The sequence below is a fragment of the Sprattus sprattus genome (assembly GCF_963457725.1).
Source record: "Sprattus sprattus genome assembly, chromosome: 15".
NCBI classification, from domain to species: domain Eukaryota; kingdom Metazoa; phylum Chordata; class Actinopteri; order Clupeiformes; family Clupeidae; genus Sprattus; species Sprattus sprattus.
Window position 1 is genome coordinate 23,766,219 of NC_137913.1, and position 144,179 is coordinate 23,910,397.

At 43.3% G+C, this 144,179-nt stretch overlaps 4 protein-coding genes across 4 annotated transcripts; 3 read left to right on the forward strand and 1 right to left on the reverse strand.

The window, feature by feature from the left end:
* Positions 1 to 22,136: 22,136 nt before the first annotated feature.
* tmem8b (transmembrane protein 8B) lies at positions 22,137 to 82,182 on the forward strand (the record flags this gene model as incomplete). The annotated part of the gene is made up of 10 exons (XM_080853139.1): positions 22,137 to 22,171; positions 28,093 to 28,361; positions 56,239 to 56,639; positions 65,438 to 65,534; positions 66,597 to 66,720; positions 70,588 to 70,730; positions 72,165 to 72,343; positions 72,700 to 72,846; positions 73,692 to 73,808; positions 81,844 to 82,182. The coding sequence occupies 10 exons, from the start codon at positions 22,137 to 22,139 to the stop codon at positions 82,180 to 82,182; spliced, it is 1,851 nt and encodes a 616-aa protein (XP_080709265.1).
* A 4,208-nt stretch (positions 82,183 to 86,390) lies between these two features.
* On the reverse strand, positions 86,391 to 90,790 carry ggt6 (gamma-glutamyltransferase 6; the record flags this gene model as incomplete). The annotated part of the gene is made up of 4 exons (XM_080852151.1): positions 86,391 to 87,688; positions 88,409 to 88,522; positions 88,655 to 88,995; positions 90,678 to 90,790. The coding sequence occupies 4 exons, from the start codon at positions 90,788 to 90,790 to the stop codon at positions 86,391 to 86,393; spliced, it is 1,866 nt and encodes a 621-aa protein (XP_080708277.1).
* A 4,429-nt stretch (positions 90,791 to 95,219) lies between these two features.
* Positions 95,220 to 96,248, forward strand: LOC308376563 (beta-1,3-galactosyltransferase 5-like; the record flags this gene model as incomplete). The annotated part of the gene is made up of 1 exon (XM_080852940.1): positions 95,220 to 96,248. One exon carries the CDS (start codon positions 95,220 to 95,222, stop codon positions 96,246 to 96,248), a length of 1,029 nt encoding a protein of 342 aa, XP_080709066.1.
* Positions 96,249 to 119,346: 23,098 nt separating this feature from the next.
* tars1 (threonyl-tRNA synthetase 1) lies at positions 119,347 to 129,563 on the forward strand. The gene is made up of 19 exons (XM_080852237.1): positions 119,347 to 119,494; positions 120,061 to 120,147; positions 120,536 to 120,726; positions 121,244 to 121,367; positions 122,199 to 122,320; positions 123,080 to 123,197; positions 123,382 to 123,446; positions 123,572 to 123,650; positions 123,878 to 124,024; positions 124,908 to 125,006; positions 125,175 to 125,341; positions 125,629 to 125,791; positions 126,362 to 126,499; positions 126,880 to 126,957; positions 127,075 to 127,175; positions 127,641 to 127,745; positions 127,984 to 128,056; positions 128,257 to 128,371; positions 128,869 to 129,563. The coding sequence occupies exons 1-19, from the start codon at positions 119,435 to 119,437 to the stop codon at positions 129,015 to 129,017; spliced, it is 2,181 nt and encodes a 726-aa protein (XP_080708363.1). The 5' UTR covers positions 119,347 to 119,434; the 3' UTR covers positions 129,018 to 129,563.
* The last annotated feature ends 14,616 nt before the right edge of the window (positions 129,564 to 144,179 follow it).

Below are 144,179 nucleotides of genomic sequence, written 5' to 3' on the forward strand. Positions count from 1 at the left end.
ACGCCAGATAAATACATTTAGACATTTAAGACCTGTGTTCATTGAGCACTTGAATACACACACTACACACACTGGCAGAGACAGCAATACTTGAAAACCACCAGGTGTGAAAGTATCAATGGTCATCCTCTCTGGATGCAAATAGGGTTGATGGAGGCTGTGTGGAAGTGCTTCGTTTATTGTCCAATCATCTCAAGAGTGCTTGTGCTGCCCACTGGTCCCTTGTGTACTACACCCATGAATTAGTAACTTCCTCTCTCTCCTTCACTACCATCACTCTCTCACTTTCTCTCTGTTTCTTTCTTTTTTTCTCAAACTCACTGCCCTTTTCTCAGTCTTGTTTTCTCTACCCCTCTTACCTACAGCTTTCCCCCTCTCTCCCTCTTCCGCCTCCTCTTTCTTTCTATCTCTCTCTGTATCTTCTCTCACGTTAAGTTGGTGCTGTTGCTAAAAGCGAAACACGCAGGACCGTGAGTGGGGTGGATCACCTTTCCCCCGGGGAAGTGATCCAATGGTAATTCTGTAATGCACACGTCACAAACCATCTTGTCATCCTTGTGCAGCCTCCCCTCTCTCTCTATGGGCGAGACTGGCTGAGCCATTTCCATCTGGACACCGTGGGTGGGGGTGGCGGGTACGATAAGGGGGAAAGGAGAACAAACACAAACTATAGAACATGGCTCAGGGCAAGGCAAACAAAGCTAGTGTATTAGCTTTGCTTTTTGTCTCTCCCACTGGTTAATACCCTGAGCTCATATTTAGGAAGGATTTATGGTGCTTAGTTTTCAATGGACATCGGAGACCTCTGCCTGGGTATTTTACATTGCTGTGTGTTTTTGTGTTTGTTTGTGGGGTGTGTATGTGTATATGTGTGTGTGCTCTTGTATGAATTTGTCAACTCCGACTTCTATTGTTCATAGGTGTTCTTTATCAATCACTGTGTCTTCAGGTCTACAAGGATTCTGAATGGGGCTGCCTTTTAATGGAAATCTGTGATGCGTTTCAGCTTACTCCTACTCTTCTATGCTCTTTATTTCTCTCCCTCTCTCTGTCTCTCTCTGATTTGTGCTCTCTTTTTCTCTCTCTCTCTCTCTCTTCCTCTTTTGGATAGATTCCCAGCACAGTGTCGCAGGCTGCAGTTTTGAGGATTTCGCTTGCTTTTCCAGGCAGCACTCCAAACCCCATAGAAAGCCTCCCGCAAAAAATATTGTAGCGCTGCCTCACCTTCCATTGTCCCGATGAAGTAATCCCTGCTAATGCTCGGGTATTACCCCGAGAACTTTACGAATTGTTAGAAAGCAGTGACGACTTGAAACATCTGTTTTATTCGTCACACGCAGGCATACAATAAAAACAACAACAACAAAACGAGGAAAATGTTAATGCCTAGCTTGGAGGACTTAAATAAGATTACACAAAAGCAGAGATAGAGAGAGAAAGTAGCAATGGATGCATAAATCAGACCGAGCTCCAAAAAATGTTTTTCAATCAGGCTGACAGAGCCAGCAGGCTGGCGGAGTTAGAAAGCCACCCACAGTCCATTTGACTGAGTGGGTTGGTGAGCACCCAGCACCAGTACCCCTTCACCTCCACAACACACACACACAAACACACACACACACACACACACACACACACACACACACATACACACACAGGGAGAGAGAGAGCATGAGGGACTCTCATATATACATACACACACACACACACACATAGAGGGATAGAGAGAGGAAAAGGGACTCTCATATATACAAACACACGCACACACACACACACATAGAGGGAGAGAGAGAGCAAGAGGGACTCTCATATATACATACACACACACACACACATAGAGGGATAGAGAGAGGAAGAGGGACTCTCATACATACATACACACACACACACACACACACACACACACACACACACTCACACACTCACACACACTCCACTGTGATGGCTGATGGAAGAAAAGGCAAAAGATTGCGACCTGTATGTCAAACGTCACCGCGATGAAAAAGCAGTCAAAAGCAGAAGGCCTGCTCCTGCCTCATGAAAGAAAGAGTAGAGAGAAAGAAGAAGATGACATGCCATCAATTATTGATTCACCATCAATTTAGGGAGCAGACACGTGACTCCCGGTAGAATGAGAGACGAAAAAAATAGCGCTATACATTTTTTTTACGCCCTTTCAATTTAAAGCTCCAGATTCAGAGAGGACAAAATAAAGTGTGTGTGTGTGTGTGTGGGAAAAAAAGCTCTAGTATTGAGCTGCAGTCAACTTTGTTGTGTGCAAGATATTGACATGAAATGTAATAAAAAGCTGGTGATTTATTGCTCCTGCGGTCCATTGAGAGAAGGCTGTGGCAGAGATAAAACTGAAGGCAGACAGGGGCGAATAGAGATGTGACTAGCCTCGCCTCTGTGGAAGGGGACGGAGCAGACGGAGGAGGGAAGGTTGTGGGGGTGGGGGGTGGATGAAGGACAGACTCGTCTGTCTTTTCTCTCTGGATTAATAAATACTGCTCCTCCTCCCGTCTAATTTAAGCAGTTTTCCCCACAGATACAGAAAAGCTCATTAAACTATTAGGTTGCTGGTAAATCTTAGCCACTTGGTCCAGTTAGGCCACGCGATATGTAAAAGAGACAAAAGTGGTGTGTGGCTCATGTTATGGTCGCACAGCTCTGCTTGCTTTTCAGTGTTACTGCAAAATTGTTTTTTATTGCGCATCATTTCTATTGAATAGTACAGTATGAGACTATGAGTGTATATGAAGTGGTGGTCCTGCGTTGTGTGGTACAATACTGGCAGAAGGACATGTTAGCCAATGCCAATGGTGAGGGGAAGCTTATAGGAAGTTATCTGCTAAACCGATATTTCTGATTACTGTGTCCTCGGGCACTGTCTTCTGATGCATTGAAAAGATTTAGTCTGAACTACCTCTGAAGAGTACTTTAGCCACAGCAGGGAATCGAATCTTTACTCAAGATTAAGCGAAGCACTGTCTCCACCTACCTGTTCGACATGCATGCAACACGAGCAATGCTCTGTTTAGACAGGAGTGTGTGAAGGTCACCTCCATAGATAACATAATTGAACTGATGAGAAGAGACAGAAATGTATTACTGACATGGGATGAATAAGTGATGCCGCTTGCATGATGCAAACAGCCCAGAGTCCTTGAAGTGGGGGACTGTGGAGTGTGAGGTCCTCTCAATCGAACTGACACAGTTGTGTTGTTGTACATTCACTCATAGGAGACAGACAGCACTCCACGTACTGTGTCCCTGACTGACAGGTGAATTGACTCCCTGCCAGTTTGACATAAGTAGCGTACCTTTAAACACCCTGTAACATGTTCATAAGCCAATGACAGTTGAATGTTGAATGATGTTTTATTTTAGCATGATACGTGTATTCCATAATGTATAATTCCTTTGATGCATCAGCAAACGCAATGCACCAGTTACAGTGTATGCGGATAGGTCTGAAAGCAGTTGCCTTGCACATGGCCAATGTTATTAATCTCACTTGTGGAATAGAGCCACATCTTTCAAACTCACACGAGACACGTCACTAATTCCAGGGCTTTGGGCTTTGATCACATATTGCAGGAAGTCCTTGTGAGAGACAGCGAGGGAGGGAGAGAGAGAGAGAGAGAGAGAGAAAGAGAGAGAGAGAGAGAGGCGTTGGTGCGGTGTGATGAGCTGTGCCTGTCATGCGCTAACAGATGACGAACCTGCCGGCTTCATACCTCAGAGAGTCCATCAGCTTAATAAAAGTGTCAGCCTCTCTGATTTGTTATGTCTGTAAATAAAGCAGCAGAGAGGAGCAGAGGGGGAGCTGTGTGTGGTGTGTGTGAGTGGAAGGGCCTTGCCACGTGCTTTGCTGAGTTGATGATGCTGTGACCGCCTGTCCACAGTTATTTGTTTGCCCCCTACGCCTCCAGTTTTCTCTCTACTGACGTCTCTACCAAAAATCTTCCACCTGTGTCCCCCCCCCCCCTTTTTAAGTGGCCAGCAACTCACGCCTCACAATGCTGGTGGATGTCGGTCACAAACCAGGGTTACCAGAAGCTTGTCGGCTCCTTGGGCCCTGATGGGTTGGCCGGAGCGTATTCATCTCATCCTCTGCTCCTTACTTGAGTGCCTCCATGTGACTACTGCATAAGCCAGAGGGGAGAAGAGTGTGTTGATGGTGTGAAAGTGGCGGGGGAAGAAAGGAAAGAGAAAAAAAAGAAGGAAAAAAAACAGTGTTGGATGGGGCAAAATTGGGGTGCGGCAGCTGGCACTTGTCCAGAAGCCTTTTGGCCAGAGCTCTTAGCCATCTTAGCCTGGCCCAACAGCCCCCCTGAGGAAAGCTGGGCTGGATAAATGCAGTTCTGAACATTTAAACTGTCTCCTGATCTTGGCCACTGCCCGTGCTTTAGGGTGTGTCTCCGACGAGATGGTTCAAACCCTGGGGCGATCGCAAAAATGGAGGGTTCTCTAATTTTTTTCCCTTCCCTTTTCTTTTAAAAAAGCGAAGCAGGAATGAAAGAATCTCCCCTTTTTTCTGAGAGATACAGAGAAGAAGGCATGGTTTAATAAGACAGAACAGATAAAAATAGACAACCATACGGCGGATCACAGCAGGGCATATATTTACACACTTACTCCTGCATCCTCTGTAGAGCTGTTGAAATGAAGAAAGACACTTGGATGATGCACTAAGGCAAAAAGGAGAGAAAGTGATACAGAGAGAAATTGACTAAAGATGGAAGAAAGACAAAAAAGAGACAGGAGAGGGAGAGGGGAGGATAAAGATGAAGAGGCTCTTTCTCTGCCATTTCAGAATTGAGGCTCTCAAGCACTATCTGGCTGACTGAGGTGCCTCTTGGACCCCTGGTGAAAAGACCTCTCATTAGTAATGGTCGCCTATTGCCCTTGGGAGGCAAATTGCAAGCGATTGCACCTGCGTGTCGCGGTACATGGAAGGGAACCCATGAATATCATAAAAGCATCTGGGCGGGAGAGCATAAATGTTCCCCCCCTCACAAATCATGCAGAGATTGCAAGCTATTAGGCACGCTGACGATCGGGACATAGGAAGCCACGGCTCATTACGGCAGATTGCAAATGTCATTTTTTGCGTCTCTTCCCCGGGACCGTAGTAAAGTATGGCGGGGAAATTAATTCTGGATAGAGCCTAGATTTGAGTGGAAGCCAAGCAAGCCTGACCTAGATCATCTGTGATTAAATCATTGGTAAAGGTCATGGGTAGAAGGTCACTCAAACTGCATTAAGACCGATTCCTGCAGCCTACCCATCCCTCCTCCCTCCTTCCCTCATTCCTTGACGACACTCCTCCCCTGACCCACCCCTTTTTTCCTCCTTCCATCGAAGGAAAAAAAAAAGTAATCCTTCATCGCACTAATTTTCTCCTTGTTCCTTTCTGCAGATTGCCTCTTCGTGACTGATTATTTCACCAGGACACCTCGCAAGCTGAACGCCTTCCGCTCCTTCGCCAGCGTGGAGCTGTTCCACTTCAACGTGCCTGAGGACACAGTGGTGGCCGTCTGGAACCTCATTACCTTCAAGGAGCAAGGGGGCACTTTCGGCGACAGCTGTCCCGACCGGAATGTGACAGTGTAAGCACCAGCACCCAGAGACAATACAGAGGAGAGGGTGGGGGGTAAAATAATTCAGTGTTTGTTTGTGGCGTTATTTTTTGTATCTATCTATTTTCTATTAATAGGACAGTGGAGAGTAGACAGGGAGTGGGAGAGAGATGAGGAGTGGGCTCTGGAAATTACCTCAGGTTGGACTCAAACCTGGCACCCCCATGGACACTAGACCCATTTATGGCGTGGGACGTGAGATGGTTGTTTTGTTGATGCTGTTTTTTTTTTTTCAAACAATAGAGCGAGAGCCGTTAGCTTGGCTGCAGTTTTAGCAAAGTCTCTTGTTATCAAAGACTCTCCAGATGCTGTGTGTCCATGTAGTGTTGACTCTGCACTCATGGCTAATAAGCATCATGGCATTCCAGACAGGCAAGAGGTTCCCAGCTGAGAAGTGGACAGCCGCTCTCAGAGGCTATGCCATGGAAGACCAGTAACCCTGTTAAAATGCCTTCACCATGAACAGGGCATAGGAACTTCTTTTTTTCAAAGCACAAACACGGTCACAACTTCATGTTGTCTTAGTGGCATCATCTATAGTACAATCCTCTCATCAAGGCAGTGCTATTGGGTGCTTGAAATCAATGGTTTTGGTGTGGATAGAATTTATCGTACACTCTTCCCAGCTATCAGTCCCAACTTTAAACAATCCTTTGAATGTTTGCCTATGTATGTGTTAGCTGTGGACCCCCCCCCCCCCTTGGGGTAATAAAAATGCATCAAAGCTTTAGCGAGGAGCCAGATCACGGTAGTCCCTGCATACTCATTGCTGCCATTAAATTTCCATCCGACAGGCAACCTTGTGCACACACCTTCCTTCTGATGCAGTGGCATCGAGCTGGAGGGAAATAATGTGCATCCGTCTCCTGTGTGTGTGGGTACGCACTGTATGCGGCTGTGTCCTTGAGGGAGTAGGCAGTGGTTGAGGGAAATCTGTGATTTGTGGGGTGCCCGTGTTATGTGAATTGATGACATCAGAGGCACTGCTCCCGTCTGTCCACAGTTATTTGTGTGTACCAGTGCCTCAGATGACCTTAAAATGGAGGCATCATTAGTTTGACGCCACAGCTGCTTTACATAAGACAACAAAGAGTACTGCCCACCATTGCAGACTTGCTTTCCAGTGAAGTACCACTACTGTGGTATGCAGGTATCTGCATCGGAAGCTGGAATGTTTTATTACCATGTTGTCAGGAGGGGAAAACAAAAGGAACAAACAGCACATCTTCTGCCCCAGGGACAAATATATTTGGAAGTGGTATATAACTATTCAAGATTATCAGGAGGTAACTTTTGCCCGAAGTGTCAAGCGAAAAAAAACTCAGGGGAAATATGTGAGCCGTGATAATTACAGCTTGTACTCACATGTCAGAGCTGCCTGAAGAGTAATGAAAAAATGCGTCTCCAGTGTTTAGACCGAGGAAAACAAATGACCTGCCTACAGTTGGAATATTGCAAAGCACTCAAGCTCACCTCCCTAAGGCAGACTGGGGCACTGCTATTGGTTTTCGCATCAGGCTGGAATTGACACAGACTCAGCTTTTGTAGATCGCATATCATATCTCATACCAAAATGCCCTCAATAAGAATTAATGTTGTAGTGTCTCCTTTGTATAGAGAGATTAGGATTGGGATTGGGAAATGGCCGCGAGCCTCACTCGAACTCAGGTACCTGTGGGCACTCAGACGCGAGGGCTTAGAAACACGGTGATTAGAACTTGGAATGTCACGGTGGGGGTTTGGGGTGGTAGGTAAGTCAGCTATAGATTCTGCAGAGGGAACAAAACTGGATATTTCCTTGACTTCACAGAGAACAGCGGTGGAACGGAGCGGAACGCTAAGCCGCTAATTAAAGGGGGCTCAGAATGGGGTCCCTGGCAGATCACCCTCCTCTCTAAAACCCTCCTCCCCTGCCCCAACCACCACCACAACAGTGTCCCCCTCCTCCCCTGCCTCCATTCTCTGGGGTAATAAGAGGACGCATTAAAACACAGAGGACGTAGGGAGCAGAGGGGATGTGGAATTGGGGAGGTGCGGTTGGCAAAGGGGGCAGGAATTAATGTTGATCCCGCTGTGAGATAATAGGCAGGGGGCACCACAGCAAGAGCATGATTATGAAAGTGACCATGCATGCTGAAGAGAGAGATAGCACAGGGACACTCTGGGGGTGGGTTTGGGTTGTGTGACAGCCAAGGGCCGTGAGGGGCCAACGGATAACAGTCATGCACCGCTGCGTCCCGGATCAATAGCTCGCCACTGGGCCTGCCATGACGATGCTCATTAGAGGCAATACAAGCTAGGAAGCCAAACAGTTTTATCACTCCCAAGGTCTTAGCGAGAGACTCGCTTGAGTCAACAAGGGTCTGGGAGGGGAAACGGGGAGAGAGACAGAGAGGAGGTGGAGGATTGGATTAAACATACACTTTTAGGCATACAAACAGACACCCATACACACATACACTTGTGGGCACACACACACACACACACACACAATTTCGGCATACCACTTGGGGCAATGTCATTGTGAAGATTTAATCTATGACAAAAGAACAAGATTAGCCATTGTCTAACTTTTTAAAAATAAATACGAGGTAACTTCACAATAACAGAGTGTATAGAGGACAAATCAGGCAAAGTGAAAACTGAATATTTCACATACACCATTTTCCCACACCATGTCCACAAGGAGGCTGGTTACAGGTATACTGTGCAGAAGCCAAGATTCCCAATTAAAGCACAAAGTCAGTCAACCAGAATAAGCTTTGCTGCTCTGTTTGTTTGTGGGGGAGAACAGCTTGTTGTCTAAAAGCATTCAATTCTTTCATCTGTGTAATTATGGATCTCAGGAAAATAAACACATCAAGCACCATTATGATGTTACAGAACTTAAGCAGTGGAAGTTTAAAATAAAAGAATATGATTGGATGAAAATATTTCTGATGAATTTAGCTTACCACTGAGAGACGGACCACCATTAGAGTCAGTCAGTTCAACTGCAACACAGGGACAGCGTTGGCTCCTGCCATATGCACTGAGTCTTAAATTGTTTTCCATGATCAATGTTGCCACCTGTGCTTTGCAAAAGAGTCAGCATGTGGTAGGTGGAAAATGTCATCCGCATTTCCCATGGTGCTGTCCATGGTACTGAAATGGAGAAGAGTAGAGCACTCTGCTGTTCAGACAGCAGTCTGTGCATATGGGAGCTCTTACAGGACACAAAATGCTTGATGGAATTAATTAGGCGACACTCCAGCCTCATTCATTAACAGCCTCTTCCTGCCACCGCAGCATTGAAGGAAAGGGAAATATGCGGCCAATCTCAAACACTCTCACATTGTTGGGGCTCAGGGTTTCGGAAATCTGACTCAGGGAGAGTTAATGACTGGGTTCTATTTATATGCCTCTCAACCCCCACCCCCACTGCCTCTTCACAGAGTCCAAAAGCTTAATGGGGTTTGACCTTTCTTGCTGTGGGCAGTGTGGCGATCTCATGGTGTGCTGATTTGATTATGGCCATCTCCTCTCACATGGGCCAGTTGAGAAAAAAAAACAGCCCTTGTGGAATGATAACGGCGTCTGTGTCGCCTCAGTCAGACGGACCTAAAGCTAATGCACTGTAACGTATACGGACAGGGCGCTAATTGGGTCATAACAGGCCAATGCCTTCTATGCCAAGGACGATGAAGCGTGAGGTCCTTGTTTTAGGAGCACACTCACTAGGCCTGTCGTGCCCCCTGGGTGCTGGAGAGGCTGCTCCGCCGGCCCAGGATATGCATGAGGCTGGGTGGGGTGGGGTGGGGCAGGAGGGCATTAAGCTCCTCGGGAGACATGAAGGCTTAGCATTATGCAGACAGTAATGCCTTTTTACACTTGTTGAGTGGCCCTGGCCTGACATGCATGAAATATATGCTGATCCCCTCCTCAACATCATCCCATCAGCGACTGTCTGTGTGTACCACCCACACCCCAGCCCCATCCGCACACATCTCTCCCCAGAGTAAAAATCTCAAATTAAAAAGAGCCTCAGCGTTCTCCTTCAGTAAAGTCCCTGGTCAGTCCACTGGGCTAAATTGGGAGCAAACCTGTGTGTATTTAGCATAATATATCCTGCCTCCTTCTCCCAGCCTTGTGGCTGAAGGTTTACTCTGGAGTGCCAGGGCGAGAGACCAAGACTAAAACCCGCTCCAGCAGGAGACAGGGCGAATGGGTGGACAGCAGAGCAGGGGGGCTACCGGCATGGATCCCAGCCTCCTAATCAGGGCCGTTGTGAACAGCTGGTGCCAGCGACCCACTGGGACCTACAGGGCCCCTGATTCAGTGCTTGGTGCAGGCAGCCAGCTTTTTAAGAGAGCAGTTCACACAAACTAATGCCTCTCATTTGTCTGGGCCTCTTTTGCAACTGATGTAGATATGAGGCATAGAGAGTTGGTGAGTGACTGCCATACCCTTTTTAGAGATGCACTTTTCCACATAAGGATTTTGGAGGGTTTCCCCCTCCATTTTGAATTCTGAGTGCCCATAATGTGAACTTCTTCAGCCTGCCTCTCAGAGTTGGTAGGGTAGTGATGGGGGAGAGAGAGGAGTAGAGGAGCTCTCTTTCTGGCTCTGGTCTTATCAGTGGAGAGTGCGGCTCTTTGACCGGAGTGTGTCGACTCCCAAGCTCCCAACCTTCACAAGAAGGAGAACCAGAGACGAATCCATGCTGGGATGAAAGGCCTCATCCAAGTGACATCCCGGAGATACCCGCCTGGGCTGGGTGGAGGGTTGGGGTGGGGGAGTGGGTGGAAGACTTGGAACATGCACAGAGGGCAGAATGACTTTTCCACCCCAACCAATAACAGCCGGGCCGCGTTGCGCTGCACAGCCGCTTGAGTTTGAGTTATTACCTGTCAAAGCATCTGGGCCCTCAGGTTACTGTGGTCCTCCCTTGGGATTGCTTGTCTCTCGTTTCTTTTACCTCCCTAAAAGAAAAGAGGAAAGAGAGAGAGAGAAAAAAAAAACCCTATACAAGGTTCCTCGGGCATATCAGTACAGGAGGGTACCCTGAAAGATGGCTAGAAACCCAATACAGAAGCATCTGCTGAAACACCCTGGCTGATGGATTGACCAGTAGATGTGAGGGTAATGGAATGTGAATTAAAGTTCTTTCCTGTCCGTCTCTCTCCCACCACCCTTCCATTTACTGTGCATTTCAGGAACACTCTGGTCAGCAGAACTTCAGTTTTCTTTAAACATCAATGCGCCCTTGCCCAGGATGCATCGCACCTCTGTTTCCTTGTATGCACCTGATAACACCAATGGTTATTACCATTCCCCATGGAACATTAAGTACTGCATAGTGTTAGGAAGTGAATAAGCTGAGTTTGTTTAATATCTTCACACTGAGGGGGATTCATTGAAAGCTCACCTTGCAGAAAAGATGACCTGATATGGTCATAGAGCAGAAATTATTGGCTCTAGGCGAAGCTCCATTGAAAGATTTTGAAGACACAGGATGTGTGGAAGTCTTAAAAACCATCTGTCTACAGTTGAATGGCAAACTGAATGCCAAGGATATGAGAGAGAGAGAGAAGGAAACTATACTTTATCAGGGTTGAGTTTGAGTTGACTATATTTATATAATGAATATCAATAGGGTCTATGTGATAACAATGGCTTTCCATTTAACAGCTATGATTACAGATTACAACAACTAAAACACGGAGGGAAATGTACTTCAAATCAGCGATTCTCGACATCAACTACTGGTTTAGCACCACAGCATTTGTTTTAAATCGTCTGATGAATAATTTAGTGTTAGCCACAATACACAATTTCCATTTCCCCTCTGCAAAGGAAAGGAAAGGAGAAGCAGAAGCAGAACATCTTCAGAATCCTAATTGACAGGAGGGGCCCTCCTGTAAGCCTCTCTCTCATACATGAAATTAATTGTTCAGTGTTTTGTCGCCAGTTTGATTTATAGCCTCCAAAATGAGAAAAGCAAAGTCATGATTTCAGAGCACTCAAGCTGAAATGATACTACACCGTGATGACCCATGGCTAATTTTTCCTCGTCCCTTTTCCAAAAGACAATCCATCATCCCAGTTAACTTTACAAAGTTTGAGGTATGTCAACTTCAACTTTTTTATTGGTGTGTGCTTCCGTTCCGTTTTGGCAGTTACTTCAGATCTGGGGCGCCACCGGTGATCAACCCACTGCAGACGACATTCCCGCGGGACACCGTCGTGCCCACCTCCTTTGCAGTCACCCTGACGTGGACACTGCCGAACCGCACCACAGGGGTCTTCAATGTGACCAGCCCTCTGCCCGGTGACTGGTTCTTGGCCGCCCATTTGCCGAAGGATGAAGGAAAGATCTCCGTCAAGGTAAGGATACCTTTGTCTTGCTTAGTCAGTCTTTGGAACAAAGCCTTGTGCAATTTGCATGTGGAGAAGTGAGAATTTGCTTACAGTGCAGAGTGGAGGCCTTTACACTTCCTTTGTGATTCACATTTTAAATGGCCGCTCTCAAAGTACAATTGGTAATTCACATCTCCATCTTTCAAAAAACTATTTTAACGAAAACACATGTGATTACATTTGGAAATCTGAATATGATATAACACAACCGTGGAGAAGCAGCACAGGTCTGTATTTTGCTCTGTTACCTAAAAGAGAAGGACGCAATGTGTAAACTGTAACCAGTAAAGCCATTGGCACATAACAGCTGCAACGGTTGTGTTATGCACAGTACAGTACCCCCAATAATCGTCTCCTTTCACAGTTCAAAAGGAACAAGTTCATTGTGCCGATACCGTTAAAATGACCAGTAATGAAACGCTGAACGGGAAGTGATGTGTGATCGCCTCACATCAGTACTGAACCGGCAGCGAGAGGAGAGATACTGTATCCTGGAGCTTGTGCTACGCAGAAGACTGGAGGAAGATCGAAAAGGTCACTCTAAACTTTTCATGCCCACCCACCGAAGATCCTGAGACCTTCACACGTGCGAGACTTCATTTGAATTTGTTAAGAACGCAGAGTTGCAGACGATTTCTCTGGGGTAAACCGTGACGTGAAAGTTTCGCTCTTGAAAGAATGCAATTACTCAACTTATTGCAGGGTCCCTCACGCAAGGTGGGGTGGGTTTGAATGAAAATGAGACAGCAAGTGAAAGTTAAGCCTCTGTAAATGGGTTCATGGGAGTCCAGAATTGGACAAATACTGTGATACTTTCATAATTTCCTACACAAAAAAAACATGGCAGTGGAGAGCATAGAGGACCGATGAAATGTTTATGGCAACAGAAGTCCTCGGATCCCTTTTAGGATACTTCTCCCCCCAGTATAATCACATGCAAATTGGCAGATAATGTCCCCATTTTGCCTTTGCAACCAGTAGTTTTGTACCATGTCCCACAGCACCATGAAATCGGCACACAATCATTTTGTTCGCGTTATCACCTTTGCACAGAACGAGAAATATCACATTATTTCTGTAATACAAACTCTGAGTTCATCGTCATTGTCTCCCCACACAGTGAGTGTTTGTACCATGCGGCACAGCTCTGATAGTTTTGTGGCTGACCAGCAGTGCGACAAATAGAATCAAGCGTTGTGACAATCTCTGTCACACATTCGTGTCTTGGCAAGCAGTTCTGCGCCTTCTGTCTTCTAACGCTCTCTATTTCTTTCTTGCGCTCTCCCTCTCTCTCCCTACGACTGTCTCTCTCTTTCTCTGAGATTGGAATCTTCTAGTGAGCGCCAGGCAGCCTGATTAGACCCACATCAAACTGCGTTGTCCCATGTTGGTTCGGATATTCTTCCCATCTCTAACTTCCTCCAGTCCACCCTTGCAGGCATGCTCAACAGACCAAACAGTTAATTACAACAAAACAAAAATACACTGAATTGTATAACCAAACCATCCAACAATCCACAACATGCAAACCAGCTAAAAGCAAGAACAAGAAAGTGTTTGTGAGCTGCAGCTATGCCTCCAATCCCATAACCAATTAGATGTAGATGAGACTGTGGGGGTTGGCCTCGACCTTTCCTGAATTCAAGGAAGTGACAGCACCTGTGGATCACAGTGGCACATGGCAAGACTCTCCAAGTGGAAATAATTGGTGTGGGTTTGAACACCAAAACACCCCTATCAACTTCCAGTCGAAGAAGAAATCACTTTATTCACCAATGTCTATTGCCGTGGCCGACATGAACTACAGAATCTGCAGAATGTTAGGGAGGGAGACTTCAGCTAGAGAGCAGGTCATGACAATATTGCCCTCCCCCTCCTTGTCACAACTGAAGGGGACCTTGTACCCTACAAACCTGTATAGCTTTGAAAGGGCCAAAACCCTCCTCGAAAAATAATGTTTGTGCTGAAAATGAAGTAATGCCACCATTTAAAGCCGCCACAACCTTTTCAAATCCAGCCGGCCTGAATTCCTCTACCTGTCAGGCTGTCACTGTGACTTGATCCCCTCTCTCTCGTGCGCATTTATGGCATCGGAAATGTGGGGCGGTCTGAGTCACGGTCCGTGGCAGACTGTCGGCTCCCTCTCGCAGTTGCTGATGAACGCCTTGTGTATGTCTCACTGCGACTAATCAGGGGGGTACTAGACCCAACACTGCAGGCGCCCTGTCCACGCAGTCTCCCAAGCAGATGGCTAGGCCAGAGAGAAGAGAGGGAATGCATGAGAGAGGAAGAGAGAGAGAGAGAGAAACACACATAGAGAGGGGTGGTGTGTTTGTGTGTGAGAGATACAGATAGATTGTGAGATTGCGAGGGACAAAGACAGACTGACAGGGGAGGAAAAGCAGGCAATTGCTGGGACAGCTGATTACGTTCACAGTAACAGCAATTCCATAAGACCCCCTTCATATAGGAGACAATCATGACATGTCCAGATACCACTACGAGGTTCCCTAACCATTAGCTTGGAAGTAACTAATTATGCTACATCATGGCAACACTGGCAAGTACCTGTCTTACAACTCAACAAACGGTGCAGGCGACAGGAGGGGGAGAAGAAGAACGAAACCGTGGTTAGTGTGCATCTGTTCCATTGACTGAAATAGGCAACGGTTTGGCAAACAGCTAGCTAGCCAGTCAATTTAATAATAAATGTACGCTATTTTGGACTTTTGCTAGGTGTTTTCTTTGTAAGGATTTGTTTTTAATCTGTAAATGGCAGATATCAGGTGATATTCACTTTGTATGAAAAGATGGTAAGATCTGAAAGTATATAAAGCTTTAGCATCTTCTAAGATGTAATAAATTGGCCTATGCCTATTGGTGGATGTGAACTGTGCTGGCATTGTTCTCTCCAAGCCAATAGAAACAAAATCAGAACAAATACTCTTTTCTGAAGGAGATTTGCTTAACTTTCTTAAGGAATCCCAATAAGTAACCCTAAATGTCTCCAGAGATAGGCCTACTAAAGAAGGTAGGATCAGTTTATCCGAATATGAAGATGACAGTGACTTGCCTCCCAGAATGTCTTTTTACATATTTTATCTTTATCTTATTCTGTATAAGGTGTCTGCATTTTTAATTATCACAATGAATATATAATTATTCATTTCTAGCATTTCCTTCACTTTCCACCTCTTGCTCTGCTCATTATGTATACATGCACAAGTATGTTGTGCACTTTATTCTGTACTTCTAAAAATAAAACATTTGTTTGAATGGATACCATTTGTAGATGTTTAGATGATGAGGGTCAGGGGGTAGGGTTAGAGGTCCCATGCTCAGCCTTATGCCCGGGGCCTACAGACTCCCTAGAAACATCCCTGCAGATAGTGTAACAGATAGTGTGTGTGCGTGTGTGTGGGTGTTAGAGACAGACAGACAGAAAGAAAGAAAGGAATAGATAGACCGAGAGGGAGTAAGACAGAAAAGAAGCATGTACCCTGCATGGCTCATCCCGTCATCTCTGCTGGTTGGAGATGTTATCCTAGATCACCCACAACCAGAAGCATGGCTCCTTGACAGTTTGCTCTGTGCAACCCAAACTCTTGGAGTGAATCAGCAGGCTAATTAGGGGCTGTCAAAACTCTCTGGTATGGTTTAGCCGGGTTGAGCCAACTATGCTTCTTTTTTTTTTGGTAGAGTTTCACTGGGACGAAAGCTGTCAGTTTATGACTGTCAGTTTACCGTTTGCCTCCTTTTATTGAATTTTTAATTAGCAGCTGTCAGCAGCCTAACTCATTCCTGACAGCTGCTCCCAGCCTGGCTGCATTATTGAGGAACGTCAGGAGTCTGCCGACACCAATAGAGAGTTGTGGGGTATGGAGAGAAAACGGTTCCCTTAAAGCCATCTTTCCCCCGGGGGGCACTGGCTGCTTGAGAGGACACAGTAATGGCCACGGAGAGGAAGGGCAAAAATGGAGGGGGGGGGGGGGGTTGTCAAGGGCCCTATTACACTCCCTCCTAGTAGCTCAACTATAAACTTTAATAGGATGGCGCTATGGCTAATGCGTGAGACATCCCAAACCAGGGCAAAAGCTTATCAGGCGTAGAGAGAAACGCTGTTTCGCAGGCTTAATTTTTGTTTTGTGTCTGTCCTCGGGTCAGCAGAGACTCATAGCGGGGAGACATGTTTTAGTCGCGGTAGATACATGAGGCTACACGGGCTGCTGAGGCCATCGGTCATGTCACTAACGGAGGTGACATGAGCCTGATGTAAACAGTAGTGGTAATGTAGATGTGGCATCGAGGAGGACGGGAGCAGGAGGAGGAGGAGGAGAAGGAGGAGGAGGAGGAGGGGGGGGCTGGTGGTGGGGGTTGGATGGTGAGTCCTGTAGGAGCGAGCAGATTGCAGAGCAGAGGTGTAGTTTGGACATTAATGGTGCCACCGATACCTGTGGGGGTCTGGCCTGCACGGGTGATGAATGTGTTGTCTTGTTGGCCCGGGCTGTCGAGCGTGGCTGTAAAGCACTGCAGAGGCTCCGCTGCAATCCCAATATCTGCAGCTGCAAAACAACACAAAACACACAAACAAGCCATGACTCTGCTGCTGCACGTCAAGCCGAAACACATGCAGAGTTCATATCCTCTAAACCCTCAAAACCCACTAATGTATCGGAACCATTTGAGATAAAGCAGGTCTGTGTGAATGGGCCCCACTCTCAATTTCTTCCTCTACTTTAGTCTGTGTGAAAAGACATGCTTTTGTGGCCATTTGTTTTGTGAATAGAAAGACAAAAATAAAAGACCGACGATATAACGTTCCACATACGCAGCCGCACTCACCCTTCAATAATGGCGCAGCAGAAGGCGTTATCGCACCCACAGCTGGGGGGCTGGTTTAACATGCAGATGGAGGGTGGTGGTAGCTACAATATCAATCGCCTCACTATTTAGGAGGAAGCACAAACTTGTGCTGAGTGCAGTAATTACCCCACTCGCTCTCACAAAGTTGGCTAAATTGGGCACCAGCGTGGGGCGGCATTCCGGTGTTTGCTTCGTACCCAAACCGGCTCCCTGCGCCCTCCCCCATCCCCCACGGTGCCACCTCCATCCGCTTCATGCCCACAGTTGACATGTGAGTCACAGGCATCCTCCTCAATCAAATCAGCCCAAATGAGGAGCCTGCGGGCTGTCGCTGCTTGTCGAGCTGACAAATATCAAGTCGTAGATACTGTGTGAGGAGTGAGCTGGGGTTGAGGAGGGAAAGTGGTGTATGTGTGTGTGTGTGGGGGGGGGTTTGCAGAGAGAAAGGCGAGGCTGTGTGCCTGTCTCTTCTAACACCAGCTGTGCCTGTGCTTTCTGTATGCAGTCATGCACAAACAACAGATGGGGCTCCTTCTCCGATTTGTTATTTAATGGTGGCAAGAGTTCTACTTCCCTTTCACTCCCCATTATGTGGTCCTGCTTGACGCGAGCACGTCTACGCCGCTGCTGCAGTAGTGAAAAAAACTAAAAAAGATGTCGTCCTGTTTTCCGGCACGGATTGCAATATCAGCAATCTATCACCTTTCATTCAAACAGCCCCATAACCGTGGTGATTTACACAGAGCAGTTTACAAAGCCTGCACTACTTCCAGTGTTTCACAGCAGGCACATACAAATGTCTAATATCATCACGGCTCTGTATAATTTATAATCATAATGAGGTCATTACAAGTCCCTGAAAACTGTCGTACTGTTCCACAGAGAATAGGAAAGTTGCAAAGGCCACAAGTCCACGGTTTTTCTGGTGGTATGTGCCGCCGGTGTTGACTAGGACTATTTTTGTGGGAGCATTGAGGGATAAGTGATTGCTAGATGACTGGTGCTGAGCAGGCCGAGGTAGCTAATCAAGCCAAAGGAGAATCTGGCCAATATAATTCACTGGAGGTAATGAGTGACGCATGACTCCGCAATGGTCTGAGCAATGATATACCTGACCAGTGGAGCGTGTCAGCGAAATAGATGGTTGATGGAGCCATGAAAAAAATCACCGCCATGCCTAATGTCCAAATGCCATGCCTAATGTCCTAATGCTGAAATGGATAAGCGTGCATATATACAGTGGTGGCCAAAATTATTAGAACACCTGACAGATCTGAGAATAATGACCTTTTTTTGCCTCCAAAACATGATTTAAATTCATAATGTTCATGAAACATGCAGATGGTTGTTCTGAGCACAACATATATCAGATGAAGTGAGTCCTACTGTTTTTATCCACTTTTAACTTTAATATGTTGTACGTCCACCTTTTGCAGCAATTACAGCAGCACATCTCTCTGGCATAGAGTCAATGTATTTCTTGAGAACTTCAACAGTTATGTTATCCCATGCCTTCTGCAGGTCAAGCCAAAGGCTTTCCTTGGAATGTACAATAGATCTGTCAAGTTTATTTTCCAACTTGCCCCGAATTTGCTTGATGGGTTTGAAGACGGGACTTTGAGAGGGCCGGTCCATCATTTTCAATGTTTTAGCAGATTCCTTGTGGCCGGTAGTTTCGGCAATAGTTAAAATAATGTTTAGGGTCATTGTCCTCTTGGAAAATAAATCCAGGCCCAATAAGACGTCTCCAAGAAGGAACTTTGTGCCTCACCAGAATGTTGTGGTATACTTTTGTATCCATGATGCCGTCAATTTAGCCAAAGTCACCTGTTCCTGAGGCTTAAATTGCACCCCACACTATAATATTACCCCCTCCTTGTTTAACTGTTGGCAAGAGACACACATTTTTATATCTCTCCCCCTCACTTCGTGGAACATACACGCTTTGCTTGTTGCCAAACTGTTCAAACCTGGATTCATCAGTACACAACACTTAAACCAATATTTCTTTGTCCATTTCTTGTGTTCTTTTGCAAATTTCAGGCCTTACACTCAATTGTTCTCTTTCAGTAATGTTTCTTTGCTGCTATTCTGCCAAAAAAAGTCCTTCTTCTCCCAGTTTCCGACAAACAGTTCTTGAAGACACTGTTGCACCATTAGTCATTGTGATGTTGATCTCGTCACACAGTTCTTGTAACTCTTTCTTCGGTCCTGAAGACTGAGAATTTTGAAATGCTTCACTTGTGTGTCTGAGAGATGAAAAAAGAAACCTCTCCCCTTTCGGTTCTGGTGCCATGGCGGTCTAAAGTGTACTTTACAGTGCTGGGACTGCATCTCAAGTCCTTGGCTATGCGGCAGTAACTCCAGCAAGCATCAAAAAAACCTTTATTCGAACCCGTTGCTCACTCGTTAGCTCCTTCTTCACCTTAGCCATGTTCAAAGAGCAACATGTGCTTCGAGACTGCTTCTAGAGGCTTTGAATCTATAGCATTTGGTGGTGTGGCCTCAGTGACAAAACCCTGATGTTACCAATCACTTAATGAGCAGTTTAGGCCTTGTACATTCAAAAATATCACCGAGCTGTGTCCTAAGACTCTTGCATCACCATCAATTTAACCACAAAAACACCTGACAATGATGACACAAGTCATTTGGCTTCTTCTGTGCAGGAACATGATTGTGTGACATTGACAGTGAAATAGGCCTAGCTTGTTTTTGTACGGAAAATGACCTAAATCTCATTATGATGGCTCTATTCTATTGTTTATAGAACATAATGATGACTTTGTAGATATTTCATTAGTTTTTAGGGTATTTGAATGGCCAATTCAATGAAAACAACTGAAAACATAAACATAAATATGTCTAGTGTTCTAATAATTTTGGCCACCACTGTATATGCAAGTGTATTTTTATGAAACTAAAATATGGAAAGTGCTTATTGGAAATCACCAGCATGTTGCCTGTGATGACATGATTACAGTGAATCAGGTACCTAGTGACAAATGCTCTTAACCTGTAACATCCCTTTTCACAACAAAAGTACATTTTTATACTCTCTTGTTTAGCACAATCTTATTTGTTGATTTCCGCATTTCCTTGTGAACTGTTCGCCTCCATTGTTCTAATAAAGTAATCAAGATCTAATTACAAGATAACCATTCAAGCAGTGAAAGGAATTTTATAATTAACAGCGCACTCCTAAGAAGCTAATTAGATATTCAGTTTTTCCTGTTCTCGCCACCCTTCCCTCAGACAAACACTTACTCAATTTTTTGTTGTTTTTGTTTCGAGTATTTGGGGTGTCGTATGCTAAAGCCGGTCATTTCTGCCGGTGACACCACAACTCCCATGGTTATTGTTTCACGGTGCGAACCCGGCTGGGGGACTGATAAATCAAGCTCTCGCTCAGCGCTTCCGTGTTGCCTGGGTGATTTGCGAGAGCCGTGTCATGGGTACTGCAGAAAGAAAAGGAAGGATAAGTAGATTGACAACCAGGTGGACAACCAGTGTGGTGCTATAAATTAATTTCGTCACGGATCATAATATTCTCATGGATCGCGTGGCCTTTATGATTACAATTTCCTGCATGTACGAACTCTTCAGTTCTCAACCTGTCATCTCTCGTGTGTGTACTTGACTTGTTCATCTTCAGAGGACCACAGACCCCATGCTTTATGTCTGACATGTGTGGGCGTTCCAACACACTGGGGGGGGGGGCGCGGCAGGTAGGTAGGCAGCTCCAGAGGGAGGGGCTTGCATGCTAAGATTTGACAGTGATGAATGTGTTTGAGGGCTGGGGCACCTGCGAGAGAGAGGGCAGGGGAGGTGAGTGATGAAATGCTGCATTGTAATTTGGCAGTCTCCACTGTGATAAATAACAAGAGCTCTGGAGCATGCAACCCACTCCTCTACCTCTCACTCGCCACCTTTTTCTCCAAGGTACTTCAGAACCATGCAATCACCCCCCACACCACCTCCCCTGAAAAATGTGTCCTTGCAAATCTTTACAATTCCCCTAGTCTTTAATTGGAGCATGTGTGCACCCAGCCTCCTGGCAAAGCGCATGTGTTTTTTTTTTTACTGGCGATAAACCCAATATAGATATTGCAGCCTCGGTGTTCTCACGCCAACAGGTTTACCCAACAAGCATTCAAAGTGTAGAAGGTGAAAAAGAGGCTCTATTTTGGAACCTCGGCAGGAGAAGAGAGATTTTCATCTTTCTTTTTTTGGCAGTGATTCTTTTTTCATGCTCACTACATGAAAGGTTGCAGCTTCTTTAATTTGAAGAATCCTAGAATATCTCACTTTGTACTGCAATTTTTTTTTCCATCATTCCTTCATCTTGTTTTCCTCTGTGTTTCTGTTCTTTTCTTTGACTATTCTATTGTGTCTTCACTACCTCCGAGCTGTCATCAAACACTTGCTGAAATTAAATTAGCAATTAGGGAGGCTCCGCGAAATGGATGACTCTCGATAACACAGAGGGAGAAAATAACTGTCTGTAGAAGCACAATTTTTCGTTTTTTGTCTCTCCACCTTTATGTAAGTGCCTGCATATCATCTAACCCCAAGAAATACGTGCGTTTGATCAAATCTGGTTTGTGGGGGCTCAGACTCACACCCAAATGTCTCTCTGATGTTTTGGAGTGAGGTTTGACATGCCGGTGTGTGAGCGTGTGTGACACAAGACAATCATCAAAGGCTATGGTCTCCAAGGGGCCTCGGCAACCAAACCAAAAGCCATTTATTTAGACTGGATAATTACCGTTGTGTCTTCAGACATTCTGCCTTACGGAGTCACCCCACGTTCTCATCCCACGTGTTTTTTTTGTTTTCAGTTTTTCTTTGTTTTTTTTCTCCTAAGGCAGTCTGCTGACAGTGTGATGACACAATGCAGCTCCTTTGTTTTGACAGATGTAGGGGGAGACCTGGGTCTTGTAGTCTGCTGGCATGCAGAGACCCGGCACGTTGACAGGTGGTGATGGTAGCTTCTTTTTGACATGCTCCCACTGATCTGTCCATTCCCTCCTATCTCTCTCTCTCTTTGTCTCTCCCCCTCTATCCTTCCCTCTCCCTCACTCTCCCTGCCTCTCTCTCTTTCCCTCCCATCTACCTCTCTCTCCTCAGGGTCTGCACGAGGAGTGCCAGTACCTCTTCCAGCCACAGCTCATTGTCCAGAGGCTTATCGGCATCTCAGTTCTGTACCCCGGGTACTTCATCGACCAGATGATCCCTGTTCACAACAGATCGGTCCTCTACAAGTGAGTCACCTCTTCCCCTTTGTTTGATTGCAACAGCAACATGCAATGGTTCCCCTGCCCCCTCTTCCTTCTCGCTCGCTCTCTCTCTCTTTCTCTCTCTCTCTCTCTCTCTCCCCTCACTCTCACTCCCACTAAGTGCACATGCGCACATACTCCTGCAAACCCATTAAAAGCTCTGTAGAGCTCAACTGTCTATACTGATTCATTTATTGGTGCCCCAGTCCATTTGGTAATAGAGCGGCATTCCTCTTTGCAGGCAGATTTAGCACGTACACCCTCATGATGTCTATTTTAAGGGGCTTGTTTCAAGTGAGGAGAGCTGATTAAGATGCGGATGCCATTTGCAGTAAAGCTCCGTATGCTAACGGCAGCCTGTCTCTAGCTGCCTTTTACCTCTCTGTCAAGCTGCTGCGCAGACACGCATTCAAGTCTGTGTGTGTGTGTGTGTGTGTGTGTGTGTGTGTGTGTGTGTGCTAGGGTGCACATATGCACACATCAGCCACACACACACACACACACACACACACGCACATACAAACACTTTCTCATATACTTTCTATCTCTCAGACATGCACATTCTCTATATCACCATCTTCCACACCTACTCACCACACTGTCTCACGCAGCCTCTCTGTCTCATTCTCACTCACACACACACACACACTCTCTCTTGCTCTCTCACTCTCCCCCACTCTCCTCTTCCCCTCATTGTCATTCATCATTCCAGGCACATCCTCTCTCCTCTCCATCCTCTACAGAGTAGGTTTCCACTCTCATTAATTTCACATATTAATGGGCCCCTCTCTCAATTAACAACCCAAGGAAGAGAAAAAGAGAGAGAAAAGAAACTCGTAAGTGCTTACAAGCATGAACAACAACAACAACAGCAGCAGGCGTGAGGAATGAGACGTGTCTGTGGGCTAAAAAGGTTGAGTAAAAGGTGCTCCATGTGGACTGTCTTCTGCCTGTATTGTGTGCTTCAATACCAGGTTAGAACAGACAGACGTTGCAGAGAATGATGGCAGCTTTCATTCCTCCATTGATGGCAGCTCTTTTTTTTTGTCTGTTGTCAATCTCTGGACACGGCCTCTTCACAAAATGGTTCTGGTCTTTGCGGTTTTTTCGAGCCCTTCATTAGTGAGGCGGTACTAAGAGTGTACAGGCCCTAATTTGAAAAGGTGTCGGACTGTGTGTTACGTGTGTGACATAATTAAAGTCCGCAAATGGTGCAACATCGAAGGGAGGAGACGAGAAAAATTGATATTTGCATGTTTGCACTCAGGACGCTAGTGTAATGAAAAGGCTTTATGGGACCTATGAAACGGCATATTAATTTGTGGGTGTGCCGTTAAATTAGTGTCTTTTGAGCCAATCATGTCAACAGGAATTATGACATATGCTGTGATGACAGGCCACTTATCATTAGTTTGTTTGAAGTCCATCAGACATCGATGCGTGTTTTGAAAATAGTTAACTTGTTAAATTGTCATTGTGAATTGTGTTGAATTGATAAAAGCCCAACACAATTGTGTGTAATCATTTACGCGGTAAAATGGGCCAAATTAATACGCTTGAAAGCAAGCTTCAAACTAATAATAGTGAAATTGAAATTGAAAAATACCAACATACTCACAGTTAAATGGTAAAAGCAATCTTTGTTAAACTCCAACAAAAGAACAAGAGACAAGTATTTATCTCGAAACGACATTTTTTAAAATCAGGAAACAGCAAATGTAATAAAACACAGATAATGCTCAATATCCAGAGCAAAGCAAATAATCCCAAATGGCCAATACACATTGATTAATTCCCTTTTTCTTCCAAATTCAGCGCAAACCAAATAACCTGCTAGCCATAGAAGAGCATAGAAAGGAGATGTGTGGCGATGGAAAGTGAATTTAATCGTCTACCTTGGCTAATTTTTCTGTAATAATTGCATTGTAAATTACAAAGAACATATAGCCTAAAAAGATAGAAAATGTATACTGAACATCTGACAAGGCTTTCTGGCCAGAGAGCCGCTGAAAATATGTTTAATGGTAAGGGAAAACCGAACAAATATTCCCACATTATTCCATTTGTAGACATAGAAATTGTGCTCCTTCTCACTTTAGGCCTATCTTTACTGCCCCTATAAAAGGAGACGTTAGGCTTTTATAAAACAGTAAATATGAGAATGATGTGTTGATCAGTGGTCTAAATGAAGTCAGTACTATGCTGTAAAAAAAAAAGAATTTGTTTGTTTTGTTGTTGTGCATTAAGGCCCTGATGAATGTCAGCATAAAGTGTAGTTGCATATCTTACGTAGCCATTGGGTAAAACAATGTGTTGAGTTAATTACCAAATGAATGTGCCCTAGTAATTAAAATAGCTTTACGCCATGCCCTTCTTTGTTCTGCATAAGAACCCACGGTGTGCACCAATTAAATTAGGGCCCATTGTGTACATTGGGAACCCAACTAGATTGATTCTGTATGGAGATGTTGATATCCATTTTGGAAATGTCACTTCTTGATATTTTAAGGTTGTCATGAGTTACACAAGAATATCAGACCTCACTTAGATGTTGCTCACATAACTATGGTTCATTATATAATACGCAGGTTTATTTCTTCAGGTAATTCCTCACTCTATTTGAGTACAGTATTCCTATAGAGTCTGTCAACTATTAAGTTATCTGCAGCAAAGTGGCCTTGTGAATGGCCTGTGAAAAATATAAGCCTAATTAAAAAAGTGTAGAATTTGCAAACAAAAGCACAGGTAGAACATACTACCTGTCTATGCATTAGGAGATATTGTAGAAAAATATTGGGTTCAAATATCGGTACGGTACATCAAAATGTCCATTAGAGCAGTATGAAGCAGTGTTTGATTATGAGCTCATGAAAAATTGACCCGTATTTTGTGAATGTGTTAATAACTTGTGAGATGAAACATAATGGAGAACAAAATTTGGGGTAAATCACGTTTTAGTTTATTCTAAAGACAGATTAGAAGAATGAAATAAGCCAAGTAAACACACCCTGTTGCCTTTGATTGGATATTTGATGTTTTGTTCACCATGAAAAAATGTAGAACCATAAAAGAGGAAAGCACATTAATTAGCTGGTGGTTTGAAAACGGCGATATAAACACAATTAGCCCTGGTTACGCCAGCAACATCTGGCCTCAACTAAAAACAAGTTTGAGGGGAAACTAAATCTTTTCTATTTTGCTTGCATTGTGAAAATAATTAGTCCAAATCAAGACAATTGTATTATGCATGCATGTTTCTCCATAGGAGGTTGAAAGGCTGCTTAGTGCTGAGTTCAGTATCTCCCCAGAGCCCTGATGCAAATCTGATTTAGCAACTCGTAAAAAAAAACACTTTCTTTCCAGATTGTAGTCCTCAGAGTGTGAGGTTGTTGTCTTGAGCCTGGAAGCTGTTGATTGAGACATTTGTTTTGGAAGTTTTAGTTGAGCCTCTGCATATGTGGTCTTTAGTAGGATGTTACTGTGCAGGTTTTGCATAGCCTTCTCATCAATATGTTTACATGTGAAAAGACAGCCTCTGGGAAATTTCCCGGTACATTTTTTTTTTTCTCAGCCGTCACTGACTTTCCTGTATTAACACATCTACACAAACTTAGTCATTTCTCGCCGTCCATTGATGGCAATGCAGCCAATCAGTCTTTAGATATGAGGAAATCTCTGTCGAAACAAGCATGATTTATTTGATTTCTGAACTGCCGTGCTTTTAATAAAGGCTAAATTACTTTTCTCTTCAAGATTCTTTGCAACGAACGCACAGTGAAGAACATTTGTGACTGATGGTCTGTTATGTACAAATAGAATCCCACCTGTCATTCACGATGTGCATGTTTAATAGGCACCATTTGCAAGGAATTTCAATCTGTATCTTTTAGTCATATGGGCTTTTATGAAACAACACAGAAGATGGAAACTCATCCAGTTTCTTTTCTGCTATCTTATGAAACTGGGGAATTGAGTGGTAGTGCAAAGTCTTACATTTTGTCAGTTAAAAGCAAAGGTGCTGTATAAGAGAATTATGATTTTATTTTGTTAAAATGGTTATCTCTGATGGAGAGGTTTTTTATGTGTAATTTGGGCTCAGGCATCTTTGCTGCCTTGGACTTTTGCAAAACTCAAGTGGTATTAGGGTGTAATCATCAATTTACTTTTGTATTTGGATTCTGGACTGCAAAACCACTCTGAATCCTTTGGGAAATTTACTGAGGGTTCATTTCACACACACACACACACACACACACACACACACACACACCACACACCACACACCACACACACACACACACACACACACACACACACACACACACACACACACACACACACACACACACACACACACACACACACACACACGCAGAGCCTTCCCATATTGCAAACTCCCGACCGAAGCCGCATCTTATCATCCTTTAAAGCTAACACAGCCAGCCAGTGACTATGAGGACATTTCCTGCGAGATAAACATGATTTATTTGACTGCTGACAAACTGCCATTCCTTTAATAATAGTAAAATTGGTCTTTTTTGCTTCAGTTTAGATGTGGCCCAGTGAAGCTGGTTTCCCATTTAGCAGCCATATGTGTAAATAGAATCCCATCTTTCATTTGACGTGATCATATGTCTATTTAATAGACATGGTTTGCAAGGGAATATCAGACGCTAGTGTCTAGTCATTTGGGCTTTTATGATGCAACAAAAGAGATTGATTTGAGCCCAGCCAATCCAATTGTTCTGCCATCTGATGAAATGTTACTGAGGATGTCTAGCCTGAAATGGGTTTCAGTTAAATACAGAGAACGTATGCAAAGACAGTCTTATATATCTCTTGTCGCTGTGCTTTGTGGGTTTGGTGTAGCTGTGGACTTCATTGTGTTAGTTTTAGACAGAGATAACCGGTAAGCTCAACCTAACTGCGCTCTAATCACAGTGATAACAATTATTCACCAACATTTTCAGAGAATAACTTTCAGAATATTCAGATTTTGTAAGTAAGAACTTGTGATACTCTCTTATGATGACTCATTTAGTGTCAAAGTGCCATTTGTTCTGCTGCTGGATTCAACACAATACAGTTATCCCCCCATTGAAGTCTGTACAACATCACAAAAAAAACATCCAAGATAACAGTAGAACAGAAGGAGAAAAAAAGAGACCTCACAAAAGAATACATTTAAAATGAAGTCAATAATACATGAAGAGGCTATTATACAAGACTGCAAGAACACATGTACACACACAGGTGACAGTTGTATTGAGTGCAGTCTGAACTGATACAATGATTTGCTGTCTATAAGGACATAACTAGGTCAGGTAAAACCAGGATGATTGTTTAGGTGTTGTGATGCAGATGGGTTATCGGCTTGAGCGTCTACTCTTTGTGGGGGCGTAGTGAATTGGAGGAGTACGACTACCTCCAGGATAACTCGAGTAACTTTAGTACAACTGGCATTCAAAACAGTGATATGGACACCAAACATCTCAACCAACCCAGTCAGTAATGCTGTTTTTAAGGCATCAGCTAAATAGAAGCAGAAGTGCACAGTTGGAGTCTCAGTTGGGCACCATTGGATCACCAACCTGTGCTGAAGTCTGCTCTTGGTGCAGTTCATGCTTCTCAATTCTTAAGGACTTGACTAACACTTTATACCACAGTGAATTACAGTGATTAGAATAATGAGTATACATCACAATATTGTCACTGTACTGTCACTGCACCCAACTACAAAGTATACATTTGAAGTTGCTTATTACTCAACGTGTTACTCCACTATGATATAATAAATAGTGTAATTACACTGTAATAAAGGCATCCTGAACTAAAGCATGACCTGAGTATATAAGTGATTAATGTTTTCATGTCTTTCCTTGTCTTTTCTTCTATGCGTTTTGTAGAGTGTTCATACCCAACTATATATCCAGGGTGAAGGTGCAGTTGTTGGACTGTAACACCCGCAATCGGAGTGCTGAGAGTTGCCCAGTGGTCCTGAAGATCCGATCAAGGGCCCCTCCGGTGCACAACTCCAGTGCCCTGGACTGCCGTGAGTGGAGCCCCTGTGAGCTGGAGACAACGGTGCCCTCCTGGGAGCATTGGTACTACATCCTGGTGGAGCGATACCTGAGCACTGCAGATGTGTACTTCCGCATCGGCGTACAGGTGACAGGTAAGAGGCCGTCCCTATGAGACTGTACTCTTTGATGATGATGATATTTTATTTTCAGACAAGTCTGGAATCTTCCTGCGTCACAGCATTTGCAGCAATACAAATCTTAACAAGAAACAAAGATACATATATTTACCTTAACATTTACAATTAACTAAAGACCTATTCAAGTCCCAACATACATTTGATCTGGGCTTAAATGCCATATTTAATTCTATGATTGACTGCTGCACAAAAAAGAGCGCTAGTGAGACCTTATTAAATCATGATACCCTGTATCTCCAGTGTCATGGTAACACTATTCACTGTTCGGGACTGAACATCTAATTCAAAGAATTTTTCAAGGGATTGGCCTGCAATATTTGAAAAGATTTTTTTTTGCTGGGACAGTTTTGAAGAAGAATTTGTCTACTCACCTCCAATAGACCTAAAGCGGCAGAGAAAATCAATTGCTTGATTTTTTCAGAGTGGATATCAGTTGGAACTTTACTAGAGTCAGATAGTAAACCAAATGCAATCTCCTCTGTTTTCTTGTTAATAATCATTCAGCGTTATAATCACTCCACTCAACCACTTCACGCCATGTTAGTGCGCCATGTTAGTGCAGCTCGGGGTCGCCTGAGTTACTTAACAGAGATATTGTATCATCATAATACTTCATAATGTATTGATTTAGTGAATGAATGAAAAACATTAGTATAGGAAGTAAAACACTGAACTCTCGCAGCTCTCGGGTGCCCCGACATTGGTTGGGATGGCAGAATAAAGGATTTTGTTCACCTTTACAATTTGGACTGTGTGATAAGGTGCATTCCCCCCTTCTCACTGTGACTCACTGGATTGGAGTTACGGGACTTATGTGGGTTAGACTCCCCCACCTCAATGGTTGGGTCCGGGCTCCCCACGACAGTGGTTGGGTACAAGTGGACCTAAATGGACCAATTTAGCCTAGTGAGAGACCCATTTAAGAGGTGCATCATTCTATGAAGAGTATGGGAAAAGAGAAAGCTTGAGAGGCAAAAGAAAGAGAAGGAGCTGGAGCACTTTCCTGATGCGAGGATAAGTGAACCCTGTGTTTAGATGCGTGAACACTGTTGGCCTAGTTTTGTGCCGAGTTTTGTGCCTAGTGAAATGTGCCTAGATTGTGCCTAGATTGCCTAGCTCTTGTAAGTACTGTTTGTGTTTTTAATTTATGTTTGTTGATTTTGTATACATGTTTGGGGTCAATAGAAAAGAATCCCCAAGTAAAATAAATAAGAATATATTTTTTTATAAGAAGACACCATTTCCTGCAGCGTTCTTCCTGACTTCTCCACTAACTCCAGTCGACACATCCCAAAATGTGGGGTAACCGCCTAGGTCCATTTCACAGACTGTAAGTGAAAAAAGGAGGCATGGCAATGGATCAAAGAGGCATTCAGTTCCCACTGCACCATTTTAAGACCCCAAAATGTCAGCTTGTAGTGTGTTGATAGCTGACAAAAAGTCTAAAAAGACAGCTCTTGGACAGGTTTGTCTAAATGTTTACAAATGAAAGTAACCAGAGTCTTCTGTAGCACAACCCTACCAAAATTGGTATGTATTGAGTTTGTCCTTTGTTGTACTAACAAGATATTGGAGCAAAAATCTTTCTAGAGATTTCCTGCTCAATCCTACTAAAATCCTTATGTTCTTTTGGACATTTTTAGGTTATGTTTTCCTGACCTCTTCGGCAGTGATGACATTTCTGTCTGAACTAGGTTTAATAGTTTTTTTTGAAGTTCCGCTGTTGTTGTCTAATTGTAGAGACTTCAGTGAATGTCTTTGCTATTTCTTTTTAGCACATAAAAGTGTTCCCCAGCTTCTTGAGTTTTTTTTTTCATTGTTTTTTCACTCTGAGAAGTTTGAAGAGCTGCAGCTTTGTCCCCGGGAGCAGCTGTGCTGTTGACTTGTTTGCCTATTAGCACAAATCAGGAGCATCTGTTTATGCACACTAACACAAAATCCCCTTAAGTGGCCTTGTAATTCGCATTTGAAATTCTGCAGTGTAATGTCGGGTTCAGTGTGTTGCACTTTGATGTAGGTTTGCTGACTCTTCGGGGGGTGTCGGGTTTGGGGGGGGGGGGTCTGGCTTAATACAGTGGGAAATCCTTGAGATGGTGGGTGTTGTTAACAGCGCGGCATGAAATTTCTCTCTTTCTGCGAATTTGCCCGTCCAGTGCCATTTTCCGCAAGGACTGCCAGAGGGGTGAGGGGACATGGAATGGCATGCCAGTGCCCTCTCTCTAATACATCAGCCATGGCGCTTGCCAGTAGCGCTTTTGGATATAGCGACATGCTGGCATGTACGGAAATATTTTAAGCTTGGCACTATTAAGATTAAAAGGGAACAGCTTGATGACTTGATCTGTGATCCATTCATTCTTTATTGGGATTTATCCCAGCAAATGTTGCGGGCATATGGCTCCCACTTGTCGTAAGGGCATGGGTGCCCGGTCGCACTACGATAAAAGAAATTGGATATATTAGGGGCATTTAAATGCAAGGCGCCTCATTGGCAACCTGGTTCTCCAGGCCATTGGATCAAAGCAAATAGACACAAGGAGGAAACCAAACAGGGTTTTGATAGAGAAGCTCAAAGACGAATCTCACTGACAAATTGCCTCAACGACTAAAGCAGATGAGACCTCCTCAACGTGGAATGATGTCGTGTCCATCACCCACTACCCCCTTTGATACAATAGGGTGTTGATAATGAGATTTTTGCTACGGTGTTTCTGTAAGGATTGTCAGAAATACGGCAATCAGGCAGAGTGAAAGGTGTGAAATTGACAGGCAATCTAGTTCCATAACCAACGACCCTTGTTATCACAGAGAAGCAGAAAGCAGGACGCCCACTGCTTCCTCTGGCAAACTCTCCCCTCAAAGAGATGAGAGTAGGGCAGCTGTGTTTCAACCCTATAGTTATTACATTTCAAATGTATTTGATACATTTCAAAGAAGTATGCACCTAGGCAAAACCAATGCAAAAGGAGCTCGCACCTTTGGAGTTTAATCCTTTGAGCAGGAGGCTATGGGGGGTTAGGTGTGGTTTGGTATTGATTGCTTTCCTTCAAACGTGTAGGAAAGATAAATCATGGTGCAAAAAATGGAACCTGGGTTTGGATTAAAGTGTCTCAATGCACAAACAAACAGTTCCTTTTGAAACAGTGACAGTTTTAAGGGTGGTGGGGATGGGCTGCTGCTGCTGCTGCATTGGTTCCCTTACTGTTACAGGAGGGGACAGGGACGTGTCAGAAAGGGCTTTGCCAGGCAAATAGCGAGACTGATCTCCACCACGCAAGCAGGCGCCGTCAGCCTTGTCCTTGAGCTATATACGCCACATTTGATTAATTCAGTTTAAGGTTTTATCGTCTCGTTTTTTTTTTTTTCCCATCTTAGTCTGACAGTCAAGCTCAATTCGGTCCCTTTGTTCTGGCCATGATGTGCAGTGATAGGATGTAGGGTGAGGTTGGGCAGAGGAGGGGAGGGGTGGAAGGAGCAGCTAGAGTAAACTGACTGACTCCGAAACAGATGCGGCCCTGATCTGGCACAGATTCACCAGGCCAGACGCCAGAACAGGGCCAAATCCGCTCCCAGCTCAACCGCTATCAGCTGGGGATCACAAAGAAAGCCATTGATGTTCAATGAGCCTGAACAGCTCTGCAGCCCCGCTTTAGATGAGGCACGCACTTGGGGAACAATTGGCTCTGATCAGATAGGTTACCTGTGGTGGATTACTGCTTATACGGTGGGGGTGGTGGGGGCAGAGGGAAGGGCACCATCCCCGACTGCTCCTTAAATCTTCGGACTCAGAAGGATTCTGAGACCTTGGGCATGAAGGGCTTTTGTTGGATTGCGCTTGCGTATGTATTCTATCACACCAGGGTCTTAAAGCTTAGTGTGCAAAGCAGTAGTAGGGTTCACACAAGCAGATTTGTTGATGATGAAAAGGCAACTTTGACTGGGGCACTTCTAGTTATTTATGGTAAACATCATAACATCACATGCTTCCAGTTAAGAAGCTTAGATCCTTATTTATGCAAATCAGTTAAATGCTCCAAGAAGAACATGTGTACATGTGCTTTGTGTGTGTGTGTGTGTGTGTGTGTGTGTGTGTGTGTGTGTGTGTGTGTGTGTGTGTGTGTGTGTGTGTGTACATGTGTACATGTGTATCTGTATGCACTTGTCTACCAATCATTTTGCATCTTCTTCCTCAGCTTGTAATCTTTAGGGAAGATTCAGTGATCTGTGGCATGATTGTGTTAATGAGCAGATTGTGTTAATGAGCAGGTTGAGCTGCATGTATGAATCACATCACAGCTCTTTTAATAACTTCTATAGTCTGACAGCATTTACTTTTCATTTCCATCACACACACATGGTGAAGACCTCCAAATCATGCCAGAGACTAACTGGTGTGGAATTTTGTATGCAGATTCTTCCTCACCAGTGTCTGCCTCGTCTTAGACATGAGGGGACAATCATCATCTAGTTTTGGCCCTGAAGTGCTTTTCAGCGTCTCCTCCATGATGCAATTAATCAGGACGAGGCGATAATTAATGAAATGCCAAAGCTCCTTGAAATCTCTTTGTTGTGTAATTGTAAGTGAGAAGCTGGTGGATGGTGAGAGGTGGACCATTCATGTTCTTCCTCCCTTCCATTGGTTCTGATCTTTATCATCTCTCTGCTGTTCAGAGAAGTGTCTCCCTTGCTAGCCCCCCATACTCTCCTGCAGTGAGGGGTTCTTAATTAGTCTCTGTGTGTGTCTGGTGTCTGCGTATCTGCTGATGTATAATTCCGTATATACTCTAGTTTGTCTTCAAGGAGCAATATGTAGACAGGACACCAAGTGTTTAAAATTGGTACTGCATTCCAAATTTCAAAATGTTGGAGAGTGTTGTCTCCCCCCTCCCCCTCCTCCCCAGACTCAAAGCTTTACACATGTTGCCAGGTTGAGGACACTGAACTAAGGTGAACAAGTGCAAGACAAGCTAGTCTGAAGTAACACTTCAGCATGGATTAGTACAGTAACTTTCTTATATATCGGTACTTGAAGATTTGATTGCACATTCTGTCAAACAGATTGAGCCCAATGGAGCCATCTTAGTGTCAGTAAAGCATTAACAAACCTGTTTTAAAGATCTCCCTAAAAAAATTCTGCTTCAAAAAATGCAGATTGATTTGTCAGCTTTGATGATTTGACAAGGCACCTGTTACATTCACTGCAAGACACAAAGATGAAAGTTCTACAAGGCCTTGAAGTTATCTGTGTGATCAACAGTAATAATTCCCCATACAAAATCCAATGTTTGGCCCCTCTCTGCTATCTCATTCTCGCTACTCGGTTTTTATAACGTACGCACTCTGTAGCAAGTGCAGACAGTTTTGTGTTTGTTATTTCTCTTCTTTGTGAACTTTGCCCTTCCTGATGTTACCCTTCACATGACCCCTTGTGGTTGCCTCTGCTGGGGAACGAATGGGGCATCCTAACCTCCCCCACTCAAACTGTGTGTGTCTGTTTTTCCAAACCACTGACAGACCGAGTCAATGTACCATCACACAGAGAAAGCCCATCAAATATTAACTGCTCTGTCCCTGACCCACCATCACACACGTGGTTGCCGAGATTTCTGTTTGAACTGAGGTGTGTGGTCTGTGCTCTCGCCAGGCATCAAATGCTGACACTCTTGCACAGACCCCCTTACTCCCTCTCGCTCTCTCTCTCTCTCTCTCTCTCCCTCTCCCTCTCGCTCTCTCTCTCTCTCTCTCGCTCTCTCTCTCCCCCCGTCTCTCTCTAGCTCTCTCACAACATCTCTCTCTCTGTCAGATTCTGTAAAAATGAAGTCTTACTTATCACCCAGTCCTTGAACAACATGATGGATTGATTAAGCAAGACACTTTGAAACAAATTCAAATGGAGTTTAGGATGTTCTGACCTTTTTTGCTAATCCATATTGATCGAACCCGCTATCTTATCTCTAAAAAAGGATCACATTAAGATGAGACACGCTCTTACTTAGCATTATAGTCAGATGGCATTTCTTTTCTTTTTTTCACGTTCTTTTCTTTCCAGTTTCTCTTAGTTACACTGCAGCGGCCCCACTGATTGTGTCTTTAATTGTGATCATCGCTCATTAGGCGGGGCCCCTCGGGACCCCCTCTTCCCCCTTCTCGTTTGAGTGACAATCCACAAAGCCAAATTGAAGCTGGCAGTCCTGGGATTTCAAGAGCAGTTTCCAAGACAATGAGCCCTGGCTTTCAAGTTCGCTAACGATGGCACTTCATCACGACGATGTAATTGAAACATCAGGGAAAAAGGAGAGCATGAGAGAGAGTTGAGGGGGTAATGCGCATGCGATGTATATCAACCCAATTTGCTTGCATGGCTTTTTCCTTTTTTTTTCTTTTTCGAAGGGGTTATTAAAGCAAGAACATGAACGTGGTTTTGCTGCAATCATCCTTCTTTGTTTACTTGGCATTTGCTACCTTTTGATTGAGGCAGCCTGTAATTAGCCTGAGCTCTCCTGACACCTCTCATATTGCGGTGTGCGCAATCAAACCTTGATGATGATTGATGCCCCCTGTTTGTTACCCTGATTGTTTTCAATCTTTCTGAACCTGTTACTTTTTCTGAAATGTCAATATTTCCCAATTCCCTACAGAACGAGCAAGCGGTGGGAATCAGGGTCAATTTGTCATTCATGTTAATGGGATGACTTACAGTCTCTGTGGAGGTGCGCTGCGGCCCTAATAACGGTTCTGGATAACTAGCGACGGTATATTGTGGTGGACAAATAAAGATGGCTGACTCACTGGGGTAGGGTCACATTGATTTGTTTGCACTGCACTTCACAGCTTAGGATGGATACAGATAGAGATGAATTTGATTTTTTATTTATGGTCGAGTTGTATTTTCGACTCTGTTTTGTACAATAAAGCGCCATGGATTCGCCATGAAGGCGATTCCATTTTTCTACTGATATTGCCATTTTTCCCCCCAACAAATGGGTTTTTGTCTTGTCATGCCATATTAACACTTTTAACATGCTTTTTTCATGGTGGATGATGCCTCCCCACCTCGTCAGACCTGTGAATGCTGTTCTCAGCCCAAACTCTGCAGCAGAGAGATACCTGCTGCCACGACGTTTGTGGTGACCAACTTTCTTGAGGTCACAAAATGATTTCACAAACCTGGATTGCTTTTTTATTGACTTTCGCTTTTGCTCACCAACCAAGAGGCGCCTGATGCCTCTGAGAAGCGTCTCAAGATGCATGGGTTAAGCCCAAAATTGGATCCATAGATTCAGTGATTTATGAGATGCCAGGAATATCTGCAGGGCGACTCCAGTAAAATGAAGAAGCTGTCATCGCACAGAACACAACACTCGGAATGAGAATGGGTCTGATTTGCCCCTCATGGCTGTGAAGCGTTTGGCTTAGGAGGCAGAAGGACTTCCGACTTCTCCTACGGTGCAGAGAGGAGAACAGAGATTTTTGCTCATGGCAGTGTAACACAAACAAAACCCCTCTCTCTATTCCTATGTGATGTAAATAAATGGGAGACTGTCCTGAAGGTGTGTGGGTGGATATGGATATGAGCTTGGTGAAGCCTCAGAGTGGTCAACAGACCTGTAGGCATGTCTTGCCCCCTGGTGGCTTTTCTTCACAAGTTTTATAAAGTTCAGCCAAGCTTAGCCAACAGCTGAATTATTTGGAGATAGAAACTAAATAACTGGCTTATAACTGCAATCTAGACAATGTTCTTATGTGTTGATATTCACATTTACATTCATTCATTGGTGAACTACGTTTCCCATACACCCTCGAGAGTGATTTACAGTGTGTGCTCTGCAACAACGAGGAAGTGGAGTAGTGTTGTTTTTACTCTATGAAATATACGAAGGGTGATCCTTTGATCTCTTCAGCAAGGAGTTGTCTCTGCGTTTCCCTAGCAATTGATTCCGGATTTTACAGCACGTAATGATTAATGCAGTTTTGCTCAAATTAGGTAATTTCTGCTCAATAGGTCTGCTAGCTTATCAATTGAATATGACTAGACATGGAATCATCAAAAAGTTGTCACATATAACTTTATCTTGAGATGACTTCTTCCAAATACAAAAGTAGCCACACAATTTTATTGAACTGCCAGACTGTCACCCCCTCCCACACATCGTCACCTGCTCAGCCCAGCTGATGTGTCGGTTTCGGTGGTGGCAGTGTCATCGGGTCCTCCAGCAAGGTGTGATGAATGTATGACATTTCTTATCTATCGGATTTAAACCTAGCAAGACGTATCTAGGTAAGCTAACTGCATATTTAACACATCTTGTTGGTTACACAATGTCATACATGTAACCATGACTTGTACCACCAGCAGCTCAGCGTTTACGTTTTTAGTTTTTACCCAAATTCTGTCATATACCCTGGTGAAATGTCAGGGAGGTATAAAAAAAAGATACTGTCCATACGTAGCAGACAAGGCAATGTCCAACACATTAAACACCTAAATGTGAATCAAGTGAGTTATATTATGCTTATGTAAGGTTTCTCCCTGTTAACATGGAGTTTTTTCTTGTCTCTGTCACCAGTGTGCTTGCTCCAAGGGGTCCAGGCCCTGGGCTCTGTAAAGCACCTTGCGACAATGTTATTGTTTTTGTTTTGGCGCTGTAGAAATACATTGAATGTTTACTCAAACTTTTCGAAGGTGCAAACGAGGCTGGGGCCTTGAGTAACCCCCACATGATTTCGCTTCAGAACAACAGGAAACAGAGCGGGAAAACTCAATTAAATTAATTAAAGTCTATGAACAATTAAGTCTACAGTCTATCAGCACCACATGTGCCAGATAATACGACTGTGCATGGTTGCTGATCACTGACCCGAACTGACTTTTCTGCTTATTAGTTATTAGACACAACACAATCATCCTAATGAACACGCGTTAAATGCAAATCAATTCCTATCTGTGTAATGCGCTGTCACACAGGCCTCAGGCACTGTGCACTGATGTGTGTAAAAGGGAGCCATTAGAGTCAGCACTTCTGTGACTGGGAAAATGAACCGCAAACTGGTGGCTGGCGCTTTGCAGAGCTAATTCCGCTGATCACCGCTGAAGTCTGGAGCTGATCCCCACGGAGCCGGAGTTTGGGTTTTCCAGTTTAGTGCTTATGGTGTTTATGTTTTAGTTGTGTAGTTTAGTGCCTTATGGTTGTACATAGACAGACGGATGGAAGGACTGACAGACTGACAGACGGACGAAGTAAAGAATGAAAGAAAGAATGAAAGAGAAATTAAAAGTTGTGAGAAAAAATAAACAGATGAAGAGGGAAAGATTGAAAGCAAAGAAAGAAATCCAATACAGTCCAATCCATTCCCCATACCATACGGCTCCTCAGCTCCCCGCAGCTGCACTGACTCTTCTCTCATCTCAATCTTGGGCTACCCCATTAGTTCAGCTAATCAGTTTGACATGTGCATATCTCGCCCCCACAGGTGCTGCACTCTTTGCCCCCTATATGCCCAAGATACCAAATCCATTATTTAGAAAATTAATGATTTTGAAAAAACTAAAAGAGTAATCCCCAACAGTCACTGTCTGTGTCAAATGTAATAGGATTAGATCAAGTTAAATACAATTTCAGATACATTTCTAAGTTAAGAAAGGTCTATCTGCTATCCATAGAGGTACTGAACTTTAAAGACAGCTATTTTGGACCAATCCGCATAAATCCCTCCCAGTGCACTACTTTAGGTGATGAACGATGAAATGGTATTATACAGAGCGTAATAAATACAAATCATTGCATTTAAACATCTAAAAGGCTGAATTGTAGGAATCTTAGTCATATCCATCTTTGGGAATACACATAGATAGCATCCATAGTACCAAATGGAAACACACAATGTATGTTACCTACAATAGGTTAAAGTCAAAAGACTGTTTTTTTTCTTCAATGTAACATATGCGCATAATTCTAAGAGAAAACATTCATAAAAAACACTGCAACAAACATATTCCTTTATTAGGCACTGAACCAAAAACAGTCATCTCACAACCCACGTCAAAGTGGCAACAAAACGTCAATTTCATTGCTCTTTAGCGAAGAGAACATCAGCAACACAGAACATTGGTTTCGGTGAACTAATTATCTACTGTATGTTCTACCCAGCGAGGCAAACAAGCTCTCACAAGCCCATCAGCAGAGATTATAGAGCCTGTTTAATACAGACGATGACACACGCCAATGATTAAAAAGCAATTGAATTTGGACCTGGGTAAATGCTGAGCCATGTTCTATAAAACTGTGAGTTGAGAGTGCAGCTCTGTTTTTTTTTCCCCCCATCGTTTCAGGCCACGTACCACTGCAGCATTACATCCTGTGCTACACTACATTCCCTCTTTGTGGTCAATGGGGCTAAAAGCATTAAAATAAACTAGAAAGATACACATCTGATAATTGCTAAAAGCCAAACGCATTTAACAGCAAACACATCCTAAGCCGCTCTGTGCAGACTCAAAAGTAATTTTTGTGATCATGTTATCTAGTCACTGCCTATCGTAGCATGAACAATGGTCTTTGTCAAAGAAATACATGGGAAATACCCCATTCAACACTATTAACCATGTTCATCCATCAGAGGGGCAGACATCATTTCTCTCGTTCTAAACTTTTAAGATGGAATGCTGAAAACTGCACTTCTCAAACTTACTTCCAAATCCATACACTTGATTGGGTTTGCTATTTAATTTGAATCTGTTATTAAATTTGGGCAAGGAATGTAGTTTTTATTTTCAAATGTTGAGAGTTCAGTATGGAGTTGTGAATAATCCGAACCAAAGAAAGACTGGTAGCCATGTTAACATCCTTTTCAGACACCTGTGAGGATATGAGAAATGTTCTTGGTGGAAGAAAATCCCACTAGTGTACTCTTTAGAGCTTGTGTGCTTCTACTCACGGTAAGAGGGGATTTTTATAAATGTCAACCATATTGGATTATGGGAATTAAAAAAGATGCTCCGGTTTCCACAAATGCAGTTGGCACCTCCTGTATTTTTCATCTGCTTTCTTCAAATCCTCTTGACATCTTCCTGGGGAATTCATGGGGAGAGGGCTTCAAGAATTCCCCCACGCTTTCTTTTCTGCCCTTCAGCTCAGCCGTGCACAATATTTACATATTTCCCAACCCGTTTTTCAGTCATTTTGAATTGAAATACATTTACTTGAGCACAGGTGGTATCATGTCACTTGTGAGTGCCTTGCTATTAAATAAATAAAGGTAATAAGGGCATGCAGATGTGTGTGTTTTGGTGAGGGTATACCTCTTTAATCAGGGCTGATATGAACTGGTGCTGTCTGACACTCAGGGTGCTTCCAAAAAGCAGGACCTTGATTGTCTCTGTGATTGTGTGCTGTTTGGATTCCCCTGTGTTAGTTGCAACCTGTGGTCGTTGGGCGACGGTGTTGGTAGATGTGAGATTTCAACTTATCCCCCCTTCTTTCTCTCTCTTTCTCTCCCGTCTCCTGGAGAGCTGAGCTCAGGGTTAGATTAGACCAAAAATTCCCGGGCTCTCACGGCAGTGCCGGCCCAGCTTTCATCTCCCCGTCTAAAATGGAAAGGAAATTTCAGAGCTTCAAAGTACATCTGAGGCCTTTTCTGTCTTTTTGCTCACGTCTCCCTCTCTTTTTTTTATCGCTCCTGGTTGAGGGGTCCGGTGGAAATAGTGCTGCTGTGATATGGGATATAGGCTGGGCACGGATGATTTTGGGTACATCCTTTTGGGTCTGACGAGATCAATGCTTTTCATGTGATACAGTCCAAAGCCATCTCTCCCTACTACATTTTCTCTGCTGTGGCCACGGGAAAGGATGAGATAAAAATGGATATTTTCAATGCCATCAATTTTATCAGCCTTTGCAAATTGCAGCCCCATGTAGCCATACTAGATTTGACGGCGTAATATATTTTCAAAAGGGAACATGATGGAAATGATGCTGCTGTGCCGACAAGCAATGGGATGTTAAAGATTTGCACATCACAGCATTTGGGGAAATCATTGCCGTCCGTCAGGCATGTTTTCTTAAAGGTTGTATTTACAATTCTTTTGAATTCTTTGACGATGGCAATGGCATCGCGTTAACCAGGTATTCAAACTGAAAGCATGTTTTTTTCTGTCTGCCCTGGGTCACTTTCTCTAAGACTCTTACAGTTGCAGGGAAAGTAGTGTGTGGCACGACATAGACACAGAGATATGCTCTGAATCCTAACCTAGAACATAGCTAATTACAAACAGCATAGATGTCGATCTATGCTACTGATAAGCACATACATTTTCAATGCAGTACTCATCTTTGTCTGACAAAATAGCACTGTGCACTATGTCATTATGCCTGTCATGAATCATGTCCAAACACCACGTTTTTAACACCACGTTATTGCTTTGTGTCGCAGTGATGTCCAATTGTCCATTTGAGTGCTGAGTATAATTTACCTGCACACCTCCTGTTCGAGGAGCAGAGATTTTTGTTGGAGTAAGAGACCCTTTCAGAGAAGAACAGGTGTTAATTAATATGCTCATGTTTTTCAGCATCCCCCCCATTCCCCTTAGCTCATTAAATTGGCTTTTGTGCCTCGCCTGGCCAGGGACAGAACAGTGCAAACACACAAATCACTTTGAACTGGAAGGCCACTCTCACCTTTATTAAATATTCATCAGTCTGAAAGCAGGAGAGGAAACAGACAGACAGACAGACAGACAGACAAACAGACAAAAAAAGAGAGAGAGACAGAAAAGAAAAGAGAGTGACAGAAAAGAAAAGAGAGAGACAGAAAAGAAAGAGAGAGAGACAGAAAAGAAAGAGAGAGGGACACAAAAAGAAAGAGAGAGAGATACAAAAAGAAAGAGAGACAAACAACAACAACACAATTATACAAGCCATAACCACAGATGGAGAGTGTTTTAATCTAAGGAGTCTCCTGGTTAAAGTGAAATCAAATGTGCTGCGGCCAGATAAGCCACCGTCAGGCGCTACCCTGTCATTGGCCCGCCGGAGAAAAAAGAAAGGGAACACGAAAGTGTGTAATGTCGTCAGGCAGGAGGAGTGGAGGAAGAGAAGAAGTGAGCCTTAAATAAAGGAAAACACACACACACAAGGAAATGAGCACTGTAGGAGCTCGCTTCACAGCGGGGAGTGGAAGCAGCGGATTCCCTGCGTCTCATTGACCCTTCCTTATCAGGACCCCGGGGAGCCCGAGAGACAATTAGGGAGGCTTTGGAGAATAATTTATTTCCCGTTTTAAAACGGCGATGTTAGTGCCAGAGAATCTCAGATCTGCTGCTGGGATTATGTTGAGAAGATGAAAAGAAAACGTATCGGATGTGATTCAGAGATGGAGCAGCATTGGCTTATGGGAAGGATGGTTATGGTTATTTGTTATGTGTTAATGTTTGGTTTCACAGCTGATGGTAAATAAGTACAAAAATGTATTGAATTCACTTTAAATTAAGGCACCTCTAAGGTGATAAAATGCTTTATTTTATAACTGTATAAACTGAAGTCTTTAGACATCAAAATGTATCTGGCATATACTGCATACGGTGTGGATATGTCCTGCATTGTGGAACAGTAATGGCCAAGAGCATACGGGCCCATTCTCCCAAAGAGAAACACTAATGCCATTCGCTATTGTTGTCTTATTCGGTCCACAGAGACACTATTTATTTGTTTAGCCTTTGGTCCCATTTTCCCGTCGTCCTCGTTACTGTAACCTTTGACCTAACCTCATTAATCTTTTTTGACACGGTTAGCCAGATGTGCCGTAATTAGTCATATCGCTGTCACGGCTGCACGTTGAGTCTCATTACGGAAATAAACAATATGCTGCGGTAAGCAGCAAGGTGCTCCCAAGTAGAAGCCTACGCCATGAATGCTAGGGCTGCGTCCTCTAACTAGCAAGACAGATTGAATCCCAGCTGTGCCACCTGGTGTCTCCGAGGATTGTAGGTGTTTGTCTCTCCTCAGGTGTGTGACACAGTCAGGGAGCTTTCCTTGAACAGTTAGGCTTTTCTCGCCCAGCTTTTAGACGTTTGTGGTCCTTGTAGAGACAAACACAAGAGTGGTGCTTAATGAAATGTAAATCCTGTAATGTGAAAGCATTTGTGTTGCTGAAGTTTGCAAATAATAAGAAATACATGGAGATGTGATATTTGTGTTTTAATGTAGTGCTCAGAAATCTCCACCCCCAATGTATTCCTTAATTTTACCCCTGTCAAAAAACACCAAAAGGACTAGAGTATTCAATATAGCATAATATAGTAGAGTGTACTATAGAGCATTTGTTTAATGTCTTGGTAGATGTGGCGCAGGCACACGATGTGTAAAAGTAGACAAGTTCTCTACTCTGGGGAATGAGGTGTTCTTCCATGTAACCCAGTGTTCTCTGTGTCTGACCTTATCCCTGCTCCTTGAAGAGCACTTGTTTATTAAACTTTTAAAGCCACTCTGAGCAGACAGGCTATCTTCCGCATTAGACACTGAAGGTGGTTGAGAGTGCCCTGTATTGTTATTCCTAGGCTTCTTCTTCTTCTTCTTCTTCTTATTCTTGTTACCTTTTTCTGTGATTAATTCAGCCCGAACCGCTTAACGTAGAAACTTCATTCAAACGTTGTCGCGTAGGTCTTGTAAACGACACTTATGCTATGTATTTTTCACTTTTCTAAACTTTATACTTTTTAAGATATTAAAGAAAAACGAATATAAACTTACATTGGGCCATTATGACATCATAATAGGGTCTTTAAACTGGCTTGCACCTGTGCTTTACTGACACCTGCGCCAAATCCAAGGAACCTCTTCTCTCTCTGTCCCTCTCAATTTAACTGTAACTAGGAACATTAAGACACCATCCATTCTCTATTTTTTTTTCGCTCCATCTCTCCATCTTTCTCTCTCAGTCAACTTTCTCTCACACTCAATCTCTCTTCTTCACTCCATTTTTATCTCCTTTTTTCAATATTTTCACTCTCTCTTTATCTCTTCATCCAGAGCCACTCTTGTTCACTCTTCTTTCCTTCTTCCACTCTTCTTTCCTTTCTTATTTTCTTCTTCCATTTTTCTTTCCTTCTTCAACTCTTCTTGCCTTTCTTTTTTCCTTCATCCACTCTTCTTTCCTTCTTCCACTTTTCTTTCCTTTCTTCACTCTTCTTTCCTTCTTACACTCTTCTTTCACTCTTCTTTCCTTGCTTCTTTCCTTCTTTCACTCTTCTTTCTTTTCTTATTTCCTTCTTCCACTCTTCTTTCCTTCCTTCACTCTTCTTTCCTTTCTTCTTTCATTATTTCACTCTTCTTTCTTTTCTTCTTTCCTTCTTCCACTCTTCTTTCCTTTCTTCACTCTTCTTTCTTTTATTCTTTCCTTCTTTCACTCTTCTTTCATTTTGTCTTTCCTTCTTCCACTCTTCTTTCCTTTCTTCTTTCCTTCTTTCACTCTTCTTTCTTTTCTTCTTCCTTTCTTAACCTTTGCATTTCATGCACTGGTATTTCCTTCAGGAAATGCATTTTCTAGTTATTATTATTATTATTATTATATAAATAATGTGATCTATAACAAAATAAATAATAGTACCAGTTAAGTCTTTTACCAAACGTATATGTGCCCTGTGTAGGGCAAGAAATCATGTGAACTGTACAGCCCTGTCCTATTCCACGCCCTCTGTCTGGGCAGGTGATGGCCCCCTGTGGATCAAAGTCCTGCATCTGCCTACATCTGCATATTCAGGGAGGTGTCCAGGGCCAGGCGAGATGAGACGGATCTGTAGGACACGGCTCATGTTGATGGATACCTGGCCTCATGCCCAGGATGGAGAGACTGCAAACATCCTGCACATTCCTATCATCCTATTACGAAAAACATTCAAACAACAAGCAAGGCATCTCTTCTTCCAAAGAGTGACATTTGAAGACTCAAAGTTGAGACATTTAAATCAAAGTGCAATGGCAGGAAACATTACATTTGTCCCATGTTCTTGGACTTTAGTCATGTTGTTGACCCTGCAACTGGCTAACTTTTATCTGCTGTCATTAATGCAGTTGTTTTTCTTTTCCATGGTTTATGAATATGGGCTAATTATTTGTTAACCTCTTAGCCTTTGAGATGGCTATGCAGATTTTGACGGACCTTTTCCTCAGTGAAGTGAAAGTTTCTTTGAGCGGAACTTTTTACATTTTTTGAAAGCTCTTAATAACATAAAGATGAAAGAGTGGCACAAAAATAATGCATTTGAAGCATAAGTGCATTCTTCAAGGAATACTCCAGCAGGTGATCTTAAAAAAAAAAATCATTTGTATTCTAGAGAATATAAAGTGAACTGTGAAAGGAGAGAGCTTGTATCGGTTGTTCTAAACACTCTTTTGTTGACAGCTAACAGCTAACACTGCCACCCACGCTGATTTTGCCTTGGTTTGTAGCATTTGTTTGATATTCTTGCCTTTGCTAGTCTTTCACTTGGTCTTGGACTATTGTTTGTTGCAGGGGATCAGGGTATGTGGGGGCTCAATGCATTCTGCGACCAAAGTCTTCAGCCTCTCTGGAGCTTTCAGCCTTGTGCGGCGCAGAGGGTAGCTGCTTTTAGTGCAAAACTCCCACTGGCACCACCATTTGACGTTGCTCTTAAGAAGGCAGAGGCCATATAGCTGATTAACCATCTTTCCATTTAGTATATCCAAGGGATCACTTTGCATCAGCTTTTTGCCCTTTGTTTTTTTTTAAGCCTTTTCTTTTGGGGGGGGGGGGGGGTCAGCTTCGGGGAAACGGTCTTTGACTGCTGATTGGATTACTGAGCCTTGCATTGTTGTGAATACATGTAGTTGTCCAACGTCGCCTGAGCCAGAGTTTGTGAATCCACCTGACATTTGGGACTACAATGAGACAGCAGCAGTGGCTTGGCATAGTTTTCCTTGGATCGAGAGAGCCTAGGAAGCTACAATAGGGAGGGAGGGAGGGAGGGGTGAGTGGTATCAGCGGAATTGTGAAGCCATTGTTCTCCTTCCAAGTACAAGATGGAGCCGTCTAACCACACAAGAGAGAGAGGATGCATCCACCTCCTTAAAAAGGAATGACAGAATAACCCCGGAGGCGAGGATCTTTCTTTTTTTGAGGGCCGGTTTCCAACATGAAAAAGTCACACTAAAAGTCAGCCCCTCATGAACAGATCCCCTACACCAAAACAGTTTTTTTTTCTTCAGGCCTCTAATAGGATCAGGGACTTGTCTCAGTTTCTGTAATAATAACAAAGTAATTAGAAGTCTTGCAACACGATATCTGTCACTGGTAATTGTATTTTGATTTGAAAGGAGGGGTGAAAAAAGAAAAAAGAAAAAACACGCCTCGCCTGCTAAGGCTGCTTTAACACCCGCTGCATCTTAGTGGAGACTTATGAGTCTGTATAATCTGCTTAAACAGTTTACTGCTCCTTTTAGTGCACATGCCGCCAGCAGTTGCTATCTGGGAGATGTGTGTGTTTTTGGAAACAGTCAGTGTCTCTTGAGAGGGGTAAAAATGAAGCGAGACCCAAACAGACCTTGTGTGGACCAAGAAAAATGATTCTGCCGTACCCGGATGTTTCCATTGTATGTGTGGACATCATTTTTCTCCCTTTTTGCCTTCCAGGGTCTGATCGTGGCCTTGGTTTGCATCTTTCAGAATAATGTAAGGCAAAGGAGAGAGGAGGTCATAGCTCAGAATATCCCTTTCACTGATGAAAGCTGCCGTATTCTTTCCATGATGGCGAGGCTTATTCACAGTGTGTGATTTGAAAAGCAGCGTGGGAGTTTCTTTTTGCCACGATTAAGGCCACAAATGAGCTTTTTGCACAAAGGCTTTAGGTTTATTCTACAGGTCCAAAGGTGTCATGACTGAATGGGAGTGTTGCTTACGCAATCGTGAAGTAGAGGACAGAACGTTTTGTACGAGGCACGTTTATCTCAAAAGGATTAGCTTGTAAAAAGAGTTTTTGTCTGAGCAGTGTGTGTGCGTTTGAACCCGGTCCGTCTGAATGAAGTATATTAAGGGGCATGGAGTCTCCTCCTGGGTGGACTGCAGCAGGTCTGTCTGGACGCTGTGATGTGATGTGAACTTCCCTTCCTCTGGAAAAGGCGCTGCAGTCCTTTGAACTGCACAGAATTGGATGTGATTAAGGAGGAGAATTTAGCATGGGCTTCTCAGCCCTCTCTCTCTCTCTCTCTCTCTCTCTCTCTCTCTCTCTCTCTCTCTCTCTCTAGTGTTCTTTTTTTTCTGTCATGTTTTCTTTCTCTTTCGTTATCTCTCTCTTTCTGCCTTTTTTTCTGGCAGATTCTCAGAGTTTGCCGACTAATTATTCAGCCGCTCTCCCCTCTGACTGTGATATTTCACTTGACCTCGGCCAGAGGGCCAAGAGCACCCCCAGAACTGGAGGAGCTGGGGCTAACTTCACTCTGCTACTCACTAAGCTTTGGAGCTCCCAGTCCCACCTCCACCCTCCAACCACTAAACATGCACTCACAACCCCCCTCCTGCCCCCCCCCACCCCCTTGGAGCTGCTGTGGGGAGTTGGAAAGAGAGTGGGAGGAAAGCGCAAATTGCACCATAAAAACGCAGCGCATAGTTGATCGCCGACAGCTCTACTTGTGCAGCAAAGGGTGGGTGGTGTGGGCAGTTGGAGGCAGTAGTTCAGCAGTTACCTGCCAAGAGTGTGTGTGTGTGTGTCTGTGTGTGTGTGTGTGTGTGTGTGTGTGTGTGTGTGTGTGTGTGTGTGTGTGTGTGTGTGTGTGTGTGTGTGTGTGTGTGTGTGTGTGTGTGTGTGTGTGTGTGTGTGTGTGTGTGTGCCGTCCACCCACTCTTCATCTGTCTCTTCTCTCAGTCATCTTTTCCTCTTGTCAGAGCTCCCGCTCGTGCATCCACTTGAGCCGCTCCAGAGTCGACTGTCAAATTACTGTGGCTACCAAAAATGTCTCCATGTGTAGTTGCTAGCATCGGCCATGCTTGTGCTCTTTCCATTACCTCTAATGAAAAGATTAGATTTAGATTAGATGGACATTAGAGCGCAGACGATTGGGTGTTTTGTCTTATTACTGTTCCCGTGGCTGCGCAGTCTTATCAATTATCAACACGCCTCAGGTACCCCGCATGCTGTGCCGTTACCTAACCAGATATTTAGAGGGAAGTGGGAACTGAAAGAACAGGGAGAGAAGGAGCAATCACATTGTTTGGTTTTGGGTTTTGTTTTTATTATTCTTTAAATGCCTGACCACGTTTGCCACTTAGAGCAGACTAGAACAGGCCTGCGCGTGCCCTGCTGTTAATCTAAGGGACATTAGCCCTTAGCTTCACGCACTGCTTTTAAATCAATACTCCACGCACACAGGCTTTCATTAGGCCGCCAAAGATAATGCACAAACTAGAGTTTATTGGATTGCCGTGTGTGTGTGTGTGTGTGTGTTTGTGTGTGTGTGTGTGTGTTTGTCACTGTGTTTATGTGTTTTTAAAAGTTTCTCTGTACATTTCATGTTTATTATTAAAGAGTGCTTTTTTGTGCTGTTAAAAGTATGTGTGGGTAGTACCATTTTTGTTTGTGTGTCTGCGTTTATTTCTGTGTGTGTGTGTGTGTGTGTGTGTGTGTGTGTGTGTGTGTGTGTGTGTGTTCATTAACGTGAATGTGTGGTACTGGTAAAAGTAATAGAAGGGCCTGAGACAATAACACAGCGGGCACTGGGCAGGAAGCCTGCCCTCTCTGTGCCGTCGCTCCTGCATGTCCGCTATCACAGGTGCACAGCAAGATGGAGCTGCTCCGTAAATCACCCCGGTCAGGGAGGGATAAATCCGCACCGGACACACACACACATTCACACACACACTCTCTCTCTGATCGTCTCGGCTGTCCTCTCTGTGGCTTCACCGCAGCCACAAGGACTACTTGACCTTTTCCCACAGTGAGAGGGGGTGCAGTCCTACTGCAGGGAGGGCTAAATCAGCGGGACTTAATTTGCCCCTCCCGTCTGCTCGGGTAGGGAGGCGTGGGAGCAAATAGGGCGCTTCATCTAGGCAGTCTCCATATTGATCACTCTCTGTGAAGCATTGCCTGTGAACGTGTTGTGCCACGATAGTTCACAAGCAGGAGAGCTCAAGGGCAGCTGGCATTTCCTGTAGGTCCACCTCAACATTTGGGGTTATAAAAATGGGGCATTTATAATAGGGGATGCATAAGGAGGCCTACATCATCTTAGAAATTGCTCTCAACTCTCTACAAAACCTGCTTCACACAACATGAAATCGAATGTAGTCAATCACAATATTTAGAAATGGACCCATTTTCTGTTCTTACAATAGCATCATGTGATTAAATGACTCGATGTTAATGTAGAAACTCCAGAATTGATGTAGCTGGAGATTTATATAGTTGTGATACCAGTAGTCTTAGATACAAACTGTTTGAATGGTGCTGGGAATACAAAGAGACACATCCTTCCTTTTTATCACATTGTCTTTTCAAAGAGTCTACACTGCCTATACTACACAGCAGTACTCAATGGCGTAACGTAGTTACGACGGGCACAGGTGCAGGCTATTATGACAGGCCCTAGTCAGTGGCGTAAGTCAGTGGTTCCCAGACATTTTACAGTCCCGTACTCCATGTTTGTAACCGCCGCCATGCCCTCTCCCCCTGTGCAAATATTCAGCCTTCAACACTTAAAACTGTGAAATTCAGGGTTTGTCGCTAACCGCCGCCGCCACGCCCCATTCTCCTGCGCAGATATTTTTCTAGGACACGGAAACCCCCTAGCTACGGGCCCCCAAGACCCACAGGCCCAGGTGCTGCACCCCCTATAGTTCCGCCCCTGGTAGCACTTGTTAGACCAGTGCATAAAGAAATAATTATAAATGGTCAAAATGTAGGTGTTCAGTCACTTTTCAAGTAATCCATTTTGAGTGTGTGTGGAAGATGTGAGCTGACTAGCAACGGTTGCCATGCCATCCATGTATCTGGATTCTGATGGAGAGTCTGGCTTTGTCCCTTTCTGTACTTTTGTACTGAGGTGGATTTTTACCGGTCACTCTAATGTTGGAAGACAGACCTCTGCCTCCATCTCAGCTATTTTTTCCCCCTGTAGGCATTAGTCTTTTTTCCCCACACTAACTTGATGCTGATCTGCTTTCCAGTGTATCTTTAACAACACATGAGAAACAAAGCAGAGACGGCACCGCTGCGTTTCAGTTTTATGAATATGTGCCGGACTGGCAAGAAAGGGGCAGGAGTAGCTGCCTTCTTTAAAGATGCATTTCAGCGCAAAGAAATTACACTTGGTGATTTCATTTCCTCTGAATATCTCAGTTTCATATTGAAGGGTGCTCCCAAGTTGTATGTATTTTTAGCAATTTATGGACCTCCAAGATACTCCGCAAATTTTAGTGAAGCGTTTTCTGAAGAACTGTCTCCATTGATTACAACTTACAATCATAACAGGGGATTTTAACGCCCACCTAGATAATAACATGGACAATAATGCCAAAGACCTTTTTGCACTTCTTGACCTTTACGGTCTCACAGCATGTTAACCAGCCTACGCACACTCTGTGGATCTCATTATCTCCAAATGTATCTCATTATCTCGACTGTTATTATGTTATGGTGAAGCACTTCCCGATCCTTTCTGTCGACTTTGACTTACTGATCACTCCGGGTGTTCAAATAAGCTCTGTTTCTGTTAAGAAAAGGTACATAAACGAGAGTACTAGTGCTCACTTTATAGAGGCCAAAGTCATGTCACCAGGCTTGAGTGCAGGCAGTTGGTGTACTCCTGGATAACTTTAACTTAAAAAAAGTTTGAATGCCATGGATGTTATTGTACGGTCAACATCTTGCAATTCAAGAAACTTGGAGCAAACACAAAAAGCCGCATCGAACACAAATGGAGGAAACTTAAACTCCAAATCCACTTTAATCTCTATAAACAAAGCCTTTCCACTATAACCTCTATAAACAAAGCCTCTGTAATTTTACAAAGTAGTGCATGGATAATTTAAATCAAAGCCTTGGTAGTTTTAACTACGAGTTCTGCAGTGTAAGACAGCTACATTTCTTTTAGGACCATCAATAATACATACATATATATACATTTCTAAACCTGATTGTTCAAATCCTTGATTGTGATTGGCTAAAAGCCGTTGTAAAATCCAGCATTACCTTACAATTTGACCTGATTACATTCCATATTACTGCGCAGCGAATGGCAAGGCATTCATATAGCGCATTTCATACCCAGTGTTCCATCTGGCTGTTGCGTTGCTTCAAGGGTTGCGTGGCAACGATTTATTTAGGAACTATAATGTTTAGTGGCGGAAGAATGACGGTTTATCATTAAACTATTGTTTCTTAAATTGAATTGTCTTTATTTATGAAACCATATCAAATATGTGTAGTAACAGGTTTAGAAAAGCAATAAGCCCCGCGAGTCCGTGCTTTGCGCTGATTTTAGAACAGGTAAGGGGGTTTAACGGCACTCCGCTTCGCGTCGTGCCTAACAACTCCCTTACCTGTTCTAAAATCAGCGCAAAGCACGGCCTCTTGGGGCTTATTGCTTAAATACATCTTTAATTGTTTTGCACTCTTAAGCACCTAGTCTTTATTTTTATTTTGGATGTTCCATTTGCACATTGAATTGTCTCTGTGTTTAATAATGCTATATATTTGCCATGCCATGCCTAGAGGTTTAAGACTAGGAGGGGAGTGGGATGGGATTGGTTGGATTTGTTCATTATGGTGGTTGGCTGGGTAACATTACTGACCAATTCAGAGTTATGAACATACCTTTATTATTGACTTCAGTAGAGTCATATAACAAGTAAATCTATCGTATGTGGAATTCATGGCAAAATACCACTATAACCCCTTACAGAAGCCCAAGTTTAATGGCAGCAATTCTTACAGATTTATTGCAGTTTCTCCATGTGTGGCTCTGAGAGATATTGCCAGTATTTATGTGTTTTTAAAAAATATATTTATATAATGATATATTATATAATTGTGCTGGGATCAATGTTAAACAAACCACACAAGTACACAATGACACAGCATCCATCGATCTTGAGAAGTTTAATGGGCATAATAATAATAATAAAAGCTCTTTTGTGGTGTGCTGCTGAAAACACACAGAAGCCTTTTTCACAGCTCAAGGCATCACATTTCTCACCTGCATTGATGTATGGAATATTTGATCAGAAATAAGAACAGCCCCATAGCAGAATTGATTTGTTAAACTGATACCATATCATCCCCAAGCTGAAATCAATGAGTAAAAACTTTGAACCGACTATAAGGAACAGTAAAGCTCCTAAAAGGCCGCTTTGCATTTCATCTACATCAGCAGATGTTCGCTTTTGCCAAACATACCTGACTTTGAAGTGTGAAGTTTTGGGGCCAGCAACCAGTTACTTTCTCTGCCCAGAAGCTCTCATGTGTTTTTCAAAGTGAGCCATGTGCTGCCCGATGCGAGCCAAGAACGCTCATAGATCCAGCGAACCGTCGCTGTTATAGATTGCGTTTTAGCTGATGCGGCTCTTTAAGTAAATGTCCTCACCTGCATCCGACATCTGTCACAGCCACTGGATTCTTCTGTGTGCAGCAGAAAGGCAGGAACGTGGAGGGATGCCACAGGCAGACTCTGCCTTGGTGTGGCATGAGCCAGATGGAATGGATGGGAGTGTTTGGGTGTGTGTGTGTGTGTGTGTGTGTGTGTGTGTGTGTGTGTGTGTGTGTGTGTGTGTGTGTGTGTGTGTGTGTGTGTGTGTGTGTGCGTGTGCGTGTGTGTTTGTGGTGGGGGGAATGGTCTTTTGGGAAGAGTTCTGAAGCAATCTAATGGCTAATCAAGTGAAACTTCGACAGAAAATAGGGTCTAGAGTTTACTGCTTCTCGGGGTTTAGCACCTCATCAAAAATACATCAACACATGTGCCAGGCCCTGTTCCTGGGACCTTATTATTTCTGTATCCGCGGCTTGTTTACGTCTCCCCTCTTCTCCAACCGTTCTCCTTCCTCTTTTTTTTTTTTTTTTGGCATCCAAACATTTGGACTGCATGAGGGAAAATGGAAATACCAGGTCCCGGGAGACCCTTGTCAGTCGGGGCAGGTTGTTCCTCTTCATCTGCGGCTCGTGGCGCTACTCCAGGGGGGAGGCTGCCGAGCCGCAGCTCAACAGGGGCTCACTGAATCATGGAAAATCAGCCGGAATGGTGCTCTCTCCCGGATATTAGAGCAGCGTCACAAATATTTTCCCCGAGATAAATTCAAAACTTTGCTATGCCAGTGCCTTTTATTCCTCTATATGACTTGCAGGAGTCAAGTCACTGCATTATACTGAGCAGTAATGGATCATTGCACGGTACTATAGCTTTATAGCTGTTTTTGTTACAGAGGGAGAAGTAAAAAGTAGGGTAAAGGTAGGGTAGTGCTTCTGCTATAGGGGTGAAACTGAGGTTACAGCTTTTGCCAGAGCATGTTGCAGTACAGATTCTAAAGTACTTTTTAAGTATAGGAAAAAGTTAGGGTGCAGTGATAACATCAAACTCCCTTCAGGTTGTGATGGAAAGCTAGCCAAAATAAAGATGTGAAGTTGTCAGTTCAGCTTTTATCTGTTTATGCTCTATTGCTTCCAGCAACCTGTTGTTAGCTTTAACCATCCGTTCTTTTCCACAAAACTGCCACGGTGGAACTAAATTGCGTCGTGAAGGAATGATTTTAATTGGTCAGGTGTAACAAATGTGTCAATCTGCCTGTGAAGATTTACAAGACCTAAGGCATCATGTCTAGCCTGACGATGTCATACTCATAATTCTAGTCAGAATATGAGTCTGAGATCGGACAATTGGGCTGTGATTATGGGGCGTGTTTCAACGAACCAGGAAAGAAAATTCCTCTTCGCTGAATTGGATACCTAGAACCAATCAGCGCAACGTAGTATTACCATCTGACAGATTAAACTTTTACCTGCTCCCGTAGGAAGGACGGCAAAAACATCTTTTCAATCGACAAATGCCTTGATCGCGTTTCTCTGTTCCTCTTTCAAAATGAATGCGCTGTCAATATCTGCTGAGATATGCCTGCTCACGTTACTTAATTAGCACTCAAGGCTAGAAGCTACCATTAGTTTCAACGATTATTTTGGCCAACGCGTTAGCATAACCGATCAATAATGGTCTAGAGTGCTTTAGTTAGGACCTAAAATCCTCGGCAACACTCGTTTTGCGTATACACAACTAACCGAGTCAATGTAGACATAAAAAAGTCGTGTAGATAGCTTAAATCATATAAAATATGTCCCACTAAGCTCCCGAGACGGCGCCATCTTTGTTCGATGTATATTCCGGTATATTCTATCTATATCTGTCCATCAACGTATAAAGCCCGCCCTTACAATTTGATTGGTTTAGATTGCGTTTCAACCTTTTTGAAACGTTAAATCTCTCCCAACTAACTCGATTCCAGACTGAATCTCCCAGAACAAAAATTTTGTGGGCGGAGTTCAGGCTGGTATCCAGGCTACATCATGTCATCAAAAAGAGGGGAAAAACTGAAACGGCTAAGCGCTCCCTCAGAGGCTAAACAAAAGACTGTGACTCCCACACCTGTGGCTGAACAGGTGGCCATATTTTAGCACAGCTGTGGTGTGTGTGTGTGTGTGTACAGGCACACGTCCTCCCAGAGGTACAGGGCATGTCAGCACGACCAAGACTTCAAACTCACCCACTAATTGCGAGCCCCCACTCATCACGGCAGACTGTCATTTGAGACTGTAATGGCACTGGGGTGGGGAGTTATGGGGTGGGGGAGATGACAATAATTACACAGGAACAGAAAGGCTTGATTTGATCAGTCTGAAGCATCTTGTAAAAAGCGGCCGGCTAAGCATACTAATCAAGTACCCTGCTCATCAGAACACTAAAGGTGGGGCTTGATTGCGCGCTTCCACAGGCTCTTATAAAAGACAAAAAAAAGAGAAGACAACAGTTTCCCATCTCTCGTGGGTTTAGTTGCACAGAGATTTCAACAGGTACCCAAAGCATCCCTTTTCACCGTTGATGATTGCGACAGATGTTGAATCACCAGCTGCAAAATGGATCAGTTAATCAGACTCAGGGCAAGATGCAGGATTTGGCTGTGCAAACAAACCACCGCATTTCGATCTCTGAACATTTTTCAATACTTTGATTTGATTTTTTGCAGCCAAACACATAATAAGTGTATTCCTAACAGTTAGTGACATATTAATAATGCATTATAATGTTTCATTTAAACCTTGAAAGCTGTTATTGGTAATACAATACAATAATAATAGCTTTAAATGTAGCTCTATAAGCTGTGCATTATGACATACCTTGACATCATTAGTCATTGATGAACAGAGTATCATGTTATGATAGGTAAAAAAAAAATGGGCTATGATGTACCTTGATGATACTCTATTTGTTGAATCTGTATGCTCCATGCATATAGGGTATTATGTGTGCTAGTTGGGTCATCAATGTACTGTATGTGCGTCTGTGTGAAAATGATGTATTAAATATGATTATGTTATAAATCCTCATTACTACACCTATAATACATTATGGATTCCTGCTTTACAAGAAATACATTTCTTATATTTATTAATACTTTATTATTGGCTTGTACCTTGTGTTGGTGAACAAACCTCTGGTATTGATTTGTAGGCTGTGTTGTGGCTTTGGATGTAGATTTTTGTCATTATTTTTTAAATGTTTGAAAATGTGTTGATTTCGGTCCTTTCCTGCTATGTAAAAGTGAACTTGCCATTACACACAATGGTATTCTCTTGTTCATGTAGTGAGTAGTAGCTTATGGTAGTAGTTCATGTAGTAACTTTTCAAATTGAATCATCAAGTGCAATTTAGTGATTGGAATACAACACTGTCTGGTTTAACCACAGGCATTTGTTAATCCCTACTCTGACTGAGATTCAGTAGTATCATAATAATCATATTCACATACCAAAAAATACAATAGGTGTAGCTAGACAGAAAATGTATCTCATTTTTAGAAATCTGGTTTTATTCGTTGCCCTCAGCTGAAGGAGGGGTAGAAGTTTTTAAGGCTGCCGTCCGTGGAGACCAGGGAGCTAAATGCTCTACTCTGGAGGAGCCTCTCTTGACATGATGTTCTCTTAGTAATAATAGTCAAGCCTCAGCTACAGAGTGGGCTGCTGCCTTCACAAGTGCACTTTAAAAAGCAAACTCCAACCCTCCCAGCGGTGGCACTGCCAGACATCTTGACAGTTACCCAGACCTCGAGAGCCATTACAATCTCTCTGTCAGAAGTAGCTGTTTTATAGGATTTTTTTTACCCTTCACACAGAGACGCATACAGTGAAAATCCGCTGTGTTGACAGAGCTGTGGCCCTAGCCCTGAAATGACCTGTTTACTCCCGTCAGTTTGTCACTTCCAGCAGGCTGACTCTGCGAGTGCCAGGCCTCATCCTCTCCGTCTCTTCATCACTTGCTCACTCGCTCGCTCACTCACTCCCAGCCCTCTCATCTGGCTCACTCATGTCTCATCGGCCTCAAAGTAATGTATGATCTCTTTCTCCCCCCCATCTCTCTGTCTCTCGTTCTCTCTGTCCCCCTCCTCCCCTCTCTCTCTTTCTCTCTCTCCACCTCTCCCCTGTCTCTCTCTCTTTCTCTCTCTCTCTCTCCCCCTCTCTCCCCTGTTGTCTCTTTATCTCTCTCTCCCCCTCTCTCCCCTGTCTCTCGCTCTCGCTCTCTCTCTCTCTCTCTCTCTCTCTCTCTCTCTCTTTCTCTCTCTCTCTCCCCTACAGATTGCTCCAAGCCCAGCGCTTCAAAGGGCTCTGGCTCGTCTGCCATGAACATGCCCCAGTCCTTTGGCAGCGCCACGGGCTTCTCCCTCTCCGACACGTTGCCCGCTGCCGTGCTGCCCAGCCTCTCACGCAACGGCTCAGAGCGCCAGCCTGGCACGAGCGGCATCGTGCCAGCCCCCGAGGAGAGCGTCATCTACCTGGCACCCACCGCCGACGCCAACAAGTGCTGGCCTGTGCGGCCCACGCTACGCAACGAGCTGGACACCTTCTCAGTGCACTTCTACATCTTCTTTGGGCCCAACATCTCGGTCCCGCCGGACCGGGCGGCCGTGTTCGCCATCAACCTCATGCCGGTGCTGGACAGTGGGGGTGTCCTGAACATGGAGCTGAAACTCAATGTGGTGAGTTTAACTCCGGAGCAGCACAGTGGAAATGCGAGTTGGAAGTTAACAAACACACAAACAAACCAGACCAAAGTAGACCTAGTCTTAGAAACCTTAGAAAACACTTAAATGAGCACGGTTATCACTACACACATTATTTGTGTGTTTTTGTACTCCATTGATACGTCTTCCATGGGATAATAATTGTGTCAGGCTGATGCAAGAACGTAGAGATTCATGAATAATACTATTTTTTTTGCACAGCCTGTAAGAATGATTCGCATAGACCTAGCAGAGATTGTCTTGGCACAGCCAAAGCATTACAAGAATGTTTCCCTTGCTCACATGTTCAATGTGTTCTCCTTGCTGCTTACTGCTCAGGAAAGCCTAAGCCTATCAAACAGGCTGATTATGCCATTCATGAACAGTGGAGGTAAAGAAACACAGTGCTTTGAACACACGGATAACTGTCATAACTGTCAATGAAACATGGGCTCCTGTCGTTCAATTCCATTTTGCAACTATCAGGGCCATTTTTATGTCTGAAATTACTGTAATTTTTATTCTACAATAGGAGACAGTACATGTTGAGTCTATTTTGTCCTCCCTTATTTTTCGTTTTATTTTCTTCTCACTGACAATGTTCTTCTTGGAAATGGACTGCATTCGAATGCATTTGAATGCCACATTGGAACCTTTGATGAAAAGATCAGAGCTTGCTTCTTACTCAGACAAAGGGCCCGGCAAAACCCTTACCCAAATAGCACAGATCGAGCCACACAGTATGTTCTTCACACATGTGAAGTGTTTAAAAAATGTAAATCTGAAAACATCACATATGAAACAGAGCAGGAGGAGGCTTGAAAAGGCCTTTCCTCTGTGGTGTCTTCAGAGATTTCTTGCCAAGCAAGCTTCTTTGAAAGACTGTGGTGGAGAGCACTTCTGTCTTATTAATAACAAATGCTATAAAGCAGGCGTGTGACGACTGACTCACACAACCTGAGAGGTTTTGAGGACAAGGTGTGCTGCTGCAAATGTCAGTGCCATTTTATTCTCCAAAAGCTTCTCTTTTTTTCCATTTTTATCTGCCAAGTCTTGGGGTACGAGAAGTTCTATAGAGTCGGGCCAAGCTGTTACATGTTTTTGTTCGCCAAAGTGACCAAGCAGGCCTTTTTCCTTTGTCATTTCTTTGTTCCTCTCAAACATTCGCTTCACAACTGATTCAGATGGATTCCTATTCCGTCTCACGAAACGGTGGCAGCCACTTGGCCCTATGGTTTACAAAGGCAGCTGTTAACAATGGCCCATTGCTTTCAGTGTTATCTGTGAGTATCACTTTGCGCTTGTTATTATGTAGCCATGGGGCGATCAAAAGAGTACACTTTACCACTGATGCAATTAAAAACACAAAAAGATTTAAGGATGCTGATAGACTCCCGTTCCATCTGCTGAGAGCAAGATATTGTGTATAGGCCGTTACAACACAACCTTGAATGAAGTCCTCCTGGGGAATATTTTCCAGCCTGACACTTCTTCTGAGACACGTCTCGATATGTCACAAAGCCCAAAGTGGCTCTGGAGAGAGAGAGAGAGAGGGTGTAAGAGCGAAATATTTAGGTAAAAGCAAAGTTGGTTTAAACGAATTAGAGGACAGGAGGCTTTTCATTGTTGACAGGCTGGAATGTGTCGTTCTTTTGTGAAGGAGGAACGAGAGGGCTCATGGCACCAACCACCCCACACACTCATCATAGTGTTGAATTTTGAGCTTTGTCACAGAAGGTACTGGTGAAGAGATGTTTTGAGAGAAGCAGGTTTTTTATATATTAGTGTAGATGCCTATATCTTAATGTCTGAGCCATAGTTCCATTCATTTTTCATCTTTTGCTTTGCAGTTATTCTTTCACACGTCCTTTAAAAGAGTGTCGCTGATGTGGAAATTGGACATCAAGAGTCCAAGCCGCGGCTCGGGTAATCATGCTTTTAAAGGGGGGAACCTTTCAATTCGGAATACCTAGACCTGTACAAAGGATTCAATCTTACGCTCTTTAAGACGGCAGTGCCAGGCTAGACATTTTACCAAGGGCAAAGAATCGTCAAAAGGACAGTCAACATTTTGCTGTCGTAGTCTGAGAGAAAGAAGAAAAAGCCTTTCTGTGATTAACCTGGAGGCATCTTCAAATTTATGTTGGGCTTGTCTTATTTACTCGCATATTTTTTATCCACCTTTCCCCAATTTTATATTTCTAAGAATATTCCAGTAAATTCTGGTAAATAGTCCCAGCTGAGTGAATGGCACATTGATTTGATCCACATTTTGGGACATAGCTGCGAACTTTTGGACCTTCTTTTGTCTTTTAATGACAGCATGGAGGACGATATAGATATATAAATATATACGTATGTAAAAGTCTCCCCCATCTGAAGTTTAGCTGAGGTGCCGAGTGCCCTCTTGAATGAGTGTCAGCGCTGTAAAGTAAATGGCTTCCTCCGGCGGCCATATGCTGCCATCTGGGAATTATCTCGCAAGGACGCCGAGGTGAGGTGATGGATGCCTGGGGCCATGACGCCGCTGCGGCCCAGGTTTATGAGCATGCTGCTTAATGGGAGCTATTTGCTTCTCGGCAGTCGCACACCTGGCTGCCGCAGGGCCCGGCCAAAAAGGACTTGTGAAGGGGAGAGAGAGGATAGGCTGTGGGCATTTGAAAGACATGCAATTTCTTGGGCTGCAGAACTTAACTACTAGACAATATGGATGCACTTGGTTATGATTGAAAACGTGCTGAAACACATATGTAATGGGGACACATATCAAAAGGCTGTAGTCGTAGAATTAGAACTAGAAACAGAGTAATGGACATTGCTGTTAATGACTGCTATGTGCCGTGTGAAACACGCAATGGGAAGTAAATTAAGCGACGAGAGCAGTTTAGGGAACCGATGATGTGATATCACATCAAGGTCCTTAGTAAAGTAAACATTTTGTACATAGAAGTACAAAGTACTTTTAATAGTATGGCTGTTGTAGAATAGTCCCATTAAAGATCCTGGGCAGCATAACAGTTTTTCCACTCTGAAGTTGATCAATGTCCTTAAAAGAAGCTAAGAGAAGCTTAAAATCAGTGATTGGACTCACAGGACCTCCATGTCTGTCCAAATGAAGAACACCTGTTGTGGACTTAATCAACTATTCTAGTATGAGGTGAGATCAAATTGATCAAGTTCAAATAGACTGCAACTATAAAACCATACCTGATTTAAATTTGGCTGCAATCCCTTTGAGGTAGACAGTAGTAGGCTACCTGGTAGGTAGGTAGTGCTCCTGCCATTCTTGGAACAGTTAAGGTCATTTGCGCGTCACTATCAAGTGAACTGTTCGGCGCAAACAACCCTGGTAAACCGCATTTGGGTGCTCCCTCATGACAATGTGCATGCTCACACCATGTAGAAAACGTGTGAGTTTTCAACATGATTGTTGCTCCCCGCCACCCCTACTTGCTGGATTTGGCTCCCTCCGACTTTCCCCTCTTTCCCAAGATGAAGTTCAAGCTGAAGGGTCGCCATTTTGATATAATGGAGGAGATCCAAAGACCACCCCTCCCCATCACGACCTCAGAGAATGAAAAGGAGGGAAAATTCAAGCTTTCACAAGAACTTACTCTTTCACTACTCTGGCTACATACCACGACACGAGGCACTGCTCTTGCGTTGCCCCTTGCTGGGGGCTTGTCTGTCTGGGACAAATGCTGTGCTTCCACAGCCATCGGCCATCAGGGTACCAGGGTGGGTATGGGGGGTTTGGGTGTGGGGACATGCAAGGGAACATGCTGAGCCGGCTTAACTGCCTGGGTAGGAACCGTGTGTCCCTCTTCCCTCGCCGTCCTTCCAGGAAATGTTCTGCCAGACTAATTAATGAGAAGCGACGCCCATTAGAGGTCGGCCTGCTGAAAAAGGCAATTACCTGACACTAATGAGCCAGTGTGAACAGGCATAAATAGGTCCAGTGAACGAGAAAACGGAGGGTGGGGGGGCCAGGACTCATCTTCTTGATGCGGTAAATGACGGTTTCAAACTGTCCAAATAAGCAGCCTGCTAGAAAAAAATAAAGGGAGAGAGAACATTCTGGATGGAATCGTAAGGGCCAATTTGACGGCACTGGCTCTTGCAGGAGGGCCATTACGGCCTTATTTGATCCAACGTCTCAATTGCAGGATTATTAGAATGGTTTGATGTTGGCGGCTGTCGAGATAATGGCTCTGGACCTCGTTCTTTCTGGACACACGAGTGCCTAATTTTCTCAAATGGCCTTGTTGATGCTGATGGCAGTGGACTGACCCCGCTGGAGCCCATTGTTACCCATGCTGTCTGCGGCTCAGATACGCTGAACATGCGAAATTTCCCCCAGTTGTGGCAAGTTTATTTAGCTGTAACTTGTGCTGACCTATCGAAAGGTCACTCCACCGGTTTTGAATGTACTCAAATTAGGTTTATTGTGTGTCTTTAAATACTGCTGGACTTCAATAAATAAACAAAAGATGCATTCACATACAAAGATCATTTATCACTGAGGTAATGATGGATGAAGGTAGGCATCAGATTTAATCTTTCTCTCTGACCCTCTCTTTCTATTTCTTTCTCTCTCTCTCTCTCTCTCTCTCTCTCTCTCTCTCCCCCTCTCTATCTGTCTCTCTCTCGCTCACACACACACACGCACACACACAGTCCCTCATTGTTCTGGCAGCTTCTCTCCCCTGTCCACCAATAGCAATGGGCAAAGGGGTCATCTGTCCATGGGCAAATACCCCTCTTTTATGGATTGTTTAACCTCTCACATCATGCAGTGGTTGCAGCTGGACTGTAAACAGTTTCTTTAGCCTGCTGCTCCTACTCCCTCTCTCTCTCCCCATCCTGGTGTTAACACAGTGTGAACGAACACACACACACACACACACACACACACACACACACACACACACACACACACAATGCCCTACTCCAATCTGAATTTGTCCTCAAACAAAATTGAGCCCATGATGTGTGTGGCAGCCTATTCGTGTGTGTGTGTGTGTGCTCATGCCAAGAGGCGAGGAGCCAGGTTGCTTGTTAATTAGACTCTGCAGTAGCCTCAGCCTGTGTGTGTGTGTGGGTGGGTGTGTGTGTGTGTGTGTGTGTGTGTGTGTGTGTGTGTGTGTGTGTGTGTGTGTGTGTGTGTGTGTGTGTGTGTGTGTGTGTGTGTGTGTGTGTGTGTGCGCGAGTGTGAAAGAGAGCGAGAGAGAGTTTTCATCTGTGTGTGTATGTGTGTGTACAGGGAGAGACTATAGCACATTGGGCTCTGTCCACCCTCTGTGAAGATGAGTCAGTCGGAAGGTTGTGTGTATGTGCTCTTGGAGAGGCACTTATAGCACAATAAGTGATCACCGACAGGCTCTATGGCATCTTACCTCAGGTCCAGGATAATTGTGCCCATCCAGATGAGGTGAGGTGAGAGGGGCACTTCAAGTGTAGCTGTTGCACAGAGGGAAGGTGAGGCACAGCTTGAGAGAATAGAAAGATAATGAGCAGGTGGAACATTTATGTTACCTTTTATAAACTGCTGCTGTCTTCATCTTTTCAAACACTCATGGTGTTCATGGATTTAATTAACTTTTGACATGATTTCTAAAGCAATTAAAGTTACTGACATAAAAAAATAAATTCGTATGCCAGTGTGTGCCAGTGCAGCACCAAGGAAAGATGGAACGTCTCTGTGTTCAGAGGTTTTTTTCATAGGGGCATCTGTCCTGTTTTTTTTTTACTGATTACAAATGGTATTTCTAATCAGGAAAGTGAAGAAAACAGCTCCACTTTTGAGTGAGCTTGAACTCAGAGAACTGAATGGGTTTTAATGTAGAACAGAACAGCTTGAACTGATGCAACCTGTAACAGCCTTGGTGATGGTTAGCATTTGTTTTATCTTCGCCGGGTAAGGCAAGCTTAATGGTTTACTCACCATGGTTTCTTTGGAAATCTAATTATCCCGCTACTTTGAATTAATTGGGGTTGAAATGGATGTTCATTCTGGCCCTCTCAATGAGACTCATTGTTGTACGTTTCTTTCTGTTAATGCATTGCAAAGTTGAAATATTTTAAGAATTAACAGGAGAGGTTTCTTGGTAGCAATCCATAAGACTTGTACATGTTTGTGCTTTTTAAATAATGATGTGTATTATCATGTCCATCTCACGGTTAGGTCACATCTCCAATTTACCACCACATATTTTTCTGCAGCAAAGCCATTTGTGCTGACACAAAATATATGCGTAATATAGGCTCTAGCTTTTGTGTCGTTTCAAAAAATGCACCTGCTTGCATATTTTTTAAATTGAAAGCCTGATACAAAACGTGTATTCTGGAAAGAGCTTTCGAGCAAGCACTGGATTGAGTGACTGACTTGATTATAATATTTAGGGACACTTCCTCAGATGGAAGTTTGATTGAGACTCGTCTACTCTGCATTGCATCGTTCTGCCACAGGGTGCCTCTTCCATGTTTTTATGCATTTGTGCACTACAAACTAAACAAAGGGAAAAAAGGTAACAAAATGAACAGAGTGAAGACACAGCGGACCTTGCAGTCGTGCCCAGATTTAGATCAGTATAGTAAATGGGCTAAAAAATGGAGTGCAGCTGTGTTCCAAAAGCGCAATCTGGAGAGCGCTGGTACTGTTGAATCACATGTGTGATGTGCATTCAGAGAATACAAGCTCTGTAGGAGACATCAGAGGAGTCCTCAAATGGACAGTGTCCAAGGATCTAGTGTGGATTCACCCCGAACAATGGCGTCTCTGCAGCACGTCTTGTGGTCATTTTGACACCGAAGTGGGATGGACAAGACGCTTTTTGTTAGTTATTAATTCCAGAAAGCGGTTTGAAAGACGTCCAACCATTGCCCTCCTCCAAAAGCCCGGTTAGTCATCAGTCAGTGTCAGAGAATATATTTCCCAGATTAGGGTGTGGGCTGGAGCCAGCCCGACACAGGTGCTTGGCACACCGCATGCATTTCAGCAGAGCAGGCAGCATCCAAAACAGCAGTGAACATAGCAGACAGCAGCATCTATTACAGTTATTAACGCAAACACAAGGATAACAGCCTCCTGCATTTCAGAACATAGATGTGATATAGAGAGAGAGAGGAATAGAGAAATAGAGAAAGAGAGAGAGATAGAAATATAGATAGAGACAGACAGACAGACAGACAGACAGACAGACAGACAGACAGACAGAGTTGGGTGCATACATACAAACATACAGAAAAGAATCATAGGCTGTGAATGTGCTCCTGCACACAGTTCTATTTATCTATCTATCTATGCATTTCATCTATCTATTTATATTTGTATTAAGTATGTACGTATGTATGAGTATATGTACTGTATGCATGCATTTGTGCCAACACATGTACACACATACGTACATACATGCATACAGTACATATACTCATACATACGTACATACTTAATACAAATATAAATAGATAGATGAAATGCATAGATAGATAGATAACTACAACTGTGTGCAGGAGCACATTCACACCCTTTGATTCTTTTCTGTCCTCCCACTCAGCCCTGTACCCTTTTCTCCGTGTAATAAGTGGTTGTGCTGCTGTGCCGGCAAACCAAGGCCAATCTTTTGCAGTGGGCCGTGAGCGTAGGGAAGGAGATTGCTGTGAGCAGAGATCAGCCGGAGTGGCCAAAGGGGCAGAATGAGAGAAGAATCAGTGTGGAATCAGAGAGATTCACTCTTTTTATTCCATATTTGTAAATGTTTCATAATGTTACCTTTCAAGATTGAGTTATTTCACTTATTTCAGCGAGCCAACGACTATGTCCCATTCATACATTAGACACATGCCTGGTAAATGAGAGAGTAAATGGACTAAAAGTAAAATAACTTTTGTAGGCTTATAGTGTGTCGGCATTCCCGAAAAAAGAAGGATCCTTCCATGTGGAAAGGATGTGAAGATGTTCTCTGAAATCCCCACTTGGAGTGATCCAAGAGCCTCTGTGTCTGTGGGGTCGGCTGTGTGCTATTTGGTGCTCCTCTGTAATGAGACTGCAGTGACACAAGCGCATCAATTATTAACTCCCCTCATCATCAGCCCAAAGCCTTGCTGCCTGCTACTGTGTGAATCACAGCTCTGATTAGGACATGGCACTTTCAGACAGCCGGCGCTTCGCTCTTCTCTCCCCCAGCCCTCTCCCTCTTTCTCTGTCTGTCTGTCTGACTGTCTGTGTGTGTGTGTGTGTGTGTGTTTATGTGTGTGGCATTACGTGTGTGTTTGTGTCCATCTGTGTCTGTATGAGTGTGTTTGTTAGGAGACTGTGTGTTTGTTAGGAGACTCTGTGTGTGCCGGGGGGTGCATACAGAGGTGAGTGTTAGTACTTCTAATTTGCCTTGTGTCCTGGATTCACTGCAGCACGGGGCCACTCAATAATGCATGTGCGGGTGGGGTGGGGTGTTTGAGAGGGTGGGAGGGAGGGCAAATGTCTTTATTTTCAGAGGTCTCAGGACAGCGATGGGTGCGAGCAGGCGGGGTTTGGGGGGGGGGGGGGGGTGGGGGGGGGGGGGTCGCTGCATGTCTAGGCCAGTTTAAAGCCCACAAGCCCCCTGCCATGCCTTTCATGAGACCAGATCAAAAGGTGGTCCTGATCAGAAGCAACTCTCTTAAAATGCTAATGTAAAAAAATCCTTATCAGACCTGTTATTGTGCCTTTTACCCTATAATGTCTGTTCTCCTCTGCTTACCCTTACCTGTTCCCCTGTGTGTCTCTTTTCCCACAGTCCTCAGTGAAGGGAGAGAATGTGACGGTGTTCGGATGCCTCAACCACGGGATGCCGCTCTTGCTGCCCGACAACTCCTCTGCCAAATGTGAAGCGGGTAAGGCAAGCTTTATGGTCAATCCGCCATGGATCGCTTAAATCCTCAGTGGTTTAGCCTGCTCGCCGTACACAGCGTTTCTAAGAGCAGATAGATGACAGAACAGCACTGTAACGTGCGATAAGACGGCAATGCAGACAAGATAAGGGGGTTAGCGCGTGTTGATATCAAAAAATCCTCCAGCTGTAACGTGTGCGTAGAACGAGACGGAATTGAATTCACAAGATTAGACGAGAGATGAGAGGCATTTCTGATCCGGTGAGAGCCATTCAGGTGCCGTCTCTTGTCTGAGAAAGTTGCCCGTTTAGGGTAAATGAGTTTGTGAAAGGGGTAATACTCACAAATGACCCTAAAGCCATGGGCCGTGAGGAAATCATCTCAGACACATTCCTCCAGAGACTACTGCTCTAAAGGAAACGAAGAGCTAACCTGATTCTGTTGTGATAATAAAAGTGTGATTGTTTGGTTCAATAACAGCAGCCATCAAATTGTGCACAGTGACACACTGGCAAAGTTTTACTTCAAATCTACTTATCTTGCTTCAGCTGAAAATGATCCATTTATCTTCAATCTGTATCAAGTTTTCCACTAGTGTCCTACTTGGAGTGCAGCATTTAATGGTTGCTGATGTTCACACTATCTTTTGCAAATCTTCGTAGAAAAATGTTTCATACAGAAATTCCAGCTAGAATAGCAATGAAGGGAAGGAAGACAGAGAAGGCAGAAGATAGTGAGCTGGGTCATGGTTTTGGCAGGTCCTTAGGGATGTTCTAACATATAGCAGATAACTAACTGCTCTTCGTTTTTGTCTGCAACTGATTGAAAAATACAGGTAACCCAGTTTCACATGTAATACTGAGTATAGCCTACCCTTTAAGGAATTCTACCTTGTTCTTCATTCATCTGATATGTTTGTGCTATTCTCCTGGTGACGTCTAATGTCTCCCCTATATTTCACTCTCTGTAAAGTACTTTGTATATGTTTGTTATTTAAAACAGCTCTATAATATGGATCTCATCACACTATTATTTGTCCCTTGTGTTTCTGTCTGGTCCATTTAGAGTCGGTGGCAGGGTTTCTTCTCACTGTGAACACCACCTCCAACGTCACCAAGCTGAGGATCCCTTACCCTCAGACGGGCACCTGGTACCTGAGCCTGCGCTCGCTCTGTGCCACTGAACAGGGGTAAGCTCTAGAATCCTTATCTAACGCTCAGGGACACGCCATTGCTCTAAACCAGAGCAAGCCCTGTATAGAGTTCATACAGAGACTTTGGCATTCAAACGGCTCTGAATAAAAAGATTTTTTTTTTTTTATGAAAAATAGAACACTGGTATTGAAATTGACTTTGGTCACTGATGGCGTTCTTCCAGTCCTGGCTCCATAAACGGGAAAGAATCATATTGGCACAATCAATTCCAACACGTAGCTTCCAGGGCACAGAAGGGAGGGGTGTAATTTGATTGTCTGTTGAGCTCAAATATCAGCAACCTTTCGCCAGAATCGTGGTCTCACTTTAAACCCAATGTCCTACTTGCTTGAAATTGCTGGTTTAAAACTGCTGGTCTGAAACAGTGTCTGGGTTTGGACAATAATTCATCCTGAAAGTATCCAATTTGCTAGGTATTGTAGTTTCTCATCAGGTATTAAATGATCAATGTTTTCCCCCACGTCACGTTACGTCCCCGATCAGCGATTTATCTTTATCATGGATATACTGGATTTATCTAGTTCATGTATTTCTTTCCCCTCCCATCAAACCCCTCCCCTTCCATGCCACAGAGACAGTACCATCAGCATTTAAACCCCACTGAAAAGGGCTGATAAAGGACATTGGAATAAACAAAAAACATCTAAATTTACCTATTACAAATATTATGGTCAAGTGTGTTACATTTGTTCTGTATTGGAAGCTTGGGTTATTTTAATGACTTTCAGTTCAAGGGAACTCCATTCAGTGCCCAAAGTTAATTCTCAACGGCAATGCCAATGTTTTAACAGCCATTTTACAGTCAGTCAACCAGAAGAAGTGAAGTGAATGTATCATCATCATCTGCATTCATGTGTTACGTTATCATACTCGAAACGAATAGCTCCTGAACGAGATGCTCATAAACAATTTAAATTGAAATGTCCATATAACTTACAGAAAGTTGGTTAGAGTTGACATGAATGTAATAGAATAAGAAATATTATTTTATCTTTAATTTTTGAAGACACAGTGGGTCATGTATAATAAAGTATGAGTTAATGACATTACTGTAATAGTGTTGCATCATATTACAATACATTTACATTGCCTTATTTTTAAGGCGCTCAATTATACACAAATGTGAACACACCTCATCAGTGTGTTTCTTGCATGTACACCTTCCTTCTAGGAGGTGGTCATGATAAGACAAGTCATTGCCTTGGTCTTGACCATTTGGAGTCTGCTGTGTCAGACCCCTCCTTCTGTGCACACTGCTACACTTTCAAACGCCACTGGCTCGTTTCTCAAACTAACCTGCGTTCACCTCCCCACCCAGGCCAGAAGTTAGACTACACTTATTATCTAGTGGTGCTATGAAACAGAGCAGGGCACAATTAGCTGGCCTCTCAAAAGAATCACAGTTGCCTAACTAGCAAGATCGTATATCAGCCTCCCTGTCTTGAAGGGAATATCTAGCAGCAGGACATCTGCTACCGGACATTCTTGAACTCTGCCAGGCCACAGAGTTGGCCTTGTGGCTTACTTGCTGCCCCGCTAAGGCATCTGGCAGAGTGATTGGGGCTTGCTTTGCTGGTCACCGTCATTCTGGTTGACACAAGCATGCACAGGACACAGTGATAAGACTCCTCCTCTCAGTGCGCCCATTCACATGGTAAAGCTCTTGGAACTTTGATGTCAGAACTGCAGCAACAACATAAAGCCACTCAGGTAGAGTCTACCAGGCTGCGTGACCGTCTAACACGTCAATTAGGGGTGAGGAAAAAAATTGATTAATCGATTTTTCTCGATTCTCTCTAAAACGATTCTCTTTCGATTCAGAAAAGTTTATAATCGATTTTGTAATTTAAAAAATATATATTTAAGCAATATAGCACTCGTGGGAGTGGGGAAGGTAAGGGATAATCCCACGGGTGTTGTTGCCTACGCCACCTGGCCTGCGGCCTCGATGGCTACGGCCGAACACCACCTGTGGGATTATCCCTAACCTAACCCACTCCCACGAATGCTATATTGCTTTTATAAAACAATTCTACCGTCAACAAATTAACATTTCAACACAAAGTTATTGATTAAAAATGTTTTATTTCACCATTGTTTCTCCGCAACAAAAAATAGTTCCATTGTCAACGTCTTGATTTGGAATTTTAAGAATTTTGAATTAACGGTTATCATCAATGCGAATTTTTCATCGCTGAGTGATTTATTATTAGCTGTGAAAAGTCCCGTAACTGTTGGTATGTTGACGAATAACCTATAGCATGGAATGTCTCTCGTCCAATCAGAAACAGCTAAATTACGTGATAGAACCCAATTGTTTTATAAATATATAATAATATTTTTATTTTTAATTTTTTCACACATCCATTTTATGTTGAAATGCAAGCTGCATCGATTATTGCATTGCTCATAGAAAGTCAAAATTGTGACAAGAAAAAGCTTTTTCTCTATTAATTATCATACACAAAGTAGGAAGTGATTTTTTGACTCTGAGTTGCAAACTCAAATGATTTAAAAGTCGAAATGCATCGATAATCGTTTTATCGGTTTGGAATTGATAATCGATGATCGGTTTGAAATCGATAATCGGTTTAGAATCAAATCGTTGACCTCTGAATCGGAATCGAATCGTGAGGTGCCAAGAGATTCCCACCCCTAACGTCAATACATGCTTTTTGCTTTTGCTCCTCACATCCCATACCTGACTTAAGGGAGAAGCTACTGTAGAACCAGGCTCCGAACTGAGCCAAGGGGACACCAACATTGGCCCAAGCCCACACCACCAGCACTAGTTGCTCCTCAAGCGCAGGGAGATGATTAGATTACCATTGGTGGTAGCTCGTTCCCTCCTTTAGGGAAACAGTGTTGCGTTAGTAACCTATCGTTCCTTGTCACTGATCATGTTAAAGAGACAGGGTCTATGTTTTGTATGTCTAAAAGTAGAAACAAACTGCTGACGTCCAACCCAGATTACATGGTCTGAGCTCTCTGCTTTTATGCAACAATAAATAGGAGGGGATAGACTAAACTTTCTTGCTTCGCACTTTTTTTTCACACGTATTACTGTTGTTGTATCAAAGGTGTTATTTTGTTGTTTTTGTCTTCTTTTTTATTTCACTGTAAGGTTAATGCATTTCAGATCATGTTTTGATGGGTTTAATGTTTTTGAGTGTGCATAATTCTCGATTTAGAAGGCAAGGCATGTTAGTAATTCTGGCGTTTCATCCTCTTAGAAATAATGGTGGCCTTGAATATTGGTGTTTTTAGATCAGGCCACCTGCCACCACTTTTTTATTGAACGATTATGCATACAGAAATAAATCAAACTTGTGAAATTGCTGACACAAGCCTTACCGGGAGTCAGCATGTAACTGAAGATACTAAGCTTATAAACTAAAACTTTTTATGTTGTTTTGGTGTGATCTCCTCTAAACAATGCTGCAAGATAATCTATTCAAATATAAAAAAACAAGGATTCTTTTTGAAATACCAAACAACAACTTTTCTTTTCTTTTCTTTTCTCTAAGCCTTTGCAGACCGTGTCTACCCAATCAGATGTGACATGAACTTTAGGTTGATGTTTTCTGTTTTAGTTGCTGAAATGTGCTTTTTACCCTTTGTTACACCCACAGAGATTGGCTTGACCCAAATTTAAAGGAAAGCTCTTTATCTGTCTTTAGAAAGACTGGCAATCTCCTGTCTCCATCTATTTCAGTAATGCACTCCAATACGGCTTAATTTAGGCTATAATTCAGCATCACGGCCTTCTAAAGAAAAAATCAACCATAACTCACTACTTTACAATGTCCTCTCACCCTATTGACACACATTTGTCTTTGAAGGTTTGAGGTGTGCAGCAACGTGACGGCAGAAGTCTACCTGCGCTCTTACCTAACGCCTTGCATTAATGACTGTGGAACCTATGGCCAGTGCAAGCTGCTTCGCACCAACAACTACCTGTATGCAGCATGCGAGTGCAAAGCAGGTAATGGTTCTCTTTTAAATAGCCTCTCCAAATGCAACCTGTGTTGTGTAGGTGTCGGGGAGTGAGGACTGTTCTGTTCTGTCTACCTTTACACTCACCCATCTAAACCTTCCTCCCATTCCTGGTCACAGCACCAATGTAAACTTTGTTGTGTAGACGAGCACAGTCTCGCACCGGACTTGAACCGGACTCGAACCTACAATATAGGACATGGGAGGTTGGCTTACTAGCAAGGAGGCTAATACCCATTGGTGCTAGCGTCGGTTGCTAGTAGTCTCTTAAGGTGTCACTTTACTCACCGCAAAGCGCTGTACCCACTGGCTACCATTACACAAGTTCCCATACACAATTTTTATATCTTTATCTTCTGTGTTAGATAGAGACATGTATATACAGTACATACATATCCCAAGTGCAGTGAGCTGCATGATACAAATGTCAGGTACTCTCGCTGACACTTTTAATGAAAAGCAGATGACAAGCTCGAGTGAAACACTCCCATTTGTATAATACCATATATTTAAAGCCATTCTCCGTCCTCAGGTTAATATGATTTTAATCGCTGCCAGTATTTTATAATGGCAATGTAATTGTCACACTTGAAAGATGGCATGCCAATCAGCGGTCGCCGTTATGTTAAATCCTTCAATTACATGTGTGTCAATCAAGTTTTTGCCTAGCTACGAACGACGATCAGATCTCAGATGAGACGCAGTTGTAATTATAGGACGCATGATAATGTCTGGAAATGTGCTAATCACGCTCTCTTAAATAACCCTCTATTATAGAGGCCTCAGCCCCTCCTTCTTTTGCTGGCTGCGGAAGCGAGTGGATGATAGCGATGTCATTAGAATACACAAATCTATCCCTCTAATGATGTCGCTTAGGCAACAGATGCTGTTTGTTGCTTTATATTGTCTCCATTTTTTGTGTCTTTTTATCTTCCTTTCTTTGTCCTTTGTGATTTTTAAGCCTTATGCCATCTTTCATTTCTCAAGTGCCTCTCTAAAAAAGGATCCTGTTTTTGCACCCGCCAAGTGTGTTTTTATTTATTTATTAATTTATTTATTTAACATTTTTGTCAATTTTTGGGATGATTGGGGGTTCATGGGCGGTGGTAATTACAGATACACATATGCATATACTCGTCTATTTGTGTGTGTGTGTGTGTGTGTGTGTGTGTGTGTTTGTTAATGTATCCATCTAAGCTCTAAGGGTGACGGAGGACTGGGGTGTGCTGCGCCTATTTCCCCTGCCATGTGCACTACTCAGCAGGCACACTGGATTCAATCTATATTTATGATGCCATTTACAAAAGGAGAAAGATGAGGAATGTTTTGTGGATGTGGGTTACCATGTGTGTTTGTCTGTATATGTGCACATGTTTGTGTGTGTGTGTGTGTACACGTAGATAATGTGTTCTCTCTTCTCCAGGCTGGGATGGCTGGGGCTGCACAGACAATACCCAGGCGTACTCCTACGGCTTCCAGCTCCTCTCCACCCTGCTGCTGTGCCTGAGTAACCTGATGTTCGTTCCCCCGGTGGCCATCGCCGTCCGCAGCCACTACCTGCTGGAGGCCTCCGTCTACATATTTACCATGTTCTTCTCCACTGTGAGCGCCCATCTACTCTATTTCACACCGTGGGCATTGATGGGACTGTAGCCATGATTACATGATTATAGTGTGATTTGTGCCCAGCCCTGCAAGACTACTAAACACTAAGACTACTTTTCTTTTCACACTTTTTTCTTTCTCCCTCTGTGATGCTCTCAGTTCTAATGTGTATGATTGTGGTGTTATTATCCTGCTGATCATTTCTCTCTACCTCTCTTTCTTCCTCTCTTGCTTCCTCCCTCCAACCTCCTTTCATTCCACCGTCCCTCCATCCCCACCTCTTTCCCTCTCTGTGTCTCTCTTGTTCCCTCTCATTCTCTTCATCTCTCTCCTGTTCTCTCTCTCTTTCACAGTTTTATCATGCCTGTGACCAGCCTGGTATTGTGGTGTTCTGCATCATGGAGTACGACGTGCTGCAGTTCTGTGACTTCCTGGGCTCCCTCATGTCGGTGTGGGTCACAGTCATCGCCATGGCTCGCCTCAAGTCCATTATCAAGCAGGTGCAGCTCTTCCTCTATTACACCCACCAATCTGCCCCGTGCTTTGGTCGTCCATTCAATTGTGAAATAGAGGTGCATTGGTCAGTGGGAAATGGGTCCTGTGGTTTAGTTCCTTTAATTTGCCAATGGCTAATGGGTCCGTAAACTTTACCCTTGCCACTGACAGACATATTTTATAAGATGACATGAGGTAGCATTTGACGGGTGATGTTCAATGGGAGAGGTGCCCATTTAATATCTGCGTTAGTGTGTCATATTTAAAATCTTCATGAATGTGATATTTTTGATAGGAATAGGAGTCAGCAATCTGTCATGGTCTCCTTTTACGGTTGTTGACATTTTGCTGTCTACCACAGTCAACACAAATAAAGAATTTCAAGTGCATTCTCTCTCTCTCTCTCTAGTTCAATTAATGGCTGCTCACCAATCTGAAAAAACAGCCTGAGCGAGAGGAAGAGAGTGAGTGAGAGAGAGAGAGAAAGAAGAAGAGAGAAGGAGAGGGAAAAAGAAAGAGAAAGAGAGAGAGAGGAAAGAGATAGACAGCTGCTTTCCTCCAGGGCAACTGTTTTTCGCTGAGCGTTGCAGAATACAGCTGCTAATCAAATCACACATGTCAGATCAGTGGGGGACTGAGTGTGTGTGTTAGAAAGACAGCTCCAGTCACCCCATCTAACTCCAGACTTCAGAGTCCACCAGCCCCTGCCTGCCTGCCTGCCTGTCTTCCCACTCACTCACTGACGACCTCCACAACCTGCCCTTAATTGGACGTCCCCCCCCCCCCCCCCCCCCCCACCAGCTTCCCTGCGTCCCTTTTCTAACCTACAGCCTGCTGTCTGTGTCACCAGGTGCTGTACTTGCTGGGGGCCATGTCTCTTTCCATGGCTCTGCAGTTGGACCGGCACGGCCTGTGGAATCTGCTGGGGCCCAGTCTGTTCGCCCTTGGGATCATGGCCATCGCCTGGGTAAGCCGCTTCCCATTCGGCTCTTAATTTATCCACCTCACTCTCTCTCTCTCTCTCTCTCTCTCTCACTGTCTGTCTCTCTATCTCTCTCAGCTCTCAGCCTCACTATCCTCACAAGGTCACTGCTCTGTTAGTGGCACCCCGATGAGTGCAGAACAAGAGGGCCCCTATTTGCTTCCTCCCTTCCTCCCCCCAGGCAGAAACTTCTCACAATGCCGTTTTCCGCTTTTCATTCTCAATGGCCATTGCTCTCACGGTGCAAATTTCAAGAGTCTGAGCAATTTCCTATTTCTTTACATTAAGCCCTTTGGCTCCGCTCTAATCCTGTTTGTACGAAACACTCCCAGCAAAGAGGGAATCAGAAAAGACCACTAAAAATAACTTTGAACTCCGATCCTCTTAGAAACATACTGAGAAGCAATTTTTTTTCTCTTTTGTGGCAGATTTTAGCCCTTCTTTGACCCTGCTGCGTCAACACTATAACAGCACTTTATTAGCGAACGATTTATGCCGCAGAGTTCCGCTCGTCCGCCGCACTCCTGCCCCATCAACACACACGAGCACATGACAATGCAATGCCTTTTTATCTTGGCTATTGCATATTAGCATCGGAGGGCGTTAAAAGTTCTTTTTATCCTGTAGGTATTAGTCATGCCCTGTAGTTCCATTACCCGTCAGCTTGTTCTTTCGCCAACTTCTCTCTCTCAGCCATAATGCATTTTCTGAAGTGAGAAGATAAAAAATAATAGCGTTCTGAGGGCTGAATCCCAGAGAAAGCCTCTGAGGCAGGGCTGTGAACATTAGGCAGGGGACTGGCTTTGCTGGTCCCTCTCTCTCTCCTGAGCAGGAGGGCGAGGCGAGTGGTGTTGGGGCTGTAGATAACCAGAGTGCAGAATGTCAGCAGTTTGTGTCGTGGAGACGCCATGAAGAAAAAGCCAGCCTTGAGTGACTGCTCTGCATGGTGCATAGTCTTCAAGCAATCGCCTCATGGGATTTGTGTGGGTTTGCTTGAAAAAAAGCTAAAGATGGACACTAGGGGCCCTATCTTGCACCCAGCGCAATTGACATTGTCACCGACGCATGTATCATTCCTATCTTGCACCCGGCGCACAGCGCGATTTTCCCTCCAGAGGCGCGCTTCGAAATGAACTTGCGTCGACATGGGCGGGGGCGGAACAGAGAAGGCGTTTCTCTGGCGCAAGTGGTATTTTGCAGTTTCAAATACAACGCCGTGCGCCGTGCGCCATTGACCAAAAAAAAGCTGGTCTAATGTGAGGCGCAATGTCTAAAGTCTGTAACGCGTATTCAGAACGCTATTTTAAGGGCGCATGTGCTTGCCCGCACAGTATAGGACCTGTAGGCTACACTTTACTTCTGTCGTCTTCACGAGAGATTTACACCAATTGTTTGGCAAGCCATATATAATTACAAGGAAAATAAAGTATTTACCACATGAGGAAATCATTGTGATATCCGTATCCAAGACATTTAAAAACTAGGCATACATCTAGCGTACACAATTGACCCAAATGATTCAGGTTAATTGAAGCTGCGTGACATTTGATTTATTGTATGGCTTTGTTGCATTTATTTAATGCCAGTATTATTATAAATCTTGTAAACTCATCTCTGTGTATGTGGACTTTATTTATGTACCTTGGGTTTGGTCAGCTGGTGCACTGGCTTGGGTGCCGATTTCCATGCCCCCAAATCCCTGCACGCTCTCAGGCGTGAGGGTAGACGTGGCGATGTCCTCTGCTGCCGTCAGATCCTGGGTCGAGGCAGATCCACCTCCCGTGAAGGCACGAGAACGTGTGTTACCTTCCAGCTTGGATGTCCCGCGTCTCCGGACGTCATTATAGCGTTTTCGGCAACGTTTTCGGGTGCCCCGTTGCAGAAACAATCACGGCAATATCTTGACATGCTTGCTTGACTTTGCTTACTTTTGGAGGGTTTCTCGCATCCCCATATACATCTATCTCCCGGCTTTTTACAAAGCCATACAATAAATCAAATGTCACGCAGCTTCAATTAACCTGAATCATTTGGGTCAATGTGTAGGCTACATGTATGCTTATTTTTAAAATATCTTGGATATGGATTTCACAATGATTTCCTCAAGTGGTAAATACTTTATTTTCCTTGTAATTATATATGGCTTGCCAAAAAATTGGTGTAAATCTCACGTCGGTCTCCTCGGCTGTGAATTTCTCCGGTCTTCCACCAGGTAATTCCGCCATCAAAATAACAAGCCGCTATGGACTATGCGCTTCTCGCTCTTAAAGGGAATGTGAAATGACGCTCCGATTGGTTTATTGCATATTACGCCCAAACCACACCTATGGCTGAGTAACCTCCTTTGGACCAACCCTTTTGACACTTGCGCTGGACGCAAGTGTGTTTTTTCCGCCGTTAAAATAGCAACTGCGCCATAGAGCCGCCCACACAGCTACTTGCGCTTGGCGCCGTCATACTTGCGTTTCTGATCGGCAAGATAGGGCCCTTGATGTAAAAAGCTTTGAAAACATGCAGGCTACCGGAACCACAATGTTGAGGTATGCGGTCAAGGTGAGTACCTGTGTATTTAGATTGTGTAGCACAAATTTAGAAGTCCTAACTAGGCCTTGATTTAATGGAAGGCATGGCCCACATACCTTGACCTTGGTCTGTTTAACCCTGCTGGCTTTGATTATAATGTGAGCAGTTAACTGTATCTGTAATGAATCAATAGGCAACAGCAGCAGTGCTCCGTATCTAATATAACTGAGTAGTTGTATCAGTCAAATCAGCTGTATCACAGTCAAACGATCACTTACACTAACTTTTATGGTTAATTTAAGATGAAGTTACAGACCCGATGGTATCAGGAAAGGGAACCATGAATTGACTTGGTCTGGTGGAGCCTCTGGTCTGGTGGAGCCTGTTTTCAAACAAACTACAAATTGGGATTTCCCAGCAAGAATGACAAGGGTAATTGATAGATAGACAATATTACGCCATCATTATCATTCGATTTACTGTAAGTGACTTATTTCATCTGGTTACGGATCTTTCCATAACGGTAGCCCCTTTCAGATTTTCAGATTCACTTTAGTTATGAGGGATCCCAGATGTGTCCCCCTATCCTCAAAACAGACGTGTTAGATTATATTTCTCTTTCATTAAGAAAAAAAAATTACATTTATCTTGCCCTTGTAATACAGTGCATCTGCACAATGTCACTGCCAGACGTTTTCTGTTGAGGCTCCCGTATTTCAGCTTGTCATTTTCTTCATGTAAGGTTCAACGTGAGCGTATGCAGACTGCCTGCAATTAGACCAGTCAGGCGAAGAAGAGACAGGGCCCCTGCTCTGAAATGAGCCACCCACGGCAGAAAGCCATAAAACGGACTCAAGCATTCAGAGACACATCTCTGGTCAGCAGAGGAAGACAGGTGTTCAGAGTTCTGACAAATCAGAGTCAATATGGATTTATTTACACGTGAACATTACATTTTACTTAACTATTTACAATTTAAAAATGTAGTTCACTATTTATTTACAATTCATTTGGTGATTAAACCCCACTATGTGTAAAACTAAACAGCTCATTACTCGCATTACACGCTGTTACTGATTCACTTTTTTTAGATACATATCTTAGATACATTATCCATTAATCTGAATTTAAATCCTTCAAATAATACAATTCCTAAATATCAAAGCCATTCTTATCTCTACTCATGTTTGATTTCCCAAAGACAAGCCAGTTTGAATTCTTTGCACTAAGTGCATTTGAAAAGTTGACAAGTGAATTTGATGTGAATACATCTAACTTGCACTAGTCCTTAAATTATTCTGTGTCAAAATCAATCGATTACAGTGTCAAATTGTGAAGATTTAGTTTTGTGCCAACTATTCGTTGGGCTGTGGGGTATGATTTTAGATAATCATGAAGAAATAAGTGTTCTCAAAAAGTGCACTCATGTTCTTGCAATATGGCTGCTGCTGGCAGGGGGGCAAGGCAAGAAACTGAATTTGGATCCATTTTCTAAGAAGTTATTTGGATGAAGTTGTGGAAAATTGAAGAGAAACTTGGCTTTTGACTGATCTCCCTATTGGCTTCGCTCAGTTTGATTTACTGACCGTCCCAATTTTAGCCTGCGGCTGCAGCAAGCTCAGCGCTCACGAGAGCCACGAGCAGATCCAATCACTTTCTACATAATTTGGAGCGGCACTCGTCAGCTACACCTATGGCTCAATTTGAATCCAGTGGAATGATTCCAGACCTCAATGATTGCAGTGAATGTGGGTTGTCAACGTGCCAATCCCTATCCCTAAACAAAAAGTAACACATCTACATTAACTTACATCATACACAGCTAATGTATGGCTTTGTAAGATATGTTGTTTGATTGTTATAAGGAATTACGAATGCAAAGATGTGGCTAGACTTCAGTGGAGAGGACAGAGGTTTTGGCATGTCGTGGAGGACATATCGATTCAGATGTCAGCCACTCAATAACCTGGCTCACTCAGTCTTCTCAGGACACCATAAAACTTTCTCTGCCGTGCTGATGAGATAGTTTCCCTCTGGTTCACTAAAAAGTTCCCAGATTGAGGAAGTATGCGACATGTTCATTAGCATTCTGTCTGTTTTTGTGGCTCATGGGGTTAGTGTTGCAGACTCACATTTCAGACTCTTGTTATCTAACCCTTTCCTCTCATTCCCACGGCATTTTTCTTCATGATAACGTTGAAAGTAAAGGCAACCTTCACTGTGCTTTTGGTTTTAATTCAGCCGTTCTGTGGGTGGCAACCTTTCTCCAACGACAGTAATTTAACTCAAGAACCACAAAACCCTTATATTCTTAAATTAGAGAGTACTCATCATCTAACACTTCAGACACATGAATGCCTTAACGTAGACTCTTTTAGATGAAGATGAAGGATGAAGACAAAATGAGTTGAAAGAGCACCCTCTTTCATGCACACTGCCACATTTTAAGTAGCAACACACATACTGTACTTGTGAAGTCTTAACAATGCCAAGGGCATATTGTAAGGCCCAGCCACGGAAAATGTTTAAGAAACTTAAACTTTTGAGTTCACGAGGCTGGACCCAGCTGGGCATGTTTGTCTTGCTTAAGATGGCTGCGCCTTTGAAGGATGACGCTAACAGAATGGAGCTGAGATTTTTTGTCAAGAGTGAATGATTTGCCACCAAGGACAGAAGGTGGACAAAAGCCTGGGATAAATTCACTACGTGGTAGGCCTGAAGCAAAGGGTACTTGAGAGCTGACAAGCAATGTGAATAAAAGTACTGCAGTGTAGAAAGTCTGCAGTAAATTGCACACCCTTTTCATGTGCTCTCCCCCAACACCCTGTACTTATTTTTTAGTAGATGTTATTATATATTTACTTTATAGATATACAGTATATAAATATATATATATGTATGATATAGTGCCATTATATATGATATACTGCCATGGTTCACACAGAATATATATATATATATATATATGGCATATATGGCATGCCGTTCAGGAAATTAACATTTGAATATATGTGAGATACATGGTTTCGTCTCGTCACATGATCAAATAGTGACTTGACATTGGACAAAAAATGATTACCCAGCATTCTTCATTGCATATACCAATGAAAATAAGACATTATTCATTGAATTGGATAGTTTTTTAATAGTTTCCATAGTTTATGTAGGATAAGCATGTAATTGTGTTATAGATTGCTACTGACTATTTCCCTTCGACAAAATATTACACACCATGACCTAGATAGGTTTGCCATTCCAAGGGTATATATAGCATAAGGTATTGCAGTATAATGAAACAAGTCATAGTTCATGGGTGTGTTTCCAGACAGATGGCTGCATTTAGTCACTCGCAGACACAATATTTTGTGAAACACCCGACAAGGCAAAATCCCGGACGATTTGGGAATCCCTGCCGGACGCATTTATTAGGTATCAAAAAGAGGACATGTCCGAAAAAGAGCACGTCTGGTCACCCTACCATATAACAGAAAAACAGTATTTCATGAAGCAGAAAACAAGGAATTATGAAGGTTTAGACGAGACCCCAGTCAAGTGAATGGGGATTTTGCCTCTAAAAATATCCTTCGTGAAGTCAAACGGTGTAACATAAACGTGTTATGATTGCATTTCTAGTGAGAAATCAATGTCAAAATTGAACAATATAACAGAAAAACAGTATTTCATGAAGCAGAAAATACGTAATGCCAAACATTTTGGTCCCATTGATTTAATAGGAAGCGCTCAATCCAATATGGCGGACAAGACGGATTGAGCGCTTCAGAGTTCAGAGTTTTGTATATTCAGACTTCGTTTTGTATATATATTCAGACTTCATTTTGTATATATATTCAGACTTCGTTTTGTATATATATTCAGACTTTTGTATATATATTCAGAGTTTTGTATATATATTCAGACTTTTGTATATATATATTCAGACTTTTGTATATATATTCAGACTTTTGTATATATATTCAGAGTTTTGTATATATATTCAGAGTTTTGTATATATATATTCAGAGTTTTGTATATATATTCAGACTTTTGTATATATATTCAGACTTTTGAATATATATATTCAGACTTTTGAATATATATATTCAGACTTTTGAATATATATATTCAAATGTTAATTTCCTGAACGGCATGCCATAGGTATATATATATACTGTATATATATACACTATATACAGTATATACATATATATATATATATTTCCTGTCTAGGCCTTATGAATTGTCATTTAAAAGAGTAAATTCTAAAGAAAAAGTCTTGGTTGCCTTGACAGCAAGGGTCAATTTGATGTAACCATGGCCTGAGCTCCCACTTATTGCTCATCATGTGGCAAGCGGTCCTGAATGACACCAATCACATTATCCAAATGCATTAGCATAGCTTCACAATGCTTGAACATCGACTGTCACTTTGTTTCCCCAGTGGCAGTACGATCATACCTCTTCATGCGATAGTAACTCAGAACCAAATAGTCTCCGTTTATGCACACATGCCGTGAATCAGCCACGGGGCCAGGGGTAATTGAATTGTCAGAATGCACAGGGAAATGAATAAAGTAATGCGGTACCATGTCCATGTTGCCATGGCGCAGCACAGGGATGCTGCAGCAGCTGGGTGTCAAGAACGGAGGGGGACATTTTTCCAGATGAGAGAGAGAGTTCTCTGGGAGACAGGGAGTTCTCAGGGAATGAGAGTAGCAGTTGGTAGAAGCACTCAATAAAGGAGGCCAAGATAACTGAAAAAATGGATGATATTCACAGTTTAGGAACAGTGAATGCACACATGTGTGCCCTAGTTCAAATGGAAATAAAATGGGATATTAATGAAACCCATAAAAATGGCAATTTTATGTATATTTATTTTATATGTATTTATATGTGTATGTATCTGTACATGTATTTATATGTACATATATTTAATGTTTTGCAGTTAAACAGTTTCTGAAAATATATTCATAAAAATAATAAAAGCATTGCTTGAAGATAGAATGTGCACATGCATTTGTTTACTATCAGTATCAGTATACACGGTGCATTGTTTTTTTTTTTTACATTTATACTTCAAAGCAAAGGTGAGTACAGAAGAAAATGTCACACAGGAAAAGAGACCAAATAGTCTAACATAAATGGAGGCGCTGCATGCAGTGTGAGGATTTTAACAGTTGGCAGGGAGAAAGATTCAAACAAACACGCTGACAGTGCTCACACTGTAAATATCAGGGATCGCTTCAGGGAGAAGCGTTTATTTGGACGAAAGAAAAAAACTAAAATAGGAGGCATCACCATCTGCTGCTCGTCTGTCTTTCCACTGCTCAGATATTTTATAAAAGAACAAGTGTCTCTGTGTGTGTTTGTGTGTCCATGTCTCTGTGTGTGTGTGTGTGATGTACATAATGCTTGTTTGTCCCTGTCCATATGCGTGTGTCCATGGTCATGCATGATTTCTGTGACTTGTGTGTTGATTTGTGTGTGCTTCTTTCAGACGGTCCGCACCATTCGTCGCCGCCGTTGCTACCCGCCCACCTGGAAGCGCTGGGTGTTCTTCCTGTTCCCAGGCACCATGATCGCCACGTCGGCGGTGGCGCTCTACGCCTTCGTGGAGACGGAGGAGAACTACTTCTACATCCACAGCATCTGGCACATGCTCATCGCCGGCAGCGTGGGCTTCCTGCTGCCACCCCGCGCCAAGCCCGACGCCAAGGTCACGCCCATGAAGGGCCGCCGCCGGGGCTGCGGCTACCAGCTGTGCGTCAACGAGCACGAGGAGATGGGCCTGGTGGATCCGGCCATCATCTCAATCAACAGCATATGCACCAGCTGATAGGCCAGCTCACTGCCACCCATGCCATAGCCACTGGACCATTTGCCTTCAATTTTATTGGGAACAGAAATGTAAAAACAAAGACAACACCAACAACAGGGACAAAAACAACAACAACAACACCAACGAACAACAACAACTCCTTATTGGAAACAAGCCAGATAACTTGAAATACATTGTAAATATATGGGCAAAAAAAAGTGAAATGATCAAAGACACAAAAACACCCATCCCATGCATATACACGTTCACTTAGAGTTTTGTTTCTCGTCACCTGAATTGTCAATACTGTTCTTCTTATGCTCATTATTGTTGGTCTTGCTCTGAGTTTGTGGCCGTGCGGTGCGACGCTGTACTGTCGTTTGTGGACACTGTACTTTCTAAAGTCAAACAAGCCTGATTCACTGCTGCTACTGGATGGTGACTGTAAAGTGTGTCATGTATTTTATTTATTGATTCATTCGATTTACAGACCAAATGTTGTTGTTTTTTCAAGTAAGGATAACAGAAAGACTCACTATAAAATGTAGGAGCACGGCTTCTTTTTAATATATATTTCCTTTCTTTTTCATTTTTAAAATGTATCTTTTGCACTGAGACACAACTATGTGATATTGTACATTTTTATAAATACAAGTATAGATATGAATAAGCGTCACACGTGTAACTGTATAGCTGTTTTACTGTGGAATGTCTGACTGTATTTTGGATTGCATTGTATTGCCTTTTGAAGAATTGTTGATTGTTCATATAGGCTGGGCAGGGGGAAAGTAGTGGGAAGTAGTTGCCAAGCGCTGGAGTCATGGAAACCTCAGATGATGACCTTGTACTTTGAGATGGATTTGCCAATAGTCATATCAGGAGAGGAGTTTAAGGTAAAAGCAACCAGTAAAAAATAAATAAAAAAATAAACATTTTATTTTTTATGTAAAAAAATAACTGGCAATCGTTCTTTCCCCTGAAATCTTCCATCTCACTTAGTGATGTTCCTCACTCAGTGGACATCTCTGGTCTCCTGCCTTCCAGCACTTAGTTTTCCCTTTTTCATATAGTGCAGGTGGAAAATGGGTGGGGAAAACATTACTCCCACAGAGTCTTTCACTGCATGCAATGTGGCATCACACAGCTCATCACATCACTCATCACACAGCACATCAGCCCCAGTGGACTATCAAAACAGCTCACTAAAGAAACCTATTCCATCATGCAATTTCACTAGCTGGTGGGATAGTAGCTTATAACAGATTCTGCAGTGCAGGGTCTTCAGAACACCAGGGATGCATCCAGGGCTATTTCTAGGTTCTGCTCCTCTTTTGCAGAAGCCCTGGCCCATCCATTCCCAGTGCAAAGACACGGGACACTGACACGGTGGTGTTAATGTGCAAGCTAACTAACCCTGACATTGTGACACCGGCCATTCTTCACATCCACTGATGTGTGGACAGCGGTGAAGCCTCCACTGCAGAGATATTAAAGGGGAAATTCAAGCCAAACTGAATTTTGCTGAACCTTCGGTTTTGCCACTTTGGAATCCTTGCTGGGTTTTTTTGGGAGGGGGGGTTGCTAGCTGGCTGGCTGGCTTTGGAAAAGGTGACATCATTGACTTTATGGGTTAAGGAGAGTAATCTAACTCCAACAGTGAATGTATTTCTGAATATGTGGAAGTGGACATGAATAAAATGGTGCTACATTGAAATTATGTTTAAATTTAACACCATGGATGGCGTGATCAGTAGTCAAGCATACTACATTCTACATCTAAATCCCAGGTCCAACCCTATGATTATCTTTCTATAATTCCAAAAAAACATTTTTTTGCATTCATGCCAACTCAACATAATACTTGAGATAAACCCTCTATAAAGCACTTTTAAAAGACACTATCTCTCGTTGCTTTGATTAGATGTTCTCCTACCACCATTTTATTTTTATTGCCAGTGTGTGTTACTGCAGCATGCACATTCAATGGCCCCGACAGGGACCACATGCTGGTCTGTTCTCGCGGAGAGCATTGTCGTCGGGGCTGGCCTACATGGAGGAGCACCCTTGAGTGGTTTCTGAGTGGCGGAGAAATGGCTGGAGTCGTGCTGCGTTGCGGAGGAAGAATGGGATTTAGTTTTGCCGCTGTGGCGTATTATCCCGTCCACGCATGCATTTCATGTCACATCCACTCAGAGACGAGTGCCGAGGATCACTCCCTTTGATCCGCAATCATAAGCAGGCACAACGCATGTAGCACTCATGGCAGCCCAGGCAAACATCCACTTACATGCATTCACACCCCCCAAAATGACACATGCTAAAGTGTACACACATATACATAAGTGTACACACTCACAGACAAGCACATACACAAACAAACACACAGACACATACAGCAATATGTTTAAACCAACAAACAAACTTGATAAAGCAATTCTTCTGGAAGCTTGCTGGCTCCTGACATACGCTTATGTTATCACAACTCTTCCCCTTGTAGCAACCTGTCTGAGGACCAGTCCAATATATTTTATAGAAAATCTTATCATATATCAAGATAACACTTTCAGATGTTTACATCAAAGGGAAGACAAACAAATCCCCCCCCCCCCCCCCCCCCAAGCACCACAGCAATAAATTCCTCATTTCTGCTGAAGTAATTAGCAGAGCATGTTATTATTAGCTGTTAGTATGTGTTGCTTTCGGCGGCAGCTTTGCTTTGTTTCGGTGCCCTTCTGTTCTTCCTGGAGCAGTTCATGCCTCTCCTGGCACCTGCCCTGTTTCTCCTGGCAGTGGCAGCCATCCAGGCCCAGGCACCCCAGCGGGTGGCGAGGCTGGCACAGGCTCGGCCAGCTCCTTTCAAAGGGGGAGGAGACGTGCAAAATGGCTCTAATTGGAAGACGGGTGTGAATATTCATCAGGCACGGGTCCATGCGGGGAGCTGCTGCTGTGGTGCTGATGGGAGCAGCAGGGGACCGTGGGTACACGCAGCAGTGCAACTGTAGGAGGATTACATGGCGTCTCAGATGGCTTACCTGACCACGAGCTCAAGTGTGTGCTTTGGGAACATGTGTGACAAAAGACCAGATACAGCTCTCTGAAAGCAGAAGAAGAAGCAAAAACTCCTTTGACGATGTTTTGCTTTGGAAGACTGCAAACATTTTCATAAGCTATTTACATTACAACAATAAAATCTGCCCCTTTACAACAGACCCATTGTAAGGATATAATATAGTACAGAGTGTAAAATATTGAAAGAAAAAGTGTAAAAAAAGAGTGAGTAAAGTTGTAATATAGGTATCCACATCCTTTAAAAACTGAAATAGAACCACATCAAAAAATATGATATTATGTATATCAAGTATATGCCATTGAGTATTCTCAGTCTTCATTGACACTCTAAATGCCATTAAATTGATGTCAAATGCTTGATTCAGCTGCATCCCATGTCTCAAAATGACTTCTTTCAAGCGGGTCTGTGCAACAGAATGAGAGGATTTTATATTCATGGAATATAAACTTTGAAAATGAGTAATGAGTGTGAAAAGGTGGAGTGAAATGTACTGCTGAACAGCACAGATGATACAGAGACTCAAAACAGACCATAAAATTGAAGGCCAAGGCCAAGCAAAGGCCAAGGAGACACTTCTCTCTGTGGGGGTGGAAGAGAAGCAAAGAAATATGTCCCCATGAGATAAAAGACCTAGCTTAATCAAAAAGAGGAAAGTATTGCCCTGAAGAAAAAACAAAACTATAGGCAGCAAACCAGTTATTCAGCAACAGGGCTTGTGGAGAGAATCAGTGCATGTCAGAAACATTCATCCATATCAGCAAAGTAGTCAATGTTAAGAGGATGGGAGGATAATAACACTTCGCCACAGATCTACACACACAAAAATCAAGAAATGGTAACAGCTTTCACACCCTCTCATTTCAAATGCTATTTCAAACAACACATTTAAAGACAATACACATTCAAAACAAGTAAGGAAACAACTAAGAAAATCAGTGCATTTACAATTTCATGATGTCATGATGTTCATATTATGTGACTAGAGATTTTTACCTATGAAAGTGCACAAGTCAGTGTTCGGTTTGGGTAAAGGCTGGGGCTGATGAAGCTGATTAATATTGACATTAGTTGAATTGTGGTGTGTGTGTGTGTTTGTGTGTGTGTTAGTGTGTGCGCGCTTGAGTCTGATGATTATTTACATTGAATATGTTTGCCTTCAAAATCCATCAGTGTGTGATTTTAGTTCTGGGGCCCCGTACACTCCCACGTGTCCTGCATGCAGCTGCAGCAGCATGGCTTCGGAGTCATCCTTGCATCTATGTAATGGCTGTCGGTGGTCACCTTCCTCCCAAGGCAGACTGAAGCCGTCTGTGTCATTAGACATGGAGGACACACACACAGTCACAGACCCAGCACTTCCCTGGGCAAAATGGAAGAGAGGGCTCTGCACTGCTTCCTGAGCAGACATGCTGTAATCCAACCTGTTGGTTAAGATCTGAGCAGCATTTAACAGAGCAGAAAGTCCCCCAGTCACAGCAATGATCTGTACATCCTTGTCTGAATGCTCATCGTCATCATCATCATCATCATCATCATCATCGTCGTCAACCATGTTTTTAAGCTTTACTACCAAAGGGAAGTTCAAGAGCGGAACACCTGCGCTAATGTTTGAAACAAAATCACTCAGAATGACGCCGGTGGACGGCAAGTAGCGTCCAGACCCCCAGGAGCTGTTGAGTGACGCCGACATGACCAGAAAGTGACCTTGGCTGTGCAGCACCCCAATCTGAGAACTGGTTACATTCATGGCTAGCCTCTCCACCAGGCTCCCATTCTCCTCTGCCAGGTCAGTGTTATATATTTCCTTAGCAAACTCTGAGAGACTGAGGAGAGAAGGGGAAGAGCTGTTAAGATCTGTGCGATTGTGCAGGGAGTGGATCTGCTCGGTGGCTTTCACTAATGCATCTGATAGGACAGACCCTGAGAATGGAAGAGAGCCCGAGAGGAGGGTGTATTTCTCTTCCTCTGCGATAAAAGGGTCATTGATTTCTCCTCTGACGCACCGAATGTCACGGACAAAATCTGGCCTCTCTGCCGGGGAGATGTCCTCAGCCAATTTCATGGCCAGTATTTCTGGGAAATGAGAGTCATTTAGGCTGACACTGCGCAGGAGCTCTGATAGATTCGGGTTGGTGACATTTGAGCCCGTAGATTTCACGCGGCCATTCTCATCACAGAACAGAACGCACAGCTGTGATTGGACAATCATTCTCTCGTTACTCAGTAGAGCCGAGGTGAGAATATTGTCAATCTGGAAACCATCCTTGGCCAGTCTTATGGCATCCTCAAACAGCTTCGCCCACTTCAGATTTCCATACTGGGCATGTAAACGTTTGATACCTGGAAGAATGGCAGGAATGCCGTAAGATTTTAAATTGTTCCTTGGGATTGAGGGTTGAATTGCCTTCAGAGATCCTGTTGTGTGGTTATAAAAAATTGCTGAAAAGGTTCCACCTTAAAAAGAGAAGAAATTACCATTGAGGGAATTATTGAGGTGCAGTTATTGTTCCAGTCACAGTCCTCTACTTACTCTGAAGTATATCAACCTTGTAATTATTAATATCCATCTTTTAAAACCATCCATTTTAATTTTCATGCAATAATCTATAATCATGATGCATAACAATGCCCTTTAGGGCCTATTAGTAACCTTGTGCAAGGCAATTATGATTCTAATAGCCAATAGCCATTAAGGCAGCATTTACCTGCTGAATCTTTTCAAATATTTATGTAAAGTAAAGTAGGGTGTAGACATTTTTTACCAAATACATTTAGTCTTGCATTACTAAGATTCAAACAGCCAAATTAGTTTGTCAAAAATGGGTTTCAGTTTGACCCTCATTAGAGTTGTCTCACCACTTAGGAGATGGAATTCTCCCAAATGGCTCAATGCTTCCATTCACTTGGGGGTGATGGAGCTGACATGTGAAATTTGAATCCATTAAGCTCATAAGTGCATTGCATTACATAGGAAAAAAATGCTGACCTATATTCAGAGACCGAGATGTGTAGGACAAAATGCTTAGCCTGGGTGACATCGGAAATACATCTCTGTTGAGCAGAGCCCAGGAGGATACATTTTTTTTTAAAGTGGGAGAAAGGAATTAAATTTATCACCAACATTCTGCTTGGAGAGCACAGAGCTTACCAGAAGGGAATAGATGTCATACTGACCTATGCCGGCTGTATGGGGGTGGACTACTCCCAGACAAAGGAGGGCCGCAATTCCTGCATCAACCACGTTCCCTCCATCTTGGAGAAGTTTTCTCCCAGCCCGGGAACAAGTTGCTGTCCAAAAAAAAGATTTTTGTCCTGTCAGTTCTACTTAAGATAGTTCCCCTAAGATATAATCAATTTTCTCTGTACTGCCATCTCAGCTTTAATGGAACTCAATGATATAATGAGGGAAATGGGTTGTACTCGAGCCGGTGATGATGGCAGCATGGTGGAAGAGAGAACCGGAGTGAGTGTGCTTGTGGTCATCAGAGTCATCATGTGAGTGGTTGTGGTTGTCACCATGTTCTTCATGGTCAGGTTCATCATCATCATCCTCATCTTCTGTCTGGTGATGGTGCCCATGTTCTTCGCTGCCATTGTAAGCGTGCGCCATCTGGCTGTCCCCTCTCTCCTGCTCCGCACTGCAGCCAGACCACTCGCAGAACACAAAGCCCAGCGCAATGGCAAGGAGGACCAGTGCCACTGTTATGCGTAGCCACATCTCACTCCTGCCCAAAAAGCTTTTCCTCTGGCGGGCAGACGGCCTGCGACATGATGAGAATAGAGGATGAAAAAGAAGGACAAGAAGCAGCAAGAGAGTTCAGACAAAGTTCAGAGGGACACAGTTCGCAAGTGAGCATGATTTCAAAGACAAAGGCAGCGCTTTGAGCAGTTCACACTTTGTCTGTTAGGATGACTAAATTATGGCATACTTCAACAGATGGCTCTCATCTTTGATCAAATCTTTACCTCTTTGTCTGACAGGATTTTCTTCAGGTATTGGTGCCAGAAAAGAAGTGCTGTGCATCTGAACTTGATGCTTAGCGAAACTCCATTAACACTGATGGTTAAACAGGCTACACTCAGCATCACTCTCAAGGGTTCCATGCTCCTACTTGGAATAATAATTCATGTATCAAGGTAAACTCCCAGGAGCACTTTGAAGAGTCACAGAGAGTGCACAAAAAGCCCTTAAAGGAGAATTCCTGTATTTTTTAAACTAGGGCCTTTTTTTTTTTTTTACTAGGGACAAAAACGTTCTAAATCAGCCCAGTATAGGTATGGTTGGGCAGCAAAGCAAACCGCCCAGCTCATAATGTTATTATAAGTGTCTGACAACATGGAAAGAAATGTTCTGTAGAAACAGTAACATTTTGGATGCCCCATAAGATTACAATACATAGCCATTTGGCGGTTGCTGGTATAGCTAAATACATCTCAACACTGGACCAATAGACTTGACCCTAGTAACAATTTGGACCCAAAAAAGATGGGGAAATTGGGTACAGGTTAAAATAAATACTGGAGTTCTCCTTTAATACAGGATCTAACTCTGGCACATGGATAGTACATCACATTAAGCAAAGTGAACTAACTAGTAAATATTTGTATACTACTACATATAATTTAGATATATTGTACAGTTATTGTTTAAGTAAAACTAAATGTATACTATACTATTGCATGTACTATATTTGAAATGGGAACGTACAGTCTTTTGTTTTGGAAAATCAAGGGGTTTTATTTGAGAAACTAGAGACTGACTGTGACACAAACAGCTTGTGCATGGCGCAGCAAACCATGTGATTGAGGGGAATTCTAATCCACTTGGTATAGTGGTTTAGCCCATGCTTTACTGCTGAACCAAAACTACCTAAAAATGAGAATGCAAATCCCTTATTTGTGATGAACCTTCACACTCTATGCTACCAAATTAATAATTATGTAAAACACAGACAATAGCATTGGGTGCTTACTTAATGCACAATGTAAAAGGCAAAAAATATGTCTAAACTAAAGTGCTAATGCTGTATAGTTTTGTCTGCAACTGAGACAAGTATGCCAGTCTAGATAATGCCATAGCAACATACATTGTCACAGCAGTGGTAGTAAGGATTTTTCATCTGCTCATATTACTGGCATTACTTTTCTGAAATGCATGAACTGTAGTAGCAGAAGTGTATTGAAGAGGCAAACTAACCTAAACCACAATAAAGTTGGTATATGTGTTTTCGCCGATGTATTGTAACTAACCTAGGAAGACCTTTTAGTGTATCTCTCCCTTCCAGTGTTCATGATAATACAACTCCTCAAGGTTTCGAAATTTAAAGGTCGTTAATTCTCAAATTGAATGTCATCGTAGCGGTCGAATAAAATGTTTTTCCCTTTGCCCGCTTTCATAGGCCCACTACAAAGTCTACAGTTGATTTATTTTCGTTTTACTTACGGACGCAGGTAGACTAATGCCTCACCCCTCTCTTCGTCATCGTCTTGTTCACCACGTTCAGTTTCCTCTAAAATATCACTGGGTACTTTTTCGTAACGAACGGTGTCAAACATTTTGTCGAGCTTAAATGTTTGCTCAAATCATTTTAAACACTTTCGCACGACGAGTGCGCCTTCAGGTTTAATTTTATGGTCTATACCACTTCCTGCTTTCCAATTGCACGTTTAACTGGCAGGTAGGCTTTGTTGATGCCAAGGGAACGGTAACGGGAACAACTGGTTTGCAAATTGTATGATGTGTATAAGCCAGTAGGCTACCTTCACTCTGAAGTGTTTATACACACAAGGTCTTTCTTATGCAAGCCAATGGCAGGAAGCTCTCCTGTGACCTTAAGGTTGAAGTGTGCGTAAGCCACAATATTACTTTCAAAGTAGCCCCTGCTTCCAAATCTCTTTCTTCAAGGGTGTCATGGAGGTGGAAGATGCCCTTTATTTATTTTTTGACATTTTCAGGGAGATTTGCAGGCATGCAGAATGTAATTGAATATAATATCCCCACTGTGATTCCACAAGAACTGAGACACTTCAAGGAGTCTGAGGGGAAGAAGAAGGCACATGCTGAGATTGAACACCTTATCCTCAGTGACAGCCCAAAATGTCACTCACGTGGCAGTGGCTCATTCTGTAGTCTGCATTCTCAGGATATCGCTTTGCTTCTCTCTGTTCTAGGTGCAAGCTTATTATTTGCAGATGGGGGTATGTTCAATTGTGTGGTGTGTCTTAGGATGTCAGAGCTGTCTGAGATTGTTGCTAGGTGGATCTTCCCATATTAAATAATTAACTTTGATCTTTTTGTCTCTGTATTGTTGAATTTGGAATATCAGTGGTTATAAGATACCCAGAATGAGTTTCCCTTGTGAGGTTCATTGTTCGTAGCTTCCCATCTTAACAATATAAATCAGTTTCTGTCAAAATCTTTACCTTAAAAAAAAATCTCTTCCTTTGAAAACAAAACGAAAGAAAAAAGAAAACCGAAATGATGTCAGAATGTGACATTATCCTCAGAGAGACACTTGAATAGGGAAAAGGTAAGTCTTAATGATCTGCAAATTCAGGGTTATTATATTCCTCTATTCAATCCATCTCGTCTTTTGTTGTTACCTATTTCTTTACAAGAATCAATTATCAAGCAGAGCACTTAAACATGTGTTAACATGAAACTAATGCTTGATGTAGCTGTGTGCTTGCATTCAGCCTTTTTGACTGGAGTACATTTATAATGCTGGTCACTGACATTCCCCTGACAATCTGTAGGGTCTGCTTGTGAAAAACAGCACTATATTAGTAGCACTATGTGGTCTTTGTCATAGAATAGAACTACAAAGTCTTCTCAAGCACTCAACACTATGTAAACTACATAAAAAAAAACATAGACCAAGAAAGGCCATGCACCAGAACACCTAGCATGGCCATCGACCTCTTTGAGCTGTGTTATTCCCATCTAATTGGGGAAACCCAAAGTCCCTCCATGAGGCCTGACCCGATCGGAAAAGCAAGTTGTTGGGGAGCTGTTCTCCACAGGATACCCGCTGGCTGGGTGAGTTTGGAGCTCATTATCTGAAGGCCTCCCGTCCTCCAGCTGCCTGAAAGCTTTCCCCCAGATACATGGAGTATGTCAGGAGAAAAAAACACAGCAGCATCCGTCCTTCTGTATCCCCCTGGTTGTACTCAAGCAAAGGTTAGGAAGATTGAGCAAGGGCTGAGTCAGGTCATAGTGTGCCTCTGTGTTGAAGCATTCAAAATAAACAAACAGCCTCAAAATAGCTCAAGTTATACCTCAGGCAATTATGGTTTTCTAGCTTTTGCTATGCATGTATGTGTAGTTATTTAGTTAGAGAAACAAATGGAATTTCGGTCTGGCATGTTTCCCATCTACTTAGTAAATGCATTATTAATAGGAATGTGAATATGCATTTCATCGACTTTGTGACTCACTTTTACTTGCTGTGGAGAAGTAAACACTCATGCCATTTAATTCACCAAGCCCTGGCACAATTAATAAATAAATCAAAGTGGCTTTATTATTCACTTCAACTTGCTGCATGATTTATAGGAAGTGTGTGAGTGGCCAAATTAAGAACGTGCGCAGGAAGATTTCATCGAAATGCTGTTTTGATGTTTAATTGCTTTTTTATCTCACGATGAAATGGTTATGAAATGTCCACAAAGGCATTAAAAGATTCACATATAAAAACCCTAAAAGCTGACATTCACTCCTGTTAGAATTGCATAGTAATTTAATGACCAATAAATGATAGCCATGAAGTTTACATCCACTCCTTTTATAAATTAATTGATAGACCAACAGCCTTGGTTGATCTTGGCAGCTTTTGCAAAATGCTATGAGGCAAATTGGAAGACATTGTTTTTAGTTTGGTTTATGAGAAGACAAGTGAGGTATGAACAGGGGATTAAAGGCTAATTTGTCGCCCATACACTATATTTGCCACTCTCTTGTAAAGTATATGAAGTTGATCTATTATGGGGTGAATGAAGGGGAAGAAAATAGCGCATGAGGTGCCTCCAGTGTGGAGAGGTTTTATGTGCAATGCTTCAACGGTACTGTTAGTGAATTTTCAACCCACAAACCAAAGGTCATTACTTCCCTGATAACATTAAAGATAGTCTGGTGCAGTGTGTCACATTAAAGTCAACGAGGCAGTTATAACATTGGAAAAATGACCCCAGTGAAAGGAAAACTATTTGTAACATGAATCTAACATTTTCTAGTGTTTAAAATATAAACGAGAACCATACCTTTGGACTGTATAGTGTTACAACTCAGATTGCTGGTATCACATTAACACATAGTTATATGACCAGCAACACCTGAATTTACTATCTATGTTCTATTGGTTAACACTTGGGGAGGTGCCAGTAAGGATCCACTCATGGAGAGACTCAATGTTTACTTTTTCATAATGGCTACATGTTGGCGTTGGCCTGGAGTGAGACTGTCACGGATTCAGTCATGTCTGAGCTTTAGATACATGCCCAGGTAAGAATTGCTCCATGTTTTTTTTCTATGCGAGCATCTTCTAATGTTGTCGCCGTATGGACAAATTTGCTCTCACCTCCTCCCCCAATACCAATAATATCTTGTTTTCAAGATTTCATCCCCCAAATTTCCACTTGCCTCTGCTTATGTCTGTTTAGTTTGTTGTGCATCACCACCTCTTGCCATATTATGTATATTATGCAGCTTTAACAGTATTTTTTTACAGTCTTATTTACATTAACATTTGCTTTGTATTACTGAGTCCTTATTCAAAATGCATGACTTTGTGTTCCGAATACTAGTGAAGCTGTCTTTGTTAAGCTACCTCTCATGCTTACCAGTCAAGTTTATAAAGTAATTTGTTACAGTCAGGTATTATGCATGAAATGTTGTCATCCCTTATATATTTTCCTAAATGGTCTTAAGACAGTAGAGAGTCCATTTTGAAAAATAGCTGTGACCTAAAAAAACACAATGGAAATGCTGTGGTGATCCACACAGAATACTGATGACATAGCCTCCCTGATGGCCCTGTGATTTATTATGTCCTACCACGAGCCATTTTTAAAACCTTTGATACTCGCTTCCACTCCTGAGTCTGTAGCCTATTCCATACGCACCCTACTCATAAAGGTTGCATCAGTCTCAGTGATAAAGCGTCAAATTAATTCAGGCCGAATATTCCGAAAACAACAGGGTTGTGTCTCCGAAGCAATGAGAGCAAATAAGCTGTCAGTCATGCTTCCAGAAGGTCTGTGTTGAGTACGATCATGTGTGCAAATGAGCGTGGCTCCCCATTGCCCCAAGGTCATTTATATCGGCATTTGGAAGAACAGAAAGGTTCTTGGTATTATTGCGTGGCTTTGAAAAGCACCTGCTCTTTAGTTATGTGCAATGTGTCCAGGGCCTTTGAATTCAAACAGGATAATGCCTAAGAATTCCAAATCCCCAAACGCTTTCCTGCCGATGCCAAAGCCATTATCAGAAAAATTGCGTTAAATCACAGAGGGACCAGAAAGTTGCTACAGCTATTCTCTCCAAAACTTTAGTCGCCCCCTCATGATGCCTCTTGGCTTCAGCTTTGATTTTTTTATGCGGCGCTTTAACCAAGTCTCGCCGCAGAGTGTTCGGAGAAGCAGTCACAATAGCTCCGCAAGCTGTTAAGCATCAGCTTCTGTTTACTCTCATTTGCTCTGTGTACAATAGTAACACTCACCAAAAGAGCGGCAGGCTCTTTATCAATAAACCTCCATCATGTCCTTTTGTTACAGGGGGCTGGGTCGGTTTGCTCAGAGATTAAGCTGCGGGGGACATATGTGGAGCTGTTTGGAGAGGCCTAATTGGATATCTGGATTTTAATAATGGTCTCAGGAAGATTGTTAAAATCATGAATGAGAAAAGCACCTCAATTATAGAATGTCAGGGCAATTTTTTGGACTCTGGAACTCTGATGGACTCCAATGTGTCATCCAATGCCACTCCACCATGAAATTACCATCCCTGTCCTGGCAATTCTGCGGACTCGTCTGTGTCAGCGCTTTAACTTCCTTGGTCATTCTGAAGCTGCTTGCCTCCATCACGCAAGAGGGGTCAGTTGTCTTTAAGCATTTGGATTCCAGGGGTAATCCCGCCACACACCCGCAGGATCGGCTACGGTCAAGGCACAAGGGAAGGGGCATCGGCTTTGAGCAGCTTCAGAGGGGCGATCAGAAGCCGCCCGACTGCCCCAGGAATCTGCTTGTGGTGATTCTGGTCACGTCAGCCCCCTGGCACTCAGAACAGAGGGACGCTATCCGCAGCACATGGGCCCAGAAGCAGGAGGACACAGACTACCCCTGGCAAGTGGTTTTCCTCATTGGGCAGCCCATGGAGTTGGGCCTCTTTCCACACATAGCTCAGGAGCAGCAGGACTACGGGGACATACTGCTGGGAAACTACGTGGACTGCTACCGCAACCTCACGCTTAAGGTCATGCATGGTCTGTGGTGGGCGGCGGATAACTGCACATCTCGTTTTGTTCTGAAAACAGACGACGACTGTTTTGTGAACACGTACCACCTTCCCCGCTACTTGGCAGAGTTTAACAAGGTCCGGAATGGGCTTTATGTCGGCTCTGTGTTTCACCTGGGAAGAAGGCATGTCATCAGGGACCAACGCAGTAAATGGTATGTCTCTAAAGAGGACTTTAGGGAGCAGGAGTACCCCCCATACGCCAGTGGGATCGGCTATGTCCTCTCCCATGACGTGGTGTGGAAGCTGGTAGACGAGGCGAAGGACGTGCCGCCCGTGCCCATGGAGGACGCCTACGTAGGCATCCTGGCGCGAGAGGCCGGAGTGTCAGTGAGAGACAGTGGCCGCTTTGCCAAGAACAATGCGAACTGGAGGGTGTGTAACTACAGGTATCTCATGGTCATCCATCACCTGGATGCCGGGCAGCTGAGGGAGGCCCAGCAGAGCATGCTTAAAGCCCGCACTGTCTGCAACCAAACAAAAGAAATCACCAGCTGGAAATGAAGTGGGCCTCCACCCCATTAATTTGTCCTGTCTTCTCCCTACTGCTAAAGCATGCACGCACACACACTCATACACACACACACACACACACACACACACACACACACACACACATCTAAGGCACACACACACTTCTGTTTAGTGAAGTGTCACGGTGTTGTTTCTGCCTCTGTGCTGTGGTTCTGCAATCTTTCTCAGTTCTTTGCGGTTTGCAATAAGATTAAACAAAGCCACTCCACAGACCACCCTCTTTAATGGAGGTTGGAGTGCTCTAATCTGTTCTGTCTCACGATGTAAAATATGGATCTCTGATTCTGTTTAGTGAAGTGTCACGCCAAGGTGTTGATTGTCGCCTCCGAGCCGTAACTCTGCAATTCTTTTTCATCTCTTGTAGTTGCAGTAGGATTAAACAAAGCCACTGCACAGATCAAACTCCTATGCCAATGGCACAGAACTGAAATTTGTTTTGTCTGGCGATGTGAAATGTTGTTCTCTGATGTTGAAAGATGTATGTAGTAGGTCTCAAGTAATGATGTACTCTTAATCATCCCCACCCAAAAAGAATTACAACCCTCACTGTAGAGCACTTTGTAATTCAGTGGTTATCAATATTACAGGGCAATTGGGAAATATGTGTTGGCATTGTAGTAATCATGATAATGACTCTGTCTCTCTCTTGTTTATGGGGCTTGGACCTCAGTGGCAGGCGAGATGATTTACAGGGTTTTTAGTATTGCATTGCTTAAACAAACAATGGGCCAGGTTTTTAATCCAAAATACACCCAGGTCAGTGCTGATGTCCGCTCGGAAGCAAGCAAATAACAACTCGGAAAAGATGATATTTACTCTCCTCCTCGTCACCTTTCGAGTGACCTCATTACACATAATGGGCCTTTAGAACACTTGCTTGTGATCACTGCACGACAGAGATTAGGTTCAGAGAGAACATCACAGTTTGGTCGACCTCACAGCCTTAATTACTTGTTGGTCCTTGAAATGACAACCCTTTTTATGACTGTTAGAAGCCTCAGTTGTGTTTTTTTAGTCATCTCACTGTTGTGCTTCCTAAAAACTACACACATGGCTGGTCTTTACATATACACATGTTCCTACATACTCTGGATGTTAACTGAAAATTCTGTGCATAGTGTGATAGTACCCCAGGCTTTTCTGAGAGCAAAATCTGAGACAATTTTTTTTATGTTTACTTTTGCTTCATTGAAATCTTGAGGGGGGAAAAAAAGGTTGAAAAAACTTGCATTGGGAAACATATTTCGTTTGTGCAAATGAAAGCAGGCAGCTACCGACGGATTCAAACAACCAGCTGCATAGATTTGATCCCCAGCAGTGATAACTGGCTCACAGTTTTCCATAAATCATTTTTTCAATTATCCCCAAAGACTGTAAACCACAGGTGTGTGCTGTGAATGCATGCAAAGAGCGGGTAAACCCGTTGCTGTTTGTGCATCTGAAGGAAAATCATGAATAAGCAAACAAACTGACAAAAAACAGTCAAGTGAAATAAAGGATCATTGCTCTTTCCATTCTCATTTGCCTGTCCAGTTTATAATTCCAACAGGTTTGGTGTAGCTCTCTTGTTCGATCTGCAAAAGCTGATGCAATGACATCTTCACAATGGCTCCAGGTGCCTGGCTATGATTTCCGATTCTGCCTTGACAAGATTAGATTAATGTCCCTCTGGCCAAAAAAGCAGGAACCTACTTTACCTATTGTGTGTGTGTGTGTGTGTGTGTGTGTGTGTGTGTGTGTGTGTGTGTGTGTGTGTGTGTGTGTGTGTGTGTGTGTGTGTGTGTGTTCCTCTTGTAGTTCAGAGAGAGCCGCTTTAAGATCACAGCCTCTATTTTACAACAGCACATTGTCAGTGTCATACTGAGTATATTACTTTCTTTGATATTAGACATTTGAGAATGGATTTTTCTTTTCATCCAATAGAGGAAGAAAACCTCAAAGATCCTGTTCATCTTTCAAATGTAATTAGTGAGCCCTCCTACAGCCTTTGCTGGAACTACTGCGCTCTTAAGACAGAGACAAATTTTCAATAGTATTTCTTTTGTCTCCTCTTTGCTTTGTGCTGTCTAATATTCCTCCTAACGCACTGATGCGGTGTCTGTGCACTATGAAAAATGTATTTTAGTTAGGTGTATTTCAGTCCTGTGTTGTGTTGTTTTGAAGTGCCCTCGCTTTTGAACCGGGGAAGTTAGATGGGTTTTGTCAGAAGCTATCTTTCATTGCATTTTCAGCTCCACCTATCCACAGCCTCTTGCTTCCTTGCCGGTGTGTTTTTTCGTCATTTTTGTGACTCTCTGTAACTTTTCTCCCTCTTACTGTCTGATGTCTCTTTACCTGGTCACTGACCTGGAGCACGACCACTTATGTCCACAGTCTGTGCACACACACGCACACACACACACACACAGCCGCTGAATAAATACAGAAAGGTTGGCAGGCTCTGACAAATGCAGTTCTCTGGTATGTGTGTGTGTGTGTGTGTGTGTGTGTGTGTGGTAGTGCTCATTTTTCAAGACCTGCTAATTAGAGCGCAAAGGGCAAGCATGTCGCTAGCTCGGGATACCTGTTCAATCAATATCGGACCGCACTCTGCACACCTACAAGGATGGGTGAGGCAAAGCCGGTGTAAAGGTTATCTCTTACTCATTCTGCCAAGGTAAGTGGACAGGTCCAGCTCTACATACCTCGTAAGTTGACACTAGCTTAAATATAGTTGAATGATGCCTGCCATCAAAACCTTCTCATGCGGTTCTTGGCAACAACAGATTTTTACTATTCAACTATTTTTTTTTTGAGAACAATGTTTTTTTTACCCTTCCCACGAGGACCATGAGTTAATTAAGACTGGGCAGTCTGATGCGCTGCGGTTTAGTTTTATGACTGTGTGATCCTCAGGCAGGGCCCCTGAGGTCAATTGCGGTCGGAGGCTTTTAACAACACTGGACTGTGAAGTGGAGGAGAAATCCAGTGCACACGGTGACATCCCCCTGTCTGCCATTACCCTGGGCCCTGCTCACGGTTAATGTTTTACAGCAAATGAATGGAAATATTTCCTTGCTGTTAAATTCATAATGTCCATAATGTACAATTAAGTTTGTAGAAAGCTGCGTCAGTGGAGCAGGTTGATGACTGTTTTGAAAGTGAAAATGCTTAAAGCTTTACTTAACTTACTTAATGTGTGTGGCTGTGAAAGAACTCACCATGGCTGTTAAGTACTCACCGATAAAATATAAAACTCACATATGAAATGAATTCACTCTGCAGAGAAAAGGGATGTGAATAACCAGAGAGTTTCCCTTAAGTGACAGCATATTGTTTCCGTGAGGTCCAGGATTTTGGTTTCATAAACTTTAGACAGCAGGTCGGAGTGGGCGTCCACAATGTCAATGCTAACCTTCCACAAATACAGGCAAAAACTGAAATAAGATAATGGGACTAATAAGACAGTCCCTGCAGTGAGACGCCTGACAGAAGCTTGTTAAAAAAACACAAGTCTCTGTTGAGTCACAGTAAACTTCTTCTAGACCTTATCTAACCACCACAGAGCCAGGCTCAAAAGAGGTGCATATTTGAGTTACAATAATGTCCATAGAATCAAACAGGCTATTTTCCAGTTGTCCATATCCATTCCAAGACACCCCTTAAAGAAGTTCTGGTATGTTTATTCAGGTCAGGACAGGACAGGACATTTGCATAAGGGATGTTTTGGTTTTTTATGGTCAGCAAAATGATGTTATCTGTACCTCGGCCTGCTGTATGCAGAACCTCTCTTGTCGAGTCTGAGCTATTTTTATGTTTCAGCTAGCAGGAAGCAAATCTTCCTTATCATGGGCCGCCTTCCTGGATAAGGACTAACAGCTCATACATCACCCTTAAGGACGTCTGACATGCCCGGCAATACCGGAGGACTATTTAATATATATCTAATTGAGGCCTGTGTCTGACACGCTGTCAACATGCTGACCTTGAGGCTTTGTTTGTCTGCAAAGCGGGCAGAGCTGCAGTGTAAATACAACAGATAGGAGCCATGAATTTCATTTAACTGGGCCCTCTGCCCGTGAGGAGCGACTTAATAATGCCATGCGGCTGGAGCCTGACCACCAGTGCTATTGGACACATTAAGGAGTGTGTGATGTGAGTGCGCTGTGCGAGATGCAAGAGGAGATTGTTGTCCTCGTCCTTGGCACATGTTTGAGATACCCCCGACACACGAACACACACACACACACACACACACACACACAAACACACGCACACACGCACGCACACACACGCACACACACACACACACACACACACACACACACACACACACACACACACACACACACACACACACACACACACACACACACACACACACACACACACACACACACACACACACACACACACACACACACACACACACACACACACACGTGCTTTGACCGCAGGGACATTTAATCTGTTTCTCACTGCCTGCATCACCCATGAGATGGATCAATATGAGGTGCTTGTGTGACTAATAGTGGTTCAGGTGACTTTGCGTGGCATGTAGGCACTGCTAAACTCCCCCCCCCCCTTTTCTTTCTCCCTCCTGAGGTGATTGTCCTTCATGTTCAGACCAACAGTGTTTGCAGAGTCGGCTGAGACCCGCTCAACCCACAGGGGGCTGTCTTCAGGCACCACAGGTGCTGAGAACATAACAGGTGGCTGGTGAGGCAGAACTCAATGTGATTGTTTTCATTAAGTCCAACTTGTGGAAGATAAAATGTACAAGACTCGTTGAATAACCTTTGTTCAGATTTGACATTGTCATTCTAATTAAAGCGTTGATTGAAAACTCTCATTACAGGCCTTGTTTTCAATCAGCAGACCACGAACTAGGGGCATTTAATTAATTTCAGAATAACTAGGTGGAGTTTGAATACCCTATTGTCATTGCACCAAACGGGTCCTCACATTAATTTAATAATGGCACCCCTTGTGTTTTAAATATTTCATAATTGCATCTAATTTACTTTAGGAATCAACAGTTTTGCACCTTAATCTATACCAATCTGTCTATAAAGATGTCTTTGTGTTTAGATATATGGCTAGATCACATGGTTGTTGTCAGCAGTTTTATTCTTGCAATGCATACACAGATAGATGTATGGACAGTTTAAACGGTTTACTTTTTTTAGATAGCTTACATGCACTGTATTCTTTGTTTAAACAAGCAGTCATTGTAATGCAAATTGCTGCATGTCATTGCCTCTGTAATTAAGCATGATGACTTCTGAATTATTCTGCTTCGCTCTACCGTCAGTCATCGCTAAGCCTCTTTGTGAAATGAAATTCACTGAATATTTGATCCATTTGAATGCGGGTTTGTGGTTGGGAAAAGTTTTCTTAATGAAACAAGTGTGGAACTATCCCAACCACTGGTAACTTTAAGCCAAAATGTTTGTTGAACAAGCGTTCAGTCATTGGGTTCGATCCAAATTCAGAATAATGTATCTAAATAAGTAGGAAGACTATTATGCAGCCAGCTTGAAAAGCCTTATTACTATTTAATGATCAAGTGTCTGTATGTGAAGATGGAGGAATTCATGTTTAATCTAATGTGGAGGTATTCTGAATCCTGCATGATTGAATATTTACTTTTCAGTTTATGAAGAATGCAGAAGACATTGATGATTCAGGTTTGGTGTTTTCAGAGGCATCCACTGTCATGCATTTTGAACAGGTTCAGCAATGCCCATTGTTGAATTAAATTGTAGATTTCTTTTTGGCTGTTTGTTTATTTTGTTCCTCAGCCCTAGTGAAATATGTTAATAGTGCGAAAACGAGAATCCACAAGCAGTGATATGCCTCCAGCACTCTGGAGATATCTTGGTGTTGTTTATTTTGCCTTTTGCTTTTCGGTTTTGTCCCCGGATTACCCCCCCACTCTCATTCTCCCTACACTGTCTAGGCGATTTTAAAATTTCAATCTTGTATTGGAATGCAGTGTAAAGCAAGAGCTCTGTGTGTGTGTGTGTGTGTGTGTGTGTGTGTGTGTGTGTGTGTGTGTGTGTGTGTGTGTGTGTGTGTGTGTGTGTGTGTGTGTGTGTGTGACTGTGTGTGTGTGTGTGTGTGTGTGTGTGTGTGCACAGGCGCTGACAGCTCCTGAAGAGAGCCCTGTTGAGAGAGGCGGCACAGGAAGACCCAGGCAGATGAGTAACACCCTCCGAAAGAGGAGAGGAGCTTGTTATTTTCCAGCCTCTGCCAAAAAGGTGATGCTAGCGAGGGAGAAAGTGATGAACGGGGACAGAGTTGGATGCTATGTATATATGAGAAAGAGAAAGAAAGGGAGGCAGAGAGAAAGAAAGAGAAAGAGAGAGAGACAGAAAGAGAGTGAGAGAGTTTTCATTTTTTTTCGACAAAGTACGGTGATGAAGAGGTGAGGGGCTCCGTGAATTTTTTTTGGGGGGGGGGGGCCTGTGTGTGTGTGTGTGGGGGGGGGGGGGGGGGCTTTGTATACTGAGATAATGGGCTAATGGGCAAGGATGGAATGGAACTGGAGATGGCTTGCAAGGAAGAAACTGTGGAAATGTCAGATACCCTCTTGTCACCTGTCTTACCCTCTGAGGTGAAATAAAGAGGCTGTGTGTCTATCTGTGTGTGTGTGTGTGTGTGTGTGTGTGTGTGTATGTTGTGTGTGTGCCATGTAGAAAACAGCTCATACTTGACAGGCTCTTCTATTTGCAGGTGATGGTTTTGTGGGGACACTGTGGATCTCAATTCAACTGAATCCCTTTTTTGGAGATAATGATGTAACTTGGGTGGGGGCGGGGCTGGAGGAGGGGGGGGGGGGGGGGGGACGTTCTCCATGTTATACTCATCTCCTAGGGTTAAACAAACACCCTGCCTGCGTGTATTATGAGAATGCTTGTAGCCCAGCAGGGCACGGCACATCCTTTTCTCTTCCATCCAAACCTCTCATTCTTAGACGCAACCTGTCTAGCAACAGGCTCCATCTAAATTTAGTCTGGTTATTTCAGTGCACTAGAGCTGTCTGATATTTCTCCAATCATATTGCCTTTGTTGGCGTGGTGAACAAAGTCAGTTATTTATTCTATTTCCTCTGGGGTCTATAACCTCTCGTTTTGAGAGTAAAATCTAAGCAACTTCCTTAAAGGATTTTATGATTTGGTGAATAATTCTGCATTGTCCATTTAGAACTAAAATGGAAAGCTTTCCAATCTCTTTACAGATAAAACTCCTGATTCTGATTGAGAATATAAAAGGCCCATTTCACAAACACGAAAGTGTAATACATCATAAAACACTCTCTCAATAAATAAAAATGAATGAATGTACAAAAATGTTAATGAAATAAATGTAAGATTCCCTCTCTGTCCTCTGAATTCTGCGGTGGGAGTCTGTGACGGTTTGACAGCTGGATGCTCTGAAGACGCTCACCGACACAAAGGAGCCCCGCTGCTGGTGGAGGAGTGAGAGCAGAGTGCCAGAGGCCACGTGCTCAGTGCTTTTACTGACACCTGCTGTTTGCTACACAGCTTGAGGGACAGAGAGAAAGAGTAAGAGATAGAGAGAAGGAGAGAGAGGGGAAGAGATTGAAACAGAGGGAGCTTAAGGGCTTCTTCCTGATTTTTTGTCTATTGCTTTTGTTTGTCAGTGTTGTATGTCATGATATATTTGTCACTTAAACTACTTTTTGGTGTGTTTCCACTCTAAAAACTTTTCTTCTCCTCTGTCTTTCTCTTTCTCTCCCTCTATCTTCGTGATAGAGACTCCTCATTAACTTCTCTCAGCACAGGCTACACTAATCTCACCTGTCTGCATGCTTCCTCTCTCCTTCCCAATCTGCCATGGCAGGTAAGCCAGCGGGGTCATCAGTTTTGGCAGGCCGCCTTGAGAACTCTGACGGATATGGATTGGCTCATCTCACCGTGATGACAGCCGAGACGGGCGCCACGCGAAACACGAAAAGGTGGAACGCAAGGTTGCGTGCTCGGCAGCGTCCGTTCGTGTCGCCTCCCATCAGTCACCGCCGTACGCCCGCGCTGCGTCTCTCTTGCACACCCCTCGGGGGCTTATTTCAAACATTCTGGAAGGCAAGAGCATGCATGATGGATCTGAGCGTGGAGGGTGGGGTGGGGGGTGGGGGGGGGTGGGCATATTCTGCTGACAAACACAGATGAGCACGATTGTTGATTCAGGGCTACCATCACAGCAGGCATGCTGAGAATGGCAATGAAGGGAGGGTGACCGAACAGGAGGGGTGGTCTGAAAAGAGAAAAAGTGTTTGGCAGGTGTATAGAAGGTGACGTGTCGCCAGGAGACTGCGTAGCCCATCATCGGCGCATGATGGTGATGCTCTCCAGAGAGGGGAAAGAAGCCAGGCGGTGATAGCTCTGTCGGTTGGCTGGTCGGAGAGGGAAAGCGAAACACACACTGAGAACGCTCATGCAGAAAGCCTATTGCCTATAAGTCTACAGACTTCTGATGGGGGCAAGATCTCAGGGGACAAGAGTCAATCTAGAATGCCTATCCCAGGGCAATCAAGAACCGTGACTTCTGAGAGTAGAAATAGGAAGTCTTCTGATGTATCCTTAGGTTAGTGTTTGGGTTGTTGGTATCATCAGTTTCTCATTCTAACACACACATACAAGAGCAGGTTGCAATATATTTAAGAGTGGCCTTGCAAATAGCAGCAGCCAGCCCAAGAGGCAACGTGAATATAAAATGTGGCCCTTAAAACATTGCAGTCTAAACAATAAACTCTGTACCAGAGCCCACCAGAGCATTTTCAGTACTGAGAATGTTTCTACTTACAAGACTTCCACCCAGTCGTAGTTGCAATCAATCGGTTGTGTATGTGGTGGGAATGTTCTACCATGCTTTCATATAGTGCTGGATTGAACAGCACAACTGTGCAGAGGATTGAATGTTTGACCACAAACACATTAAGATTGCATGTCGACAACAAGAGTTTGGGTAGAACATAGGAATTGTATCACCCCCCTCTGGTAACAGCGTTTCCCTGAATATAGTGCATTTGAAGGCTCATGCGCAGAGACTTTACTGGTGTAAGGAAGCTCATTATTTGGCACAGAGTGTTCTCGGCAGGAACAGCGGGGGATCTGGGATTGCCACAGGCCCCTCGCTCAGCTTTCTTTGAGAAGGTGAGAAGTTCAGGCCCGTTGTGGTGCCAAGAAAATGGCAGAGTTGGGCGCTTTGGTGTTGTCAATGCATGCATAATCTCAGGCCTGATGGTGTTTTGGGCTGATCCTCACAAGGCAATCTCTAGACTCACTTTACTTGTGGTGTGGGAAGCTAATAGAGATATCATTATAGCATGTATCCCCCACTGTGATCAGTAGCCTCGCATTAGGGCGATCCACTAGCAGAAAATGAGAGATGAAATTATACACACATACAAACACACTCACGCGCACTCAAACACGCCCACACGCATACACGCACACACGCACACACACGCACACACGCACACACGCATACACGCACACACACACACACACACACACACACACACACACACACACACACACACACACACACACACACACACACACACACACACACACACACACACACACACACACACACACACACACACACACACACACACACACACACACACAATGACATGAAAGTAGGGCGTCATTCCATACAGCATGCTAGTCACGGCCTCATTTGCGCAGGTCAACTATACTAGATGCCTTTAATCAAAACCAGAAGGTTGTTTTATTGAGTCGGACACAATGCCTTACATGAGTCCACTCCTTTATGCTGAAGGCGAGGTCAGAGGTTATTTTGTATAGTAATTAGATTTCCACTCTGACCCACCCAAAAGTTATATTGTTAACACTCATGGGAGAACCACACGTGAGAGTCTCTGGGAAATTGCAAGCATACATGGACTTTCACAGTACTTTCACTCAGCCCGACATAGCACAGATCATTGAAACAGTAAGAAAAAAAAATTACAGATAAATACCCATCCAGATCTGTGAAGAATCTTACAAAAGTGAAGTCCTTTGATCATTGTGCTATGTATTATACCTCATCTTGTGCATTCCATTTATAAGGAAGAGCACTTACAAAGAGAGTAATGATTGCAAGATCAACAGTATTTCTGTTTCTGCTTTCAGACGTGTTGTTATTTAGATGTTACACAAAGATCTTGCCCTTTTTGGGAAAATATGCTGTATCATATAAGCCTAAGCAATCACCATGGGAAGTAATGTAGGAGAAAGTAATGTAAAATGTGTCTTATGTCTTTTTGTGGACATAAATAACATGAAGCACAATCAGTAATAAGTATTAAATTAAGCGGATGAATACAACCTCCATGGTAAGCCTTCTAGTGGCTGCTCTAGTGCTTTTATCCACCCATACATTCGCTCAGAGTTCTGCTCAGTTAAACACGATTAGTGAAACAAATACGGAATACGGATCTTTTTTTTTTTTGAGGGAAGAGAACGTGCTCAAATGTCATTGCGGACAGGCAGAAGTTATAATTTATTCTGGCAAAATCCCATTGCCTTAGATTCCTGCCTCCCACGTTCCATTCAGTGAACTCACGGCTTCAGCAGAGATGAGCAGAGGCCCAGAGACTGATAATACACATATGGCACTTCAACACTCCCTGTAACAATCGACTTAATGTGTGTCCTCAAACCAAAAAATAAATGGAATACATTTGTTTTTGTTCAGATAAAAATTCATGAACTTTTTTCCCCCCAATGACATCAATAATGTATAACTGATGGAAGAAAAATTGAGCAAGCGCATACCCAAATCTCTTGTGTGTTTGTGGATCACTGGTGTGCAGAAATGGCCTTTGACAACTGATATCAGACTTGTGTGTGAGAGTGAGCGCGCACATAAACACACACACACACACACAAACTGAAAACATACACCCACACAAACAACTCACTGGAGATTGAAGATAGAGACAAAAGCTCTTCTGACACCTGCTCTTCCTACTGGTTCTCAATATCTGTGTCATGCAGACACATCCGACTGAATACACTGAACATTTACTGGCACTGAAAGGTTCTTTTTTTCAAAGAACATCACTTTAACAACCTTGAAGAGAGATCATAACGATTACAGATAAATTCAAGGTCAAAATTATGGCTGTGAATCAATACCACACAAGTACCAGCACCTCTACAGTATATAGCATAGTGACAATGATGGAGTATGCATGTATATATATATATATATATATATACAGTATATAGTATGTACATTCCATGGAAAGAACTCTGCCAGTATGAAATATGGGACTGCTGCAATGTTGTGGATATGCAAAAAGGTATCATTAATTTTTACCCTTTTGTTTGGTCTGAGTGGAGTAGACGAAGATGCATTATGTTGAGTTTCTCATCAGATCTACTGTCAACTGCTTTTCTCCTGAAGAGGCAGGATTAGCATAATAGTTTCCTGCCATTACGCCCTTGTGGCCTAAAAATCAATTTGGAAGTGACATGCCAAGTGGTCGTGTAATTAGCATAAGAACATCAGACACACGCTCAGACGCACTGTGTCGCGCACACACACAAAAATAATCCTCTGAACAAAATGTGCCCTTATGTCTCAGAGTCCTCCTCTCTGCAGGCCATGGCAAGGTTGAAGCACGGGACAACTTCCCCTGAATAAATTACCGCCATGCACGGCAGAGATTTGCATAAGCCGTCAGACCGTCCTTTGAATCGGGCTATTTTAAAAGCAGACATAGCTCCCCGTCCCATTCCTGTTCGCTCCACAGTCACCTGCCAGAGTTAATCTCCCCCAAAGTCATTTAAACACTGGAATTAAACAAACAAGCCACATAAGGCAAGGGGGCTTTCATGCCTCCCATGGAAGAATCCCACTTTTATGAGAGGAGGTTCAAAGCCGAGCAGGGGGAATTGTGGAGCTTAACTGAAGTCCGAGTGAAGCTCCCAGTGCAACTAGAATTCCCATTTCCCTACTGTTGGGTAAGACTTTTTCGTGTTTATGAAATTTAATTTCAAAGAGCAACACCTTGGGTAATACTTATATACAGTTCCGCTCCCATAGTGTGCAAAGATGATTACACAGTCACCTGTGCAGATGCTTTACATTTTTTCACCTCCAGTGGTCTATTCATGGGTAGGTTCCATAATGTATTAGTCTTTGGGGTTTATAATCTGGAACATAATCATTTTTAGAAATATAGGAAAATGTTCCACTGGCATGATTGTGGAAATCATTGTGTCCCTATGCGAGAAAGTGCATTTTCTCTTCTCACCGCTTCGCACTGGAGTGAAGTTGAACGCACATTGTCCCGCAAGAGCGGGACGGAGACATTGGACTCACACACACACGCCTAAACTCTCTTAACTCTCCTTTTACCTTCAAATTTACTAACATCTTTTATCCTTGGGGTCAATTTGACCCCGGCAATTTAAACCTCCAAAAATTACAATTAAAATGTTTACCCAAGTTTATGGGTACTTTATATTTGTTTGTTGACTGCCTAAATATCCCTTTAAAGAAAACAATACCCCCACCCACCCCCCTTATACATCCAGAATACCTGTTACGCGACTGGAGAAATATGCAGATCACCATAAAATTTCACTGATGACCTAAAATTGGAAAGAGATATCCTTTTGGTGTAATCATGGCTTCATATTATTTCTAGGTAAATATTGTTGTTATCTATAACATTTGGAATGAAAAACAATTTCTGTTATCATGAATAGTAACAATGTGTGTAAAATGTTATATTTATTATTAACAGCCTGGCTCCAATTGACCCCAAAGAACACCTGTCCGTACAGCATGACATTGAACGGACATTGAAAATATATCATCATGTTAATTTTGTGTTAACCAGTTGTCCCCATTAAATTAAGAAAAGTCATTAAATATGAAGCAAAGCAAAATGATGTCATACATTTATTTAGAGGTGTTAAAAATTGACCCCAAAGATAATAGCAGGGTTAATCGTGATAGCATGAGGTGTGGTTGATGTGAAGTGTGTGATGTATGTATATTAATAATACGTGTTGTTTGTGTAAGAGGTGTACATCTATAGTTTTGTGTGCATTGATTCATTTGGGGGTGGGCATATGTATATATTAATCTGACTTATTATGTTATGTCTAGGACCCCACGTCAATGGTTGGGTCCAAATAGGTTTGATTGAACCAAAGGGCAGCATTTTTTTAAGGGTACCTCATTTCTTGAGAGGAGGGTGTGAGAGAAGGAGAACTTACCTGCTGAGAGGTTCAGTGAATACAGGTAGCCTCGTTTCTGAGATTAAGTTGAGTACTTGTGGTGTTTTGATGTTTGCTTGTTACGTATACATGTTTGGGGTCATTGGAGAGAATCCCCAAGTAAATGTTACACCCCTGGTGGGTCTAGGCCCCGCCCTGTGATATTGGCATGCCCATTCTCTCTCCCTGCTTTTCTCAATCTCTCTGTCTCTGCAGCAGGTGATTGGGGACAGGTGTGTTCCTGATTGGCTGGGCTATAAAAGCCCTGACCAGCCGGCAGTGAGGCTGCTCTGGTCCTCCCGGCATTTGGATTTTGATTCTCCGTTGTCTTTTATTTTGTTATACCCCTAGACTGACTTTGCATGACATTTTGGGTTACTTCTCATACTACTTATATGCACCACACTTTTGCATTATTTATTCTTAGATATTATCTTTATAATTTAATAAATTGACTTAATTATCATTTAAATCTGCGTGGCCTTTCCTTCATGTTCATGCATTGAGCCGGGCATGTAACATAAAATAAATAAGTATATATTTTTGTAAGAAAGCAACCATCTCCTGCACCGTTTTTCCCCAACTTCACCACTCAGTGCAGGCACATGATGGCAGCACTCCGATCCCATCCAATTCTCTCCATGGGGGGTTAACTGCTCTATCTCAAAGCACATGGCAGTGACCAATCTAGATCTTGGCCGCGTCAGTTCAAATCAAATGCGGAATGTTTACATCTGCTAACGTTGATTATACAGTAAATACGTTGTGAAATGAAACAAAAACACACCACAGTTAAAGTTGTATTAGTATTGATTGATTAACATCGATATGAATGGATTACATGACTAACAACTGGTGGAAAGTAATATGAAAATATTTGTTCACTGAATTAGCGTTCTGTCCCAAACAGTTGCGTTCCAGTTTCAAAGTTTCAGTTTCGCTTTCAGTATTTCAACGTGAATGAGAGGGAGCACGAGAACTGAGCGTCTAGCAGTGTTTATCATATCATATACATTATATATGATGCATGTATATGTCTGTGGGCACGATCTCAAGCACGTGCAAAAGTTGTTGTTGTCCAATTTGAATCAGATACGAGAGACACATGCGCGCCCAGTCCAATTACCAGCGGAATCGAATCGTGTGTCCAGGGGTTTACATCGGAGTCCAGTCGGACTCAAGTCGGACACAATGAATCTAGTTCTGGGGAGACACATGTGTCCAATACCCAATTTAAATCGGACTGAAATCGGAAGTTGGACACATGTGTCCACACTGACTGACTCCAGTCAGCCCACATCCCAAAACGTGGGGTGGCCACCTCGGTCCCTCACACCCTAACAGATGTAATGGCAAACAAAGCTGCATGGCAAAAGTGATGACAAAGTGGTCCAGGTGCAACAAAAATTGACATTTGAGTCAGTCTCACTGGAAATACAATTCTATGAATCTATTCACACATGCCAAGATGTCCTTGGCCTTTAAAATCCATCATAGCAGTGCGTGTTTTGTTGCCATGTTTCAGGCTTAACAGTCTGGAGTTCATTATCCAAAGTGACTTGCAATAGTGAAGAAACAAGTCCCCAGGTATTGGACCCATTGCCTTTGTGTTAGAACTTTGCTGAACTAGTTGACCCCAGGAAGACAGAGGACAACAACCTTAAAAAAAAAAAATAATCAGACAGAATTAAAGACTGAAAACTTTAAGATGCTTTCGAACTTACAATGGTGATGTAACTCATTCACAAAAGACCGTAACACTGAAAGCACATTAGCCAACACATGCAGTAAAACAAGATATTCATAGACCCTGTTCACACCTGGAATTAACATTAACATAAGTCTTTGGTGATCCAATCACAAGTTGACAGCTCTAAGCACTGGTGTGAATGCACTGAAGCGGCATTGAGGACGCATTGAGTTTCGATCACTAATACCACATTTGGAGATGGTTGGGCACGCATATGACCACATTCATTTAGCAGTGTAAATGCGAGTGTGTCCTGGGCCACACTGAAGGACTGCATACTCAACTGATGTACTCTACATACGTTTCTTTCACTCCAAGAAAAGCAATCATTTTGCAACCACCCATGTCTTCTGACTGAGAATAATCCACAAGGAAAATTCATTCCAGCCGCTTAAAGTCGTGACAGTTTGCAATTAGATGAGCCCGAATGCATGTTCACCTGCATGAGCACACTAATGAGTACGTCTGACAGTAGAGAGAGAATGAGTGCGTCTGACAGAAGAGCAAACTCTTGTGTCTTGTATACAGTGGCGGTTCTGCATGGAATGACGCCCAGGGCGATACCCCCTCCGAGCGCCCCCCCCCCCCCCCCCGACCGAAAATCTTACTTTTTTTCAATTATAACAATATAAGTGACAAGACAAACTTAAATGTATCAATTGCACAAATCCTTCAATAGAACATTTGAATAACACACTTAAGAGAATCATTGCACACATCATGTACATTAATGTTAGCTAACCAGCCATCTGCATGTTGTGCAAGTACTCAACATGCATTATGGTTAGTTGAGTTTGCTAAAAGGGGCTAGCGGGATTTCGCTAACGCTTGCTAGTCTAGTGGTGTCCAAAGGAAATCTATGGTCTAACCAGCTAGCTATCGACCTGTTAATTATTAAGATTATACTAGTACTCTGTATGCTTTTCAATTGCACAACTCCTTCAATAGAGCATTAAAATAACACACTTAAGAGAATCAATGCACACATCATGTACATTAATGTTTTAAAAGGAAATCTGTGGTCTAACCAGCTAGCTATCGACCTGTTCATTATTAAGATTAAACTAGTACTCTGTATGCTGTTACATTCTGTTAGTTGTGGCTAGCGGGATTTCGTTAACACTTTAGTCTAGTGTCAGATGAATCAACATGTTCATACCCTATGGTCAAATCAGCTAGCTAACGCTAGCTAGCAAACAATTCAGTTGGTGCTTAACATTAGCTGGTTGCCTTACAGTAATAGGAATTTTGGTTAAGCTACACTTGATTAAAAAAGCACATTTTTACCTTGTCCACTCGAGCATCCTTCAATAGCTTTATCGATAATGTAATAGACTACTCTGTTAAAGATGTATTACATTTCCCTCGGGATGAATAAAGTATCTATCTAACTATCTATCTATCTATACTCTGCTCACTACTACCTTCACCAGTTGGATAAGGTGATGCAGTTAGTGGTCTCCTTCCACCAATTAACCTTGCCTTTGGCGACCACATAATCGTTCTGTATTACCTATTTTTACAAGCCATTTCACACAATTCAGAAAAACAAAAAGTATACGGTAATTATAATGTTTATTGGGAGACCCAGAGCTGAGCTGCCCGCCGCCCCCTCTCTCTTTCCCCCTTTCAGCCAGGATTGCGCTGCACCTTCTTAGCGAGCAGTGGCGCCTGCAGCTGCAGGGGGCGCCAATTTGCCAATTCCTCACGCAGTGATATGAAATATAATAGAAAAGCGCTTCGCGGCCCAGATGATTATTATTTATTTTTCAAAAGTGCTCGTGCCGCCCCCCACGTGTCATGAAAAAGTGCCGCCCCGGGCGGCTGCCCGGGTCGCCCGTGTCTAAAACCGCCACTGCTTGTATAGGCTATACAGCAGCTGGGCTCACAGTGTCCCAGACAATATTTTAATGCTTCAGAAGAGATGAATCATTATCAGGTCAGCAAAGATTTGTGTATGTGGATAAAGCGTAGTATCATGTTTTTTTTCCCCCGATTAAGTTGCACCTTGGATTTATTGACAGTGATTCATCTTTTCGTGGGGACAGTGGTTCAGGAGGTAACGGAGTCGTTTAGCAATCGGAAGGTAGCTAGTTCAATCCTGACACGTCCTGTCTAAGTGTCCTTGAGCACGATACTGAACCCCCCAAAAATCCTGATGCTCCTGATATGTGCCTTGCAAGGTAGCCTCCTCCATCAGTGTATGAATGGGGCATTAAAATGTAAAGGGCTTTGAGTGCTCTATAGTATGAAAGTGTTATATTAACTGCAGTCCATTAACCATCTTTTCTGAAGCAAGGCTCTATTCGTGGCACATTACGAAAACAGAAAGATACACAACATGTGTATGTTTAGACACACAGCACCATATGCACTTTGCAGGTCCAGCTTGGTAAAGTATTGTGCCCCGTGGAGTTGTTCCAAGGCGGCTGGAACAAATGGAAGCGCGTAACAGTATTTTATGGTGATGTTATTGAGGGCTCTGTAATCTATACAAGGACGTAGCACCCCATCATTCTTTTCTCTTGTGCTGACACCGGGGATGTGGATTAACAAATGAAACCCTGCCTCAGAGCCTCATCCACATACTCTTACATCAGAATCAGAATCAGAATCAGAGAAAGAATCTTGTTTATTGGCCAAGCAAGTTTACACATACAAGGAATTTGACTGTGGCTCAAGTACTTACACAGAATTATACAGCACAGCAGTTTAGAATAAAATAAATTAATATAATATAATATAATAATTTGTAGTCAACTGTTCATTAGTGTGACGGCAAGGGTGAAGAAACTAAAGTGTTCTGAAGCGCCAACCAGAGGGGAGAGGTTGGAACAGGTTATGTCAAGGCTGCGAGGGGTCTGCAGTGATTTTCCCTACCCGTTTCCTGACTCTGGAGGTATACAGGTCCTGGATGGTGGGCAGGTCGGCACCAATACATGACAGTCTCCTTGGCAGACAGGTGGGTAGACTCTAGAACGTGGCACCCCTGGCAACAGGTCAATGGCACAGTCCCACGGACGATGGCGCTGCAGTTGTGCGGCCTTTTCCTTACTGAATGCCTCTGCCAGATCTTGGTATTCAGGTGGGATTTTGATGTTGGCCACTTCAGGACTTTTTTGATGGATGTGGAGACACATCGCACCTGTAGACACAGATCCTGTCAGACTGGGGACCAGGCAAGCACCTTATTGTTGGATCAGGAGATGTGAAGGTCATGTTGGCAGAGCCATGGTAGGTCTACAACAATTGGATAGACAAGTGAGTTCTCTATGAACATGGTTAATGAGGAGCTGTAGAACCTGCATTTTTTTTAAGTGACCCTTCCCAGAGGTCCTCCATCAATTACATTCATTTACATTTACACTTAGTCATTTAGCAGACGCTTTTGTCCAAAGCGACGTACAAATGTATGGCTAACGCAATCAGCTGATCTAGAGACAAGGCCTCATCTCGACAAGCCAGCTCAGACTGGATCTCAGGTCTCAGCCCATAGAATGACTATGACAATAGACTGTGAGGAGAGATTGCTCATTCTTACCACTTCTGGCTGAAAGGATCCTAAAAGAAAGAGAGAAGTCAGCCACCAAACGTCGTCCTGATCCAGTTTCAGTATCTACTCCCCCACCTCCAGGCCCTTTTCTAGATGTTCAAGCACAGCCTTAAAAAGAGTCCTTAATTTGGCATAGTCTTTCCTCTCCCTGTCGCTCCCATACATCAGTAGCCCACTCTAAAGCTCTCTGAGAAGCGAAACGTTAAAGGCTACCTTGGAGGCAGCTGAAACAAAGTTTGATGGATCCTGTGTCATGTAGAGAGAACACTGTAGGAGGACACGTCTACAGGCATCAGGGTTTCCATTGTACCACACTGGCTTCACCATGGGACCATCGGGTTGAGAGGAGTATTGGGATAGAGTGAAGGACAAACAGACAGCTCCTGGATGGCAGTCACCAATTGATTAAATTGTTCTTTCTGGTAACCAAGTAACTGAACCTGCTGACTGACTGCTTTGTGAAACTTCCATGTTCAACGGTGTGATATTCTGCCATGAATAAAACCAGGAACACGAGAATGTGGATGCACTAATGATGCGAAGTCTGTGGATCAACTTCACACAGTGTCCTTCATTGAACAAACAATACCACAGACAAATGGAGAAGGGTTTAAGTACAAACATAATGCTATTGGGCAACTAAAGAGGGCCGGAAGTTATTAACGAAATTGGGATAACTAGAATACTGTGGAGGATGATCAGACTGGATCTGCATTTATGGAGCAGTAACCAGGACTGGAGCAGACTCGAGGACTGGATCTGGAGCAGAGGAACGTGCCGGAGCAACTGTGACAGTTCCTGCCTTTTTGTTTGCATTTTTGTTGTTGAAAAATGTATTAAAACACCCGTAACAAAGTATCAGCAAGCACAGAAAACACATTTGAAAACACATTTGTCCTTTAATCAGAAAGCTATATTATCAGTTTGCCAGTTGAAAATGTGCCAATAGTAATTGAATCCAGCCCATATTGTATGGTGTTACTTTATGACATCTCAGAATAAAGATAATTCAACTGAGGAGATGCTACAAGATCAACAGCAATATATGTGTGCATTTCTTAACAAGAGCAAAATATGAAAGGTCATATTTGGTAATTATGAAGGAAGTGCCATGGACAATATTTTTAAATAGTTTTCCACATTTCTTCTATGGCTTTAAAATTACTTCTTTTTAATTGACACAAAGCACACCCCCAGTGTCTGCCAAATGACGCTGATGTAAAAGCAATTTCAGGCTGCAATATATCCTGCTGTAACTGCTGACCATTTGGCATGTCAGACCAGGTGCCCTGGTGCCTCTCACCGGACGTTGTACAAGTTATTGGGGTCAGGAAAGAGGAGATTGAGCTTGCTTCCTCTCACAGAACACACTGTGCTCCACAGGACAGATTTTCTCATCATCGTAACACCATACATCCCAGGCAATACTGCCAGAGGTCTGGCCGAGAAAAAAAAGAAAGAAAGAAGTTGCGCCGAAATAACTAATTTCCTGACAGATGACAGAAAACTCTGTGGGTGTTTACTGCCCTTTCATCTTGTTCATTACTGTATAAGTTATCAGGCAGATGACCTTGCGGACCTCATTCATTAATATAAATTGAAAAGGGAAGAAATATGACAGGGACTGTGGAATGATGCCCAGATGCCCAAGGCATAACTCAGCTTTCTGCCTTTTTTCATCTCTTACCAGCTGGAGAGAGAGGAAGGGTCACTGGCTCTGAACAGATCTTTCAAAGATTGATAATGTCACATGTTCATGGAAAAGGGCTTGATATGAATCTTCATGATATGATAGAATAGAAGCTGCACAACAACATGCTGCATAGCATGATTTTGGTTCATGGTGTTTACTCATCTACACTCAATGGAGTAGCCTAATGAAACCTGTGTGACAGTCATTTTAACTGTTTGCAATGTGATTATTGCATAATTTTAAAAATAAATACTGTATTTACTGTAGATGCACACCAATTCTCACGTCCGACATACGACTTAAGGTGCCGTTATGCATCTATGACTGCGTTACTGCGTGGTCATGCAGTTGCTGCGACGGACTCGTGAACATTTAGGCCTAATTTATGGTCTGCCTTTTACGCAGACACAGAAGAGCCCCTTGCGTCATTGCAAACCCCCTCCGAGCACCTCTTGCATGCCTGCTTGCGCCTCCGAAATTTTTTAACTATCCGACGAGGCGAAGCTAGCCACAGGGCTGCGATTGGTCCAAAACAGGTTCAGACACATAGATATCTTAGATAAAGGCTAGATAAGTTGCCCGCGTTGCTGGCCGACGGAGTCAAATGTCCGCACAATTCGGCCATTTTGAGACGGAATAGCTCACTCCCCCTTAACATTGTGTTGGTAGTGGTACTTTTTAAATAACCAGAACTTGCTCAATTTTCAACCGATTTTCAAACGGGTTGGTTTGTTATAAACGTAAGATATTTCTTATGGCACTACATACTTATGAAGAATTATAAACATGGGTTTTCATATGAAAATAACATTGACAGGTCTCTGACAGGTCTCGTTTCAAGGGAGCGTTCAATAGAGCAGGCTGCACAAAATTATGGCATCTTCATTGGCAATAAAGTCAGCAATTTCCTGTCGAAATCATAATGTAAGATGTTTAACAAACCAACCCGATTGGAAATCATGTGCAACTTCAGTTTTATTATGTGCAACTTAAGTTATATTGAAAAGAAAGAACAATTATGCCTCTGCCAATTGATGTAAAATGACTGATACACAATAGCCGTGATACACAATTAAGCTGCCCATTTCAACATGTTCAAGCATCCAGAATTATTACCAAGGTAATGACGATTGTAAATCAAGTCATTTGTAAATCCGTCAACATTTCCGCGAGATAAGAGTGTAAACGATTGTGAAGATCACTGACGTTACCTAACGTACCACTGATCCCTCCTGGAAGCTATTCCGTCCTATGGCCTCCTGTGCGGACGTTCAAGAGACCGCCGTTGCACCCCCTTGTTCAGACACCTCGCAAATCCCGTCACACGATTTTTTTCAGTTACAATAACTAGGTTTTTACATTGCAGTCTATTTCTCTGTAACTTAAAAAATATTAAGCAAAAAAAAGTCAAACTAACAACTTTTATGTACAAATACGACCATCTATGGAGTTTGGTCCGCCATCTTTTTTTTTGAGACACCCCCCAATCGATGGAAACTATAAGAGTTCAGGGTTCCTTCGAAGCAACTGCGTGATAATGCAGTAACGCAGTCGTAGAAGCATAACGGCACCTTTATAGTTCTACGTCGGTTGGTGGGTGTCGCAAAGCAATACAAAAAAAATGGCAGACTGAACTCTGTAGATGGCCGTATTTGTACATAAAAGTTGTTTGTTTGATTTGTTTTTATTTACAGAGAAATAGACAAAGTGCTGTGTAAAACCCAGTTATTGAAACTGAAAAATACCCCTGAGAGGGTTTGCGAGGTGTCTGAGTCATCTATCTAATGTTAGCATGCTACTACCCACAAGGTAAACAGCATGGGTTGGACCAATCACAGCCCTGGGGTCTCGTCATTTCGATGGATAGTTACAAAATTTGGGAGGTGCACGTCATTTCAAGGGATAGTTACAAAATTTGGTAGGTGCGCGTCAGGCCACGGAGAGGTAGGCCTACTCAGGGAGGGTTTTCAACAACGGAGAGGCCTCTGCGTGTCTCCATGTCTGCGTAAACGGACGACCATAAATTGGGCTTTAGCCTACAATTCTTATTTGTAATATTATAGTTTAAAGGCACCCAGTGCAACTTTATATAAACATTCAATGAAAAATAAACATTCAATTTCTAGTCTTTTTTACATGTAGTAAGTTTCAATAACTCCATACCATTACATATCGACATTCAAGCAGCAAAGTTGAGACGTCGTTGTGTGGTGAGAACTGATAGAAAATCGTAAACAACAACAATCGCCGGTGGGGAGAGGCCATTTTTCCATTGATTGGAATCCTGCTTTATTTATTGTAGGTCACAAAAAAATCAAGAAAATGGCGGTGATTGTTGTTGTTATCGATTTTCTATCAGTTCTCACCACACAACGACGTCTCATCTTTGCTCCTTGAATGTCGATATGTAATGGTATGGAGTTATTGAAGCTTACTATTTGTAAAAAAGACTAGAAATTGAATGTTTATTTTTAAGCCTCGAAAGTTGCACTGGGTGCCTTTAATTGTTTTGCTTTTCTTTTAAAATATTTCAACAGTTATTACACAAACACTCAAAACTCCTACTTGCTGACATAATTAATGTTATTACTCAAACACAAAACAGCCAAGAGTATATAATTTAATATCGTTTAAATTGCACGAGGGCAAGAGATCCTTACATCATCCCCCTGCGACCCGACGTTAAGTCTACTCATTCAATTCTGATTAGCTAGAAATCCTGTCAATCAGGTAATGACCGCCTCTAACTGCAAGTGTTGCATCAGCATTGGCGATGAAACGAAAGCATCATCATATCCGGGATATGTACATGCCGGTGAGACAAGAGTGGTGGTTGTTTCTTGTATTGTAATTTTAGCAGAAGTTTGCTTCTGTTAGTACATTTCTGTCAATATCAGTGATTTCAGAATGGAAGACGAGAAAGTTACTCAGCAGATGAATGCGCTGCAAGTTGAGGAAGGGAAGAAGGTAATGCCCCGTCCATTTGATGGCTAAATAACCTAGCCGGCGAGGTTAGCTAGCCGTCAAAGATCTCATTGAAAACATGCTATCAATGCATGTGGTGTGGTGCTGCCGCATTGTTACTCTGTTTACCACCTGGTTGCTTTGCAGTTAAGATGTAAGGGGTAGTTGTCAGGTGTGTAGTATGTGTTTGGTTGGTTTGGTCTGCGTAAAGTATCAATCGAATACAAAAAATGTCATGCAACCACCAATTATGCTACAGCTGGTCAACGAAACAACATTATTGTTAACCTGCTCTCTAAAACACAATGGTAAGATATGTGTTCGCATCGTTTATGTCGACTAGTTTCTTGAGTGTTAACAGCCATCTAAAGTCACACTGACCAACCCAGCTGTCAAATTCGTCACACTACTAGGCAGCCTATTCTACAGGTTGTGTTTGTATTTGAGTAACTAAAGGCTTACATCTGGGTGGAGCTGTGCACGCACACACAGAGCACACTTGAAACCTTGCACACAAAGAATTAAACTGGGGTGGTGTGCCTTAATGGTATTGTTGAATGTGGTGGCAGGGCGGTGCTGCTGGACAGAAAGGAGGTAAAGATGGAGGGAAGAAGAAGAGCAAGGGCGCTACTGGGGATTCTGCAGGCAAAACAGAGGTGAGTGGCCGAGTTGTACCAGAACTACTACCATCGAACAGGCATTCTGCCCTACCTTTGTTTACATTCTGTAAAGTGGTCGGTATGCATTTCAACTAACATTGTCTCATAAAGATTCACACCAAGGGATTTTCCACATAAAGGTGTGCAGGATTGTGTTCTTGTGTGTGTCCTATTCACTTAGTAGTAGTAGTAGTAATAGTAGTAGTAGTAGTAGTAATAGTACATTCTAGTGTTCATCATTGCATTTTGTGGGAACATTTTTTGAATGTGGGATACACAGCATATGACTGTATGCTGTATCACAAAGAGTCAGTGCCTCTCAGGTAACTGGGCTGTGATAATGCTAAACATGATACCAAAATACTCCCTCTCTGCCACTCCACAGCTCAACCCCCCTCCCCAGTATATCGAAGATCGCCTGGCCATGTATAACAAGCTAAAGGCTGAGCATGACACCCTCTTGGCTGAGCGGGCAGAAAAGGACAGCAAGCCCATCAAGATAACCCTCCCCGACGGGAAGGTGGTGGACGGGGAGACCTGGAAAACTACCCCATACACAGTGGCCTGTGGCATTAGGTGAGGTGGTGGCCCCTTCCTACAGTTAATCTGCAGTCATAAGAAGCAGGTTGAGAAGAAGGTTACTTTCTCACCAGTGTTAACCCAAACCCAGTGTTGTCCAGCGTACTGCAGTGAACTAGGAATATAGCAGCAACTGCAAAGGAGATTTTAAGCAAAGTGGGTTTGGTTGTTGCTACTTTTTTTTGCCTGGTGCAAGTGGTTTAAACACCTACAATAGTTAGGGCTACAGTAGAGGGGTATTGAAAACAGTGTTGAAGATGTGACTTCTGCTTTCTATCTGATGGTAGATGCACATAATGATGTTGGCACTTACTCACTTTTGAGTAGTCATGAATTAGTTGATTTTCATAGGGTAATAATCCTCTAAAGCCGGATGGTATGGTCCAAAGCTAAAGGTATCTCATTCTTCCTGTGGTTTTCAGTGTTAACTGGCTGTAGTGCAAAACCTCAGACATGTTGAATGTGTCCTGTGATCTTAACTGTCTTTTTTTTTTCTGGGTCTCCCACTAAACAGCCAAGGCCTTGCTGATAACACTGTGATTGCTAAAGTGAACGGCAATGTGTGGGACCTGGACAGAGCCTTAGAGCAGGACTGCAGCCTGCAGCTCCTCAAGTTTGACGATGAAGAAGCTCAAGCTGTAAGTTATTTACAGCACAGGCTGTTTTGCCTGTTTTACATGTCATGATGGATGGACAGATAGAGATCGATGTTTTACATACATGATGGATGGACAGATAGAGATAGATGTAATCCCTTGCAGTGAATTTCTTTTTGCTAACCCATATGTTTAAATGGAGAGGTGTGAGCTTAATGGAGAGAAGTAGCTACACTAGAAGGCCCACTTTCATTGGCTGGAAAACATGGACATGTTATCTGTAAAATGTATGCAGGGCTTAAACCCCGCTCTTAGTTTGTTTTGGCCAATAACTACTCACTATTGTCTCGTATTACCTCCTTGCTGTATTTGCAAAGTGAGTCAGACATTTCTAAGCACACATTTGTAAGACATGTGCTGCAGCCTGTGGCCCATTTGGAGGTCACCCAAAACTTACCCAGAACAGTAACAAGAGCATTTTTATATCCCATGTAGATTTTAATAAAGATAGAATGCTTTTAGATGAACTCTCCATCTTTGAGCTCTTTATTATTCAGCAATTGAGACCTAAAAAGATAACTGCAATTAAGACTATCCCAGACTTGGCATATTTCGAAATTCTTATAGCAGTAAAAGGTGGCATTCAACTGTGAAAAACTGAGATCATTAATGTTGTTTTTTATTCTAAATTAACATAACCTACTTAATAACATTTCTGCTCACTCTTGTGAATGTCAATACGCCTGAAATTATGACCCAGTGTTATGATGAGAACAGTGCCTGAAGTAATGTCCCAGTACTCCCAGTCTGTGTGTTTACACACTCTGTGGCGAAATGTGCCCGATTGTTGAACTCCGCTGTTTGCCCCCTCAGGTGTACTGGCACTCCAGTGCCCACATCATGGGTGAGGCCATGGAGAAGGTGTATGGTGGCTGCCTGTGCTACGGGCCGCCCATCGAGAACGGCTTCTACTACGACATGTTCCTTGACACCGAGTGAGTCGATGATTCACAGACAAGCCCACATATCCTAGGCTATTTGCTAGTCTGAACCTGCAGTTCATCAAGTGATCTTCCAACTTTTTACTTTAACAGGCTTATTGTGTATTTTTCATTATTGTTCTGATTATCTCAACGTTAATTTGGCAGGGCATAAAAAGTAAGTCAGTTTGAAAAAGTGTTCTAAGGGCCTTGAGGAAAAGGTCACATTTTGAAGACAAGATAAATCCATGGCAGGAAATGAATGTCCTCCAGATAATTACCATAACAAAGACTCCACAGTTAGCACATTCAGGAGACTGTAGGCAGAGAAAATGGACCGGTAAACAATTTAACTTGACCTTTTCGGTGACTCCTGCATTTCCTCAGGCGTAATCTTGTGGAAATTAGTGTAGGTGACTATTAGCAATGGCAACACCTCCCAATGATAGTCATTTTATGCTAATTGTATCCTGCGAGATACCTCTGCTGTCAGAAAGCACCTTGTTTGTGGTTTCCATCTGTCGGCCGAAGGAACAGGGTGCCGAGCTTATTGGATGTGCACTTTGTGGGCAGTGCTGGATCGCTTTTTAATTAGAAACATACTCCCCACACTTTTCTCCCTTACTCGCTGTTCAACTTCGCACTTTGGGGTCTTAGAGCTCATGTTTATTAATGAAGGTTTATCTTTTTTGAGGTTTGAAGTTGGTAAAGTTTGTCCCATCTCCCCTTCCATCTCCCTTTCTGCTCGCCCTCTTGCTTTTTTCTGTCTGGCAGAGGGGTGTCGAGTAATGACTTTCCCGGTCTGGAGAACCTGTGTAAGAAAATCATCAAGGAGAAGCAGCCCTTTGAGAGGCTGGAGATAAAGAAGGAGACTCTCCTGGAAATGTTCAAGGTAGCTCTCCCGCCGTTCGCATGAAGAAAAAAAAAACATATCTATCTAGCCCTGAAAAGATGGCATATTCTGAAGGCTTTCAAAGCAGAGAAATTGACATTTGTTTTTTTTGGTTTTTCTCTGCTTCCTCTCTCACCGCAACCCACCACTCGTTCTCCCTCTCTCCCTCTCCCTCTCCCTACAGTACAACAAGTTTAAGTGCAGGATCTTGAACGAGAAGGTGACCACTCCAACCACCACTGTCTACAGGTTTGATGGACTACTACATACTGTTCTCTTGTACTGCTTTGTATTTGATACAAGTCTGTTTTACATATCCAGCAGACACGACTTCTTCTCTGTCCTGTGTTTGACTTCTCAAACCCTTTCTCTAGGTGTGGTCCTTTGATTGACCTATGTAGAGGTCCTCATGTGAGACATACTGGAAAGATCAAGGCCTTAAAGATCCATAAGGTACATAGCACATGTTGCCTTGACAAATACAAATTTGAACTAAGCTGATTTCATGAAGACAGGATAAGTGGAAGAAGAAGACATTGCTGTTAGTTTAGCTTACAGGTTATCCATCCGGGAGACATTTTAGTATTAAAATATGTACACACACACACACACTTGCAGACACACACACTTAATGTATGATTATGCCTGTAAAGCAAAGCATTTTTGTTTAACCCTCACAGAATTCTTCCACCTACTGGGAGGGGAAGGCAGACATGGAGAGTCTGCAGCGGATCTACGGCATCTCCTTCCCCGACCCCAAGATGCTGAAGGAGTGGGAGAAGTTCCAGGAGGAGGCCAAGAACAGAGACCACCGCAAACTGGGCCGAGTACGTACTGAAAACATACGCACAAAGGGTGTTGAGACCTGTCCGATGACTTTTCGTGAGGGATAAGAGCAAAAGATTGTCATAAGCTTTGGTCTGTGCACGTGGAGCATCTTTCTTAGAGCCTTGGTGTCATCATCGTAAACCAGGCCAAGTTGGTGTCGTAGTTTAGGGTGTGCCGTCCTTATCCTGAAACATCCAGAATGTGTTTGCCTCTTTTTTTAATTAGAAGTGAGCATCTGGACACTCTCATAAAGGAGCACATATTAAAAGCTTACCACTAAAAAAAAAAAAAAACCTCTTTCAAGACGTTACTTATCAAGTGATTGATGGAGCACTTACAGTAGCATCCAATAAAGTCGTGTGTGTGTGTGTGTCTATTAGCCTGTAAGCCTAAGTAAGGGGCAAATAGATGGTGTGTGTGTTCGTAATGGAGGATATGACCTGGGTGTGGAGGCAGAGAGACACATGGCTCACGGCACAGCAGAGGACACGGGGACCTGTAGATGCGATAATGGCCGTGTGCGCCAGCTGTCAGCACTGCGGCGACGGGCGATCCCGGTCGCCTGTCCGTCCGGTTGTCAGTGATGCTGCAACGTATCGTGTGGCGTGACACGGCGGGCGTCACGTTGCTGCGGAGGCCTGCCGGTGCCTCCATAAAGCATGCAGATGTCAGCCTCCTTAATGTGCCATCTGCCTGGCCGCAGCGCTGATGGGCGCCCGGGGAGCGCTTTGTCACTACAGAGATGGGGGGACCACTAATCTGACTTCCCTCGCCCTCTCTCCTCTCCTCTCCTCTCCTCTCCCTTTCCTCTCTATCTTTTTTCTTTCTCTGTCATTTTCTTGTTCTCTTTCTCTCTCCTTCTCCCTCATCTTACTAACACAGGAGCAGGAATTGTTCTTCTTCCACGACCTGAGCCCTGGCAGCTGTTTCTTCCTGCCCAAAGGGGCGTACATCTACAACGCTCTCATGCAGTTCATCAGGGTGAGTGCCTTGGTCTTCACAGGCCTAGGAACAGCTCTTTTGTCCTTCCTTTAAAATGACTGTGCACTCCGCTGCCTCCCGTAAATTTGTGTGGTGAACGTTATATGTGGTGTAAAAGTCGTACTGGTCGTCACCTTTTTTTTTTTTTTTTGCTGATCTACCCATCAGAGCGAGTACCGGAAGCGGGGTTTCCAGGAAGTGATCACCCCAAACATCTACAACAGCAAGCTGTGGCAGACCTCTGGCCACTGGCAGCACTACAGCGACAACATGTTCTCTTTCGAGTCGGAGAAGGAGACCTTCGCTCTAAAGCCCATGAACTGCCCAGGCCACTGGTAAGACCTTTAACTCTTCGGAACTAACACTGGAGCAGGGCCAGCAGCCTCTTTAATGAACAGCTTTAAACCAACAGTCGTCGAGTCGATTACGCTGATTTAGTGATGATTTAGTAATGAAGCAATTTGTTAGTGCTCTCGCTTGGCTGCAATTAGCTAATTGACAAGTTTGTCCTGAATATCTAGGCATTGGCATTAACCCAAGGTACCAGTCAAGGTTCTGTCAACCCTGAAGTTGCTACAGCTGTAGACTAGCAATGTATTAAACACCCCATTCTTACACACAGTTTGATGTTCGACCACCGGCCACGCTCCTGGAGGGAGCTGCCTCTGCGCATGGCGGACTTTGGCGTCCTGCACCGCAACGAGCTGTCGGGGGCGCTGACAGGGCTTACCCGCGTGCGCCGCTTCCAGCAGGACGACGCCCACATCTTCTGCACCATGGACCAGGTGAGCGGTGACGTGCTATCCAGAGGGGGCTATCAGTGACGGACTACCAAGAAGAAAATCCTCCAATTGACCCTCGTCAAACCCTATTAGGCTCCAGGGCCGTCTTTAAAGTTTAACTGTACAATTGAGGACAATTTGTACTGAGTATCAGTGATCGTTATTATTGGTAAAGTTACAATATAATGCCTGTATGATTTCTATTAGGTGCTTTGTAGTCCTTTGAGGTCAGACATCTACTGTCTGTGCGTGTTTGTGCGCTCATAGTGATTTAAATACAGAAATGATGTAGTGTGATTGGCTGGGTTCTGACAGAACGTCAGCCTTGCCTGCATCAGATATCCTACCATTACCAAAATATTCAAGCCATGTTTCCATTACAACACTATTCAGCCCAGGCAGGAAGACTAGGTACCTTTTTAAGGGGAAAAAAATGGACGCACTGGTTTTAAAAAAAAATGGACAAACAATGAAATGCATTCTGCCTTAGTTGTCAAGGTGAAATCAATGCTACATACCTTGTTGTTGATGTAAATTTGTGAATGCATGGCACATTTCTTTATTCTCCGTCAGATTGAGAGCGAGATCAAGGGTTGCCTTGACTTCCTGCGCACCGTCTATGAAGTGTTCGGCTTCACGTTCAAGCTGAACCTCTCCACCCGACCGGAGAAGTTCCTGGGAGAGGTGGAGGTCTGGGACCAGGCAGAAAAGGTAGACCAGGCCTGTCAGTCATTCCTGCTCAAGCTTTAGATCTCAGGCGCCTGTCATGTTCTATCTCTCCTCCTCTTCCTCCTCCTTCTCCTCCTTTCTGTCTGTCACTCTCTCAAATGCCTGCCCTACCTAAATCAGATGTCAGGTGGGGGAGGGGAAATGTACAGGTGACATTTAACAGAAAATCCTCTTAAAGGTGACAGTAGCACAGTTCACAGATTTACTCACAGATTTACTCACAGATGTACGTTTGAAATGTGGCAGACTAAAGGTCTGCTAATCCCAAGCACTTGAAAAGCCATTCGCAGATCAAAGTCTGCTTTTTCTTTTTATATATTTAAGTTATTTTTATTAATGTGTCTGTTTGTCTGTTTTTGTAGCAACTGGAAAACAGTCTGAATGAATTTGGAGAGAAGTGGGTCTTGAACCCAGGGGACGGAGCTTTCTATGGGCCAAAGGTATGAAGGGAACATCTGCCTTTGCTAATGAACATACAGACTGTTTTTACATCTACGCTAACAACTGCACGAAGAAATATATCTCTCTCTCTGGGCGCCAATTCATCTCCCCTGCAGATTGACATTCAGATCAAGGATGCCATTGGCAGGTACCACCAGTGTGCCACCATCCAGTTGGATTTCCAGTTGCCCATCCGCTTCAATCTCTCCTTTGTCAGGTACATCTCGCTGTCTGAGAGAGGCCAACCCTTTGAGATGGCGGTTTGAGATGTCTGTCTGAAACGACAGGCCCCAGCTGCCCATGCTGTTGTTTAGACAGGTTTATTTTTCTAATATTTGTTGGCTTTGAGTCAGGTGGAAATTTCATGTTCGTGTGCTCTCAAAGGCTTACTTGTCTGCCTACACACCTCTGTTTTTGGATCTCAGCCTGTTAATCCCCAAGGACACTTTTTTCCCTCATTTTTCTTTTTTTACATCTGAAAGATTTTTTTTAAAACCATGTTTCCAAGGTTAATGCAACACACATTTCTGGCACTGTGAATCATATCATCGCAGTAGCCAAAGTCACCAGCCACAGGCATCGTGGTGGATGTTTTGTTTGTGACGTTTTAGTGACACCATGTGGTCAGTATTGGAAACAGATGTTTTACAGTTGTTTTAAATGTGTATGGTTTCTCTTGTAGCCATGATGGTGATGACAAGAAGAGGCCAGTGATCATCCACAGAGCCATCCTGGGCTCGGTGGAGAGAATGATGGCTATCCTGACTGAAAACTACGGAGGGAAATGGTAAGTGTTAAATAACAGCTGTCCATTTGATTAAGATGTCTACCAGGTCTTCACTGTGTAATTGTAGAATAAGAATGTTCCCTTGAAAAGATCCCTTGCGTCTCTCTGTGCTGCAGCTTATCCAGTGTGTGTGTGTTTCTGTGTGTGTGTGTGTGTGGTGTGTGTGTGTGTGTGTGGCATGGGAAACAGGCAACAACCTGCCAGTTCTTAATAATGAATTGCTCCTTGCCCCCTCTAGGCCTCTGTGGCTGTCTCCACGGCAGGTGATGGTCGTACCTGTAGGACCCACTTGTGAGGAATACGCTGAAAAGGTTGGTCGGTTTTGTGGACTTGCACCTGTGTTGCTTTTGTTAATTAGCACCACTTCCACCCACATTTTTGTGTGTGCTTTTTTTCAGTTGGCACAACACATGGTTATCATTTTAAGAACATTCCCTTGCTTGTGTGTGTGTGTGTGTGTGTGTGTGGTGTGTGTGGTGTGTGTGTGTGTCTGTGTCTCCCACATCTTCAGGTTCGGCAAGAGTTCCACCGTGTGGGTCTCATGGCGGACGTGGATGTGGACCCTGGCTGCACCCTCAACAAAAAAATCCGGAATGCTCAGCTGGCCCAGTATAACTTCATCCTTGGTGAGTGCATCTGCAGGCTGCCAGACAATACCACATCTACTGCTACAGCCTTTGCTGTGAGGCTCAAGAACGCACCACTTGGAAGGTGGTCTAGTTCTGGGTTGGGCTAAAGAAAACAATCTTACTGTTGCATTCATCTCCCCCCGTCTACCTCTCAAACCGGGAGAGTCCAAGCAGATGGGCCCCCCCTTATGAGCTGAGTTTCTGCTCAAGGTGTCTTCCTGCTAACAGGGAGTTTTTCCTTGCCCCTGTCGCCATTGTGCTTGCTCCAGGGGGGGTTCAGGCCCTGGGCTATGTAAAGTACTTGAGAGATAATTTGATGTGGCACTATATTAATACAATTGAATTGTATTGGAATGAATTTGAATAGAAATTTAAAGGGATTACAGCTACCAATTCTCCTTTAGTCCAGCTGGAGTTTATGTCTGTTAGTTAGACCGTCTGCGAAAATTGAAAGCTATCCCTTTGACCTTGACTTTACTCTGTTCTGTGACTAGTGGTGGGAGAGAAGGAAAAGACCAGCGACACCGTTAACGTGCGCACACGTGACAACATAGTCCACGGAGAACGCAGCGTAAAGGACTGCATTGAGCGGCTCAGGCAGCTCAAGGACCTACGCTCCCGCAACGCAGAGGGGGAGTTCTGAGACCCAACCGCTACTACCTACTAAGCCTGACCACCCCCTGCCAAATCAGCCTCAAGTACCTGCTTCCCTTAGGAGCCTTTGTCAGCTAGGCTTGTTGACGTACTCATGTGTAGGAATATGAACAAAGCGTTTGTGTTTTGTCCTGCTTTCAGACATGAATTTAAATGATTATTTTCCTCACACTATACTGTAATAGTAATTTTAAAGTCTTACTCTGTTATTTTTAGCTTTGTTTCCCAAGCTTTTTGCGGTTTGGTGCCACAGATCTGGTACATCAACATGGAATCTGACAGTGTGATGTTGACTCACAGAGGCTAAAGTAGTGTATGTTTAGATGAAGCGCCCTCTCTTTCATGGCTCTTTCTACTCGTAGGAATTAAGAGTATGCAGCTTCAAGGAAAGGGACTTCCAAGTGGGAACGTGGTTTCAATATTAGTACAAAGTACTACGACTCTCTACAATGGCTCCAGTTGAATTGACTTGAAAAGCAAGCAAAAGGAATTGTCATGGGATAAAATGAACAATAAAAGACTATTCTTGCAATTATCTGGTTCTTCCAACTGGTGTTTTTGTCCTTTGTAGCTCATCATTAGTCCACAGTCTAAATAACTGAATCTGTGTCATTAAGATATTTTCCCGTCTTTGCTCTAATGTGACATACTTCATGTAGCCTAACAGATATTTTACTCGAGCGCTCACAACACACAAGGTCATTTTACATATTAAATAATTTCCAGGGACCACAGTGCCTGCTTGTTTGCTGACTTTGTGAATGAAGCACAGAAGTGTTTACCAGCTTCCACTGCCTCATTGCTGAAAATATGACGGCACTGCTCGTTTTGGTGAAATGCTGGTTGCGGTTTGAACTTTTCTTGTCTCTTCGCAGACTTAGGCTGTGGCAGACACATCTGGTCCCTGTGACATTTTACAGAAAATCTGCTTAACACGTGATCACTGGGGGAAAAAAATAAAGGCAATACATTGGTTGTCAAGTGAAAAGAAAATCCAGGAAGTACTATTCATTTTGTACAGTGATGTGACGCATATAGAACACATTGGGAGATTTGTCACCTGATCATCTTACTGATTGTGTGTTTTGCTTGAGCGTTGTACACTCTTTGATTGGGTCTGTTCATGCGTCAAATGAGCAGACCAATCATTACTGTCAATCATTACTTCTTTTTTTTTTTAATTAAGAGTTGCAAAACACTTAATGTTCTTTTAGTACAGCGACGTGAGACTTCTCAGAGTACTGGAAGAACAGGATGTCCTACATGAACAAAGTTCTTTATCATTTCTGAATTTTGAGAGGCTGGATGTCACCCCCTTTGCATGGTTCATACATAAACAAAGACGTCACAATGTTTGAGTTTGTGTGACGCCCTCATGATTGATTTATGGACACAAGGACACAGACAAAATGAAGGGGTACACTGTCATACTTTGTTTGCTTGTCTTGTCTATAAACTTTGGGAGTCATGAGAACCAAGCAAGCATTGCTGGGGATTTATAGTTCGGAACTCAGACAGTTGAGGGAATGGAGGACAAAGAATCAAAGCTACAATCAAATAAATAAATGTTTTAAACTCAGTTTTATCAGCTTGCTTTTTTGCATGTTCGATGGTTTATTATTTGATGCCCTGTTCTATACTATATTCTGTTGAGATGTTCATTGTCTGTCTAATATTTATTTATTATTTTTTCATGTCTACTTAAACGTATTCATTCTATGCTTGTTTCACCTCTTTTATTTATTATGTTTAGTTTATCTATTTTACAGATTTCTATGGTGTTGTTTTCTTCTCTGCTTTTATGGCTGTGCTCTTTATATTTGTGTTGGCCTGTGTGTTCTTTATATTTGTGTTGGCCTATGTGTAGGTGCTGTAATATGTCATAAAAGGACCTTGTGCATACACTGTACCTGACAAGTGCTACATAAATGCATTTTATTATTATTATTATTATTATTATTATTATTTTATTGACATCCCAACTTTACCTATGCCTTGCTTTTCTCATTTCAGCACATCATTACAAAAGTAAACCATAGCCTTTCTGTCCCATTTGTACCAGTATAGACCGATTTTGATCAAATATCAGAGCTATTCCGTGCATGGGTAAGAGCACCAACCGCCGCTTCAGATGACAACAAATTGACCACAGAAACTGACCATTCATCTGTACCCATCCTTTTCACACCACCTCTGAATTACTGATGTAATGAACACTGCTCAGCTTGTCGATGCGGCACCATATCTCTGGTCCACTGTGCGTGACAATGGTATTTTGTCATAGGGCTACCCCACACATCCTATCAATGTTTCTTTGTTGAGTCAGCTGGTTTCACACCATGTAATTACATTCTGCAGGTAGAGTGAACAACAGGAGCACGGAGGTCAAAGGGACACTGCAAGCCATTTGTTTGCTGCAGCTCTGATATCTGCACTCCATGGCTTCCACACGGTCTTGCTGTGATCTTGATTTGTTGAGCGCTCGTATTGTACCATGTTCTTCTCAGCCACAGGAGTACCGTGTTTCAGTATTACTCTATTACAAAAGTAGCTACAGGAATTTCTTTGTCACCTCTGTTTCCTTCATTTATCGTGTCAGAGATAGTGCATCTCATAGCCACTATTGTGTTATGTATATATAATGTAAATGTGTGAGGAAAGTCCTTGTTTACTGATCGTTTAAGTCGGATAATGATTTAATGTGGAAAATGTGAGGCACATTGTATTTTTTTTTGGACCTTAATTTTCCTGAGGACACTGAACTCCTTGGGTGCTTGTGAAATGTGGCTACTCAAAAGCCTATTGGAACCTTGTGCTGTTTATGACAGTGCCTTTTGATTATGCACAACAATATCAATTTCAATAGCTTTTACATTTCTGAAATCTCAAGGGTTGTAGCATTTGCCCAAGGGTCTTTATAGTAATTCAAGGTTTGGAAAATTCAAAGCCTAAATGAATGTCTGAAGGTGGAGAATTGGTCTTTCCTGACTTGGACATGAAGTCCCCCCCCCATATTTTTAATTTGCTTTCGTAATATTTTCTCTGTCACTTATGCAGCATAAGAAAGGCCTTTGTCTCCTGAAAGAAAATGCAATTTGCTTGACTAACTGAGGACAATTAAGTGGATTTTCTGCCTCCCAAATGTGGAGTGGGCTGCCTGCCCAGAATCTGAGTACTGGCCAATAAAAACTTAACATTTGGCTCTGCTATAGATGGCTGGTAATTAAAGTGAGAGAGAGGCCATCAGTTTCTCGGTAGAAGTGGAATTTTCAGCACCAATTAAAAAAAAGAACTGAGGTTTCCTTTCTGTTCAGAAAGGAGGACCGGTATAGCTCACTCTACGGCTGTAAAGAACCGGTTGCGAGAATGAGGTGCTGTAATAATTTACGTTTTCTGTAACTGCACGTTTTTCATAAGGAAGCACGGTTCAGTTTGAAGGGGCTCCGACTGTTTGTTTAGGGCCCTGGGAAAAGGAATTTTTCATTCAAGACACTAGAGGGCAGTGTTTTTCAGGTAACTATTTTACTGCTCTTCTGAAATACGTTTAACTTTACTTGTACACATGAGGGTTAAGGAGGAATGTTCTAGTCTTGTAAAGTTTATTATTTAGATATCACAAAATATGAAAATTACTTTTAAATCATGTTATATCATATCAGGACAGACTTTTTTCTTCTGTTTTCGACCCTGTTGTGTAGGGTTTAGGTCTATCACAATGATATGTTACAGTGAATATACAATTTGTCTATTTACATTCACATGTCTGTTAATTCAAAAATAATATATAATCCTTTACAACTTCTTAATACGTCTCATTTAAGCATTTAGAATTTCCAAAGAATTTCAAATGTTTCAATGCATCTCATAGTGTGACCACAAGAGGGCATATGTCCTCAAGAGCACAGAAGCTCACAAGTGTGGGAAAGAAAAACATATTTACACAAGGGGTTATTAAATAAGTCAATGGAGTAAGAGAGTGCCAATGGAGGAGAGAGACAGTGTGCATTCCGCAGGGAGACCACTTTTTCCGACGACCCCTGACCTTGCAATATACCACAGAGCTGGAGAGAGCTCTATGAATCTTCCATGCAGGAATCTCCCGGGCTGGATGGGTCCTCTCCATATGTCTGACTGGGCACCTGGCCATCAGGGGTCAAAATGGGCCGTTGAACTAAACAAACTTTGCCTCGTGCGCAGACAAATGCATCACAGAGGACAATGCTGCCGGGATGTCAGACCTCTACAGTACGGTACATGTATTTTAGATAGATAGATAGATAGATAAATGTAGGCATTCAGTAGCTTATACAACACATACAAAAACACTAGTACACACAAAACTAACACAAATACAGCAGTGCAGTGATAGTCTAGTCACCAGAGCCACTACAGAGAGCTGTCAGTATGGTAGAGTATGGGCAAATGGAGGTAGTGCAAATGCAATATGATTAACTATCAATGTGAATAATTATTACCGTAGATAATATAAAATACATTGTATTGGAGATTGGAGATATCTATATACATATTAATACACATGAAGAGCTAACATAGTCAGTAACCGACTGTTCAAGGAGCCTAACCACAGAACACAATTTCACCTCGCCATCGTGGGAGGAGTAGAATAGCTGTACAGTCTTTTAATATTCAGATCATTTGGAATTAATGTTGCACAAAACATTTGATTTTATTAGTCTAAAAAAGAGATGTGAACACACACTTGTATAGTATTACAATTTGAAATAGCACCCTAAATGAGCTTCCTTTGTTTGAATGTTTGTCTCTCTGGTATTTCCATGTTTAATTATATGAAATTATGAAAATGAAATATTGTTTTTTTAATTAAATATGTTGTTAAACAGACTACAAACTTCAGGGACATTAATTACCAGAAGAAATGTTATAAATGCTGAAAATGTATCCCACTAATAGTAGCTTATAACAATTTAGATAATCAGGCCATCCTCAACTATCATTCCTTCAAAGTGAGATATCCTGGCTCAACTCTATATTTGCAAAATCGACAGCATAGCAAAAACAAATGAAAACCAACCGCATAAATCAGACTCGATTAGAGTCATTTCCAATCCAATCTGGATAGAGTTTATCAAGGCCATGGGTTGAACTTAATACTCTAATTTAAGAAAAATAAACAAAGCGTAGTTGAGAATAGGGTGGCGATTTCTACGTATCTTGTTACCAATGGACTATTTAGGTTCTTTTTGCCTATTTTAGAACCACACTGATGTGCAATTTTGCTAAACTAACTTGTAGGCTGCTTTTCCCTCATCCCCTCCCCTTTCTCTTTGAGCTTGCACCGGAGTTCCTGGAGGAGACTATTTCAGTGTTCCTTCACTTGTGCCACCAGAACCTCGTCCTTGCGACAAACTGATTCTGGCACTCCTCTTTGGGCCTCTCATCTCCTCACACTAGTGTTCAAAGCTTTTCTCTTTTTTTGAAACTGAAACTCTTACAGCTACCAACAATTTCTTAGTTAAATGTGTTTTTTTCAGCTTTCCAGACTCCCCCTTCCCCGGGCACACATACAACACAACCTTAAATTATGGTCAGCCACTCATGAAGTTAGTTTTGCTTGGGAAACCAAGCTGCCATCTTTAATATCATAATGTCTCCAAATTATATGGTTCTAATTATGAACTTTTTGATCACATTCGCTTGCATCTGGAAAGCTCGACTGTGACCTCAACGAGGCTTTTTTTTCTTTTTTTTCCAAATCAAAAAGTATGACCTTTGCTTGTGACCCGCCGTAAATTAACCGCGCCGCATTACTTTCTCGAGCACGGCTCCCTGCGCGTCACACCCTGCACACACGCCAGCGTTTTGTATGCGGAGCTCGGCCACGATGTGGTTCTAACCCAACACAGAATGTGCTCAAACCAAGCATGTGCGCTACACCGGGCCACATCACAGACCCTGTGTGTAATTGCGAAAAGTTGTGCACAATATGGTGGCGAAAAGATGTGCCGCGACGTAGACCCTGACACCATTTTATACATTTGGCTGGCACATATGGGGGTTTTCCCATGATATGCAACAATGGCGATACGTCACCACAGATGTGTACACTTAGTCTGTAAATCTGTTGCACACGCATACAGCTACAGACCAAAAGTAAACTGCTGGCTGTAACATCACCCCCAGTATTTTCTCACATGTATGAACAGAAATACAAGCAGGGGCCTCCCGTTCAAAGGGCCACATTGCTGGGTGCAAACGAGCGCAACGTTTACGGGCACCAGCCTTGAGAAAGCTGAGGTTTTCATGGTGGTGGACTGGCAGGAGGGCTCTCACTTCTAACGGGACACACATTAATCAACATTTGGACGTCTCTCTTACTCTCTTTTTCTCTCTCTCTTTCTCTCTCATTTTCTCTCTCTGCCTCCTCTCCTCTCCCTCCCTCTGGTTCTCTCTCTCCTTAACTTTCACTCTCTTCCTCTCACTCTCTCTCTCTCTCTCCGCTAATCAGCACTCACTCCAGGTGCGCCGCTATGACCCGCTGATCCTCAGCCCCAGCCGAGGGCCAATTACCTCGCAGCCCCGTACCGGTCACAACACCTTCCCCCTTAATGAGCACTGGAGGGGCACTTAGGCTTCCTGTAATGTTTGCATGTTTTAATTGAGCCCTGCGTGTGTGAGAGGGGGGACTCTGTATGGAAGCCTGGCACGGCATAATTCATAAGCCCCGAAGTCTATCGCCTCTTTTATGTTTATGAGCTGTAGATGTTCCCATTACAGTAATGAGTCGGCGCAGTCGAGCGCAGATCACAAAGTTAACGCTCTAACCACATGCTCGCAGGGGGAATGATTGCTGTTTGTGAGTAACGTTGCGCAGCGCCCTTCTGCGTAGAAGTGTTGCACTGAAACAACGGTCCAAGTGAGGCGTACGGAAAACTGCTCTGAAATTTTCAGACAATTGACCATGTTTGCAGTACTGCTATTCCTGGCGCCAGGGACTCTTTGGCATGATTGGGGCTGGGAAAATGAGCGAGTTAATAAGCATCACCCTTTGGCCTTGCGCTACATCTGGGCATAGCATTGTTGAAAGAACAATGTGGCAACTATAAAAGCGCGATATTTATAGCACTTTCTGAGCACATAAATCTTGCTCAGTTTAAGCAAAGTGGGCTGTCTTGTTAAACCATTTTTAGAGATTAAATTGTTTTACTTTTTTTTTATCCTGATAACTACATTTAGCGCAGGTGGAAGTTTTAACCCTGACAGTCTAACCATGAGAGAGAGAGAGAGAAAGAGAGAAGGAGAGAGAGAGAGAGACTCAGCTGTTTCAGCTCTGGTAAACAAACGGCATCCCTCTGGATCCCAGCTCCTTTGCCCCCCCGCCCTCATCCCCCTCTCCCTTGCCAGAAAAAAAATCTTTTCAATTTCAAATTCTTCTTCCTCACTATTCTCCTTCCAAAAGCACCTTGTATAAACCCTACTCTCCACTTGGCTTTATTTCCAGCAAACCAGACACTGGGGGGTAGGAAATAATTCATTGGGGGAGTCTTAAGACGGGTGGTATGCATGGAGTGTTTTTCCTCTACTGTTATATATTTTTTCTGTCTCGTCTCTCTAACCTACAACCCCCACCCCCCTTTCCTCCGAGGACAGTTTATTTTACCCTCCACCACCACCACCACCCCCTCCACACACACACACTCACACACACACACACACACACACACACACACACACACACACACACACACACACACACACACACACACACACACACACACACACACACCCGCACACTGTTCGGGCGCAGGGCCTGGATACCCACAATTCACTTGGGTGTACGGAGCTGATGAAGTCCAAGTTGACAGCTGCATAAATCACTGACCAATGGTGCTAATAGGTGGCTGTATAAAAATCAGGAGTGGAGCAGACCACCCAGGCCGCGCACGGGAATGGGTGCATCGAGTCATATCTAACGTGGGGGCCTTTACAGCCTTTCCTCTCCGCAGCACTTAACCCCCTTCTGCCTCCCCCTCTTCCTCCTCCTCCTCCTCCTCTGCTGCAGTGCTCTGAGGGGCTCTCTTAGCAACACAGGAAAGAGCAGTCTGGCATCCGGCTCTACAGTGATTCATATTTGGCACATCCATAAAGGGCTTCTTTTTTTTTTTCTTCTGGTCGAGGCAGCTTCGGTTCTCGGGCCCATTGTGGCGCATTCTCTCCTCCAGCCCCCGTGGAAAAACCTATAAACATTTCAAGGCTTGTAACCAAACAAGAGTCATTGCTGCCTGTTTTCCCTACACAAGGTTGAGGAGAGATGGAGGGGTGGGGGTGTGGTGGTGGGGTTGACCTCCGGGGCACCTTCAACCATCATGTGCCTCAAGCACTCCAAAGATGAGGGGGCTCTGACTGATGTCTGACTGACTGACTGACTGACTGAGGGCTTTTGTTTGTACCTTGATTCATTCGGTACAGTAGAAGTGTTGTTTGGCTTTGAGGCAAGTGAGTTTTATGTTTCTCTTTTGTTCTTCTCAGCTGACTGGGGACGCTTAGCCTCAGTCTATAGTTGGAATGGGGTTCCACTAGGAGGGCATCAAAGGTGTTGCAGAGACAATGATGTGTGCCACAGCACAAGCCTCACCTGCCGTTCTCCATCTTCTCACAAGCCAATCCCCCTCCAGCCGTTTGAGGACTGACGTCCTCCATCCCTCTTGTCATTGTCCACTACTCACTGAACATGTCAAACACCACTACATAGGATTCCTGTGACACTGTTTGGGATATTGGGTATTGCGTAAAAAAAAATGTAAATATACTTGTGAAGTATTAATCAGAGTGAAGCAATGTATTCCCTTGCAGGTAATTCTATGGCGTAATGCAATGCAGTGTAACATGATATGGATTTTGGCAAGAATTTGTCATTTTGTGGTCTAAATGGCTCATGAATTCAAACCGATTTTCAAATAAACATGCTACATCTGTTTGTGAACATCTAGTCAAGCCTTTTACCTTCACATAGCACAAATAATCATGTCACATTGGTTAGGAATTGTAAGGTTTTCTGGTTGACGTGAATAATAGGCTTTTGTGTATTTTCCCATGTGAAACAAAACAGCAAGCAATGCTGTTTAATCAGTGCTAAGTGCAGAGCAAAACAGCCTTTACCCAAAGGGCTGAGATGTTCATCTCCCGCAGTATAATAACTCATCTGGCTTCATCATGCCAGATCAACTTTTGTTACTTTGCATGTATCCAATATCATCACCTGGGATTGTTTCAACATTTACTTGGTGCCTCTGGAAAAACATTGAAAAAAAAAACATATAAATTGTCAGGATCAGGCTAGGTTTCTACCTTACGGGCAATTCCAGAGTAGCATCTAATGTGAGTAGCAAACCACAGAAATATACAGTGATTTGCATTTTTATGACTTGGTATTTGCGGTGTGTCACCATGATTGACAGCATAGGTTTACCTTAAGACCCTGAAACTGTCAGGCACCTGAAAAGTACACAAATTAACACCATAGGTTTTTACCACTAAAATAGTAAGCTCTACCACATGAGCTGTAAAGAAATAGGATTGCTGTTTATGAATTGATGTGTAGTGTTAGTGACAAGGCCATAGGATTGTTCAACAGAGAGTCTTTTTTCAGTAGGTCAGACTGAGAAGATTTACGTACATTTTCCCACTGGAGGTGGGAAGCAAGAGCGTGTCAAAGCACGTTGTGTGATAGGGAGAATGAGGGAGAAGGTGTGTGTGTGTACGTGTGTGTGTGTGTGTGTGTGGGGGGGGGGGGGGGTGTTTGTGTGTGTGTGTGTGTGTGTGTGTGTGTGTGTGTGTGTGTGTGTGTGTGTGTGTGTGTGTGTGTGTGTGTGTATGTGTGTGTGTGTGTGTGTGTACGTGTGTGTACGTGTGTGTACGTGTGTGTACGTGTGTGTGTGTGCTGTCAGACCTTGGGGTCCCAGAAGGGCTCCGCTACTTCAACCTTGATTACAGTGACACGTCTCCACCCTTGGTCCTTGTGAATGCGCCTCTTGTGTGTGGGAGAGGAGAAGCAGGAGAAAGAAAAAAAGAAAGATAGAAAGAAAGAGAGGGAGAGAGAGAGAGGGGGGGGGGGGGGGTGAGAAAACAGGCTGAAAACAGGCCTAATGACCAGGCTTTTCTGTCATTTCTGGAGTGACCTCTCTTTCTGGCGCACTAAAAGCTCTTTCGAAGTGTGCTTTATGGCCTATAAACTGCTTGAGGTCATAGCTCATTAAAGGCTATTTGTGATGAAATCAGCGCTGGCTGAGGACAGCGCTGATAAAGGCTAGTGTTAATGGCAACCACTCGGCTCACGTCTACAGCCAGGTGAAACGCGCGGCTCAGACATAATGGAGGAGAATAAAACACACAACAACATGAAAACAAACATCATTAATCCCGAATACAGCCCCTGGGGAGAAAGAAAACACCCCTCCCCCTTTGCCCTTAAACTATAGCCTAGCTCTTTGGACAGGGAACAAGAAAAAACAGAGGAATTTTTAAACCTACCATGGAAAAATAAATCACACTTCACACACTCTCATAATTTCAGCAAGACTCGCCATAAACTAATGTAAGAAATTGGCATCTATAAAAGCGGTGAAATAGCTTAAAAATAGTCAAGTCAAGTCAAGTCAAATTTTACAATATATTTCATAGTTCATTATGCTAGGTGAGAAAATACAGAATACTGCATGAAAATACAAAGCTTTAGGCCTGAGTGAGCTCTTGTCCCGTGAAGTCAGTTATGATACCCTGTGTATTTTCGCCCTTACTGCCATGTGTTTTTGTTCAGCCTTGATCCCAAATGCTGGAATGTATCTTTAAACAAACAGTTTTTCTGTTCATTACGCACAGTAACGTTTGCGTCTCGCTTTACAGCGCCTCCTTGCACTAAATCTAATTTCGACACTTGGGCCTTTAAACATCAACAAACCTCCAGGACTGACACTGAGTGATGTAAACAAAAGCTACTAGGCAACTATCAGCCATTATTCACCCCGACAAGCGCACTCCTTGTACTTATGCCCCCCTAACCCCTCCCAGTGTGTTGATGATTCAGAGCCAGTTGCCATGAGCCAGGCTAACCGTCATGTTAACTCTGTGATGTAAACACAGTTCCAGGTATTGCCTGTAAGTGCTAAAAGTGTCAGATTAAGCAAAGGATTCTGCTGAGGAAGCCTGGAGTGCTGACGGCCTTGCCACAAACACACGCAGCTCTGCCAACTTGATTCCTAGGACCTGCCACACAGAGGTTTCTGTAAACACGTTTTTAGAAGGAATCACTGAGGAGGAGCGAGATGCTCAAATGGCAAACAGACTGGTTTTATTAAGCAAGGCTCTCATGGGAATCTGGTGGTGTGAAACAAACACGCCCCACCAAGGACTGTGCATCAACTTTCATCATGACATGGTCACCATGGTAACTTGTTACAAATGGCTCCTGCACAGAGCTGTTTTAAGTCAGGGCTAGATCCGAACCATCAATCGCATAATTGTGTAAGATTGATTGCCCTTTTTTTATTTATTGTTTTGGGTCCTTTATAGGTCATAGGGATCTATTGGGGATTAAGACGTGTGAAACCATGTCCTCAAACTCAAAGTCTGTGTTTATGGGGACTTTTATTTTAAGATGCTTTCCCAAATGATTTTCCCTCCCATATAGGCTAGGTGCACGAAATACTCAGTGTGGGCTGTTTGTTTCCTGTTTAGCCAGGGGTGTTTGAACCTGCCACTATTCTGTATGTAATTAGTGTCTACACGTCCTTCTTTATTGTAACGCTGATTCACTAGGTGCAACACCAAACCAGGTCCGTGTAGACGCTAATTACATTCAGAATAGCGGCAGGTTCAAATACACCTAGCTAAACAGGAAACAAACAGCACACTGAGCATTTTCGTGCACCAAGCCTATCCCGTCCAGCACTACTGGTACTTAAATAAGAATGAAAGAAAGGGGCATATGGTCAGTTTTAAGAGATCTGGCGTATGATTGACATATGTTCGACTGGTGTTTGTTTCAGTATTTACTTAACATTATTTAATTTCACATGCGTCATTTATAAGGCCTGCTGTATGCCCCCTGTGCTCTCATTCAGCAGGACAACTGTCTCATGCTGAAGCAAACAGCCTCAAGGGAGAGCTCTTTTACTTTCAAACAGCTGAGAGCTTTTGAATATTGACAACTACAGACCTCAAGAGCATTTCAAGTTCTGCCAGTGTAAGTGTGAATAAATCATTCCTGTCCTTTACATATCCAAACAAGATGTTAAAAAATAAAACTACGTTGGTTCACAACATCATAAAATACAATACAAAATTAATGAATATGATGAAATCCGTTCTTGATCTGTGCTTGTCATGGCTTTCACTATTAATGCGACTCATAAGGCCTCATTCTTTAACCATATTTTCCCATTTTATGCTTTTGCGTAATGCTGTCAGAAATATCCTGAAGGCCCAATTATCACTGACATGATGCCGTTGTCAAAACACTGGCAAAACTTGGCGCCGATGTTTCATTTAGGCGTGTCCGAAACAAATTTCAGAGTTTTTATAAGCGGGGGCGCACCTCATTGGGCCCTCAGACATGCTTGCAGGGCTGGTGCACTTTTCTCACTTCTCTCAAAGAATGCCTCAAGTTGCACACTCCACACACACACACACACACACACACACACACACACACACACACACAAGCACACACACACACACACACGTGAGGCCTGTTGAGGTCTCATGGTAGGACAATGTAACCTGTAGTGTGTCTGAGGTGATTGATGCAGACTTTTGAATTTCATGACTTTGCAGAGATGAAATAAGCTGAACTGAGGGGAGGCAGTAGAGCAGCAACCAGAGGCAAGAGGTGCGGAAAGCTGCAACAACAAGTCCTGCATTGTTGGGATCAGAACAAACGACATGTGTTTACATTGGGCCAGACAGTTCACACTAATTCACTGGAAGAGTCTCCATTTGAATTAATGAAAGGCTTTCGTGGTATTTGTAAGTTGAATTATGTGTTCATGTCACTCTGAAAAGATATTGTTGTTACATGTTTTGCTCCCTTGTCATGACAGAGTATTTCTTTCCAGAAAATTTGTGTTGCCTCCTATTCTTTCTTTTGCTTGAATATGTGACATACAGCACGGCCAAATTAGCCCTGAAAGCTTGTGGGAGCACTTGTGGGTCTCAGGGTGAGACTACACCAGAGCTTTTTGACACAGTAAACACAACTTTGCTTCAAAACTTCAACATTTCCACCACAAATTCTCTCCGCCCTCCCAAAAGCGACATAAAGGGCCGATTGAAACGCGGAGTCGCTGTGAACGTTCGAATGATGTAATGCAGTTACACTACTTACGTCATCATTTCAATTATGTTTGGAAACACTGTGTATGAAAGAGACACACTAAGTTGAAAAATGCTTGTGAAGAGAAACATTACGGAAAATCATGCCTGTTTGTAAATACACAAAGGGTGAAACACACTCACAGTTCACACATTGTTTCATCAGCAGCTTTACAGCTACCAGGACCACCTAAGCAGTGTGAGCATGGTGTGTTAGATATTGCATCACCAGGAAATCACCTAATCATCACCGGTTAATCAGCCATCACTAGCAATGCAAGTCATCCAGCAAATCGAGGCTGTGTCGCTTCAACTGAGACTCTTTCTCTTTAAGAGCGGTGTTGCCGCAAATGCAACTCGACCAGCTATTGCTCCTCTTTAGGTGAATCGTTCTGTGGTGCTCTTCTGGTCTTACCGTTTGCCACCTGCGCCGCAGCTTGAGGTTTTGCCCCCCATCTCAGTGTCTGCTAAGTCTGTGTGGAGTGTGCACAGATTGTCTTTGGACACGCGCTCACAACCTGACGAGCAGCTCAGCGTCAACGCCAGCCTGCGGTGTTATTCTACTGTGGTTGCGGACCCTGGACTTGACAGCGAGCAAAAACAACTCTTCCACGGGTGGTCAGGGAGCTGTCGAGGAATACGGAGACGCAGGCAGCGGTACCGGGGCTGACCAGAGTGACCACAACTGAAATATGATGTGCCTTAATAAGTCCCAATTTGGGAGGCTTACGGTTTCTATTTGCATTTGTCCCCTGTCTACCTGCTGTCCAGGCCTAAACGGGGGTGCCTGTCCTGCATTCAGTGCGAACAGAGAGAGGGTAAAAAGGAACCCATCTGGGGGTCTTCCAATGCCAGCCCCAGCCAAGCCTGCACTTCATCGGAGAACGTCTGTCTTCAGTGAGGCACTTGTCCATGGATATGTCTGCCACTTACTCTGTTTTAATCAGAACCCTGTTTGAGAGGTTAGGAGCCAAATTAACTAAAGTAATCTTCCCTTCTAATGAAGAGGGCTTTTTAGAAAACAACATTCCTTTTTAAAGCAGCTAGTTCATTAAGACTGCTTAGTGTTCTATGTTTCTCTCTCTCTCACTCTCTCTCTCTCTCTCTTTCCTGTGAACACACTGATGAAATGGTTTGACACAAAGACCTTGCCACTGGAATGCGCCAAACCACAAGCACTGTTACGGATATTTTGGGGTGAGAGCGGCCCAGTCAGTCTTGAGTTTCCACTCCATCGGCCCAGGAAATACCCCCCCTCCCCCAATGCACCCCTCGCATATATATATTTTTCATGAACTCCCATTGAATACTTACGACCCTGTGACCGAATGTTAAATTTAATGCCCAATTTAACACGGGCTCTTTGTGGGACGCCCCTTTGTTATGTGGGCCCTTCTTATCCGCCAGCGGGGAGCTGGGCGTTGTTGATGGCCTGGGTGCACCAGCGGGGCCCTATTGTGCTGCCCTGACAGCGTGTCCTGGACCTGGCCCCTGAGCTGTCAGGTCTCACTGTCACAGGACCCAGCAGGCAGGGTACGGGCAGCCCAGAGAACAGCCAGGGGTCCTAAAGCCAGTGCACTGCTGACTAGATCCTAGGATGCCAACCTCTGTTGAGTAGCAACAGACACCGTCGGGGTCCGCTGTGTATGTGTGATGTCCTCTCTTTAGTATGACAGCAGTTGCCACGGTGAGGTGTATACTATTCCGTTGTAACTCGCACACCGAGATTCTGCGTTGTTTTTGTTTACAAACATACAGTAGGAATGCCTGCTTCCCTTATCAAAACTTTTCTTCACCATGAGAA

What these genes read in the sequence shown, in the direction of transcription:
- tars1 (XM_080852237.1), top strand. Translation starts at nt 119,435, where the DNA reads ATGGAAGACGAGAAAGTTACTCAGCAGATGAATGCGCTGCAAGTTGAG. An exon ending in TCTGGGACCAGGCAGAAAAG is followed by an intron (nt 126,500 to 126,879) that starts GTAGACCAGGCC and finishes CTGTTTTTGTAG; the next exon opens with CAACTGGAAAACAGTCTGAA. An exon ending in TTCAATCTCTCCTTTGTCAG is followed by an intron (nt 127,176 to 127,640) that starts GTACATCTCGCT and finishes TTTCTCTTGTAG; the next exon opens with CCATGATGGTGATGACAAGA.